Below are 144,179 nucleotides of genomic sequence, written 5' to 3'. Positions count from 1 at the left end.
GCTACCTACCTATAGCAGAGGTCTCCCACGAGAAATCCTGTGGGTGCAACGCTGTATGCTGGGCTACCTACCTATAGCAGAGATCTTCCACGAGAAATCCTGTGGGCGCGACGCTGTATGCTGGGCTACCTACCTATAGCAGAGATCTCCCATGAGAAATTCTGTGGGGGCAACGCTGTATGCCGGGCTACCTTCCTATAGCAGAGGTCTCCCATGAGAAATCCTGTGGGGGCGACGCTGTATGCCGGGCCACCTTCCTATAGCAGAGGTCTCCCATGAGAAATCCTGTGGGGGTGACCCTGCATGCTGGGCTACCTTCCTATAGCAGAGGTCTCCCATGAGAAATCCTGTGGGGCGACGCTGTATGCCGGGCTACCTTCCTATAGCAGAGGTCTCCCATGAGAAATCCTGTGGGGACGACGCTGTATGCCGGGCTACCTTGCTATAGCAGAGGTCTCCCATGAGAAATCCTGTGGGGACGACGCTGTAGGCTGGGCTACCTTCCTATAGCAGAGGTCTCCCATGAGAAATCCTGTGGGGATGACGCTGTATGCCGGGCTACCTTCCTATAGCAGAGGTCTCCAATGAAAAATCCTGTGGGGACGACGCTCTATGCCGTGGTACTTTCCTATAGCAGAGGTCTCCCATGACAAATCCTGTGGGGGCGACGCTGCATGCTGGGCTATCTTCCTCTAGCAGAGGTCTTCAAAGAGAAATCCTGTGGGGATGACACTGTATGCCGGGCTACCTTCCTATAGCAGAGGTCTCCCATGAGAAATCCTGTGGGGGCGACGCTGTATGCCGGGCTACCTTCCTATAGCAGAGGTCTCCCATGAGAAATCCTGTGGGGGTGACGCTGCATGCTGGGCTACCTTCCTATAGCAGAGGTCTCCCATGAGAAATCCTGTGGGGGCGACGCTGTATGCCGGGCTACCTTCCTATAGCAGAGGTTTCCCATGAGAAATCCTGTGGGGGGCGACGCTGTATGCTGGCCTATCTTCCTATAGCAGAGGTTTCCTATGAGAAATCCTGTGGGGGCGACGCTGTATGCCGGGCTACCTTGCTATAGCAGAGGTCTTCACAATGAGAACTCCTGTGGGGACGACGCTGTATGCCGGGCTACCTTCCTATAGCAGAGGTCTCCCATGAGAAATCCTGTTGGGACGATGCTGTATGCCGGGCTACCTTCCTATAGCAGAGGTCTCCCATGAGAAATCCTGTGGGGACGACGCTGTATGCCGGGCTACCTTCCTATAGCAGATGTCTCCCATGAGAAATCCTGTGGGGACGACGCTGTATGCCGGGCTACCTTGCTATAGCAGAGGTCTTCAATGAGAACTCCTGTGGGAACGACGCTGTATGAAGGGCTACCTTCCTATAGCAGAGGTCTCCCATGAGAAATCCTGTTGGGACGACGCTGTATGCCGGGCTACCTTCCTATAGCAGAGGTCTCCCATGAGAAATCCTGTGGGGGTGACCCTGCATGCTGGGCTACCTTCCTATAGCAGAGGTCTCCCATGAGAAATCCTGTGGGGCGACGCTGTATGCCGGGCTACCTTCCTATAGCAGAGGTCTCCCATGAGAAATCCTGTGGGGACGACGCTGTATGCAGGGCTACCTTGCTATAGCAGAGGTCTCCCATGAGAAATCCTGTGGGGACGACGCTGTAGGCTGGGCTACCTTCCTATAGCAGAGGTCTCCCATGAGAAATCCTGTGGGGATGACGCTGTATGCCGGGCTACCTTCCTATAGCAGAGGTCTCCAATGAAAAATCCTGTGGGGACGACGCTGTATGCCGTGGTACTTTCCTATAGCAGAGGTCTCCCATGACAAATCCTGTGGGGGCGACGCTGCATGCTGGGCTATCTTCCTCTAGCAGAGGTCTTCAAAGAGAAATCCTGTGGGGACGACACTGTATGCCGGGCTACCTTCCTATAGCAGAGGTCTCCCATGAGAAATCCTGTGGGGGTGACGCTGCATGCTGGGCTACCTTCCTATAGCAGAGGTCTCCCATGAGAAATCCTGTGGGTGCAACGCTGTATGCTGGGCTATCTTCCTATAGCAGAGGTCTCCCATGAGAAATCCTGTGGGGGCGATGCTGTATGCTGGCCTATCTTCCTATAGCAGAGGTTTCCTATGAGAAATCCTGTGGGGGCGACGCTGTATGCCGGGCTACCTTGCTATAGCAGAGGTCTTCACAATGAGAACTCCTGTGGGGACGACGCTGTATGCCGGGCTACCTTCCTATAGCAGAGGTCTCCCATGAGAAATCCTGTTGGGACGATGCTGTATGCCGGGCTACCTTCCTATAGCAGAGTCTCCCATGAGAAATCCTGTGGGGACGACGCTGTATGCCGGGCTACCTTCCTATAGCAGATGTCTCCCATGAGAAATCCTGTGGGGACGACGCTGTATGCCGGGCTACCTTGCTATAGCAGAGGTCTTCAATGAGAACTCCTGTGGGAACGACGCTGTATGACGGGCTACCTTCCTATAGCAGAGGTCTCCCATGAGAAATCCTGTTGGGACGACGCTGTATGCCGGGCTACCTTCCGATAGCAGAGGTCTCCCATGAGAAATCCTGTGGGGACGATGCTGTATGCCAGGCTACCTTCCTATAGCAGAGGTCTCCCATGAGAAATCCTGTGGGGCGACGCTGTATGCCGTGCTACCTTCCTATAGCAGAGGTCTCCCATGAGAAATCCTGTGGGGATGATGCTGTATGCCGGGCCACCTTCCTATAGCAGAGGTCTCCCACGAGAAATCCTGTGGGTGCAACGCTGTATGCCGGGCTATCTTCCTATAGCAGAGGTCTCCCATGAGAAATCCTGTGGGTGCAACGCTGTATGCTGGGCTATCTTCCTATAGCAGAGGTCTCCCATGAGAAATCCTGTGGGGATGATGCTGTATGCTGGGCTACCTTCCTATAGCAGAGGTCTCCCATGAGAAATCCTGTGGGGGCAACACTGTATGCTGGGCTATCTTCCTATAGCAGAGGTCTCCCATGAGAAATCCTGTGGGGGCGACACTGTATGCCGGGCTACCTTTCTATAACAGAGGTCTCCCATGAGAAATCCTGTGGGGACGATGCTGTATGCCGGGCTACCTTCCTATAGCAGATGTCTCCAATGAGAAATCCTGTGGGGGCGATGCTGTATGCCGGGCTACCTTGCTATAGCAGAGGTTTTCAATGAGAAATCTTGTAGGGACGACGCTGTATGCCGGGTTACCTTCCTATAGCAGAGGTCTCCCATGAGAAATCCTGTGGGGACGATGCTGTATGCCGGGCTACCTTCCTATAGCAGAAGTCTCCCATGAGAAATCCTGTGGGGACGACGCTGTATGCCAGACTACCTTGCTATAGCAGAGGTTTTCAATGAGAAATCTTGTAGGGACGACGCTGTATGCCGGGTTACCTTCCTATAGCAGAGGTCTTCCATGAGAAATCCTGTGGGGACGATGCTGTATGCCGGGCTACCTTCCTATAGCAGAAGTCTCCCATGAGAAATCCTGTGGGACGACGCTGTATGCCAGGCTACCTTCCTATAGCAGAGGTCTCCCATGAGAAATCCTGTGGGGACGATGCTGTATGCCGGGCTACCTTCCTATAGCAGATGTGTCCCATGAGAAATCGTGTGGGGATGACGCTGTATTCCCGGGCTACCTTGCTACAGCATAGGTCTTCAATGAGAAATCCTGTGCGGGCGACGCTGTATGCCGGGCTACCTTCCTATAGCAGAGGTCTCCCATGAGAAATCCTGTGGGTGTAACGCTGTATGCTGGGCTATCTTCCTATAGCAGAGTTCTCCCATGAGAAATCCTGTGGGGGCAACGCTGTATGCTGGGCTATCTTCCTATAGCAGAGGTCTCCCATGAGAAATCCTGTGGGGGCGACGCTGTATGCCGGGCTACCTTCCTATAGCAGAGGTCTCCCATGAGAAATCCTGTGGGGACGATGCTGTATGCCGGCTACCTTCCTATAGCAGAGGTCTCCCATGAGCAATCCTGTGGGGATGACGCTGTATGCCGGGCTACCTTCCTATAGCAGAGGTCTTCAAAGAGAAATCCTGTGGGGACGACACTGTATGCCGGGCTACCTTCCTATAGCAGAGGTCTCCCATGAGAAATCCTGTGGGGACGACGCTGTATGCCGTGGTACTTTCCTATAGCAGAGGTCTCCCATGACAAATCCTGTGGGGGCGACGCTGCATGCTGGGCTATCTTCCTCTAGCAGAGGTCTTCAAAGAGAAATCCTGTGGGGACGACACTGTATGCCGGGCTACCTTCCTATAGCAGAGGTCTCCCATGAGAAATCCTGTGGGGGTGACGCTGCATGCTGGGCTACCTTCCTATAGCAGAGGTCTCCCATGAGAAATCCTGTGGGGGCGACGCTGTATGCCGGGCTACCTTCCTATAGCAGAGGTTTCCCACGAGAAATCTGTGGGTGCAACGCTGTATGCTGGGCTATCTTCCTATAGCAGAGGTCTCCCATGAGAAATCCTGTGGGGGCGACGCTGTATGCTGGCCTATCTTCCTATAGCAGAGGTTTCCTATGAGAAATCCTGTGGGGGTGACGCTGTATGCCGGGCTACCTTGCTATAGCAGAGGTCTTCACAATGAGAACTCCTGTGGGGACGACGCTGTATGCCGGGCTACCTTCCTATAGCAGAGGTCTCCCATGAGAAATCCTGTTGGGACGATGCTGTATGCCGGGCTACCTTCCTATAGCAGAGGTCTCCCATGAGAAATCCTGTGGGGACGACGCTGTATGCCGGGCTACCTTCCTATAGCAGATGTCTCCCATGAGAAATCCTGTGGGGACGACGCTGTATGCCGGGCTACCTTGCTATAGCAGAGGTCTTCAATGAGAACTCCTGTGGGAACGACGCTGTATGACGGGCTACCTTCCTATAGCAGAGGTCTCCCATGAGAAATCCTGTTGGGACGACGCTGTATGCCGGGCTACCTTCCGATAGCAGAGGTCTCCCATGAGAAATCCTGTGGGGACGATGCTGTATGCCAGGCTACCTTCCTATAGCAGAGGTCTCCCATGAGAAATCCTGTGGGGCGACGCTGTATGCCGTGCTACCTTCCTATAGCAGAGGTCTCCCATGAGAAATCCTGTGGGGATGATGCTGTATGCCGGGCCACCTTCCTATAGCAGAGGTCTCCCACGAGAAATCCTGTGGGTGCAACGCTGTATGCCGGGCTATCTTCCTATAGCAGAGGTCTCCCATGAGAAATCCTGTGGGTGCAACGCTGTATGCTGGGCTATCTTCCTATAGCAGAGGTCTCCCATGAGAAATCCTGTGGGGATGATGCTGTATGCCGGGCTACCTTCCTATAGCAGAAGTCTCCCATGAGAAATCCTGTGGGGACGACGCTGTATGCCAGACTACCTTGCTATAGCAGAGGTTTTCAATGAGAAATCTTGTAGGGACGACGCTGTATGCCGGGTTACCTTCCTATAGCAGAGGTCTCCCATGAGAAATCCTGTGGGGACGATGCTGTATGCCGGGCTACCTTCCTATAGCAGAAGTCTCCCATGAGAAATCCTGTGGGGACGACGCTGTATGCCAGACTACCTTGCTATAGCAGAGGTTTTCAATGAGAAATCTTGTAGGGACGACGCTGTATGCCGGGTTACCTTCCTATAGCAGAGGTCTCCCATGAGAAATCCTGTGGGGACGATGCTGTATGCCGGGCTACCAACCTATAGCAGAGATCTCCCATGAGAAATCCTGTGGGACGACGCTGTATGCCAGGCTACCTTCCTATAGCAGAGGTCTCCCATGAGAAATCCTGTGGGGCGACGCTGTATGCCGGGCTACCTACCTATAGCAGAGATCTCCCATGAGAAATCCTGTGGGGGCGACGCTGTATGCCGGGCTACCTTCCTATAACAGAGGTCTCCCATGAGAAATCCTGTGGGGGCGACGCAGTATGCCGGGCTACCTTCCTATAGCAGAGGTCTTCCATGAGAAATTCTGTGGGGACGATGCAGTATGCCGGGCTAAATTCCTATAGCAGAGGTCTCCCATGAGAAATCCTGTGGGGACGATGCTGTATGCCGGGCTACCTTCCTATAGCAGATGTCTCCCATGAGAAATCGTGTGGGGATGACGCTGTATTCCCGGGCTACCTTGCTACAGCATAGGTCTTCAATGAGAAATCCTGTGCGGGCGACGCTAGCAGAGGTCTCCCATGAGAAATCCTGTGGGGGCGACGCTGTATGCCGGGCTACCTTCCTATAGCAGAGGTCTACCATGAGACATCCTGTGGGGGTGATGCTGTATGCCGGGCTACCTTCCTATAGCAGAGGTCTCCCATGAGAAATCCTGTGGGGACGATGCAGTATGCCGGGCTACCTTCCTATAGCAGAGGTCTCCCATGAGAAATCCTGTAGGGACGATGCTGTATGCCGGGCCACCTTCCTATAGCAGAGGTCTCCCATGAGAATTCCTGTGGGTGCAACGCTGTATGCTGGGCTATCTTCCTATAGCAGAGGTCTCCCAAGAGAAATCCTGTGGGGGCGACGCTGTAGGCTGGGCTATCTTCCTATAGCAGAGGTCTCCCATGAGAAATCCTGTGGGGGCGACGCTGTATGCCGGGCTACCTTCCTATAGCAGAGGTCTCCCATGAGAAATACTGTGGGGACGACGCTGTATGACGGGCTACCTTCCTATAGCAGAGGTCTCCCATGAGAAATCCTGTGGGGCGACGCTGTATGCCAGGATACCTACCTATAGCAGAGATCTCCCATGAGAAATTCTGTGGGGGCGACGTTGTATGCCGGGCTACCTTCTATAACAGAAGTCTCCCATGAGAAATCCTGTGGGGGCGACGCTGTATGACGGGCTACCTTCCTATAGCAGAGGTCTTCCATGAGAAATCCTGTGGGGGCGACGCTGTATGACGGGCTACCTTCCTATAGCAGAGATCTCCCATGAGAAATTCTGTGGGGGCGATGTCCCCACAGTATTTCTCATGGGAGACCTCTGCTATAGGAAGGTAGCCCGGCATACAACGTCGCCCCCACAGAATTTCTCATGGGAGATCTCTGCTATAGGTAGGTATCCTGGCATACAGCGTCGCCACACAGGATTTCTCATGGGAGACCTCTGCTATAGGAAGCCGGGCTACCTTCCTATAGCAGATGTCTCCCATGAGAAATCCTGTGGGGGCGACGCTGTATGCCGGGCTACCTTCCTATAGCAGAGGTCTCCCATGAGAAATCCTGTGGGGACGATGCTGTATGCCAGGCTACCTTCCTATGGCAGAGGTCTCCCATGAGAAATCCTGTGGGGGCGACGCTGCATGCCTGAGGAGCGCCAGAAATCTGGTGCATTTAAAAAACAGAGGGATGACCTGGCTGAGGAGAGGGGCACTCTAACTCAGGAGAGGGATGCCTTAGGCCAGGAAGTCAGCCAAATAAAAACAAAGTTAGAGGAAAGAAAGCTGGCCCTTCAGGAGTTTAGTGAAATTAAAACGGATTATGAAAAGCTACGAGAGCACACCATGCGGGTGGAGGATGCTCTGGCAAAGAACACTCAGACCAATAAGGACCAAACTCGGGAGGTGAGTCTCCTGCAGCAAAAATTGGCCTAATATTTCCAATCCAGTCAGGAAGCACAGAGCGACAATGAGGCTCTGTGAAAAGAATGAAAGGCTCCACAAAAAGGTAGCCATGCAAGAACAAATCATTGAGACCAGAAAGGCCTTAATAGAGGAGCAAAAGGGTCAGATTTTGGCATGTCATCAGGGAATGGGGCTGAAAGAGATGAGGTAGGAGGAACAGAGAAACGCCCGAGCATAACCTCAGGACCCCTGTCATCAGGGACTTTAACCCCTTCAGTTCCATGAACTCTGCCACCCGCATGTCCACTGGCTCATATGACCCAAGGGCCACGGGGATGGTAGACTTCAGTAGAATGGGAAATAGGGGACTGACACATCAGCGCCTCCCAGAAATGGATGGGCAGGCATCGCTGTACAGATTCCCAAATGTTAGGGCTAGCCTCTCTGATCAGGAAGACTCCAGTGAGGGGAGAATCAGAGAGTTGGATCCTCAAAATTATTACCTACCAAGGGATCAGTCTGTCAAATTTGGTGGGGAAATCTATGAATTTAGACCCACCAAGAGCATCTTAAAAACCTCTTCCCAGCTAGGGCAGTGCGTGGGGGATAGGGGGTGCTCAGCCAATCCTGGGAGCAAGGGAGAGTCAGAAGACTCTTCTGAGCACCACAGGTCTCAAGAGACTAGGCCCCCACATTCTGCAAGCCATTCCCAAGCTCGCAGAATTAGGGAGAGCCTAGAGGATCAGATAGCCACCTCTTGTAGCAGTGCCTCTGAGTCAGAGGATGTGTGGACAAGGGTGACTAAGACGAAAAAGGCCAACAAAATTAAGAGGGCCCTACTGAAAGATCCCCTGAAACAAATCAAGGCCATTAGGAGCGTCATAACTCCCTATCATAAAAATGCCAAATATTCAGTTTGGGAGCACCTCGAGTTGTTTGAGCAAATGATGGATACTTTCCACCTGAAGGATAGCCAAAGTTGCATTCAATATGTCAAGTGGGCATTTTCCCCTGAATACTCCAGCTTCTTTGCAGGGCTGTATGTACGTATGTATGTATGTGTATAGCGCCGGCAGCCCGCAGGCATTAGAGCTGGAGGATCAGAACCACTCAAGATGGTCCACCTATAGCACGGCCATCTTAAAGCATTTCTCCATACAATGTACAATGTGGGGAAGACCAGGCCCCACAAGAGTTTGTACAAGAGTTAAAGCGTGCCTTTGCGCAGACCGGCTGGAGGGTGCACGCAGACAGTAGGGAGTTCATCAATACCTTCTTTCATGCACTCCCTAAATACATCATGACCCAGCTGGTGAGGGACTTTCATGAGAAGAGATCACTAGACTGGGTCATTGAACAGGCAACTCGCATCTATGAAGTGCAGAAAGTGGTAAAAAATAAAAGTACCAATAAAAATCCCAAACCAACCAACACCCCTGCTGCTGCTAAGTTGGAGGAGGTGAAGGTTACCCCCCTTTTAGATCTGGAGATGGGGGGCCTAAGAATATTCCTGTGCAAAATCCTCCTAACCAAAGACCCAGAAGGCCCTCGGGCCAATCCCAAACAGAGAGTCAGGGAGGCAACCCCACAAATGGGACCCCTAACTCCCCTGACAATATCAGCCCCCGTTACAAGGGCAGCAGACCCATCCTGGGCTATGGGTGGACTCCCCCAGCCCAAGGGGGGTCCAACCAGGCAGCTGCCAACCCAGGAAACTTCCCTCCTAACTTTCCCCAGGAGGGCAGTAACCCCCCAAATTCCGGGTTGAGTTTCTTTCCCCAGTACCCGCCCAACATCAACCCCCAAAACAACCCTTCTTTCTTTCCCCACTTTCCTGAGCCCAGACAGCCTAATCCAGAAGAGGGGAGGCCAAGGGTGTAGGGGTACTAGAACCATCCCAACCAGGGGTATTATGGGAGAAGGGACAGTTACCCTTCCCGTGATCAACCTAGGATGGACCAGAGAGCCCCATACCAGCTAGAGCACGTGTCCCAACTGGAGCGCCAGGTCCAGAACTTGTCTCAGGATCTGCGTCGCATGTTGAAGGCTCAGCAGAACCCTCAGATGAACATGGCGACTCAGAACCTCTCAAATCAAGTGTCTAGTACTCCAGAGCAATGACGGGGAGAGAACCCCGACAAGCCACCGGTTCACAGGGAGGAGGCACAGGGGGAAGGGGGGTGTAAAGCCTTAGAGGAAGCTTCCTTCCCCACTTGTGAAAAGCCCCTGGAAACCCAGGAACTGGAACCAAAATCTCCTGCCCCCGAAAGTCTGCAACCTAAGGACCAGAGGGCGGGTAGGAGAAATAAAGGGCCTAAAAAGGCCCATTTTGTGGAGGAGGTTAGAATCTTCCAATTTGAAGGAGAGGGGTCCTCAGAGATTCTGGGAAATGGATCTTCTCCTTCAGGGATGGGGGAACTCCTCCCAAAGAAAAGTGGGTCCCAAGAGATCCTAATCCAGACTGGTTAGATGTAGGGACCAAATTAAAACCGCCCATCATTGAACCCCAGAATGACCAGCTAGAAAATCAGCTGGCCCAAACCAATTCTGGTGGCTGCCTCCAAAGAAGGGGGGGGGGGAGCAGCCAGAATCAGAACCAGGGGAGTCCAAAATTCCCCTCATATCCAACTGTCCTATTTTTTTTTTGCAGATCCCCAAGCTCCCACACAGGATCATGCCCAAACCTATTCTGGGGACTGCCTCGAAAAAGGGGGGGGTGGCCCAGAACCAGAGAAAGAAGAGTCCCTAGCTCCCCAAGCCATTCTGAGGACTGTCTCCAAAAAGGGGTGGGGGGGCAGTCCCAAATCAGAAAAGTAGGAGCCCGAGACTCCTCGAATCACTGAGTGTGAAATTGCTTGCTCAGATTCCCCAACCACACAACTTCATTCTGGGGACCGCCTCCTAGAAGAGGGGACAACTCAGAAACAGGGGAGCCCAAAACTCCCCAAATAGCGGTGTGTCAAAATTCTGTGCTAGATTCTTCAACTCCAACACCATCTCTTGACCCAACTATCCCGGTGTCAGAGTAAGAAATTAGCAAATTGGCCATCAAGCTGGCCCAGAGCACCCATTACCTTTTGCCCCTTGGAGGAGAAGGAAGGTAGATTCTACGCCTCCATCCAAGTGCAAGGGCAATGTGCAATTCCAGCACTGGTGGACACTGGATCCCAAGCAACTTTGCTGTCAAAGAGGATCTTTGGGCACCTAAATTCGGGACAGGGGGAAAGATACCAAATTCCTCTCACCCCTCTTCCTGGACAGTTCCAGAACTGTGACAGGAAGGAAATTCCTGTTGAAGGGTCTGCAGAGCTGGAAATTAGGATTGGGCAACACGAAATGAAGCACCCGGTCCTAGTTGTGGTTCCAGAAGGAACCCCCTGTCTATTGCAGAATGACATCCTCCGCAGGCTGTCTCTCCTGATAGATTGTGTGAATAAGGTACTCTGGACCCAGACTCAGAGGCCAATTAAATTAAAACAAAGCGTCAACCATGTTAGTCTAATTGACACATGCCACATGGTTGAACAAAAACCGAACTAAATCAGGTTCTACTTTCAAAACAATGACATACCTGACGTCACCGTCATAGCTGTGGGACAACCAACTGGTGATGAGAACTCCTCTCCATTTCTGCAAATCAGCCTCCCTTCCAGTCTCAAGTGGCATTCCACCCTGGAAGGAGATGCATTGAAATTTTATACTAATGTACAATCAGAAAGTCCCAAGTCCATAGTCAAAATTGATATCCAACCAGCACAAAACTTAGCTGGCATTCTGAAAAAGGGTGAACAGCTCTTCCTCCCGATTCAGTTAAATGGCGGGAAGGAGTCTGTCCTTGCCTGAGTTGACTTGAATAGCGAAAAAAGCTTCACCAGCGAAGTATTATTAAAAAAAACTCCCAAAAGACCAGACCCTACCCGCCGTAGAGTCAATGCAGCAATGGGTATGGGGCCTGGAAACGTCCCGGTCTAAACATCCTCTGCTTAACAGTTGCATGATCAACATTTCTAGGGATGACAAAAGCATAGTACATAATTGTTGGGTTGTGCGAGGTGTTCCTTCCGCCTTTTATATGAGCAGTGACCTCCTCAACCAACTCGAGATTAATTTGGACTCTAGTTATTGCCAAGCCTGGTCCCAACTGGAGAGTAAATCTAAGGGTCCTGGCAAACCTAAAGAAAGCCTTCCGGTTAGCACTAGTGCTACGGTAGGAAATGGAATTTCAGAAATGGAGGAGAGGTGACCATCCCAGGTCTCACCTACAGAATCCATCTGTTAAGACTATTAGTAAATATAGGCGGGGAATATTGCCAATTGTTAGGGAATGCAAGTGTCTTTCCCACTGCTAAGATCCCCCGAAGATGTGTGGGCACAGTAGTGGGAACATTTTCATAACCGTGTTATGTTCTGTTTTGTAGGATTGATTGGCACTAAAATCCCAAGAATCACTAAGGAGGACCACTCGGGGACCGGGAGGAAACACCCAAGGAATCCGGAGTATTGTCCCATTCCAACCCGAACCGGCAAGGAGAGCATGTCGCCTCCATCGCTGACGGGAGAAGCAACTGAATTTTTCCACATGGTGCATTGCTCTCCTCTCTGAAAAGTGCACGGAACTACCATAAATCACCAATGCAATTATAGAGCAAATACTTCAACCCAAAAACAGACACAATAATTCACAGCCACGCACACTTTAGAAGATAATCAGCTCTTACAACTAACATGGACATAGATCACAGAAAACAAAGAAGTCAAAGAAAGAATACATCACCGTGGGCGTCACTTAATGAAACTTCATCTCGCCAGAAGCGGCTGAAAGACCCCGATAACAGCCAGGCTGAGAGCACAACGGCCCACAGGAGTGTCAGACCGAAGCGTCCCCCCTCCGACTGAGGTCTTTGTGCTTATCCCGTCTGACCGTTGAGGGTTTCCGCATATATGCCCTCCTCAACAAGGGGTGGCAACTTCTCAAACCTTCTGGCAATGAGCTTGCGCATTGATGGGCGACCGTTGGTTGCCAGCTGGGTCAACCGACAGTAACCTCAAGGAGCAAAGCGCTTCTCTCTCCTAAACGCCCCGGGAAACAATTCCATAACTCATCTCAAAACCTTGGCGCAGGCATAGCAAACCAAAACAAACTTCGCTATCAGGTACCAGCCGGCACCTGCGGATCTTAGCTTTCCCAGCGCCGTGTCCTTGGCTGAGAAGGCCTGCATTCCAAGCCCATCAGCGAATAACGTTGAAAACATGTTTCGCAAAGCAAGTGTAGCTTTCCACTGAGGCATGGATAAATATCCATTATGGCTCTGAGTGCCCCCAGAATGCACTGCACACCAGCGCCATGTTTTAGCTCAGCCATCACAATCCACCCTTGGATATTTACTTTCCATAGCCCAGTGGCAAAGGAGGCGGTCTTTGAAACCGACGAAATATTAGAACCAAGTTGGGAATACATTGAACACAACAAGCTATTATGATAGCTAATATAATACAAATGCAAGCAAAAGCATAACGCAGTGTACCTCCAATATCAAGAACCTATGAAAATAACCAATCCCACCAATTTCCAGTATGATCCTGGGAAACTTGAGAGATGAGATCCCTCAAACCTCTAATATGACTTTCAATGGATCGTGAATGGTCACTCAAATTGAAACAACACATACCTTCAAAGGCATTACACCCTAAATTATGCTTCAGCAATAGATAATCAACAGCAGCTCTGTTCTGCAAAGTAGCTCTTCTAATAACTTCACTATCAAGGAACAACTCTTCTAGAGCTTGAGAAGTATGATTGAGTCCTTAACTACTAAACACGCTAATTTCATCAAAGATTTGTAACCTCCAGCAGCTAAACCCGAAACACCCACTAATGAAAGGGTTAATGCTAAAACCTCAGCTTCTGATATCAAATGTACATGTGAATCACAGTCAGGAGATAATCCCATAGATTCAAAGGTTGACCTTTTACCTCGAGTTATCGCTGAGTGTAAAGGAAACATCATTAGTCATAATCGAGTCAAAGCACATGGACCTCCAGAAATGTTAGCTGGAATATAAATATATGTAATGTTACCACATGAAAAGAGCCATCCTGTTTCAAATGCTACCATCTCTAATTAGAGCTCACACACTTGGCAGCATTACTACAAATCAAAGGTCTTAATCGCACAGTTAACTTTGGTGTGCACATTCCTTTTATCTCAAAATATATTATGCTCCTGCTTGCCCAACCCCAACAATTCATGAATCATTTTCCTGGCTAGTCCACAACTCATTGTCCACAGTCCTTTAGACAAGAAAGGCAAAACATATCAATAAGATCATTACCACCGTCGACTGAATCATTTGAATCTGCAGCATCAAATATTTGACAATATGCCAAGTCCGCACCGTGACAGTTCTGGAAAAGTTATTACTTTGTTGGACACATCTCGCAGGTTGCAGAACAAATGTCCTCACGCTTCACGCACGTTAGTAGCATTGATTGCGGTGCAGGACAAAGTTCAAAGTTGACAAAGCATCTCGCAGTGACTCGCTTTCTCTGAGAATGCGTCTGCTTTACTGATCAGTGTCACCCGGCAAAAATCTCGCAGTGACTCGCTTTCTCTGAGAATGCGTCTGCTTTACTGATCAGTGTCACCCGGCAATTGCACACGTCTACCCCCCAATCATGCCACGCTACTTTCTTGGTTATTTGCCTAGGCAAAATACAAACAGAAAGGTTAAGATTTCATCAAAAGGTACACTATCAGTGTTATCCACATTAGGATGTCATCAAAACTTCAATATCAGCGTTGTCCACCCCTTCCCTTAACCCCACCCTTCTGCATGTTACTGGGGGCTTATTTGCACTCAACCATATGGGGTGTAACTGCCTAATCACAAACTAATTTGTGCAATGCGATCATAGTTGGTCAATGGTACCTCAGACTGATCTGTGATTTTACAAAAGCCATATAATAAGTACCCAGGTCGCACTTCTCAATGGATCAATGCTTTTCTTTGTCACCAAAGCGATCACGAATGCCAGGCGTCAGGCGCCAACTTGCTTCCAGTGTTTCGTGATCTTGATTTAGGTTGCCCTGCTGGCATCACTCCATCTTTCAAAGGTAAAGTCCTTTAATCCAATACCACCTGCAGTTGCACAAGCAGCTTTGTTTATCTTCTCTCCATACAGGCAGTGTCTTTAAAGCCTCTGGTTTTCCACTTGTCATTTTCCCAAAGGGCGTCTGCTGATTTCTTGGGCCACCCTTTTGAGAGCGATAGTCTGAGTCAGTTCCTTTATTTGCTTCAACAAATCATTCATTCTTGCACTAAGCCGTGAGGCTTCTGGATCATGGCTAATGTGCAGTGTTCATGTTATACTCCAAAGCCCCGATCTCCTTGGTTGTCTCTTGCGAAACGGCTACCTTTGTCAGTTACTCCAGCCCTGGCAATGTAGCTTGCATTTTGCCAGCTGTGTATTTTCACTTCTCAAAGCGCCTAGAGGTTTCTTCTCCAGTGCACAGCGCTTTACTTCTTCTCCAGTGCACAGCGCTTTACTTCAGTTCACATCGCATGGAGTACTGGGATGCAGCTTGCACGGCAATATCTCTTGAAATGGGCAGCTGTCTTTTCTTAGCCCATTCACAGATGCACAGTTTCCCCAAATGTTCAGATGCGCGATGCGCCCAGTCTGCCATTTGATACTGGGCAAACTCCTTGCTTCTGATCAGCTCGGTTATTGCATGCCAGTGTCAGAGAGCATGCGTACATCGGCATGTGTACGGTAGATTGCGCTCTTTTTTTTTTCATTCACAGCAAGGAACAAGTTACTTACCTGTAACTGTTGTTCTCCAGCATGGGTCTGGCATGGATTCACATGCTCATGAATATTCCCCGTCGTCAGGCTGGGAATCCTCGGTAAAGAAAAAACCAGTATCAGTTTCGTTTCTGATCTGTCTTTCGTAGTAGTAACCAATCACTGATCTCTGCGTCATACTGACCACAGCCAATGACTGCCCTCTTCCTAAGCCCCGCCTCTGGCAGCCATCTTCAGATTTGGTAGCACGTGAAGTGGCAGTATGACCAAGTGAAGAGCCGCAGAGGGGTAGGCGGGAGGGTTCGCATGTGAATCCATGCCAGACCCATGCTGGAGAACAACAGTTACAGGTAAGTAACTTGTTCCTTCTCCAGCATGGGGTCTGGCATGGATTCACATGCTCATGAATAAAGAATACATAGCAGTACACACATGCACAACCACGAGAGGTGGCAAAGGCTCAACATTAAGCATCACATCAAACTCAACATTAAGCAAATCTTACCTCCTCACCAGGCTCACCTTAGGCGAACAGGTTGCGCAGCACTGCTTGGCCGACCCTGGACTCCTCCCTGGAATCCCGATCGGCGCAGTAGAATTTCGTGAAGGTGTGCGTCGACCTCCACGTAGCAGCCCTGCAGATGTCCAGCAAGGGCACACCAGATAGGAACGCCGTGGTAGCTGCGATCGCTCTGGTGGAATGGGCTCTCGGACGGCCAGGCAGGGGTCGGTTTGCCAACCGATGACAGTACATGATTTAGCCGGAGAGCCATCTGGAAATGGAAGCCTTCGAGAGAGCCTTCCCCTGATTGACAGGTCCAAAGTTCACAAAGAGTTGTGACGTCTTCCAAAAACCCTTCGTGCGGTCCACGTAGAACTTCAGCGCTCTAGCCACATCCAGCGAGTGCAAAGACCTTTCAGCCGGCGACGAAGGCGACGGGAAGAAGACAGGCAACACCAAGGGTTCGTTGAGGTGGAAGTCCGACGGCACCTTGGGCATGAAGGAGGGGTGCGTCCTGAGCACTACCCTCGTGTCGTGAAAAGTCAAGTATGGGGCCTTGCAGGAAAGGGCCTGGATCTCTCCCACCCATCGTGCGGAGGTGATGGCCACAAGAAACGCTGTTTTCCACAACAAGAACTTCAACAGAGCCGAGTGCAGAGGCTCGAACGGAGGTCCCAAGAGCTTGGTCAGCACCACGTTGAGCTCCCACGCCGGGGCCAGGGCCTTCACCGGCGGGAACGATCTGAACAGTCCCTCCATGAACTCTTTCACCAGACGATGGAGGACGCCCTGGCCTTTGCAAGAACCTCTCTGCAGTCGGCCGGTATGTCGTATCCTCCAAACTCTAACGCTGCAGGAACCAGGCCTGCAAGTTCAGCGACTTTGGGTCGTGATGGAGGTTGGCGCCTCCTTCTCTGGAGAGCAGATCCGCGTCCACTGGCAGCTTGATTGACGGGGACGCTGACAAGTCCAGAAGGTCCGGGAACCATATCTGCCTCGGCCACGCAGGTGCGACGAGGATCATCCTGCACCGTGACCTCTTGAGCTGGTTGATGAGCCGGATCAGCAATGGCAATGGAGGGAACGCGTATAGAAACAGGCCCTCCCAGGGGATCGAGAAAGCATCGCCCATGCTCCTCGGCTGGGGAAACCTGCTGGCGAATCTCCGACACTTGGAGTTCGTCGCCGTCGCGAACAGATCGATCTGGGGAGTGCCCCATCGTTGGAAGAGGCGGTCCACTAGATCCGGTCATAGTTCCCACTCGTGGCACGAGCGTAGCTCCCTGCTGAGTGAGTCGGCGATGGTGTTTTTTATCCCTGCCAGATGAAACGGCACCAGAAACATCCTTTGGGCGACGGCCCAATGCCACAGATCCTGCGCCTCCCTGGACAGGGCCGGGGACCTGGTTCCGCCCTGTTTCCTGATGTAGAACATGGTGGTGGTGTTGTCGGTGAAGATCCTCACCACCTTGCCCTTGAGGGACGGAAGGAAGGACCTGAGGGCCCAAAACACTGCACGGAGCTCCAGGACGTTGATATGGAGGGACTTCTCCGTCGGGAGCCAAAGGCCTCTCGCGTGCAGATTTTCGGTGTGCGCTCCCCACCCTTCCAGGGAGGCATCCGTGGTCACTGTCTCCTGGTGGCCGGGGGTCTGGAAGTCCATGCCCGCCGTCAGATGTGCGCGGGTGCCCCAACACCGGATAGCTCATCGGAAACTCTCGTCGAGTGTGATCCTCTCCTCGAAGCTGCCCGTCGTCTGGATCTAGCGCGCGTCCAGGAACTCCTGCAACGGGCGCATCCGGAGCCTGCACAGGGGGATGAGGTAAATGCAAGAAGACATCATTCCGAGGAGAGACTTGATGGACCTCACTCTGGCCGCGTCCGCAACCAGCATCCACTGCACCTTGCCCAGAATGGCCCTCGTCCTTTCCTCCGACGGGGAGGCCAGAAGCGACACTGTGTTGAGCTTCGCTCCCAGAAACAGTGCGTCTTGCGCGGGCACCAGGTGGGACTTGGCGTAGTTTATGGAGAATCCCAGGTCCGTGAGCAGTTGGACGGTCCTTGCCGTGTGCTCCACGGCGAGCTCCCTCGTCTTGGCTCGGATGAGCCAGTCGTCCAGGTAGGGGTAGACGTGGAAACCCTCTCGGCGCAGCTGCGCCGCCACCGGTGCGAGGCACTTGGTGAACACCCTGGGTGCCGACCTTAGTCCGAAGGGAAGGGCTCTGAACTGATAGTGACGCCCTTGGACCACGAACCTGAGAAACTTTCGGTGTCCCTTTAGGATGGGAATATGGAAGTAGGCATCCTCCAAATCCAACGACGACAGGAAATCGCCCTCCTCCAGCTGACCCAGGACGTGTTGGAGGGTGACCATCCGGAACTTCTGTGCCTTGATGAGTTTGTTCAGTCGTCGTAGGTCCAGGATGGGACGCCATCCTCCAGTCTTCTTCTTCACGAGGAAGTATCTTGAGTAAACTCCGGAGCCCCGAAGCCTCTTTGGGACGAGCTCGATGGCACCCTTCCTGAGCATCGCCTTTACCTCCAAGAGAAGTTGAGAGACGTTATGTTCTTTCCTGGCCACAGGGGGGACGCGCGGGCACCTTTTTTGAAACTCGAGCGCGTGACCCTGGGCTAGGGCGTCCAGCACCCAACGGTCGGTGGAGATGGACTCCCACACGCTGACGAAGCTCGCGAGCCGGCCTCCCACCGGGGTGCTTCGGTGGGGGCCCGACCCCACGGCCGGTTCAGTCCTGCTTCGACGAGGCTTTGCCGCCTTGACCTCCTTGGCGACGACGGCGGGGTCCGCCTGACTTGCCTCGTCCCCTGTAAGCTTCCTGCGACAACGAACGTGCCGCTTGACGGTAGGTAGAAAATCCACCGCCGGAACCTCTGGAGGCACCCTGTTTGCCTCCGCCGCTCCGAAAGGGCGGCCGCCGTTGTTGGAGAACCCCAAGAGCCCGGGCCGTCTCCGTGTCTGCTTTGATGGCTTGAAGGGAATCGTCCACTGTTTTCCCAAACAGGTTGTTTCCATCGAACGGCATGTCCAAGACTCTGGTCTGCACGTCTTGACGGAAGTCAGTGTCACACCGCGCGCTTGCTCGCGGGCGCCACTTACCTGTCCTGGGGTCCCGGGTCCACGGCCGCAGCGGTCTCCTCCTTCATGGAGGCTGTACCCGCGGTGGCGTCTTTCCCCACGCCGACCCGCGGTCCGGATAGGCTCCGTGGGCGCCGCCATCTTGCGAGGATCTGCGCATGCGCGGATCGTCAGTATCCGACTTCCCGCGCATGCGCAGTGTCGGAACATGCGTTCCAAGCCTCGCTTTGATGCCGGGCTTTAAAAGAGCACCGCATACACAGGGACAACGCGTCTCAACACGGTTGTTACTGTGTATGCGCTGCTGGAGCCCTGGCGTCTGTGCCTCAGCCTCTCCAGTTCCTTGCTCTGCCTTATCCTGCCTTGTCCAGCCTTTCCTCCTTGTCCTCTCCCTGCTCCTTAGTCCTCCTACCCCTTGCTTCCCAGTTCTACTTGGTCCTTGCCTGCCTCCTGGTTTAGGGTAAGGGGAGGTCCTGTCTGGGTTCCTGGTTTGCTTCCCTTCTGCTAGGATAGTAGGATTCCCCTGTCTGTTCTGTTTGACCTTGCAGACCTTCCTCCTTTACCTGTCTTGTGCCCTGCCGGTACCTGTGCCTTGCTGCCTTCTTGGATGTTCCGGAGTTCAGCTTCCACTATTATCGGTGTCTTCATAAAGCCTTCTTTGCCAGTGGAAACACTGTACCGACATCACGTAAATACGGAGAAGTGCCACCCGTGGCGTTGGGAGTTGGTTCAGTGCCATCCTGTCATATATCGTCAGGAGGGTATTGGGCTAATTTCTCGCGCTACCCATTCATCGGCAATAGATACTCCGACAGACTGGCAACCTCAACTCCACGGTCTCCAGGCAGAAAAGGTAACCAGCGATCTCGTGAAGACTCGTTTAACAGTCAGTAGCCTTGAGCCATCCACGCCGCCTAAGGCACACGCCGTTGCCCAACTGGCGAAATCCAGTGTCAACTATGTCCGTCGCAATCGTAATGGCGTGGCCTCTCCTTCCTGCAAGATCTCTAGGGCCTCTGCCCTCTTGTCGTCCGGTAGGAAGTCCAGCAGGGGGGCCAGTTTGTACCACAGCTCCCTGTCGTAGCGGGCTACGATAGCCAAGACGTTGGCCGCCTTAATCGTCGTCGCTGCAGACGAGATGACCCTGCGTCCCATCGTATCCAATTTCTTTCCCTCGCCGTCCGGCGGGGAAGTCGACGTAGAGGCCACTTTCTTCCTGGCCGCCGTGGAGACGATGGAGTCCGGGGTCGGCTGTGCCCGGAGGCACAAGGGGGCCGCGTCCGGGACCCGGTACTTCTTCTCGTACCAATCCCTTCTAGCCGGCGTCGTGGATGGGTTCTTGAGGAGGGCGAGGCCCTCATCCCAAATATCGTCCAGTAGAGGCACAGAGAGGACCGTCTTCCTCTTGGCCTCGCGCCGTTGATAAAGGAAACCTTCCTTCCTCTTCTCTTCCGGGCAGAGCTGGAAGAGCTCGGATGCCCTGGCGATCATGGAGTGAAACGATCCAATCTCGTCAGGCGGGGAAGCCCGGGTGGGAGGTGACGACGGCAGATCCTCGTCGTAAACCTCGTCGTCCGTACCCGTCTCGGCCGTGTCAGTCCCCGTGTCATCCCCACGAGTCGTGGACGGGGAGGAGGGCTGAACAGGGCGCGATAGCTGAAAAGGAGGTGGGGGATGAATCCTTCTCTTAGGGGGAGGGCTCCCAGAAGGGCCTGGCTCCGGGTCCCCCGTCGGGAGCGGTTCCTCCGCTGGTAACGGCAGTCTCGTCCTTATCTCCGAGCATAAGTACTGTATAGCCAACAAAATGGCCGCCGAGTTGTCTTGCGGCGCTGGTTGAGGGGAGTCCGACGGGCGGTCAGGGGCCCCGTCGGCACCCTCAACGTTATCGTCGCCTCCTACGTCGGGATCCCTCCCGACGGGCTGGTCTTCTTCCACGCCAACGCCGTGGCTTAAGACCTCGATCAGCTCTTCCTCAGAGGTTGAGGCCGAATCCACGACGACCTCCTGCCCCCCCTTTTTCTTCTCCATCGGAGGTTTCACGGGGGTCCTGTCGATGGGCATAAAAGAGGACTCCCTCCGCGGTGGCAGGGAGACTCTGAGCCCCGAGGTCGCCACCACTGGTGTAGCCTCCACAGGCTGAGCCAGGGCCGCTGCGACTGTCTCGATAGAGGCCTTGGCCGGATGGATTAAGGCTTTCACCACCTTAGGTGCGCTCACCGCCTTCTCCTTGGGGGGAGGGACACTGCCTCGCTCTCCCTCCGATGGGGCCTTCGAGCTCGACCGGGGCCTCTCCAGGAGCTTCGCTGGGGGCTCAGCCTTCCTCTTACCCGAACCAGAGCGTTGGCTCGTGGTTGATGGTGCCGGGGAGGATGCGCCCTGCCTGGCGCCCGTAGAGCCCGACCGTTCGGTGCTCCCGGTGCCAGCAGACTCGCGGTGCTTGGCCTTGTGTTGGACCCCCGTCGCCGGGGCGTCCTCAAAGGTCTTAGAAGACCGCTCGGATTTCCTCTTCTTCTTCTCGCCTGACGGGCTCTTCCCTTCCAGCCAGTTGGCGAGACGTTGATGGCGGTCCTTCATGGTCCGCTCCGACATATTGCCGCAAAACGCACAGTCCTTCTCCACGTGCGTCTTGTCCTCATGTACGCAGTAAAGACAAAAGGAGTGTTCGTCCTCCTTAAAGACATTTTGAAGCTGGCATCCAGAGCAGACCCTGAACAGCTTTCCGGGCGTCGAGCTTCCCTTCTCCTGGGCCATGTCCGAGATGGGCCTGAGAAACTTCTGGAGTCCTCCAAAAGCGTGGCTCGATGAAATCTTCACCCTTGAGGGGCGTAGACGAATCCGACACGGGTCCCCGTTGATCGGATGAAGAAACGGTGGAGCTTGAGGCTCTTTTTGACCGAAAAATCGAAGTTTTTGAGAAAAAACGTGAAAAAATAGCACTAACGCTCGAGAGCAATAGCACGAGGATCCCAACACTTGAACGTGCGGTAAAAATCTGAAGATGGCTGCCAGAGGCGGGGCTTAGGTAGAGGGCAGTCATTGGCTGTGGTCAGTATGACGCAGAGATCAGTGATTGATTACTACTACGAAAGACAGATCAGAAACGAAACTGATACTGGTTTTTTCTTTACCGAGGATTCCCAGCCTGACGACGGGGAATATTCATGAGCATGTGAATTCATGCCAGACCCCATGCTGGAGAATTATTGCCTTCAGTTCTGTTTCAGCATTCTGTCTTTGCACCCCCCTCCTCAGTTTTTGCTCACACTGACGGTGTCTCTCACAGGGGATGGAATGCAGGAATGTCATTGTTTATCTTTCGCGCAGCAAGCTTGTCTCTTTGCTCTTAGGCCTATAACTCTTAAACTGGGGCGGCTTCAATGGAAGGCACTCGTTTCAGACAGTTCACCCAGATTAACTGTTTCCTGCACTGCTTCAGCAACTCAGAAAAGCTCCCATATCTGCCAGCTTCTGTAAACACCATTTCACCGAACAGGAGCGCAGCATTTTCCTGCTTTTCTGCCTTCCAACAGTTTTTGTTTTTTGCGCACCTCGCCCAAGACAGTGCAAGTTATCTTCAAGGCACAAGCTCTGCACAGCAAGACTCTTATTTTCAAAAGAGGCACTTTTCCTTGTCATCAGATTCAACTCCATGTAATTTTGCAAAATGTCTTTTAGCCTGTTTAAAACTGATGTCCCATTTAAAGGCATACATTTTTCTTTTTCCTCGTAACCTTGTAGTTTGGCTTCACAAACTCACTCCAATGCACTGTGCGATCTTTCAAAAGAACCCGCAACCCACTAAATCTTTGTGCTGTCTTATCACACACAGATTTTCCATTCTGTTGTACCATTGCCAGAATATAACCACTTATTTCAGTGCATTCAAAACATGTCATGTGTAGTGCAGCTCCCTGCACGTTATCTGCAAAAGCAACCCACACTTTATATTGCTTGTGGGCTGTTAATTTGTCAACAACATTATCACTATACATCACAATCAACTTGTCCTTGTCTCGTATAAAGCATACATCCCTTAATGACAACAGCACTTTTGCTTTTAGCAGCAATTCCATGGTATAGCGTGCGAACAGTCAAAATACTCTAGGGGCAATTTAGAAAATATACATTTTTTTCCTCCCAAACCAGTGCAAATTGATTCTGCAATTTCAAATCAATACACAAAAATCGAAAATTCAAATGCCATTCACTCACTCTTTTTTATCAAGCGAGTCTCTCACCCCTTGCAAACATGGCACAGCTAAAATGCAATGCAGGCAATTTTAGTGTGTTCCTTTAAATGAAATGCACCACCAGCACATGGAATTTAGTTGCCAAAAACAAACCCTTTAGGCTTTTAGGTTACTTTTTCTCCTAAACACGGCTCATTCCCACGTTATCTTCAGGAATGTGAAAACTTCAAACGCATACATTATAAGAAAGGCGCACCTTCGCCTCCTTATATTACAGCCCCACACTCGCTAGCACACTGGGGCTGAGTCACAATGTTTAAACACTAGTGACAATTTGCCTGTCAAATACTTGCAATTTTTTCTTTCTCTGCTCTCATGCCAAAATAGAGCAAGCTTTCACTTTGCAACTTTGTCAGGGGAAACCGCATAAAAAAATTCTTTCCTAATTGAACATAAATCTTTCTTCACCATTCATCGGAGCACTGTGAACATAGACATTTTTCGGCTCTGCTCACTGCTTTTCAGCTCCCTAGTTTCATTACCAAGCAGTAAGTCAGACACGAGTGATTTACTGAAGGGGAAAGATCTCAACCACACATGCTATCGGCCGCGGCAGGCCAACACAAAGGTGCTGTCTATTGGCTGTCTCAGAGCTGCAGTGAGAAGACCAAGGAAAGGCGACAGCCTGCTCTGCATTCTCTCACACAATCATCATGTCACAGCAAGGGAAACGGAAAAAAACAAAACAGCTTAACACAGTTCAACACTCACTGCCCAATGAAAACAACCTTTCGCTCGTTCAAACAGATTTGGAACACTTCATCACAAATAACTCTGCTTACAGCGCCTATCTACGTTCAAACAGATTCTTTAATATTTGGAGCAATTCATCACAAATATCCCATCCTCGTCGCCAAAATATATTGCTCTCCTCTCTGAAAAGTGCACGGAACTACCATAAATCACCAATGTAATTATAGAACAAATACCTCAACCCAAAAACAGACACAATAATTCACAGCCACGCACACTTCAGAAGATAATCAGCTCTTTACGGCTATTTATTCAAAGCTTACAGGTACATAGAAATAACTCATACAACTAACATGGACATAGATCACAGAAAACATAAAGAAGTCAAAGAAAGAATACATCACCATGGGCGTAACTTAATGAAACTTCATCTCGCCAGAAGCGGCTGAAAGACCCCGATAACAGCCAGGCCGAGAGCACTACAGCCCACAGGAGTGTCGGACCGAAGCGTCCCCCCTCCGACTGAGGTATTTGTGCTTATCCCGTCTGACCGTTGAGGGTTTCCGCATATATGCCCTCCTCAACAAGGGGTGGCAACTTCTCGAACCTTCTGGCAATGCGCTTGTGCATTAATAGGCGACCGTTGGTTGCCAGCTGGGTCAACCGACAGTAACCTCAAGGAGCAAAGCGCTTCTCTCTCCTAAACGCCCCGGGAAAAAATTCCATAACTCATCTCAAAACCTTGGCGCAGGCATAGCAAACCAAAACAAACTTCGCTATCAGGTACCATCCGGCACCTGCGGATCTTAGCTTTCCCAGCGCCGTGTCCTTGGCTGAGAAGGCCTGCATTCCAAGCCCATCAGCGAATAACGTCGAAAACATGTTTCGCAAAGCAAGTGTAGCTTTCCACTGAGGCATGGATAAATAGTGCCCCAAGAATGCACTGCACACCAGCGCCATGTATTAGCTCAACCATCAACATGGACAGACAAGAACATCCCACTCGCCCGACTCCCCCTCGACTGGAAGTCAAAACGAAGTCTGTGGGGGGATTTGTGGGATGTAATGACCCACTTTGCTATACTATGCGGCATCACTCTGCTATCTATGGTGCAAGAAACAGTAAAATGGCGGCAAAATCTTTGTGCGCGCCAAAAACCTCCAAAATCGTGTTTTCCAATACACAAAAAGATGACTACACAACCTGCCACCCATGGTGCATGTGCGGTGGAATAGAACACACGCTGCAGAAAATGTGCCAGTGAGCTCCGTGACAAGTAAATAGAGTGCAGAGGGAGAAGCTTCACTTTGCAAGTGAAACTCCAAAATTCGCCTGTAAATTACATTTACTTTGCTGCTGAAACTTCAAAAATGCCAGTACCAAACACTTTCCAACACTCATAATCTTGCATTGCGCTAAAATTCATTTAATCTAATGAAGCACTGTGAATGTACAAAGTCCTGAAATGTAAAGAGCAAAACATTTTCTCAGCAAAACTGGATTGCCTGTGAATGACAGTTGCTGTCAAAAATCTGTGTGCAGCCACACTGAGCCCCTGTCAAATGGGCTCCTAATTAAACTTTAAAGTTATCTAAAAGGTCTGCCAGATTAGCAAATATAAAAGGACTGTTGCTGAAAGGAACACAGATTTCAGTTGTTTTTAATCCTACAGGTTTAAATCTAAAAAAGTAATTCATCTATGTCATTTGATGCAACAAGTTAGTTTTCTGCTGGATTTTAAGTCAAGAAATTAAGAATAAATTAGGCTTGCTGGGCCTGTCAAAAGTTGAAAAACAGGTTTTTCCACCCAAGGGGAGGGCATTCCTCTCAGCAGATACTCACTGACATATGATAATTGTGGGGTAGGACGGACTTTTGTCTGCAGCCAGGGACTGAACAATGGCAGATTCTCCAGGCCAGGAAATGGGCGCGTGAAGAGGTCGTAAACTTGGATTGCAGAAGGAGATCCCAAAGGAGGGGGCTACACCTTGGGCTACAGAGACAGACAAAAGGCGGAACATTTGCTGCTAAGAACATGTAATGAACAATTTTTAGAGACTTATAACTCGCTATTCGAAGTGGTGAAAAATATAACAAGGGCAGATTTGTTAGTTTAATTTTTGGCCCTACATTTCAAAAAGTGGTGGAACTGTGTAGCATATTCGGAACAGGAATGGCAATATATGTGGTTTTATGGGAACTGTATTAATGCTAGAATTGTTACACTTTGCACACACATTCCTATGGCAAACACACATATTTGTGGAAATTTGGGAAAGGTTTGGTTGGAAAATGTATTCATGGCGAAATGGACAAAATGCTGCAAAACGGCAAAACAAGATCTCACAGCTGCAGGATTTTGATGAACAGATACTCCAAAAAATATGTAACCCTTGTATGTGTTTGTCATAGAGGTTACAAATGTATAAATATGTATTTAGGACAAAATTCGATTTTGATACTAGTGGCTAGGGAAGGTTTCTAAGGATTGTAAAAACCAAGCCATAAATATGACATCATCTGTCCTTGATCCAATCACTGGGGTGCAAGGCGGAGATGAGGCTTTGATCCAATCCCGGTCCACAGGGGCGAGTTTAGTTAAGCTGGCCCATACACCCAGTTTGTGATGTCATTTTGACAGGATAAATAGAGACATCTGACAACACATAGGACTCTCTCTTCTGATTCCGGCAAAGCACTCTGATCCAGCATTCAACATCCAGCCTTTAACATCCTTCCAGATCCAGATGCCAAGGACCAGGCCAAGCAGTAGCTGAACTATTTTCAGCTAGGTCTCTATCCTCAATTAATCCTTAAACTAATCCTTACAACCCAGTGGAGTGCTGCGGTGCAGGGAAGCATCCTGAAACTATCTGGCTTGCTACCATAAATGTTTGCCTGATGAACTCGCAATCCTGCTGAATTGAAATATCCAGAAACAAGAAGGGCAGATCCCGTGCAGTTCCGGTGACCGGCCTAGCTGACCCAGTCCCGCACCTGATGTGCTGTCTTTCCCTGTTAGACCCGATCCATTGACCAGAATCTTGACGGGCCTATAATCTTAAATCCCAGTGGATTGTGAGTATTAATGGGAGGTTAGAGAACTATTGTATACCTTGCATTATTTGTTTCACCCTAATCTCTGAACTATCCCTACTTCATAACCAGTAACAGTGTCCAAATCCTTAGTGCTATCTCATTCTGTCTGTTTGCTAAGGCGTCATTTTCATAGTCATTTTTATTTGACTTCTTTCCTCTCCGACCGACCCTCCCAGGTCCAACTTGGGTCATTCTTCTCAGATATCGTTTTCTCTACCTGTGGTGTCCCCCTGGGGTCCAACCTCTCCTTGGCTGTTCAACCAATACCTGGCACTCCTTGCCCACAGCATTGACGCTCTCTGCCCCAACTTACAGTGCTATGCAGATGATACCCAGCTCATTTTCAGGCTACCCTTGGCCTCCTCCTCTCCTTTCCTCATCGCTGACTGTCTGTCTGCTATCCAGGAGTGGTGTGCCGCCAATGACCTCTGCCTTAATGCCAGTAAGACCGAGATTCTACTCATCGGCACACCCTCTCCCTCCTTCCCTGCAGCTCTCTGGCCGGCCTCTCTTGGCCCTCTTCCTGCTCCGACCTCCAAGGCTAAAAACCTTGGGGTCATCTTCGACTCCACACTCTCCTTCTCTCCTCACATCTCTGATGTCTCTAAGAAGTCACACTACCAGCTGCACCTCCTCAGAGGTATTCTTCCTCTCCTCTCCTTCCCCCAGAAGCTCACCGTCTCCAGAGCCCTGGTTCTCTCTAAACTGGACTACTGCAACAGCCTCTATCTAAACCTGCCTGCCTCTACTCTCCGCAACGTATCCAAAACAGGACTGCGAGACTTGTCCTTGGCCTCGAGCTCTGGGATCGTATCTCTCCAGGACTGAAATCTCTGCACTGGCTCCCAGTGGCTGCAAGGATTAAGTTCAAAACCCTCTGCATTATCCACAAGGCCTTCTGGGGCCTAGGGCCGTATTACCTTCAACTCTCTCTTCCTAAATACCTTCCTTCGCTCATCTGCCTCCAACTCCCTCAGGGTCAGCCTCTTCTCCAAGCAACGAGTTGGTGGTCGATCTCTCTCTTTGGCAGGGGCCTCCCTCTGGAACAGCCTTCCTGCCTCCCTGAAACTTGAGGAGAACCATCTCCGTTTCCGGAAACACCTCAAAACCTTCCTCTTTGCTTCTGCTTTCTTTGCCTATCTCCCCTGCTGAAATTCCCGGCCGAATCTGCACTGGTTACCTGGACACCCTTCTGACCTTGGGGCCAGGTCCCACCCTTTGCAATCCTGCCCTGCCTCCCTGGAAACCCCTGCACTTTCGGGACTGTTTTTCTGTATCCCTACAGTCCCCCCCCACCAGCAGTTGTCTGCTCTACTCTGCACTTGCCACCATCAGGCCGCTTTACCATTGTATTTATTCCTCCATCCCATGTTATGCTATGTTATGTTATTTTGCATTTATATATGTACATGTACTGCACTTCCCCCTCTCCCTTACCCCAGGCACTTTTCCCTCTCTCCCTACCCTTGCACTTGCGCGATCTGAATGACACTTGGCCTAGTAGGATCGTTTGTCTGTCTTTCCACTGTTTACCCTCCCCTGCCTCGTCGCGCCTTGAAACACTTGTGTATAGGCACGTTATAAATATCATATCATATCATTTGTGTAGCTCTTATCCATAAATCCCATTTCGAGTGTGTGGACTGGTTCCGTCGGGGAAGGTGCTGGGGATCTGTTACTGAAGTCATGAATCAGTCTCAGAGCTTACTGCGGTCCAACCTGGTTGTCTAGCCTGAATGCTCTAGTCATGAGTAAAAGCATAACCCACATTTTCTGGTTTTAAACTGAAGTTCTGTGTCTTTATTTTCGAAAAACACCTCTCACTAAAACCTCTATAACTCCCTCAGTTTTTAAGATAGAAACTTCAACTCCCACTGGTACCTAACACCCTCAGCTATCCCCACAACCCAAAAACCGCAGTGCTAAACAGTGTGGTTGACCCGTTTTTATCGGTGGGGGCCCGACAACCCCGACGGGTCAGTCTTGCTTGGAGGCGGCCTTGCCGTCTTGGCCTCCTTGGCAACGGCGGCGGGAACCCCCTTGCTTGCCGCAACCTCTGTAGGCCTCCTGGGAAGAGGAGCGGGCCGCCTGGCGGTAAGTGGAGGAACCAGCGCTGGATCCTTTGGAGGCACCCTGTCTGCCTCCGGAGCTCCGAAAGGGCGGCCGGAAGTACCCCCAGGGCCCGGGCCGTCTCCGAGTCAGTCTTGATGGCCTGTAGGGACTCATCCACCGCCTTACCAAAAAGGTTGTTGCCGTCGAACGCCATGTCCAACACCCTGGTCTGGACGTCCTGGCGAAAGTCTGTCGCCTTGAGCCATCCTCGTCGTCGGAGGCAAACTCCGTTGCCCAGTTGGCGAAATCCGGTATCGGCAATGTCCGTTGCCGCCGTTATGGCGTGATCTGACGCCACCTCGCCTTCCTGCAGAATTTCTAGGGCCTCTGCCCTTTTGTCATCAGGCAGGAAGTTTAGCAGGGGAGCTATCGTGAACCAGAGCTCCCTGTCGTAGCGGGCCACGATCGCTAAGGCATTGGCCGCCTTAATCGTCGTCGCCGCCGACGAGATGACTCGTCGTCCCATAGAGTCCAACTTCTTGCCTTCGCTGTCCGGTGGGGAGGTGGAAGTTGAAGCCGCCGCACCCGCTGCCTTCTTCTTAGCCGCAGCCGAGACGACTGAGTCCGGCGTGGGCTGGGCCCTGAGGCACAAGGGGGCGGCATCGGGGACTTGGTACTTCTTCTCGTACCTGTCCCTCTTGGCTGGTGTCGTGGAAGGGTTTTTGAGGACAGCAAGTCCCTCCTCCCAAATGTCGTCGAGTAAAGGCACCGCGAGGACTGTCTTCCTCTTGGCCTCTCGTCTTTGGTACAGAAACCCCTCCTTTTTCTGTTCTTCGGGGCAGAGCTGGAAGAGATCGGATGCCCTGGTTATCATGGCGTGGAAAGAGCCAATTTCGTCGGCTGGTGACGCCCGCAGGGGTGGTTTTGACGGGATGTCTGCTGTGTCATCGCCACAGTCATCGTCCGTCCCTGTCGCTGTGTCCGTCGCCGTATCCTCTCTCGGGTCCGGCGAGGGGGATGAGTGGTCCACCTGTCTCGCAGGCACGAAGGGCAGAGCGGGGTGGACTCTCCTCCTCTTGTTAGGAGGGCTTCCCGACGGGCCCGGTTCTGGATCCTCCGTCGGGGTCCGTGGTAATCTCGTCCTTATCTCGGTGCATAAGGATTGGATTGCCAACAAAAAGGCCGCCGAGCTATCTTGGGGCTCGGGCAATGGCTGCGACTGACGGGGTGGCCGTTCCACCGGGCCCTGTTCATCATCGTCGTCGCTATCTTTGATCACGTCAGCAGGGACCGCCCCCTGGGATCGAACCTTCTCGAACCCCGCCCCCTGGGATCGAACCTTCTCTAACCTCTCGTTGAGGCCTATGGACCTCTCGTTGAGGCCTATGGACCTTTCATTGAGACCCTTCTCGGTTTCCACCAGTTCCTCCTCGGAGGCTGATTCCGAGTCTGTAATGTCCACCGCCCCCCCCCCCTCTTTTTCAGCCAGGGGCTTCACGGGGGTCTTAGCGATGGGCTGGAAAGAGGAATCCCTCCGTGGTGGCAGGGATACTCTGGGCCCGGCGAGCGTTTCCACAGGCGTAGTCTCTGCCGGCTTCGCCAGGGTTGCAGCGACCACTTCGGTAGAGGCCTTTGCCGGGTGGATCAAAGCCCTCACCACCTTAGGTGCGTCCTGGGCCTTCGCCTTGGGGGGAGGGACAGCGCCTCGCTCCCCCTTCGAGATCGACCAGGTACGCTCCAGCGGCCTAACCGGTTTCTCGGACTTCCTCTTCCCCGAACCAGAGCGCTGGCTCGTGGTCGAACGTGCCGGGGAAGTAGCGCCCTGCTTGGCAACCGAAGAGCCCGACCTTTCGGCGATCCCGGTGCCCGTGGACTCTCGGTGCTTGGCCTTCTGTTGGGCCCCAGTCGCCAGGGCGCCCTCACAGGACTTAGAAGCCCGCTCAGACTTCTTCTTCGCCTTCTCACCTGCTGTGCCCTTCTCCAGCCAGGCGGCGAGGCGGGAAATACGATCTTGTTTGGTCCGTTCCGAAAGGTTCTTGCAGAACGCACAGTCTTTCTCCACGTGCGTCTTGTCCTCGTGGAGGCAGTAGAGACATCGCGAATGATCATCCTCCTTGAAAACGTTCTGTAATCCGCATCCAGGGCAGCACCTGAACAGCTTGGATCCTGGCGTCGAGCTTCCCTTATCCTGGGCCATGTCCGTTGAGGTAGGCCGCAGATCTTCCAGAATCTTCCAAGAAGTATAAACTCGACGGAAACTTCACCCTTGAGGGGCGTAGAGAATTCCGAAACGGGTCCCCATTATCAGAAGTAGAAATGGTGGAGCTTGATGCTCGATTAAACCGAAAAAATGACAGTCTCCTGAAAAAACGTGAAAACGCAGTAAAAAAAATCGAGATCTAAACACGAGGACTCCCAACACTTGAGCGTGCAGTAAAAGTCTGAGGATGGCTGCCAGAGGCGGGGCTTAGGGAGAGGGCAGTCATTGGTTGGAGGCAGTATGACCCAGAGATCAGTGATTGGTTACTACTAAGAAAGACAGATCAGAAACGAAACTGATACTGATTTTTTCTTTACTGAGGATTCCCAGCCTAACGACGGGGAATATTCATGAGCATGTGAATCCATGCCAGACCCCATGCTGGAGAACAGAAGTTTTCTTCTCATCTCCATTGTTACTAGGCATCCAGGCTGCAGCTAATTCGAAATAGCTCCAGATAATAAAGTGTGAAGATGATCCAGTTGGTAAACGATACTGTACAAGGACCGAACGCAATCAAGAGCGAAATGAGTGCCATCAGATTGATGACTCTCCAAAAGTCCTGTTAGGCCTGTTGATGCCTATGGAAAGGGGGGTATGCAAAAGAATTAGTCTGTCTTGTTGCCCACACATTCCCCCCCAAACGATGCAGGGAATGGGTCCCGTCACATATCATAGGGGCCCTACATATTCTTAAGACAGGCATAGAAACTGAGGAAGGAATTGAAGCTGAAGACTGGTGCAATACGATGTTCTTGTGTGCACCCTCATGGCTCGGAGCAGTGATGAAGATACTGGTCCCCATTGCAGTACTCCTGTTGGTGATGTTCTATACATGCCAAATGATTCTTCAATGCTGCGTAAAGACCCTCCCGAATAGTGCGATGATGATGCTTTCGATCGGGGCTTGTGGTACACCTCGTGGTACAAAAGCTGGGCATGCTCAAATAGAAGACCCAAAGAAACCTCATATGGTTAGGATCGAGAGACCCATAGACCCCACAGGGATAGTAACTACACCCCCCTTGGACCCACAGAACTAAACGGAACACTGGGTTGACCTTGACCTATCAGGTGATAGGGGGGTGTATCTATCTCACTTGTACCCTAGAACAATATGCTCAAGCAGGTGAAAGCGTGCGTGTTGTGTGCAAAGTATGGGTGCCTAAAGAAGGAATGTGGAGAGCCCAAGAAGTAGCAGAGTTAATGTAGGATTAACTAAAGGGGGGAATGTTGGGATGCATGGTCAGCTCCCCTACCCCAAAGCAATTTAGATTGAGGTAAATATATTAAAAACACAAAGAAGCAGAGATGTGAGATAGCAGAGAGGGGGAGGGATTGCGCAATTGGCGAAGCAGGGGTAGTGTGTGGCGCAGAAATATGCATTATAGGGAAACGTGGCTATAGAGTGTGTATGAATATGTTAATATAATTTGGTACCACACAGAATAACCCACATAAAAAGGTAACCCCCAGTCCCGTGTTTCAGGCCTGTGAAATCAGAATAGAATGTGCCTGGCCAAGATAAGGGCAGGCTGCCTTCCTTGTGAAGGATAATTCCATGTGAGTTTGAGCAGAGGTCTTGAGTGCCCAAACTGCCCCTCTTCGATTTAGGGTGCTAGCGCCCCATTAGACCGATTTCCCATTTGAACGGCCAAAAATCCACCATTAGAATTCCTAAATCACCCTCAACCAGATTGATTATTGTGGACCTAAAGAGATCCAGGTGAAGCTCTAAGGAGGGACAGCTGCCTAGGGGAGAGCCAACAAACCCAATGCCCAGGGTTTTTTACTACGAGGTGCACAGAGTGGTGCCAACAAATCAAGGTCGGTGCCGGCGAGGTATGGCAGGGGCACCTCTGTGTCTGGGCTCAGAAGAAGCATCTCTCATTTCAGAGGGCTAATCAGACCTCAAGAGTATCCACTGAGCTGCCAATTACCATGTGCACATCACGTGAGGTGTCCAGAAAGATAGAAACATTCTTACATGGGCCGCCAGTTATGTCTCTAGGACCCCCAGGCAGCAAGGTCAAAGGGGACTGGCATAGAGCAACGGGAACCAATCTTTTCATTTATCATAGGGTGTGGGTGGTATGTACATAGAGGATGGCCAATGAGGGTGGGGAATGAGCACCATATACTGTTTGCGTCACAGTAACTGTGCCCATTATAAGGTGTTGCTTGCTTTGAACTAAAGAGTGCGCTCTGTGGCAGTCGGGATTGAATGCCCGTTGTGTTTTTTCTTTCTGTAAAAAGAAATAAAACGTTATCCTTGCAAGAGGTGCACCAAGCCTTTTACCCCTAGAGGATTGTTGTTACTTGTCCAATTGTCAGGGGGGCTGCCTTTACAATATCACAAACTGCATCCCCTTTCCAGCAGCCATAGTGTCAGGATTAGGGGTTGGGGCAGAAAGAGACGTGTGGAGCATGGAGAACGCTAGGATTGCACAAGAAGTTAGGACAAACTACATTTACCAGTAGCAGAGGGAAGGTTGGTAGTTCCATGATTCGCACGTTCATCCAGCTGTTTGTAACTAGGGCTGGACTATTTTACACACCGGCCGCCCGTGTTCAGGTGCAGATTATTGGAATGTTCGGCAGGGCGGCCACAGCAGCATTTTCTGAGGTATCTGTGAGGGGCTGAGACGTCGGAGGAACGCTGGTCTGCATGCAGCCTGAGTCACAGCGGTGAACAGGAGGCGCCCAGATTGTTCTTCGCCTCTTATCTTCAGGTCCGGGTAATCCCGTGGGCTCCCAGACATTCAGCTAAGTAGCTGCATGATGTTTATTGTTTGTTTGCATATGTAAACTGTACGTGCAGGCAACGCATGTGGGCACAAATCTTCGGTGAAGGCTTAAGCCTGAAAATTGGGATTGCTCTTCGACGAAGGGGCCTTTTTGGGAACTTGTGCTTACAAAGCATTATGTGTGTTAACGTTATGGGGACGTTATGAATCTGCGGAAAGAAGCAGAATGCTTGTAGGAGCTGGGATGTGTGTGAGAGCATGAACACACAACCCTTATAGGAGAATTGGGTTAAGAGACAACTAGGTTACTTTTATGTTTAACCCATAAATGTTGTTTGACATTTGTTTCGCTTGCCCAATGGGCAATGTGTTTGTTTCTTCTTATAGGGAAAACGCTTGTGCGTGCCATGCTGCTTGTTTCAGTGTCAATATGTGCTTTCCATGTTTCATTATGCTTCATGCTATGCGTTCACTGTCATCGTATGATGGTTGTAGGCCGATGTAAGAGTGTCCAGGTTACGGTTTAGGGTTTAGGAGCCAGACAGGTCAGGTGGTAGGAGCAGGGCAGGATTATTGGTGCATGTGTGTCTTTTTTCTCTATTTCCCCCAAACCTATCCAATCATGTTTACCCTTTACCTCTTTCCGGTTTTCTTCATTTTCTCTTTCCTATCCACAACCTCTCCCTAATCCCTCTTCCCCCATTGGCTGCCACGTGGCTACCTGCTATTCCAGACATCAGGCGCCTTTGCCAACTTCCTTTGGTGGTAGGGTCAAATCTATTTGGATTCTGTGGTTCGGGGGAGAGTTCCTGTTTTGGTTCTTGACACATAAGCAGGCCAGGAACTTGGGAACCTTCCCATTCTTTTACCAGCCCAATTCTTCACCAATATCAGACCACACCTCTACACTATCACAAGGTTACGTTACTTCCACACTGCCATGAGAATCCCCACATAATGACACTGCATCACTACAAGTCAACCAAGTGTATCGACATTGGATATTGACGAATCGGAGGATGTCCTCCCTTCTCCCCTGGGGGGAGGTGGAAGGGGGGTGGTGGGAATACCTTTCCCAGGTGCGCCAGGGCACTGAGTCCACAGTACAATAGTCCCCCTGGGGGTGGAGCACACAGAAAGGATCACATGGGGAAGGGAGCACCTTATGGGACTGGAGACAACCATTCTCAGAGAACGCGGAATACCCCCACTTCAATACACCCAACCCCTTCTCCAATGTCACATCCCCCCCTTTAGATGGCACCAATGTGTTCCATTGTCAAATTAGTCAACCTAATATGACAGGACTAAAACGCCAGAGAATACATGGTATGCTACATATGGCTCTATTTCAAGTACTCGAAAGAAGATGATGACCAGGAGTCTGGGGATCACTCTAGAGAACAAGAGTGAGCGTGGTCAAGGATGCAAGAACTACTCCGTCTGCTGCCAATCGTACCTCTAGACACCCCAGGCCCTGGCACCCTTGGAGAGAGGACCCGCAGCTGCGAAGAGTCAAATGTCTGCAGAGCAGCTGCAGACCCCGCCGGTTACCCGAATGCTACCAGAGCCTCAAGCAGTGACGCAGCTGCTTGGGAAACGCTGGTACCTGCACGGAAGAGACAAACAGGTACGCGGGTTACCCAAGAGGTGCTAGAGGTCAGAGGAAGCAAGATGGTGAAAACAGAAGCTAGAAAAAGAGTGTCTGGGACCCTGAGGAGAGATTGCAAGTCTGGGACCTGCACCCATATGGAAGTCAAAGTGTCTGGGACCCTGAGAATAACCAAGATAGAGAAACAGGAATTGTATGTTTGGCAGGAGAGTGAACCAAGCAGATACGATAATGAATTGCGAGTCTGGGACCCGCACCCATATGAGAAGCCGAGAATAAGAGGGTCTGGGACCCTGACTGTAAAAGGAACAAACAAGGAAGAGTTTTGTATGCTTGACGGAGGAGTAAATCAAGCGGATACAGCGCTACATTGCGAGTCTGGGACCTGCCCCAATATGAGAGACAAAAACCTAAAGTAACTAAGAATAAGAGGGTCTGGGACCCTGTGAGAGAAAGAGAGAGAGTCCATGAGAGGACAGTTCCTTGTCAGGAGAGTAAACCAAGCCGTTCAGAATATTGCGAGTCTGGGGCCTGCACCCACAAGGACTAATTAATGAGAGTTTGGAACCCACTAGGACTAATTAATGAGAGTTTGAGAATAAGTGGGTCAAGAATCCTCAAAAAAGACGAATTGATATATTATATTTTATTTTATTTGTATAACGCTCCTACACAAGTGTTTCAGAGCGTGACGAGGTAAGGGAGGGGAACAAGGGAGAACAAAACAACGATCTTACTAGGCCCAGTGACATTGAGAACGCACAAGTGCAGGTGAGAGGGAAGGGGGAAAGTGCAGGGGAAGGGGAGAGTTGAAGTGCTGAACACGGGATTAAGACAACAGGTAGTGTAGCCGACTGGTTAAAGTGCAAGGTTAAAGCGCAGACAAGGGGTGTCTAATAAGTGCAGGTAAGGGGACTGTAGGGTTGCAGATACAGACGCAAGTGCAGGGTTGCCAGGAGCCAGTGCGGGTGTGCGGCTGGGTTGCCAGGGACCTGGGCACTAAAATGCAAGGGTAACCAGGTACCCGGTGCCGAGGCATACAGGTCAGCAGGACGGAGGAAGAGCGAAGGCAGAAGTAGAGAGGAAGGTCTTGAGGTGCTTCCGGAACCAAAGAGTTCTGCTCAAGTTTCAGAGAGGCCGGGAGGCTGTTCCAGAGGGAGGCCCCAGCCGAGGAAAGAGACCTACCCCCAACTCGTTGCTTGGAGAAGCAAATGACCCTGAGGGAGTTGGAGGTGGAGGAGCGAAGAGCTTGAGTAGGAAGGTATTTAAGGAGTGAGAGTTGAAGGTATTGTCGACCGAGGCCCCAGAAAGCCTTGTGGACAATGCAAAGGGTCTTGAATTTTATCCTTGCAGCCACTGGGAACCAATGAAGAGAATTCAGGGCTGGAAAGATACTATCCCTGGGCTTGGGGCCAAGGACAATTCTCACAGTCCTGTTGTGGATGAGTTGCAGAGGGCGGAGAGTAGAAGCAGGCAGATTTAGAAAGAGGCTGTTGCAGGAGTCCAGCCTAGAGAGAACCAGAGCTCTTGGGGAAAGGAAGAATACCTCTGAGGAGGTGCAGTTGGTAGTTTGACTTCTTCAGCGATGTCAGAGATGTGAGGAGAAAAGGAGTGTGTGGAGTTGAAGATGACCCCGAGGTTCTTAGCCTCACAGGTTGGAGCAAGAAGAGGGCCAAGGGAGGCAGACCAGAGAGTGACAGGAAAGGAGGGTGCAGGTGTGCCTATGAGGAGAATCTCCCGTTTTACTGGCATTAAGGCAGAGATCAATGGCGGCACACCACTCCTGGATAGCAGACAGACAGTCAGAGATGAGAGAAGGAGAGGATGTGGCAGAGGGAAGCTTAAAAAGAGCAGCAATGTGGTGTGCGAGAGGTGCCAGGTATTGGTTGAAGAGCCAGGGAGAGAGGTTTGACTCCTGGGGAACACCACATGTAGAGAGTGAAATAGAGGAATGGAGGACCCAAGTTGGACATGGGAGGGCTGATCAGAGAGGAAAGAGGTCAGCGAGGCCAGGGCCTGATCGGTGATACCCAGGATATCATGGAGACGGTTGAGCAGGATGGCATGGTTGACCGTGTCAAAGGCAGAAGAGAGATCGAGTAGGACGAGGACAGATGGGATGTTAGAGTCAGCAGTTAACATCTCCTTCTCTACTGGAACCATTCCGGGTACACTTAAGCATGCGTTGGCGATTCCCTTGCTGAAAAAGCCCTCTCTGGACCCTGAAGTGATGGCTAAGTACCACCCTATTTCACTTCTTCCCTTCCTAATGAAGGTCTTAGAAGCCCTGGTATCTCACCCCTCATTTCAATCTGGTTTCCGGCCGGGCAGAGGCACTGAACCTGTTCTTAATTCAGTGATGATCTTCTGCGCCTGGTTGACCAGGGCGGTGGCGGAGCAGTCCTGCTATTAGATCTGTCGGCTGCTTTCGACACCGTCAACCACCCTCTCCTTATTTCTCTTCTTATGGAGGCTGATATTTCCGGCCAAGTCCTTGATTGGTTTAGAGCTTTTCTTACAGATCGTTCTCAGTCAGTTTCTCTTCCCCCCTTCTGTTCGATGCCTGCCCCCCTCTGTTGTTGGGTCCCTCAGGGCTCGGCATTGTCCACCATTCTATTCAACATCTACATAAGATATCTCCTGCTCCTCATCCAATCTCATGGGTTTCGTTTTTACTCATACGCTGACGATACCCAGATTCTGGTCCGTTTGGACCTGACAAAATCTGATACAGCTAGTAGGCTAAAAAATGCCTGGAGGAACTTGGAACCTGGATGACTCGGAACTGGCTTAAGCTGGATGGTAGCAAGACTGAGGTCCTGGTTGTAGGGACCTCTACTCCTCAGTTGTACTGGACACCCGACTTCTGGCCGTCATCACTGGGGTCTCTCCCCATACCTGTTTCACCAGTCCGGAACCTGGGAGTTCGTTTTTCTGCTACTCTGACCATGGATGAGCAGGCTGGCGCAGTCTACAAATCTGGCCACTTAAAACTCTGGGTGCTTCGGAAGGTTCTTCCATTTATTCCAGTAGCCTGCCAGGCTCTGGTGGTGGGATCCCTAATTCTCAGTGTACTAGATTACTGTAATTCACTATATTTGGCGCAACCCGGCTACCTTACTAGAGGTCTGCAGCTACTCCAAAATGCCGCTGCGAGATCCATCATTTTCCCACCCTAGCTGAGACAATTACACTGGCTCTCTGTCGCCCAGTGGATCTTGTTTAAATCCTTGTGTATTGTCCATCAGGCCTTCTATGGTGTGGGAGCGGAATATTTGCAAGTTAAGTTCACCCCTTATCTTCCTGCTCGCACTCTACGCTCCCAAACTGCCCAGCGGGTTGCCGTACCTCGCTTTAAACTGTCCCGCAAGGGAGGTCATGCCTTTTCGGTGGCCGCCGCTCAAGTCTGGAATGCTCTACCCCTCTCCATGCGTGATACTACTGATCACCTTGTTTTCCGCCGGAGACTTAAAACTCTGCTTTTCGAACTAATTCCTGGCAGCATATCCCTCCCTCCTCAGCACCAAGATGCCTCCGGTCGAACGAGCACTTACAAAAATGCCTATAATATAAGAGTCGAGGCTGAAGAGCAGGTCTTCATGGATGTTCAGGAGAGCAGTTTATGTGCCCCTGCCAGCTCTGAAGCCAGACTGATGGTCATGGAGACAACCAGCAGAATCGGTTCAAAGATTAAGCTGGGAGATGGCCAGCTTTTCCAGGATTTTGCCCAGGAAAGGAGTGATGGAGATCGGGTGATAGTTAGCCGGGCATTAGGGAGTCGGCTGTGGGTTTCTTGAGAAGAGGGTGCACAAGAAAGTGCTTCAGAGGGGAGGAGAAGGGTCCAGAAGCAAATGAGAGGTTGCAGAAGTCGGCCAGAGCAGGAGCAAGGGTATCAATGTGGTCCTTGACGGTTTCGGACGAACAGGGAAGAACCTGTTTTGACGAGACTTTCATAGATCAGACTTGTCTGGAAATTTCATCATGGGAGAACAGAGGAAAGGAAGAGGGAGGGGGGCAGCTGCAGGAGGACCAGAGGTAGCGGAGAGAGAAGGGGGAAGAGGAGGAGAGGGTGGACAGGATGTCCTGGGTTTTAGAGATGAAATGAGAGCCAAGGGCCGTGCAAAGAGCCTGGCCGGTGACAGGTGAGGTTGAGACTGCAGCAGGGTGGGCCAACTCCTTGCAGATTTTAAAAAGAGTTTGGCCGAGTTATTAGATGCTGCAGAGACGCGGGCTCTCTCTTCTTAGTTCGTACAAGGAGCCGGTATTACCTTTGGAGCAGGCGGCAGGTCAGTTTGTCAGAGGATGTACAAGAGGCCCGCCATTTCCTCTCAGCCATCTTACACTCACGTTTAAGGGTAGCTAGGTCGGAGTCGTACCAAGAGTTGCACTTGGCTTTGGGCTTCAAACAGATCCTCATGATAGGGGCAAGGACATCAAGAGTATCATAGATAGAAGAGTAGAGCATGGAAAGGGCTGTGTCAGGATGTGAGTCAACCAGAGAAGGAGGGGAGAGAAAGTGGCAGTGAAAACCTTAACTGACACACGCTTCATGGGTCGGATGACTGAGAAGGTAGGTGGCAGTGTTGGGGTTGGCTTGGCCTGAGGGGTAGAGAGAGAGAGAGATGGGAGGAAAACTGGGAGTGCTCACTCCAGGAGAGAGGAGTGGTTAGAGGGATGGCGAGGGAGGGGGGAGGGGGGGGGGGGGTTAGAGGAATCCTACGCTTGGCAGGGAAGTGTATATTGGTGTGAACCCAGTCACATTTGCCTAAGAAAGTACAGAGCTGAGGGGCCCAAAAGGAAGGAAAGTAGACCAAGAATGAGTCTACTTCCCTAGCACAACCCTAGCCTTGGACTCTTAATTTGTGGACATTGTTTATTTTATCAGTTTTGATTACCAGAATGACTGGGAACTTTTCTGTTGGATGGAACTACAATAAACACTTTACTTTGGGAAGTGATCATCCTTGCACAGTTGATTTAAGTTATTAGTGTTAGGGACAGAGGTAAGCTTGTGAGACACGACAGTGCAGACTTTTTAGTTTTGGGCATCCTCACAATTTCACTAGTTTTCTTTGAGGTAGGGAAACCCTTCTTAGTTTTAGGGATAGAGAGGCATTTTTCCAACCCTTTCTTGATCAATAAATGTTTCTGGCCAAAAATATGCCCCCATTGTGTCCGAGCCTTACTTCTGCACTCTTACAATATACTCTGCTTCTGTTACAGAGAAATGTACTTGGCCAAAATGAGCAGTACATGGACTACTTTTAATGAGCATGAAGGACAAACTGAACCCCAAACCATATAATACAGCAGCAGCTCCAGTGGGGGCAAGCAGTGAGCTATAGAACTAACAGAAAATTATATAGTCAGTGGCCAATGAGGCCAAATGTTAAACATAACATCAGATGCAACATCGTAGGCAAGCGTGTGACAACAGAATTGCTTTTTTCGTCTGCCCTGACGCCAGTATTGCATGACACATTATTTGCAGAATGTTTCATTAGGAGGCCATTTTCTTTAAATTGGAAGAAAAAGGACAAACATTCAATGTGCCGTCCCCCTCTAACCCTCTTGCCAAAGAGAAGTCAAACACTTATTGTTGTTACCTTTTTATTCATACCCGTATAAAAGGAATGTCAGCCTCTCAATAAAACCTTAATGAGAATGCTGCATCTTTCTCTTAAACTCATAAGACTTAGGGCCTCATTACACGGAAGGCGGTGATCCAGGGTGCTATTAGCACCCTGGACCATGCCGGTAAATTACCGGCACCGCCTTGGCGGAAAGGGGATTTACCGCCCCATTCCAAGGTCGATGGGGCGGTAAATCCCCCTTCCGCCATTGCCCTTCCCCATTCCCATTTCTGCCCCATAGGGCTCTATGGGAATGGGGAAGGCGCTAATTACGGCACCGCAATTTTGCGGTGCCGTAATTAGCTCCGAGGTCCCTTAGCGGGTTGGTTTTTAACACCTGCAAAAAGCAGGCGTTAGAGCACCAACCCGCAAAGGGACCTCGTAGTACGGCGGTAAGGGTTAACGGTCACCGTTGCCATTAACGGTGACCGTTAACCCTTACCGCCGTCCGTGTAATGAGGCCCTTAGTCTCCTGATTATCCTGAACACCAAGAAAGGCATCCAACATTTAGAAAATACATCATTGCCCTAAATCTTCTTCAAAGTAATTGCCGAGCGAGGTCATCTTGGGAGCCTGGCACCAGGACAGTTTTAAGTTCATCCTTGTGTGGAAAAGCAGGCCTCGGGCAACATTTCTGGATGGTGGTAACCTGAAGACCTGGGAGGGGAGTAGAGAAAAACCTTTGCATCAGTTGCAAATGTTCTGCCAGAGTACAGCCACTGTTAGACAAGGCCAGGCCTCCCCTAATCCATCGGTCTTATCTGTGCTGGGATTGTACCTTACTTTGCTCCAGTGGCCATACACCTTGGGAGGTGTGCATGTGTAGTTTCGGACCCCGCTGCCCTATGAATTCAGTCATATGCAGGCCTGTCTTGTGAGCACCAAAGAACAAAATCAGGAAATGCTCAGTACAAAGTTAAATAGGTTCAGTCATATGGAGGCCTATATGTTAAGTATCAAAGGATAACATCAGGAAAGGGGGAGTGCAAACAAAGTAAAATTCTGAAACTTGTAAAACTATGCAGAGAGAAGCTGTCCCACCAGCCTCTACCGAGGATCCTCATTGTTGTGCCAAAACATCCATTTGCAGCAATACAACTAAGGTGGATGTCTTTTCCATCAGTCCCCCAAGCGCACCCTACCTGCTCTAGCTTACCCCACCTCATATGGTGTATTTCTATCCTCCATCTCACCGCTCTTATATGCACTGCATGCCCCCTTTCTTTGCGGTGTAAATCGTTTACAGAGTTGTAGACAGATTGCATAGCCATTCTTTTTAGAGTCTATAAATGTCCATGATTACCAAACAGAAGTCAGAGAGAACTTCTCTCTGGAGCGGGGGTGCTGTCCCTTTCACACAATGGCCCGCTAACCACTGATGTGATAGTTTGCAGAATCCCATCCAGTTCCACAGCGCTGGTATCCCCCAGGTATTAAGCAGATGACAAATATTGGGAAACCAGTCACAGTGTCCCCTACAGTGATTTGTTGGGGGATACAGGATTTCAAAAACACGCACATCACAGGGCCTCCACTTTAGATATCGATGATAACAAACACCTCTGGCTTCTCATCCTCATGGATTTGCATTGCTGAGTAGGTAATCGCCTTCACCTCTGTGCCCTAAAAGACAGAACAGGTAGAGTTACCTCAGTGCTCCAGAACACTACAATAACAATGATGCTGACATGGAATAATATCAGCAAAACAGGATGCACATGGTGTGAGCTTCCAAATATGTTAGACATATTGTTTACATAAAGAGAAGTGCTAAGTTTTATAGGAAACCTGTACCACCCATGGACAGTAATAAATTAAGCTATTCATGTTAGTCAGATGTGGCAACACAAGCAACACTGTACAATAAACGACATGAACTTACAACTCCCGCAAACAGTGACGGGACCCCTCTGGGCACTACTATTCATCTCTGCTACCCAGAGTCTTTCAAAACAAACATTGAATTAAGACCTTCTGTCAATACTATAGATTATCGCTGAAATGTGTTGCTCTACATGGAAAAATGTTACTTACCAGTAATAGTATTTCAGCTGATTTCTTTCATTTTACACACAATCTATTGTCTGCAAGCTAGTGATTGATCCAGAGGAATAGTATTTGTTTATTAAACTGCAATTTAGACATTGACTGGGTGATGGGGCAGCAATAGGAACCATGCATGATATGTACATGTTGCCCACAAAGTTCCTTCAAGTCGACACCCTTCTCAGACTAGGTTTGTCCATCTGTTTATATAAATGCTTGTGCAATGACTATGTTCCATTTTTCTATAACAAACAGTTTCACTACTACAAAACATGGCATACTTCTTCACTATCACATCCTTAACATAGCTAGGTTTATCTAGTCCCCCGTTTAAATTTAGGCTAAGAGCAGCATTAGCAAAACATCAAGGAAAAAATTCAAACACTGTTTGACAGGCGCTCCAAAAAAAAGTATTTATTTGATTTTTGTTGTTTAAGAATAACTGTTCTCTTCACAGAATCAAAAGAATAATTCTCACATGTTTAGCCCTCAACAAGTGTTTCCCCACTTTGTATTTAGTGGTTCTTCAGGAGGTAAGTTGCATATATTGCTATTGTGAACAAGAAATGAAAAAAGAAAAAAAAAGGTACAATTTTAAGGAAAAAAATAATGATACGTTTTGTGGCACATAAAACATCATTGTGGCGTATTGGTTAGTATTTTAGACAAACATTTCGCCTTGAAGTAACAAAATTAAAACCAGGATTGAATAATATTCTCAGTCTCATCTCATTTATAAACATTTTTCTATTTATAAACATTTTTTCAAAAATGAGGACCCAAAGTAGTGCAAAAGAATATTTCTTACTAATCAATGTTTGCTTGTAGCTCATGGTGGAAAGATAGTTGAATCCCTGTGCATTTAAATGGATTTTTGATCTTTCATTAGCGCTCGTCACTGGAGTTTTCCCCTTTGAGACTGCATCTTGACATTGAGACGGCTCATCCATTCCTTACTCCTTCAGGTCAGTGGCATCACTGAGGTAATTGTGGTGTATCAAGCTCCCAAATTGAGGGCAGAGTTGTATCTCCATGGCATGGGAGGGTGTAGGCGAAGTGTGAGAAACGGATGGTGTCTCCCTGGCTAAACCCCAGGGGATCTGTCATCCAGGTGGCCAGGACACAGCCATTGCTATTTGATCCAGTTCCTGGGGGTGGACAAGTGAGGGAGGATAACCTGGATGGGGGGCAGGGGGTCCTCGGGGTGTGGGAGACGGATGGGTGAGACACGGTATCCCCCTTCTTTCAACACCTTTTTCCCATCCTACCATGTAGGACATTCAAAACCACTGCCCCCCACAACCACTATTCTGACACAAACACTTTTGCACGACACACAAGAGAACGGACTAACACCAGAGCCGTTTACCTGACATGTCCCAATACAAGGGTCAGGTAAAGTCAGGTAATTGATTAGAATCACACACCCCCCGACGGCCCTTTCCCTTTCCATCAGGGATCAAAAGTGGAGCAACAGAGCACAGTACGAGCAAGGCAGACCGCACAACGAGACAGCTATCCAGACCGGGCAGTTCAAGAGGAGGAGAAAAGTGCTGAATAATGAGAGGCTGTCAGGGAGAGACACAACCTTGCCCTTTTTGACACAGACAAGTGAAATCTCCATAGAGGGAATCGTAAAACCGAGGACAATAGCCCAAGTATGCTGCAACACAGTCAACGGTACACAGAGTGTGTCGACGCTGATAAGCGGGAGCGAGGGAAACTCCTGCTACCATGGAAGCCGACCTTGACTCCAGCTACGAAGAAAGCCAAGCAGTTCATCACAGCCGGTGAGTCGAGGGGAGAGCCAATAAGAACCGGGCTGTGATGAATGAAAGTGGCAAGATGAACCAAGTTCAAACAACTGTAAAAGTGTTAAGGGGAGACCATGTGCAGAGGGAACCGGCACCTCGTGGGTGCTAATTCGAGGGACCCTAGTCAATCCCCGTCTGAGTGAAACTACAGATACCAGAAGGCCGTAGGAGAGCCGCCAAGTTAGGTCAAAGAGGTCAAGCAAAATCCTGTGCAGTCAAAAGCCTTTGACATAAGAGCTAATAAGAAAGCAAGGGAAGTGAATCCCACCACATGGGAAAGTAAGGGAAGTGAATCCTGCTAACAATTGAAAGTAAATGTGAAGTTGGCAAGAGTGAATGCGTAAGAGGGATTCTGACAGGAAAAGGGCAAAGTCTAAAGTCCCAAGAAACAGTGTGTTGACAAACGTGCAGCCGGCCGAGGGATATGCATTGGAACTGTTTAAAAAAGACATTAAGATTTGTGAATGGAAGCAAATAGGGTCTGTGCCTGGAAGAGGGGGACTCAGGGGTGAAGCCATCACCCCAGAAGTAAGCCATAGTGAACCCGGTGGAGGGAGGCTGAAAGCAACGAGGGGTCTGCGCCCATAAGTGGGAGACCTAGGTGTGAAGCCATCACTCGAAAAATACATAGAACCAAACTTTGTGTTTGTTATTAGTTTTTGTAAACCTATCAGGCCCTCGGAATCATGAGACAGAGCCAACAAAGGCCCAGATACTGAAAGAATGTTCTAGGGATTTACGCCCAGAAGAGGGGGATGCCGGGGTGAAAGTCATCACCCAAAACCTACTGACAAGAAATACTTGATTTGTGGAAAACAATTGGTGAAGGGTCAGCGCCCGGAAGAGAGGGACCCAGGGGTGAATCCATCAACCAAAGAATACCGTAAAAGGAACTTTTTTGTTTGTTTGTTATTTTACTGACCTTTCGAAGGCAAGAGACTTTGGTGAAGGTAAAGGAGAAGTGGATATCGAGGCTCCTGATAAGCTGAAACAGAACTGTCGTCTCATGCCGAGAGAGCCCACGACTGTGCGGTCTTCCAGGATTCCACCTTACCCTGTGCTTAAAACATGGGGGAGACCCAAGCTACCGCATCCTGACATATTAGTTATGAACACTTCTTTCTTTTCTTGAAAACCATCCTGCCACACCCTTTTGTATTAGCTGTAAGGTTTGGCAATAGGTTTCTTATTATAGACCCTTTTTCGTTGGCACAGCGCCACAAGGACTGCCTTATTTTTCATTTGATGGTTGACGCTTGCTCCCATCTTAGATTTAAGTTTAAATTAGCTGTTTTTTCAGCCTGCATACAGTTAATAAACACCCTTGAACTGTGATCACTTGTGTCTGTCTTTACTGTTGCCACCATGAGTTCCTTACACTAAGTGACAGGCTAAGTAACATATGGTAGCATTTTCACAGGAAAGGTGTGAAAGAAGGAGAACATTTTTTGTGGCCAGGGGTGTCACAGCAAGGACCCCAGACTAGACGTTTTAATTCCTAAACTCCAGAGGCTTCCCCTCCTCTGCATCAGAAAGGCAGAGCCCCACACATAGAACTATGGTCATAATTGCGCCACATTTGTATGGCTTATTGAATCAACAGAAATGTCCTTCAAGAGGAAAGGACCTTCTGTAGTAGTCAGGGCACAGTCCCTGGTGGTGCTTGGACACTGCTAGTCTGTGAGTCAAGACTGATGGAAACTGTAGAGAAGTTGCATGGAAGGGTGTGGTTTCAATGACAGGGTCACTAGTCGTCAATCGGACGGGTTTGGCAAACTCCCTGTAATGAAAGTAGTAATTTTGTGTGTAAAAGGCAAAATGTCTACCGACATGCCCATCTATTATTATTTTTTTTAAATATGTTTATTGGCATTTTTTTATGCAAATGTAACATTGTACATTGTCACTAAATTAACTAGGGAATCCCACCCTAATCACTAGCCAGTGATATCTCTACCTTCTAGTGGGAAGTGAGTAGACTAATTATTAGAAGAGGTAGATAGACCCTATCAGCAGTTAGGCCACAAAATGATCTCAAGTGTAAATTCACAATTTTATTAAGATACAATTGATAAAAAACACATAAATGTAGAAAAATACAATACATACATAAAAAGACTTGTATTAGTCTCTGTGACAATAAACCCTTTTTGAAGGCTAATTATACTATAGATTCACTTAATGTAGAGAACATCTTCCACGTAATGATATTCTACTATTCAATATGAATTTTGTGCTTATCTGGGAAAGTCTGCAATTGCTAAACTCTCAAACTCGATATGTTTCAGTCCTCAACAGTTATTAGGTGACTTTCTTCAAGAGTGATGTCACGTTGGTTAAAATTCTCATTAAAAAGATTACATAGGCAGACGCACATAGAGCGCTCTCCGCCCGGGCCGCCACTGAATTGACAATAAAGCAGCTCAGAACCGTGGAAAAACCACAAAAACCTACCCGATACGTGCACGGCAGCACTCGGCACCGGGAACCAACCTCGCATCAGAGGGAATTGCCAGACGCGACACACGGAGGCAGAGCGGAGCGGCCGCCCCTCCCCCTCCGGAGCAGTTCCCGCGGAAGAGGGGCACCACCGAGGAGACACAGGCGGCCGCAGCACCACCCAGTCCATGGCGTAGTGCCCGGACAGAGCACACGAGGGTGAGAGAGGGGGCCCACATCCTCGGGGCCCATTCGCCCCCCCACCCCCAAGGAGGAAACGAGCAGTAGCGAGGGCGCAACCCGGCAAACACCGAGCGGACCGCCCTGAAGAAGGAAAGGCCCGGCGCCGGAACACCACGAAACTCGACTTCGGCTGCCCGGAGGCGCACAAGGTGAGCGCCCCCCCCCCCCAACGCTAATAGACTCGGGGGGCAAGTTTGCCTAACATCATATAACCCGAACTCCAGAGCGGAGGGGAGAGGGGGAGGGCCGGAGGGGGGAAAAAGGACAAACTAGCCTCGGCTACAGACGAAGCCCTATCCGCCACACGCAGGAAGCCCCTCAACCACACCGACAACCCCACGCAGCAGGGGGTAAGCCAGGGAGGAAGACAAGCAGGACTCACCCCCCGGGCCCTCCCAAAAGCACACCGTCAGTCCCCATACCCGCGGGAGAAGAGGATTCCCCAAGGAAGGCATGTCGAAAACAAAGGGGAGGGGGGAGTACTGCACTCCCAAATTCGCAGTCCTCCAAACAAGATGCGAACCTAGTCCAAATGTGGTCGGCAGAATCCCAGATCCATACCAGGGGGAGACCCCGGGAAGACTCCCCGGAGGACCGCAACCACCCCAACGCAACCCCATCGCTCCCATCAAGGGACGGCATGCACTCGTGGTTCACGGAGCTACAGGAGAGGTTCATGACCACGGTCCAGGACCAGTTCAACTCAATGAGAAATGAAATGAAACAGGTGGTCCAAGAAGTGAAGAGAGACATTGCCCAACTGGAAGAGAGAACAGACACGGTGGAGAAAATCATCCAAAACCTAGAAGAGGAGACAACCCAAAACAGTGAGACCCAGGAACACTTAGCACGCCTAACCCACAACCTAGAGATCCAATGCGAGGACTTAGAAAACCGTTCACGCAGATCTAACATCCGGATCAAGAACATCACGGAGGCAGTACTCGACAAGGACCTTAAGAACGCAGTCCAGGAAGTCTTCAGAGACATTCTGGAGGCACAGGATACGGAAACCATAGGGATAGACAGAATCCACAGAGTGGGCCCAAGAAGGACAGGGGCGCACGGAGAAAGACCTAGAGATGTCCTAGCAGCCCTTTCATCATACCCACAAAAAGAACTTATTCTAAGGAAGGCGCGACAAATGGACCACATCAGGATGAACAGGACGGACATCCAACTGTACCAAGATCTGGCCTCGATCACACTACAAAAAAGGAGAGATATGGCACCGCTAATCAAGGTTCTGGTTTCAAAGGAAATAAGATACAAATGGACGTTCCCATTCGGCCTACTGTTCACCTGGGAAGGCAAACAACGAAGAGTGACAACATGCGATGAAGGCCTGCAAATTATGGACATGCAAACAGAGGAACCGGCGGAAGCGCACGACAGAACTAGAGGCGGTCTCCAAAAAAGGCCGAGAGGATGGGAAGAGATACGGAAAAAGAAGAAATAAAATGGGTAATCATACAGCCCAACATCAGCCCACGGAAAACACAAATTGGCGGCCCGGAAAGGGCCCCCTTGGAATAGAAACTCAGGAAGGCCTCAGGCCATGCAGGGTTTAGGACCCCCCGCGAACCAGTTACCGAGCACTTCGAGGGCCGGGAGCGATAGGCGCAACGCCCAAGCAACCATAGGTACCCGGGCCCTCCTCGGGAAGTTATATGTTCAAAAGTTGGAAGTTGGGGGGACTGAGAGGGAGGGGAGGAGGGAAAGATACCGGAAGATGCAAAGTTCTCACTCCATAAGGAAATGGGAATCTCCCATTCTGAGAGCACGAAATGGGGAAACTTAGAATCCTAACATACGAGGCCTGAACTCCCCGATAAAGAGAAAGAAAGTGGAGTCCCTGCTGAGGAGAGAAAAGGCGAACGTCCTCCTGCTTCAAGAAACACACATCAAAGCACAAGACAAGCAGAGAATACGCCTCAGGGGATATCGGATATGGGCACAATCGAATGCCACGGACAAAAAAGCAGGAGTCCTCATAGCAATCAAAGAAGGAGCAAGGGTCACTCTAACGGACAGGCACACGGATAAAGAAGGGAGACTCGCAATGGTCAATGTCTACCTGGACGGGTCCCATCTAACTCTGGCCACAATCTATGCACCAAACACGGGACAAGACGGATTCATTCGAGAGGCTCTGGAGAAGCTAGAGGGCTTCGCAAAGGGAGAGGTGATCTTGGGAGGCGACCTAAATCTCGCATGGCAGCCACAAATAGACAGGAGCCCTGCGGGCCCCTCTATACAGGGTGCTCCCTCCAAACGACTCAAACAAAAAATGGAACAACTCGCACTCTGCGACGCTTGGAGACAGCAAAAGGGCCAGCAGAGAGGATACACATACTTCTCACACGTTTACAACACGATGTCAAGAATAGACTATTTTTGGGTGTCGGTGGGCCTTATGGGGAAAATCCAAGATATAGAAACGGGGTCAATATCCCTGTCTGACCACGCCCCACTCTGGCTTGAGATTACAACCACAGAAAAAGGAGGAGGACTGTGGCGCTGGAGGCTCCCACAGGATATCCTCCATGACCCAGTAATGGGAGAATCGATGAGGGACAAGATAACGGAATACCTTACACAAAACGACACAGGAGAGGTCCCACTAAGCACGGTCTGGGAGGCATTCAAAGCAGTGACCAGAGGTAACTTTATAGCCATGAAAGCCTCTAAAGAAAACCAAAGACACCGCTGGGGAAAAAGAACTCGAAAAGAAAATAACGGACATACAGGAAGAAATTATATCCCACCCAACTAGAGCCTTAAAAAAGGCCCTAAAACACACACAGGGGCAATTGGAAATGCTTCGCACAAAAGGAGCCGAAAGATCCCTCCAATTTCTAAAACAACGGCTATATATAAAAGCCAATAAGGCGGATAGACTCTTAGCAAGACAGCTCCGAGAAAAACAAAAGTCAACAAACATAATGAGTATGCAGGACAAGCAGGGAAAACTACACACACAAACCTTAAACATAGGGAGAATCTTCCAGGACTTTTACCAAAATCTCTACACCACAGAACACCCGAACGAAACAGACCAAGACGCTTATCTGCAAACCCTCCCTTTAAAAAGAATCCCTGAGGAAGACAGAATAGCACTAGAGAACCCGATCTCGGAGGAGGAAGTCAAAAAGGCAATTGCGGCGCTCCCGACAGAGAAGGCTACTGGCCCAGACGGCTTTACCGCCCCCTTCTATAAAAAATACGCAGATATACTTATCCCCGTCCTCACAAGACTTCTAAACACCTTTAAAGAACAGGGCAATGTGACCCAATCAATGAATGAAGCGAAGGTCCTGGTGTTCCATAAAAAAGGGAAAGACCCATCCCTCCCCAGTTCATACCGTCCCATAGCACTGATTAATATTGATGCAAAAATATACACTAAAATCCTGGCGAACAGACTAACACCACTTCTCCCGTCTCTAATAAACCCAGACCAATCAGGATTTATCCCAGGGAGACTCACGCATGACAACCTGAGAAGAATTATACACCTGGTCGAGAAGACCAAGATCACCCAAACACAAGCAGCCCTGCTCTCATTAGATGCCGAAAAGGCTTTCGATCGAGTGGAGTGGTCAATACTATTTTTAAAACATTAAAACATATGGGCTTTGGAGACCAGTACATAAAAATGGTAAAAGCCAACTACACCTCCCCGTCAATCAGGATAGCCATTAACGGGGCGATCACGGACAAAATAGAAATAACACGTGGCACCAAACAAGGATGCCCCCTGTCCCCTCTCCTATATGCCATTTTCCTGGAACCACTTCTAACGAGAATAAGGGAGACGGAAGCCATAACGGGAATAGAAATGGGAGGCTCCCAACACAAAGTAATAGCATACGCAGATGACATGCTACTAGCCCTTACGAACCCGGGAACAGCACTTCCCCAAGCCATTAGAGAGCTGGAAACCTTCGGGGCGGTATCGGGCCTCAAAATTAACAAGAACAAATCAGAGCTCTTACTTTTAGCCGGAGGGAGGCCGGAAATGGAAAGAATAGCGATCTCGCAAAACCTGAAAATAGCCGATAAAGGAATAAAATATCTAGGGATCACCTTAACATGCAAGATAGCAACATTATACAACGAGAACTACCCCCCCCCTACTGATACGGGTAAAGAGAGACCTGGACCGTTGGAACCCCCTAATGGTCTCATGGTGGGGTAGAATTCAAGCAGTAAAAATGGTCATCCTCCCCAGAATGCTATACCACTTTCAAGCTCTCCCAATCAAGATCCCTAAATCGTTCTTTAGAGCACTGAACAAAGCTATCTCGTCCTATATATGGAACAAAACACCCCCGAGGATTGCCAGAGCGACCCTTTCTGCCCCAATAAAGGAGGGGGGAATGGCCCTACCACATTTTCGCAAATACTACACGGCTGCGCAACTGTGGGTCCTGAGAGAATGGTTGGGGGACAATCAACAAACAATATGGGTGTCTCAGGACAGAGCGGTAGCCAGAACCCCATTGGAGGAAACCCTATGGAAAGCAAAACAACACAGGCACCCAAACCTCCGCATAAGCGAAATCATGAAAACCACCCTTGAGGCCTGGGATGAGCAGACACGGAAGGGCATCATGACAACAGTGGAGGGGCCGTTCACACCCATCTGTCGAAACCCGCAGTTCCCACCGGGAATGGAACAGGGAGCCTTCGAGAAATGGGAGGCAGCAGGTTACACAAAGATAGGCAAAATGTTCCAAGACGGAGAAATAAGGACCTTCAAAGAATGTAGAGACATTTTAAAACTAACGGAAGCAGACAAATACAAATATGGACAGCTAAGGCACTGGCTCACAACCTCAGACATAAAAACAGCAGCTACAAGGGATCTCAAGCCATTCGAGAAGTTTCTAATCACCAACTCAGGAACTAGGAAATTAGTCTCCTCGCTCTACACATTTATCAACTCCACAGGGGAGGAACTCAAATGGGCATATATGGTCAAGTGGACGAAAACATTGGGAGAGGAAATCCACAAACGCCAGTGGGAAGACCTATGGAACACCATACCGAAAATGACCCGATCAGTCCAAAAAAGAGAAATGTAGTTAACAATAGTAACCCAATGGCACTACACTCCGGAAAGACTGCACGCCATGTACCCACAAACATCGAACACGTGCTGGAGAGGCTGCCTGGAGGTGGGCACTTGGAAACACATCTGGTGGGACTGCCGGGAAATCAAAGCCTTCTGGTCGGAACTAAAGGTGGAAATTAGGAAAATATTTCCAGAGGCTGAATTCCTGAGCGAAAAAGCTTGGCTATGTGGTATCAAAGATCAGGCAGCGAAGAAATTCAGGAAATCACAATGGAGGGGTTTCATGGGCCTACTAATACCCGCATGGGCGACAATTGCCCAAAACTGGAAGAAACAAGAGCCCCCACATATGTTCACATGGCTCCAGAAAGTATGGACACAATTGACCATGGAAAAGCTAACACACACATTACAAGGAACGAAAGAGACCTTTGCAAAGGAATGGGGAGAGATACTCGAATACCTGCAATCAGATTACATGGAGCAATGGTGCCCCCATAATATAAGAATTTCGGACATATTGAGAACATAGACTTACACAGAAACGAAGAACTAACGAGAACCTTCCGGGGTGGGAGGGGGATGGGAGTTAGGGGAAGTTGGGGAACAGTCAGGGGTTTACATTGTTGTAACTGAAAATATTAAATAAATCTTTAAAAAAAAAAAAAAAAAGATTACATAGATCTTCGCAATTGAAGTCGTTATCTTGTTAATGTTGGCGTAGCTGCTGATAGAAGAAAAATAAAAAATCAGGATGAAGTACTTAATACTAGAATTCCTATACCATCATGATTTAGGTAAGCTCAGAAAAGGTAAAAAAAAATACCTTTTCCAGCCCGTGGGTCGAGTCCTTCTAAAAATGCCAAAACGTCCTCAATAAATCAGGAAATGGCCCATATTCACATGAATTTCTCATCAGACCTGTCGGAAAATATATAAATTATATTCTAGGACTCAATGCTATGGCTCACACAAACGACAAGGACAGTTTAGTAGCTTGCCCCTCACTTTCATTACCTTAAATGTTGACTTGCTATCGGAGGTAACTCGCATAGTCTCCTCAGATTACAATCTCCGCTGTAGATATAATCGACGGTGTAAAAAATTCCTGTTAAAAAAAGCAACAAAAAGTAAAGTTGCTTTAGAACCCCATGTCATGATTGGCAATCGGCTATTCCCCAATGGAACTACGTACTTAGAATTGTAGCCCTACGATTATCTCCATTTACCGCACAAAGGAGCTTCAAATTAAATACAAGCCATGGGTAGAAAAACCAACATTCTTCATCACCCGCATGATTGCTGGTGTGTGTGGAACTCGCTAGCCCGCCGCACAGCAGATGGAATTAACTATAGCTTTGGCGAAAAAGATAACACTCTCTCTCTCTAATTCTCACGTGACCCAAACTCAAACTGCCGTCATCATACTATACTGTTAGCACTCAAATTGCTCACCTGTTAGTCTCTTACTGTGTCGAACTCGAGGATTCTTATGATCTTAATCCTGCCCAGTAGTTCAAAAAGTGGGCATTAACTCAATCGTTATCCACTGCGCTAGTGAAAGCCGGAATTAAATCAACACTCAGCATCTAAACGCGGCTGCTTAGTCCTCTTACTATTTCTACCTCAAATCTAGTGTCCATTATGAGACACTATAAAGGGACTCGGTTGGCCGCCATTTATTTCTCTCTCCGTTTATCCAACAAATAGGTCAAGTTCTGCTAAGACGACCATAAAATGGACTGCTATTTTATGATCCATTATGTGGAAATAAACTTTTATTCCAAATCTTCAACAGAATAAACATAATCTTCACAGACAGCTAAATCAATATTGTACAGTTTTAAGGTTTCGTTATTAGACCCACATTAGTACTTGTGTCATAGACAGTAAAAAAGGACTATTGCTCTCCAATCAGCATAGTCCCCAGTTCGCAAGAGAATTTGGACCAGGACTCTTCGAGAGAACAAAACTGTAGATTCTCGTGGTCACTTGGCATCAACCCATTTATGATAAGTTTACCTTGTTTGACTATGTATCCCCAGATGTCTATCAAATCTAAATGGGGTGTCTTATCCCAAGGCATATTTGCCAAAAACACGGTGGCCAAGAAATTATCAACCCATCATATCTTATATCACTCTGTGTGAGAAAAATGAGTTTTTGTTCCTGTGCAAACAGAATTCTGTTTTTGACATTATGATTCGTACCTTGCACAGTCATCAAAATTGTCCACTTAAAATCTTCACTTCCATGGTTGTTATCTACAAAGTGTTTACCAGTGGGGCCAATAGGGTTTAATTTTTTATACAGCTTTTATGCTCAATAATTCTTGTTTTGATCTTCCTATTCGTCTTTCCTATGTATATTAAGAAACATGGACAGGTAATCATATAGACACAATATTCAGAATTACAATTTGAAAAATGCCCCCGCTTCCACAATCTGTTAGTGCCAATATTGATCTCCTTTGACTTAGAGGTCATTTGACAAATTACACAATGTCCGCAGGGATGATTACCGATTATTGGTTCCAAAACCCATGATTCAGTAATGCCAGTTGTCTTGGCTGGTTTAACTTTTAATCTACTTTGGCAGACAATTACCTATGGTGGTAGATTTTTTATAGGCAAAAAGGGGTAGAGGTATTTTATTATCGGATTTTCCCAAAAAGTTCCATTGCTTTTGAATGATATTATGAATCGTTAGACTTAAATTTGTAAAGGTGTTAACACATACAAGTCTCTCTTCTGCTGGCTTCTTTACCCTTTCTTCCAACAGTGCATCCCGATTATTATTGCACGCCCTTTTGGCTGCTCTCTTAATTAGTTTTTTGGGATAACATCTAGCTCTCAATTTCTTACTGAGTTTGATAGCTTCTTCCTCATAAGCACTAGTATAACTACTACTGCGTTTAAGTCTCAGGAATTGTCCGTATGGTAAATTATCTCTGAGGTGCTTAATATGATGGCTCTGATAAAGCAGTAGTGAATTTTTGCCAGTAGGCTTATGGAATGGTTTTACCAACAAATGCCCTGTAGAATGAAAAATTGTCAAATCTAGAAAAATCAATGCTTTCTTTCTTAATGGTCATCGTAAATTGTAAATGTTGGTTACACTGATTTAACCAAATCAAAAAAGTGTCAGCTTGTGCCTTTGTTACCTTCCAAATTAAGACGATATTGTCTATATATCGAGCCCATGAAAGTAGATGTTCTTTAAAAGGGTGGTCGGTATACATGAATTTCTTTTCCAAAAATTCGACATACAGGTTTGCAATACTGGTGGCCATAGTGGCCCTTATCGCAGTCCCTTCTTTCTGCCGGTTAGAAACCACCATTACACTCAATGTAATTTCTAGTGAGGGCAACCTCAATGCACCAGAGAATAAATGATGTAGGAACCGGATCAAGCCCTTGCAGCGGCGACTGAGAAAGCATGGCCACCCTTACGGGCCAGCTTGAAACGAGGCACCGCCACCCGCTGGGTGGTTAGAGAGCGAAAAGTGTGAGTGGGTTGGTAGGGAGTGAACTTTATTTGCAGATATTCTGCTCCTAGTCCATAGAAGGTCCGGTGTACTATACACATGGACTTGAACAGAATCCGCTGGACGACAGGGAGCCAGTGCAGTTGTCTCAACAAGGGTGTCATATGGGCTCCAAAAAGCAGACGGATGATAGAACGGACAGCAGCATTCTGGAGTAGCTGTAGACGCCGAATAAGGTAGCTGGGTTGGGCTAGATATAATGAGTTACAGTAGTCCAGGACGCTGAGGACCAGGGCACCCACACCAATTTAGTCTATTTAGAATCACTATGCCTCCTCCTTTATCTGCTTTTTTTATTGTGTTTCTCTCATTGTTGGCAAGTGAATTCAAAGCCTCTTTATCCATTTTGCTTAAGTTATTAAATAGAGGTGTATTAAGTTGTTCTAGTTTTTCAACTTCTGCCAGCAGTTTTTTCTCGACAATCACAGATTCTGGAGAAAAGGCATACGAGGGCGGACAAAAAGTAGAGGGTGTTTTAAGCCCTGTATGGTTGACCATATATGGCGAGTTTCCCATATCTGTTTTGTCTGCGAATAATTCTTTTAACCAAATCTTCTGCATGAATTTATAAAAGTCTGTGCGAAAGAGAAAAGGGTCATGTCTCTTGGATAACACAAATCCAAGGCCTTTATTCAAGACTTGTTGTTCCGGCTCTGTTGGTTCATAATCTGAAAGGTTAACTAAAAGCGACTCCAACTTCTCTATAACAGTCGGTCTCCGTTCCAGTTGCCCCTGTTGGGCAACTGGATATAAAAAAGGTCTTTGTGCAGGGTTTTGGTTACCTCTTCCTCTTTGGTTATTAGGCCTGCCTCTTCCTTGGGTTGTATTACCTCTATTCTCTATTCCACTCGTGTTGCTTGCATCACTACTGTTACTACTAGAGCTATATGACGTTGTCCGAAAACAAACTTATACGTTTGGATTATGTGGACCATTCTCTTGTAAAGTTGGATTTTTGTATCCCTCCTGAGTATATGGATATGATTTTTCATGATTATACCGCGCCAGAACCTTTTTTAGGCGCTGTACTCGTTCCATTAAGTTGGTCTGTTTACTCTCATTTCGTGTTCAATTTCATCTAATCTCTTTAACGGCATCCAGAGATATATTTTTTAATATCTTCTTCTAGTTTTTTAAGATCTATTTCAATCTTTTCACTTGTTTCTCTGGCCGTATCAATTATCAAAATCAGCCAATCGCGTCCATAGCGATTGGCTATATAACTCCACTGGAGTTTAGGTCTCGGGGCGATGGGCGAAATAATTTCTCCACCCAGGGGTTAACTGCCCGTGTGAGAGATGGGGATAGCAAAGAAGGGGCAAGGCGCTTCTTTATAGAATTCAGTAAAGGGATAGCTTGGCTAGTTGGAGTCTTCTCCTTGAGGATAACCTCCATGAAGTCTGAAGCGGCTTCATGCATAGCAATTTTAAAATGGTCAGCTGCTCTTTTTAAAATGGAATTGAACAACATCTGGTCGTCCACAGGTGACGACTCTCTTTGTCGAGTGGTAGCAGGGGGATCCAGACAGATGGCGTCTGGGTCGACAGTATGCGTCGGTGTTAGCCAAGGACCCTGTTCCTCCGCGTGTTCGCAGTCTGGGTCCTGATCAGCTGGGTCCTGATCAAAAGGGTTATCCTCTTCATAAGACTCCTCCTGGTTTGAATCATCTGGGACCTGCAAGATGTCTTCTTGGTGTCCCTGTGCAGAGGTGTGGAGTCTCTGCAATTTAGTAGGTGATGGGGCATGAGTCGACTTCCCTAGGTCTCTTGGGCACAATATACCGGTCTGAAAAGTCAATGAACTGGGACATTTTGTACATGTAATGCTCAAACCTTTCTCTAGTCCATAGAGAAGAAGCTGAATGGCAAGGAGGAAGAAAGGGTTCCTCAAAAGTGTGATACTTTCCTAATAAGGCCTTAGAGAGGGGCTGGGGCGCTTCAGAATAGTCCTCTTGATGAGAGGGGGTGCCCTTGTACTCCTTGGCTGCCAAAACGATCTCCGAAAGGCTTTCGCGAACTTTCGGCGGCTGTATAGAGTTTCGACGTGCCTGAAGGCACAGTCGCAGTCAGCGACTCTCCTGGGTTCTTCAGCGCTCGTGCGCCCTTGGATGGCGGGTTGGCAACAGAGGATTTGTATGAGGGAACGCCTGTTCCAGAAGGATTTTCAGTCGCATGGCGCAAATGCAGCTGCATGGAGGAGGTCGGAGCGCAAGGAGGGCCGAGGCCACATGGTCGTTAGTCGTCCAGCAGTTGAATAGTCACCGAACAGATGTAGATGTTGTCGGCGGCAGGAAACCCTCGAAGCAGTCGTCGAAGGGACTAGACGACCATAGGCCGTGGAAATAAACTTTAATAATATAAACTCTTATGAGCTCTGCATAAGCGACCAACTAGGTTGGCGGAAAAAAATCTGTGGGACCTCGACACGTGAGAGATTTTGGGTAATCTACACATCACGTTAGTGATCGTGTTTCAGTCACGCCTATGTCGACGTCCCTTTCGATCTTTGAAAGAAAGATGCGATACTCCACGATTTGCACTAGATTTCGGACTATATGCACAGCGTGTGATTCTAAGCAGATTCACAAGCATCAGAAATAATGTTTCTATTTCAGACTTTAACAAACACTGGTCTCTCTGGTCGCTTGCCAACTCACCGGCTTTGTGCGTCTTTTCTTGGGTTTTCCAATTTCTAATTCACGAGTCAAGGTTAGTACCACAGGCTTGGCCTCGCCTTCTCAACTCTGCCGTTCACCCGGGAGGGTTGCTGGCGTCCTTGAAACACAATGCAGTCTCGACTTGTGGGATCTGGCCATCTCCATGTGTCTTTCGCGGCCTGTCGGAGGCAATGACCTCCAGTAGGGAGCTCTAGTTGTTTTCTACCCGCAGCTCTCCTCCTTTGGTCTGTCCCTCTGCTCCAGTAGGTTTGCCTTTGTCCCGGAGGTTCTGCTCGTACTCGTGTTCCGCCTTGCTCAGAGTGTGTCTTTAGGTGTTGCCTTTTATCTGTGTGAGGAGAGCTAATTGGTATTAGGTGTATGCACTTGTATGAGAGTTAGTTTTGCTTGTTTGTTTAATCATTTGTTATGCGCATCAAACCCATAGGTAAGAGGGCGCAGCAGTAAGAAAATGTAAAGCTTACATAGTTACAGAAATACACCAGGTACAGTACATAATTGCAAATAAGGAACAAGTTACTTACCTGTAACTGTTGTTCTCCAGCATGGGTCTGGCATGGATTCACATGCTCATGAATATTCCCCATCGTCAGGCTGGGAATCCTCGGTAAAGAAAAAATCAGTATCAGTTTCGTTTCTAATCTGTCTTTCGTAGTAGTAACCAATCACTGATCTCTGCGTCATACTGACCACAGCCAATGACTGCCCTCTACCTAAGCCCCGTCTCTGGCAGCCATCTTCAGATTTGGTAGCACGTGAAGTGGCCGTATGACCAAGTGAAGAGCCGCAGAGGGGTAGGCGGGAGGGTTCGCATGTGAATCCATGCCAGACCCATGCTGGAGAACAACAGTTACAGGTAAGTAACTTGTTCCTTCTCCAGCATGGGGTCTGGCATGGATTCACATGCTCATGAATAAAGAATACATAGCGGTACACACATGCTCAACCATGGGAGGTGGCAAAGGCTCAACATTAAGCATTACATCAAACTCAACATTAAGCAATTCTTACCTCCTCACCAGGCTCACCTTAGGCGAACAGATTGCGCAGCATTGCTTGGCCGACCCTGGACTCCTCCCTGGAATCCCGATCGACGCAGTAGAATTTTGTGAAGGTGTGTGTCGACCTCCACGTAGCAGCCCTGTAGATGTCCAGCAAGGGCACACCAGATAGGAACGCCGTGGTAGCTGCGATCGCTCTGGTGGAATGGGCTCTCGGACGGCCAGGCAGCGGTCGTTTTGCCAACCGATGACAGTACATGATACAGCCGGAGAGCCATCTGGAAATGGAGGCCTTTGAGAGAGCCTTCCCCTGATTGACAGGTCCAAAGTTCACAAAAAGTTGTGACATCTTCCGAAAACACTTTGTGCGGTCCACGTAAAACTTCAGCGCTCTAGCCACATCCAGCGAGTGCAAAGTCCTTTCAGCCGGCGACGAAGGCGACGGGAAGAAAACAGGCAACACCAAGGGTTCGTTGAGGTGGAAGTCCGACGGTACCTTGGGCATGAAGGAGGGGTGCGTCCTGAGCACTACCCTCGTGTCGTGAAAAGTCAAGTACGGGGGCTTGCATGAAAGGGCCTGGATCTCTCTCACTCTTCGTGCGGAGGTGATGGCCACAAGAAATGCTGTTTTCCACGACAAGAACTTCAACGGAGCCGAGTGCAGAGGCTCAAACGGAGGTCCAATGAGCTTGGTCAGCACCACGTTCAGCTCCTACGCCGGGGCCGGAGCCTTCACAGGCGGGAACGATCTGAACAGTCCCTTCATGAATTCTTTCACCAGACGATGAGACCACAAAGACGTCCGCCCCGTGGTTCTGGTGTATCGGGAGATCGCAGCAAGATGAATCTTGATGGACGCGTGCGCCAGTCCAGCCTTGGCCAGCGTCAGAAGGTACGGCAGTACCTGGGGAGCCGTAATCCGTAGAGGGTTAATCTTCTGTGCGTGGCACCAGACAGAGAACCTCTTCCATTTGTGTCCATAGCATTTAAGAGTTGAGGACGCCCTGGCCTTTGCAAGAACCTCTCTGCAGTCGGCCGGTATGTCGTAGCCTCCAAACTCTAGCGCTGCAGGAGCCAGGCCTGCAAGTTCAGCGACTTCGGGTCGTGATGGAGGATGGCGCCTCCTTCCCTGGAGAGAAGATCCGCGTCCAATGGCAGCTTGATTGACGGGGACGCTGACAAGTCCAGAAGGTCCGGGAACCATATCTGCCTCGGCCACGCAGGTGCGACGAGGATCATCCTGCACCGTGACCTCTTGAGCTGGTTGATGAGCTGGATCAGCAATGGCAATGGAGGGAACGCGTATAGAAACAGGCCCTCCCAGGGGAACGAGAAAGCATCGCCCATGCTCCTCGGCTGGGGAAACCTGCTGGCGAACCTCCAGCACTTGGAGTTCGTCACCGTCGGGAACAGATCAATCTGGGGTGTGCCCCACCGTTGGAAGAGGCGGTCCACTAGATCCTGTCGTAGTTCCCACTCATGGCACAAGCGCAGCTCTCTGCTGAGCGAGTCGGCGATGGTGTTTTTTATCCCTGCCAGATGAAACGGCACCAGAAACATCCCTTGGGCGACAGCCCAATGCCACAGATCCTGCGCCTCCTTGGACAGGGCTGGGGACCTGGTTCCGCCCTGCTTCCTGATGTAGAACATGGTGGTGGTGTTGTCAGTGAAGATCCTCACCACCTTGCCCTTGAGGGACGGAAGAAAGGACCTGAGGGCCCAAAACACTGCACGGAGCTCCAGGACGTTGATATGGAGGGACTTCTCCGTCGGAAGCCAAAGGCCTCTCGCGTGCAGATTTTCGGTGTGCGCTCCCCACCCTTCCAGGGAGGCATCCGTGGTCACTGTCTCCTGGTGGCCGGGGGTCTGGAAATCCATGCCCGCCGTCAGATGCGCGCGGGTGCCCCACCACCGGATCGCTCGTCGGAAACTCTCGTCGAGTGTGATCCTCTCCTCGAAGCTGCCCGTCGTCTGGATCCAGCGCGCGTCCAGGAACTCCTGCAATGGGCGCATCCGGAGCCTGCACAGGCGGATGAGATAAATGCAAGAAGACATCATTCCGAGGAGGGACTTGATGGACCTCACCCTGGCCGCGTCCGCAACCAGCATCCGCTGCACCTTGCCCAAGATGGCCCTCGTCCTTTCCTCCTACGGAGAGGCCAGAAGCAACACTGTCGAGCTTCGCTCCCAGAAACAGTGCGTCTTGCGCGGGCACCAGGTGGGACTTGGCATAGTTTATGGAGAATCCCAGGTCTGTGAGTAGTTGGACGGTCCTTGCCGTGTGCTCCACGGCGAGCTCCTTCGTCTTTGCTCGGATGAGCCAGTCGTCCAGGTAGGGGTAGACGTGGATCCCCTCTCGGCGCAGCTGCGCCGCCACCGGTGCGAGGCACTTGGTGAACACCCTGGGTGCCGACCTCAATCCGAAGGGAAGGGCTCTGAACTGGTAGTGAGGCCCTTGGACCACGAACCTGAGAAACTTTCGGTGTCCCTTTAGGATGGGAATATGGAAGTAGGCATCCTCCAAATCCAACGATGACAGGAAATCGCCCTCCTCCAATTGACCCAGGACGTGTTGGAGGGTGACCATCCGGAACTTCTGTGCCTTGATGAATTTGTTCAGTCGTCGTAGGTCCAGGATGGGACGCCATCCTCCCGTCTTCTTCTTCACGAGGAAGTATCTTGAGTAAACTCCGGAGCCCCGAAGCCTCTTTGGGACAAGCTCGATGGCGCCCTTCTTGAGCATCGCCTTTACCTCCAAGAGAAGTTGAGGGATGTGATGTTCTTTCCTGGCCACAGGGGGGACGCGCGGGCACCTCTTTAGAAACTCGAGCGCGTGACCCTGAGCTAGGGCGTCCAGCACCCAACGGTCAGTGGAGATGGACTCCCACACGCTGACGAAGCTCACCAGCCGGCCTCCCACCGGGGTGCTTCGGTGGGGGCCCGACCCCACGGCCGGTTCAGTCCTGCTTCGACGAGGCTTTGCCGCCTTGTCCTCCTTGGCGACGACGGCGGGTCCGCCTGACTTGCCTCGTCCCCTGTAAGCTTCCTGTGACGACGAACGGGCCGCTTGACGGTAGGTGGAAAATCCGCCGCTGGAACCTCTGGAGGCACCCTGTTTGCCTCCGCCGCTCCGAAAGGGCGGCCGCCGTTGCTGGAGAACCCCAAGAGCCCGGGCCGTCTCCGTGTCCGCCTTGATGGCTTGAAAGGAATCGTCCACTGTTTTCCCAAACAGGTTGTTTCCGTCGAACAGCATGTCCAAGACTCTGGTCTGCACGTCCAGACGGAAGTCAGTAGCCTTGAGCCATCCACGCCGCCTAAGGCACACGCCGTTGCCCAACTGGCGAAATCCAGTGTCAGCGAGGTCCGTCGCAATCGTAATGGCGTGGTCCGACGCCACCTCTCCTTCCTGCAAGATCTCTAGGCTTCCGCCCTCTTGTCGTCTGGTAGGAAGTCCAGCAGGGGGGCCAGTTTGTACCACAACTCCCTGTCGTAGCGGGCTACGATAGCCAAGGCGTTGGCCGCCTTAATCGTCATCGCTGCCGACGAGATGACTCTGCGTCCCATCGTGTCTCATTTCTTACCCTCGCCATCCGGCGGGGAGGTAGACGTAGAGGCCGCGCCCCCCCCGCTTTCTTCCTGGCCGCCGCGGAGACGACCGAGTTCGGGGTCGGCTGTGCCCGAAGGCACAAGGGGGCCGCGTCCGGGACCCGGTACTTCTTCTCGTACCGATCTTTTCTAGCCGGCGTCGTGGATGGGTTCTTGAGGAGGGCGAGGCCCTCATCCCAAATATCGTCCATTAGAGGTACAGCGAGGACCGTCTTCCTCTTGGCCTCGCGCCGTCTTCTCTTCCGGGCAGAGCTGGAAAAGCTCGGATGCCCTGGCGATCATGGAGTGAAACGATCCAATCTCGTCGGGCGGGGAAGCCCGGGTGGGAGGTGACGACGGGAGATCCTCGTCGTCTGTACCCGTCGCGGCCGTGTCAGTCCCCGTATCATCCCCACGTGTCGTGGACAGGGAGGAGGGCTGAACAGGGCGCGATGGCTGAAAAGGAGCTGGAGGATGAATCCTTCTTCTCTTAGGGGGAGGGCTCCCAGAAGGGCCTGGCTCCGGGTCCCCCGTCGGGAGCGGTTACTCCGTTGGTGGTAACGGCAGTCTCGTCCTTATCTCCAAGCATAAGGACTGTATAGCCAACAAAATGGCCGCCGAGTTGTCTTGCGGCACTGGTTGAGGGGAGTCCGACGGGCGGTCAGGAGCCCCGTCGGCACCCTCGACGTTCTCGTCGTCTCCTACGTCGGGGTCTCTCCCGACGGGCTGGTCTTCTTCCACGCCAACGCCGTGGCTTAAGACTTCGATCAGCTCTTCCTCAGAGGTTGAGGCCGAATCCACGACGACCTCCTGCCCCCCCTTTTTCTTCTCAGTCGGAGGTTTCACGGGGGTCCTGTCGATGGGCATAAAGAGGACTCCCTCCGCGGTGGCAGGCAGGCAGCTTCGAGCTCGACCGGGGTCTCTCCAGGAGCTTCGCCGGGTGCTCGGCCTTCCTCTTACCCGAACAAGAGCGTTGGCTCGTGGTTCATGGCGCCGGGGAGGATGCGCCCTGCCTGGCGCCCATAGAGCCCGACCGTTCGGCGCTCCCGGTGCCAGCGGACTCGCGGTGCTTGGCCTTCTGTTGGACCCCAGTCGCCGGGGTGCCCTCAAAGGTCTTAGAAGACCGCTCGGACTTCTTCTTCTTCTCGCCTGACGGGCTCTTCCCTTCCAGCCAGTTGGCGAGACGTTGATGGCGGTCCTTCATGGTCCGCTCCGACATATTGCCGCAAAACGCACAGTCCTTCTCCACGTGCGTCTTGTCCTCATGTAGGCAGTAAAGACAAAGGGAGTGTTCGTCCTCCTTAAAGACATTCTGAAGCTGGCATCCAGGGCAGACCCTGAACAGCTTTCCGGGCGTCGAGCTTCCCTTCTCCTGGGCCATGTCCGAGATGGGCCTGAGAAACTTCTGGAGTCCTCCAAAAGCGTGGCTCGATGAAATCTTCACCCTTGAGGGGCGTAGACGAATCAGACACGGATCCCCGTTGATCGGATGAAGAAACGGTGGAGCTTGAGGCTCTTTTGACCGAAAAAGAGAAATTGTTTGAGAAAAAACGTGAAAAATAGCACTAACGCTCGAGAGCAATACCACGAGGATCCCAAGACTTGAACGTGCGGTAAAAATCTGAAGATGGCTGCCAGAGGCGGGGCTTAGGTAGAGGGCAGTCATTGGCTGTGGTCAGTATGATACAGAGATCAGTGATTGGTTACTACTACGAAAGACAGATCAGAACCGAAACGGATACTGATTTTTTCTTTACCGAGGATTCCCAGCCTGACGACGGGGAATATTCATGAGCATGTGAATCCATGCCAGACCCCATGCTGGAGAAACACCAGGTAGAGCAATACGACAGATACAGAAATTACATAAATATAGAGTATGCAGAATGTGCAAATATATACAGAAGTAGGCTGGCCTTTACAGTTGCAGGAGTAAGTCATGAGCAATGTGCATGCATATGCAATGCATAATCATGTCCTCTGTATATCACTAGTGTTCTCAGGTATGCCAAAGTATCGGGTAAGGAAGGTCGAGGCTAAGGGTCGGTAGCGATGTGCTTTATGACATTTCCTCTGAACTGTGCGTAAGGTTGGTCAGCTCTCAGGTCTGGGGGCAGAGAATTCCACCATTTAGCAACCTTTACAGGGAAGCTGTTGCCACCCATAGTGACACGCTTGTATTTTGGTAATATCAGACAATTAGCATTACCAATTCTGAAGTTTATCTGTCAGGTAGGTAGGGGCACGTTATGGAGAGCTTTATGAGTCAATGAAAGTGTCTTCAACTGTATTTTATTGGCCGTGGATAACCATTTGTGAGCGCGTCTAATAGGAGCAATGTGGGTTCTTTTGTTTATGCCTAGAGCTGCTCTGAAGGCATTATTTTGTAAGGTTTGGAGCTTATGGATGGTCGTTTTATTAGCACCACTGTAAAGAGCATTACAGTAGTCGATTCTGGAGAGTATTAAGGCTCTAGCTAGGATCAAGCGGCTGTCGTCAGAGAGGAATGGCTTGCCAGCTCTGAGTAGTTTGGACGTGTAAGCCGTGGAGGACTTCAAAGATTTAATCTGTTTATCAAATGATAGTGTGGAGTCCAAGTAGAAGCTAAGGGTTTTTACCTCCTTGGAGATTTCAATGGAATTCCCATCAATATTAAATGAGGAGAATTCCTGGCCTAATTTTTACTCTCAGTCACCCTCTTCCTCGGCCCAGTGTTTGTGTAAAAAAAGGGGGGGGGGTGGAGTTGGGATCTCGGAGTATCCTAAAAAATAGGATGGTGTAGATGAATAAAAGGGGGGGAATACCGTGTCTCACCATTAGCTACCTCACCCCCACTCCCTGAAGACCCCTCACCATGTGATCCTCCCACACTGATCCAACCTCAGGAACTGGATCCAAAGGCGATGGCTATGTCCTGGCCCCCTGGATGATTAGTCCCCGAGGACTAGCGGCGGAAGACACCCTTTGGTTTCTCACAGTGGTCAAAACGAAAAAGAGAGAATAAAAGATGAGCCAAAGGTTACACTGGGCTGAGGAAAAGAAGGGAAGGAGTGTTGGGGAAAAAGGCCAGTCAGAGGAAAAGGGAGGGGGGAGGGGTGAAGAAGGAAATAAGAGGATATCTTTTTTGGATGGACTGAGGTGAAAAACGTGGAACAAAGTGGAAGTTGATCCAAAATCATATGGCAGCAAAACAGGAAGCGACTGTAGAGGGGAGAGAGTCAGGGAAACAAGTGGAAGTTGATCAAAGATCATATGGTGGCAAAACAGGAAGAGACTGTAGAGGGGAGAGAGTCAGGGAAAGAGTGAAAGAAAAAGATCATTTGTGAATCATTGCGTAAAAGTGACAAAAGAGGTTAAAGATGTCAATTAAAGGAGAGAGTGGGAGAGTGTAGGGAGAGAAAAGTAAAGGGCGAAGAACAGAACCCTGAGGAATTCCAAATGGCCTACAAAGGGAGAGAAGGAAAGAGGGACAAGCAAAGTACCCCTTAGGTAAGATAATTAGGTTAGGTATGCAGGAAGAGCGGGAAAGCAGTTTGAGGGCAGTAGAGCTAGAACTGCTAAATATGGAGGTGAAAGACTTCTAAGTCCAACTTGGCAAACCCCAAGTTCCTTATTTCTTGCTTGTCTTCACCTCAGGCCTTTGTGATAACTTAGCCTCCCCAGAAAACCAGTGTAAGCCAACTCGAACTAACCGGAGACCAAGAGGACAGCCTCTGCATCCAAATTCAACACGAGGAGGAGCAGTGAAGACAGTCTCAATCTATGTTTTGCTTTTCAAAGGTACGCATTTCCTTTGGAGTAAGACATAGACAACAGACTCACTTTTCTTAAAATCAAGAGTTTGTTTCTTATTTGTCAGGATGGAGCAAGGCCTAACTTGTCCTATGCTAAGGTGGCATTTCCCTACCTAAAGAAACTAAGGATGGTCTGTATCCTTGAGTTCAAATTAAACGTCTGTCTGTGACCAAAACCTATGCTTGCCCTCACATGTAGGGATGTCAACAACCAAAGAAAGTGTTCAAAAACAAGTTCTGAGCCTTTTCCAGCTCCTTGGCTTGTATTACACACAAAGGATCTCAAGGCCCCCCCCCCCCCCCAAGTGTATCACAGTTTCAACAAGGGTCTTGAGGTTCCCTTCCCCAAGTTCAACACCTTCGGCGTCCAAATAATCATTAGTTTGCTTGGCTTTCAGTAGGTTTTCCAAACCAACTTTGCACTCCAAGTAGGGTTACTCGATCTAGGCGCAGTCGTCAGACCACACAGTCAACCTACTACAGGACACAAAACTGAAAACCGATGGCACTTTGTTACAGTCATTTGTTCTCACTGTATTTCCTTGCAGACATAGGCTCCCTCTTTGAACCTGCATTGATTGTCCCCTTGCAGCTCTTACCCACTTTGGCAGTTTTCTTGACTCTGCCACCACATGACTTTGTGGGATGCTCTCCTTATTCCCACCTTGCTTTCACACTTCACAATAGTGAATATCCCTGACTTTTCAGTTGCTTTCAAAAGCCCCAACGACTGGCTTTCCTTAGATTTTTCTTTCATATTGTCCACAGATTTCTTGGACTAGTTTTCAGTATTCTTAAAATTGCATTTCACTTTCATTTTATTCGTACAGTGCTTTCATGTGTTTCACATACCTTTTCTTTAGTTTCGTATTAAAAAAATGCAGGCAACATTTGGCAGCTTGTCCAGGTTTTATAAAACTCTCCTTGGGTCTCCTAACCCAATTAACATTAGCTTTTGCCTTATCTGCACCTCCGTATGCCCCAACCCAAGGCCATGGAGTGCCTCGGCATGATTTTCCCTCACCGCTCTCCTGTAGTTCCTCCGGGTGCCTTCGGCTCTCTCCTCTGTGTTTGTTTGCTCCCTTTTGCCGCTTAGGGATCCTCTGTGAGCCAAGCTCGCTTCATCTGAACCTTCTTGCTGCGTGCTGTGGCTTTCTGCAGTCTTCAGTGTCCCCAAGCTCCAGCAGGGGACAAGCAGCAGTGGATTCGGCAGGACTTCTGACCCTCTCATGTCCCGATGAGACTGCAACGCCTCTGTGCTTGATTTGCAGCGCTCAGCGTCTTTATTACCGAGTGAGCTCCTTTCTCCACACGGGACGCTGTCTCCTGCAAGCTGAATTCTCTATTCCAGCTGGACTCCCTTTCCTTCTGACTTCTTTCTGCCCTCATACACCTGTAGCCTGTCAACTGGTTGCAGGTGTAGGTCCTTTACCCAACCCAAATTAGTGGGACTTGCCTGACTTGTATAGTGGTGTTTGACAGTCCTCTTACTCGTCTCAGTACCAGAGTGGTGAAATGACAGGTTAGTGTGTACTGCTCCTAGTCGCCTCTTCCTCGGCCTAGTACTATAGTGGTGCGTTTAAGTCGAAGTGTATATTGTTCCTCGTTGCTTTTTCTTTGTTCCAGTCTCACAACTATATGAAGGTGGAGCCATATGGGTATGTGCAAGAGGGGCAGACTGAAAATGGCCTACAAAAGGTAATGTGAGGACAGTGTGCACTAAGACTTTTCCCAGTATTAACAAAAGAAGGGGAATGTAAGTCTAACCTGTGTTTTGGAGGAGGTGTTCCCCCGATTGATTTCTTTCCTGTCCCTTTTCCCTGATAATATTTCCAAGGGACAACTTTAAGGGCAGGTGTAGATGGGGGTTTGCCAATGTCCTACAAAGACTTCTGGGACGGAAGATTAATTGGAAAAAGGCCATGGGAAATACTGTGTCTCGTCTGAAGACACCCTCTCCCCAAGGACCCTCTTCCCAGGTGATTCACGCTCGTATCTCCACCTCCAGGGTCAGGATCCAAAAGCGATGCCTTTCCCTGGTCACCCGAGAAGAGGATCTGAAGGGAGTAGATGGGAGGAAGGCTCCAGGTTCTTCACACCTGCCACCTATCAGTCTGTTAGCATTGCAGCGCTTCATTCCTCACAGCATCTGGCAGTGCTGTTCGGGCATTGTGATGTAACAGAAGGCTGACCCATCAGTCAATGACAGCTGAATGGGCAAATGGGTGCTGACAGATGACATCCGAGCAGGACGCAAATCTCTCAGAGGGAGTTGGTGACCGGAACCTTGAGGATTTGTAAATCCATGGGAAGCAGAACAAATAAATGTCCCGGGTCTGGGGGTGGAGGTGAGAAGATTCACTTTCTAGAACACTGGGATCTCTTCCTCCTACCTGTGAGAGGGGCCTCAAAAACATACAAATGCAGACTTTCTTTCTGTATTTGCATGGCTTACTGGTGACAAAATAGCACTTCTAGAGAGGCAGGACTCCAGACAAGATTTTGAAGTGAAAATGATATGTAAGGGAGCACAAAATGTTTACCTATAAAACAGAAGTGTTATTGTTATAAATATTTGTTTGCACCTAGCTATTCATACACATTGAACTAGAAACACGTACCTCCTTGGATCAGGCAGTAACAATAGTAGTTTCTTCCTGCACACTACTGGTCCAAACAGAGCCATGGACCTGTGTGTGTAAAAGCAGCGGGTCAAGCTTCTACATGTCGGTTTCTTATTTTTAGTTGGGAGTATTTTTAGTCTCCGTTTTCCTTTTTTGGGAGCATTTGCCCATTTTTAGGGAGTAAAAGTGGTCAATACACCCCTTATCTGTAGGGCTGACCACAGGGTTAGATTAGGTAGATCCCTGGTAAACCTTGGCCTTGGACATCGGTGGTCAGTGGGACGACTGACTGTGTTTGGACAAACTGAGGACTTTCAGGTTGCCTTTTGGGGTGGTTGCTTGGTATTTGGTGAATATACAATAATGAAATAAGTTCAAGCTGGGTTACTGCTGTGCTGTTGGAGCGGTCTTGAAGGTCTGCAATTGGGCTATCATACGTGCCCCACGGATGCGCTCGAGTGCCCCCAGAGGTGCTCTTGAGTGCCCCCACAGGTGCTCTTGAGTGCCCTAGTGATTGCTATGGAAACAGATAGCGATGCTGGAGGAGCGGCAAACCGGGGCTCCAGTCATGTAAGTGGCCTTCTCATAGTTGTTCCATAGCGTTTCAATGGAATTTCCACAAAGGGCTAGAGATTTTATGGGAGGCAGTGCCCAGATTATAACAAGCTCATCCACACAAAGCCCGGACAGGTGCTCTTGCCAGATTCATTTTGGGTTCCTGTGTGCCTTTTGTGAACCTGGGCTGTTGTGGCGGTTTGCAATTGCAGGGTTTTTTCTGAATCAAGTCTGGAATCTAGAGTTTTGCGCAAGACTATCAAGGTAGGATCTAATAACATACCACCTATTCCATGCTATATAACCCACACATGTCCCTGTCCTCCATAATGCAAAGGGTAGGGCCATGCTACATAAACCACACATCTCACCGTCCTCCAATATGCATGGGATAGGGCCATGCTACATAACCTCCACCACTACCCGTCCTCCTAAACAAGCAGTATAGTGCCATGTTATATAACCCACACATGTCGCTTTCCTCCTAAATGCACGGGGTAGGGCCATGGTACATAAGCCCCACCTCCCTGTCCTCCTAAATGCATGGGTTAAGGCCATGCTACATAAGCCCCACATCTCCCCATCCTCCTAAGCAGCGTAGGGCCATGCTACATAACCCACACAATGACACTCAACTGATTGTGAAGATGATCACGACCCAGGAACCAAACAGCCTCAACAACTGTCTCACAGACATCTACAACTGGATGACAACAAACTACTTCAAATTGAACCCGGCCAAAAAGGAAATAATGACCTCACCCACAGAAAACAATGCAACCAACCCACAACTGGACTGACCAACTGACCTGGGAACTCCAGCAATGAGAAGCCTCCATTGGCTACCAGTGAAAAAACGCATCAAATGCAAAGCACTCTGCATTGCCCATTAATCCCTACAAAGACATGGAGCCGAATTCCACCAGGGCAAGATCTGCCGCTAACAGCCAAGAAGGGACCTAAGATCAAACGACAACCTACAAATAGAGACAAAACAATACCAAAAGAGGAAATTCAGAGGAACAGCATTCTCACGCCCAATTGCCAACTTATGGAAAACCATGCCCAAAGAATCAGAACCACAGAAGACCACATCACCTTCAGGAAACTACCAAAAACCTGGTTATTCAGCAGACTAAGACAAGTGCTAATGGACAACGAAAGCCCCAAAAACATTAAATAAAGAAAGAACATTTGCAGACCAAAAGAAACACAAGAAGGACCATGGTCATAGATAACAGCGGCGAAACAAAGGAGGACCAGAATACCCCAACGCCCACCTTCGCCGCCTCCAGTCATTCCCACAACTAGAGAGATCTGCGAAGAGTAGCCCACCCAATCAACAGACAGACCCAGGGAAAGACACCCCATGGACAATTCATGCACTCCTGAAAGCCCAGACAAGTAAAGCATTAAAATCGAAGCATCTCCCTAATAATTGCTCACCCACATACCTACGGTGGTCTGGTAGATCACCACATCCTCAAACGTATTATAACAGCTGTGCACCAACTCAGCAGCCAACAGCATAACAAGCCAAACCCCAACTGCCCGACTAATCCCTGCCCCAAACACGCTGGGAAGTCAGCCTCCACACTTGGAGAGGATGTGGGGCTGCCCGATGGACCACAACCAAGAAAGTGGAAGGGGACCATCGAGTGGCAACCAAAGACTCACTTCAGAGGCACTGTCAAACTAACTGATGTACTAGCCAACTCCCCCCTTCCTGCTCCTCCAACATAACCTACGCCAATATACACAACTAGGGACTAGCCATACTACATATAGACGCACCGAGAACTAATCTAATCCTCGCACTTAATCAACTCACTGAGACTCTGGCAGTAACTTTAGAGGAACATACCCTTTCACATAGTCCATACATACTGACACTACACAAATGCACACCAACACAATCCAATAAAACACCTAATAGTCATCCGCGACTCTGTACCCCCCCCCATGGATCCAAATAACAAGTGCGCAAGACTACAACCCCACTTTAACCTCATTTGACCCACACACCAACACAAACACTAGCATAAATCCGAGGCCCTGAGTTCTACCCATACGATTACAACAAGCAGGGTCTCTCGAATCAAACCAAATCCCACAAGCAAGACAATGCACAAAGACGCCAGATCCTCCTGGCTCTGAAATCTTATCCTCACTAACATACCCCACCCTCTTCTCTTGTAGAGTCACGTGAGCACCTGGAGACTGTCCCCTGGTGAAAGCGGTGTACTGTTTAAATCAACATAACATAACATCTCCCCGTCCTCCAAAATGCACAGAGTAGGACCATGCTACATAACCCACACAGGTACATGCCCTTCCATCACATTTTTTCCATCAAGGGTTTGTTCCATCAAATCTTTTTCATTGAAAGAGGTTTCATCGAATTGCCATACATAAAGTGCAAGGAACAAGTTACTTACCTGTAACTGTTGTTCTCCAGCATGGGTCTGGCATGGATTCACATGCTCATTCCCCGTCGTCAGGCCGGGAATCCTCGGTATAGAAACAATCAGTATCAGTTTCGTTTCTGATCTGTCTTTCTCAGTAGTAACCAATCACTGGTCTCTGGGTCATACTGCCCCCAGCCAATGACTGTCCTCTCCCTAAGCCCTGCCCCCGGCAGCCATCCTCAGATTTGGTAGCAAGTGAAGTGGCAGTATGACCAAGTGAAGAGCCGCAGAGGGGTAGGCGGGAGGGTTCGCATGTGAATCCATGCCAAACCCATGCTGGAGAACAACAGTTACAGGTAAGTAACTTGTTCCTTCTCCAGCATGGGGTCTGGCATGGATTCACATGCTCATGACTATAAGAATACATAGCAGTATACACATGCACAACCACAGGAGGTGGCAAAAGGCTCAATATCAAGCAATACAACAACTCAACATTAAGCAACTATTACCTCCTCATCAGGCTCACCTTACCTTAGGCGAACAGGTTGCGCAGCACTGCCTGGCCGACTCTGGACTCCTCCCTGGAATCCCGGTCGATGCAGTAGAATCTCGTGAAGGTGTGGGTCGACCTCCACGTAGCAGCCCTGCAGATGTTGAGCAGGGGCACACCAGACAGGAACGCCGTAGTAGCAGCGATCGCTCTGGTCGAATGGGCTCTCGGACGGCCTGGCAACGGTCGGTTTGCCAACCGGTGACAGTGCATGATGCAGCCGGAGAGCCATCTGGAAATGGAAGTCTTCGAGAGAGCCTTCCCTTGATTCACAGGTCCAAAGTTCACAAACAGCTGTGATGTCTTCCGAAAACTCTTTGTGCGGTTCACGTAGAACTTCAGTGCTCTAGCTACAGCCAGCGAGTGCAGAGTCCTCTCAGCCGGCGACGAAGGCGACGGGAAGAAAACTGGCAACACCAAGGGCTTGTTGAGGTGGAAGTCCGACGGCACCTTGGGCATGAAGGAGGGCTGCGTCCTTAGCACCAGCCTTGTGTCGTGAAAAGTCAAGTATGGAGGCTTGCAAGATAGGGCCTGGATCTCTCCCACTCGTCGTGCAGAGGTGATGGCCACGAGGAATGCTGTCTTCCACGACAGAAACTTCAATGGCACTGAATGCATAGGCTCGAATGGGGCCCCCATGAGCCTAGTCAGCACCACGTTGAGCTCCCACGCCGGGGCAGGGGCCTTCACCGGCGGGAATGATCGGAACAGTCCTTTCATAAATTCCTTCACCAGTCGATGAGACCACAAGGACACCCGTCCTGTAGTTCTGGTGTAACGTGAGACGGCAGCCAGATATACCTTGATGGAAGCGTGAGACAGGCCAGCCTTGGTCAAGGACAATAGGTACGGCAATACTTGAGGGGCCGTAATCCGCAGAGGGTTAATCTTCTGTGCATGGCACCAGACAGAGAACCTCTTCCATTTGTGTCCGTAGCACTTGAGAGTTGAGGATGCCCTGGCCTTCGCAAGAACCTCTCTGCAGTCGGCCGGGATGTCGTATCCTCCAACCTCTAGTGCTGCAGGAGCCAGGCCTGCAAGTTCATCGACTCCGGTTCGTGATGAAGAATGGCGCCTCCTTCTCTGGAGAGAAGATCTGCGTCTGTCGGCAGCTTGACTGGTGTGGACGCTGACAAGTCCAGAAGGTCCGGGAACCAGATCTGCCTCAGCCACGCCGGTGCGACGAGGATCATCCTGCACCGGGACCTCTTGAGCTGGTTGACGAGCCGGAGTAGCAACGGGAACGGCGGGAACGCATAAAGGAACAGGCCGTCCCAAGGGAACGAGAAAGCATCGCCCATGCTCCTCGGTTGGGGAAACCTGCTGGCGAACCTCCGGCACTTGGAGTTCGCCGCCGTCGCAAAGAGATCGATCTGGGTTTCGCCCCATCGTCGGAAGAGTCGGTCCACTTGATCCTGGCGCAGTTCCCACTCGTGGCGCGAGCGCAGCTCTCTGCTGAGTGAGTCGGTGATGGTGTTTTTTATCCCTGCCAGATGAAAGGGTACCAGAAACATCCCTTGGGCGACGGCCCAATGCCACAGATCCTGGGCTTCCTTGGATAGGGCAGGGGATCTAGTTCCGCCCTGCTTCCGAATGTAAAACATTGTGGTGGTGTAGTCGGTGAAGATCCTCACCACCTTGCCCTTGAGGGACGGAAGAAGGACCTGAGGGCCCAGAACACTGCACGGAGCTCCAAGATGTTGATATGGAGAGTCGTCTCCTCCGGGAGCCAAAGGCCTCTCGCGTGGAGACCCCCGGTGTGCGCTCCCCAACCTTCCAGGGAGGCATCCGTCGTCACCTGGTGGGCCGGGGCTAGGAAACCTGTTCCAGCCGTCAGATGAGAGCGGACACCCCACTATCGTATCGTCTGACGGAACGCTTCGTCGAGCGGGATCCTGTCCTCGAAGCTGCCCGTCGTCTGGACCCAGTGGGCGTCGAGGAATTCTTGCAAGGGCCGCATCCGAAGTCTGCAGTGGCGCACCAGATAAATGCAGGAGGACATCATTCCGAGGAGGAACTTGATAGACCTCACTCTGGCCACGTCCGTGGCCAGCAGACGTTGCACCTTTCCCAGGATGGTCCTTATCCTTTCCTCCGACGGTGAGGCCCGCCGCGCCACTGTGTCGAGCTGTGCTCCCAGAAACAGGGCGACTTGCGACGGGACCAGGTGGGATTCTGAAAAGTTTATGGAGAACCCCAGGTCCGTGAGCAGCTGGACGGTCTTCGCAGTGTGTTCCACGGCGAGCTCCCTTGTCCTTGCCCGTATGAGCCAGTCGTCCAGGTAGGGGTAGACGTGGATCCCCTGCAGGCGCAGCCGCGCCGCCACCGGTGCTAGGCACTTGGTGTACATCCTGGGCGCCGATTTTAATCTGAACAGGAGGGCCTTGAACTGGTAGTGCCGCCCTTTGACCACGAACCTGAGGAACTTTCGGTGTCTCTTTAGAATAGGGATGTGGAAGTATGCATCCTCCAAGTCCAACAACGACAGGAAATCGCTCTCCTCCAGCTGTCCCAGCACGTGCTGGAGGGGGACCATCCGGAACTTCTGTGCCTTGATGTATTTGTTCAGTCGTCGCAGGTCCAGGATGGGACGCCATCCTCCTGTCTTCTTCTTTACGAGGAAGTATCTTGAGTAAACTCCGGAGCCCCGAAGCCTCTTTGGAACGAGCTCGATGGCACCTTTCCTGAGCATCGCCCTTACTTCCAACGGGCAGTTGAGGGACGTGATTTTCCTTCCTGGCCACGGGAGGAATGCGGGGGCACCTCTTGTGGAACTCGGGCCAGGGAATCCAGCACCCAACGGTCGGTGGAAATGGACTCCCACACGCCGACGAACTTCGTCAGCCGGCCTCCCACCGGGGTGCTTAGGCGGGGGCCCGACCCGACGGTCGGTTCAATCTTGCTTGGAGGCCGCTTTGCCTCCTTGACCACCTTGGTGACGACTGCGGGATCCACCTGACTTGCCGCGTCCCCTGTAGGCCTCCTGCGACGAAGATCTTGCCGCTTGACGGTACGTAGAGGAGCTGTTGCCGGCTCCCTTGGAGGCACCCGGTCTGCCTCCGGAGCTCCGAAAGGACAGCCGTCGCTGTTGGAGCACACCCAGTGCATGGGCCGTCTCTGTGTCCGTCTTGATCGCCTGAAGGGACTCATCAACCGCCTTGCCAAAAAGGTTGTTCCCATCGAAGGGCATGTCCAAAACCTTGGTCTGTACGTCCTGGCGGAAATCCGTCGCCTTGAGCCATCCTCATCGTCTCAGGCAAACGCTGTTGCCCAACTGACAGAAACCGGTGTCTGCGATGTCCGTAGCCACCATAATGGCGTGGTCCGAGGCAATCTCACCTTCCTGTAAGATTTCTAGGGCCTCAGTCCTCTTGGCGTCCAGAAGGAAGTCCAACAGAGGGGCGATCTTGAACCATAACTCCCTGTTGTAGCGGGCTACGATGGCTAGGGCGTTGGCCGCCTTGATGGTCGTCGCTGCAGATGAAATGACCCATCGTCCCATCGCATCCAGCTTCCTACCCTCGCCGTCCGGCGGGGAGGTTGAAGTCGAGGCCGATGCCCCCTCCCCCCGCTTTCTTCTTGGCCGCCGCCGAAACTACCGAATCCGGGGCAGGTTGCCCCCTAAGGCACAAGGGGGCAGCGTCGGGGACTCGGTACTTCTTCTCGTACCGGTCCCTCTTCATAGGAGCCGTGGCAGGGTTCTTGAGGAGGGCGAGCCCCTCATCCCAGATGTCATCAAGAAGCGGTACGGCGAGGACCGTCTTCCTTTTAGCCTCACGCCATAGGTAAAGGAACCCTTTCTTCTTCTTTTCTTCGGGGCAGAGCTGGAAGAGCTCGGATGCCCTGGAAATCATAGCATGGAAGGATCCAATCTCGTCGGGCGGGGACGCCCGGGCAGGGGGCGACGGGGGACACGTCCCGTCGTCGCCTCCGTCGTCATCCGTACCCGTCGTAGTCGTGTCCATGCCTGTATCATCCCTGTGGGTAGTGGACCGGGGGAAGGCAGAGAAGGCCGCAGAGGCGGGAGAGGAGGCCTAGGATGCGTCCTCCTCCTCTTAAGTGGTGGGCTCTCCGAAGGTCCTGGCTCCGGCTCCCCCGTCGGGTCTGGCTCAGGTACCTCCGTCGGGGGAAGGGGCAACCTAGTCCTTATCTCCGAGCATAAGGACTGGATGGCTGACAAAATGGCCACCGAGGTGTCCTGCGGCGCCGGAAATGACGGGAGCGAGGGCTCTGGAGGAGCCTCGTCCGCATCACTGTCGCCCTCGTCGGGATCCCTCCCGATGGGCTGGCCCTCCTCCACGACTTGGATGAGCTCCTCTTCAGAGGTCGTGTCCGTATCCACGACGGCCACCAACCCCTCCCCCACCCTTTCCAACGAGGACTTCGTGGGGGTCTTCTCAATGGGCCTGAAAGACGACTCCCTCCGCGGTGGCAGGGAGACTCTGGTATCTGAGGGCGCCTCCACTGGTGTAGCCTCCAGAGGCTGAGCCAGGGCCACGGCGACATCCTCAATTGAGGTCTTAGCAGGGTGAATTAGGGCCAACGTCACCTTCTGTACGCCTGGGGCCTTCACCTTGGGGGGAATGTCCGAGGCTCGCTCCCCCTCTGCCGGAATCTTCGAGATCGACCGGGGCCTCTCCAGAAGCTTCGCCGGGTTCTCGGACTTCCTCTTACTCGCGCCAGAGCGTTGGCTCGTGGTCGATGGCGCCGGGGAGGATGCGCCTTGCCTGGCAGCCAAGGAGCCCGACCGTTCGGCGCTCCCGATGCCCGCGGACTCGCGGTGCTTAGCCTTTTGTTGGGCCCCCGTCGCCAGAGCACCCTCACAGGACTTAGAAGACCGCTCTGACTTCTTTTTCTTCTTCTCGCCTGGCGGGCTCTTACCTTCCAACCAGTTGGCGAGACGGAGTTAGCGATCCTTCATGGTCCGCTCCGACATGTTCCCACAAAACGCGCAGTCCTTTTCTTTGTGCGTCTTGTCCTCATGGAGACAGTAGAGGCATAACGAATGCTCGTCCTCCTTGAAAACGTTCTGAAGCTGGCATCCAGGGCAGGTCCTGAACAGCTTCCAGGGCGTCGAGCTCCCTTTCTCCTGGGCCATGTCCGGGGTAGGCCTCGGAACTTCTGGAATCCTCCAAAAGCGTAACTCGACGAAATCTTCACCCTTGAGGGGCGTAGAAACTCCGAAACGGATCCCTGTTGATCGGAAGTAGAAAAAGGTGGAGCTTGAGGCTCTATTTAACTGAAAAAATTAGAAAATCTCCTGAAAAAAGCGCGAAAACGCAGCAAAAGCTCGAGAGCTACAGCACGAGGACTCCCAACACTTGAACGTGCGGTAAAAATCTGAGGATGGCTGCCGGGGGCGGGGCTTAGGGAGAGGGCAGTCATTGGCTGGGGGCAGTATGACCCAGAGACCAGTGATTGGTTACTACTGAGAAAGACAGATCAGAAACAAAACTGATACTGATTTTTTCTATACCGAGGATTCCCGGCCTGACGACGGGGAATGAGCTTGTGAATCCATCCCAGACCCCATGCTGGAGAAAGTGTTTATGCATCTAAACCATTTAATAGAATAGGGTTATGTTATATAAACACTTTGCATTTTTTGCATAAAAAGTCGCTGAAACATGCATAACGTTGTAGGGAGCTGTCCAGGGCTGAAATCTATTAAATACAGCCACAATGTATTTCAGCCCTGGACAGCTCCCTCCAACTTGTGTACTGTCAGCGAGTGAAGACACTTTTATATTACTTTTTAATGGGGAGTCCCCCCTCGGGCCCTAATAAAATAAAGGTCCCCAGTCCTGAAATTGCTCACTGACACTACAAAAGTCAGAGAGAGCTGTCCAGTGCTGAAATCTATTCAATACAGTCACAATGTATTTCAGCACTGGACAGCTCCCTCTAAGTTGTGTAGTGTTCATTTTTTTTATTGGGGGTGCGCCTCCTTACCCCCGAACTCCTTCCAAACCCCCATTTTCAAAATTGAACCCTTTCCTCGACCCATTGAATTTCCAATCCCAACATCCACACATCTATTTTTAAGGTATGCTTGTGTTGGAAATTCAATGAAAAAAATGCAATGAATATGCTTTTCGATGGAAAAGCATTTCGATGAATACTTTTTTCGATGAAAAGACTCCATACCAACCCACACATTTTTCAGCACTCCTAAATACGTGTGGTAGGGGTTTGCTACTTACCCCACACGTCTCCCTGTCCTCCTAAATGCCTGGGGTAGGGCTATGATACATAAACCCCACATCTCCATGTCCTCCTGAATGCACAGGGTAGGCTCATGCTACATAACCCACGAATTTCCCAGCACTCCTAAATGCACAGGGTAGGAGTATGCATAACCTACACATGTTCCTGTCTACCTAAATGAACAGGGTAGGGCAATGTCACATATCCCATACATCTCCCCGTCCTCCTAAATGCACAGGGTGGGGCAATGCTACATAAACCCCCCACATCTCCACATCCTAAATGCACGGGGAAGGGCATGCATAAGCTACACAGGTGCCTGTCTGCCTAAATGCACGGGGTAGGGCAATGCTACATAACCCACACATCTCCCTGTCCCCCTAAATGCACGGGGTAGGGCCATGCTACATAACCCACGCATCTCCCTATCCTCCTAAATGCACAGGGTGGGGCAATGCTACATAACCCCCCACATCTCCCCGTCCTCCTAAATGCATGGGGTGGGGGTATGTAGGGCCTCTTTATGTTTTATATGTACTCCGTTTTTTTACATTTGTTACATCTATTAAATAAAGCTGAACTTTTAACACTCCGATATGTTGACGGAGGTATTATTTGGAAACAGGGAGGTGGCGTCCTACCACATATATTTTGTAGCTTTACATGTACATTTTCTGTAAAGATTCAACCGTTTGGCATGCTTAGTATATGCAGAGCTGTATTCTTTAGCTAACGCTCATATAGGAAGGGTGAGCAAAACACTTGTAAAGTACACTTTAGCTTTTTATTTAGCTGGTGCTTAGAGATGCAGACTCGGTTCCGCATTATGTTTACGTGCCTCTGCATCGGGGATTCTTTTTTTGTTTTTTTGCAAGGATAAAAAAACCATTTCTGCATTTCACTTGTATTCAAATTATGTAGAAAAAAGAGAACATAACTATAATCAACAGAAACATAGGTAAACATTCACATAATAATATGTACACACACGTGCAAAGCAGTTACAGGGGCTGTGTAAACATTTGTGGTTTGCCTCAATTTCAATGCCACCTCCCTGTTTCCATTGCTATCAGCTCATAAGTCCTCCCACATTTTTTAGAAGTCCCTCCCATTACCTGGAGGTATTATTTGGGCCAATCATTTATGGGAACAAAAGGGATTCACGCTGGGCCAGCTGTGGTGCAGCCTCAGTAAAGTGGAGGCATGCCATTGGTCGTTCTTAATCTATGTATGTCCACTTATGTTTTGTTCCCGGTGACCATTCCGCTTACTCCCCTCCACAACCTGGTCAGAATGTCCCTCAAACTCACCCCATTCTAAGAAGCTCACCGCTTCCCGTCATATCTGGTTTGTATGTTTTTTTTTGTGATCAAAAGAGCATTGTTCCTCCTGTATATAAATAACAGCAAAAAGTACCCGTTACCCGACCGGGTTCTGTGGACAGACAGGACAACACTCATCAATTGTTGAAAATCAATGATCCTGTAGGTCGCTGTTGCGATTCGCTTGTCGCTTGATGTGCTTTGCACCGTGAAGTAAACTGCACTGAGAATGGGCGTGTGTGGCTGGCTGACATTCCGTGGAGCAGACATTGGGGGAGGCGAGAGTTGGTGTGCTGCTGCATACTATGGCCTACTGTGGTCTCTCCCCACCTGTTGCCCCACCCTAGCGTGTTGCTGTTCGTTGCGGTGCATTGTGGTGCTAAAGTCCCAGAAACTGTGCCTTCTAGTAGGATTGAGGACCGGTCCTTTTATGACCACATTGATGTTTCACTGATTTCAGGCAACCGTCTCATGTGTGAAGCTACTGAAATCCAGGGAAAGGAGTTGGGTGTCCACATGCCATGTAGCCAGTAATGTACAGAAGGTCCTAATAGGTGACTATGCAGTATGTGGTGCAGATTGATGAAACAGTGTGGAATTGTATGAGGAACAACACTTCGCAACCCACAAACAAATGTGGACTTGTGCTAAATTCCGGGGCAAAGGGTGGAGTGTCCAAATGTCATGTAGCCAGTAATGTCCAGAGGGCCCCAACAGGTAACTATGCAAAATCTGGTTCAGATTGGTGAAAAGGTGTGGAATTGTATGAGAAACCACGCTTCACCACAAATCCTGCCACACACAAACACATTTGACTCTTACATATATAGAAGATGGATAGGTTACGTTAAAAGCACGTATAAAGCGCAACGTAAAGTATCTTGGTAATATATAATTCATATATAAATTACATTATATGAATTCTTGGGACGATTATGCCACCTGGCAACAGACTGTGGAAGAAAGTCATGAACACATTAAGTGTTAAGAGCTGGAGGACCTTTTTAAAGTCATGTTTAAAGTGCTGGTAGCACCACACCGCTTATATGTTATTCAAACAGGGGTTGCACATGGTTCCCAATCCGTCGACGCCTGCAGAAACAGCCAGGCATGCCTGGGTTATATGGCTATCTCAATTAAAATGATGACAATCGCTTGGTGATTGAGAAGGCAGAGCAAGCTTCTCTCTGCAGAAAGGAGGACAAAGGCACTTTAGCATGCAGGACAGCCTGCCATGCCATCCTTCTGGTGCTCTCGAGGAAGCTTCTGAAAGAAGCATAAGATAGGAGTAGCAGCTGAGCTGCACGTTTGAACAGGTTTGCAACGGTCTGAGATTTTGTAAATGTACAGCTCTCAGAAGCACAAACAGGAGGTGTGCAAATAGAAGTTCACTTAATACCTGAACGGGGATGGAAACGCAAAAAGACAAATCATATCCGTGCCATTTCACACATGCACAACAAGCGAGTGAAAGCTCACAGACCTGGGGGTGTTTTTCCAGATTAAACTCTTCTCCCCACCTACAGGAGGAAGAAAGAAGACAAAGATTTGGTAATCCCGGCTAGAACCACCTTGAAGTTCACAAACATCTACCCAGACTGGTTTGTGTCATGACAAAGATCATTGTTTTTGTATCTTGTACAAACTAACAACCACATAATACTCTGCCACTTGCCAATTCTTCCTCCACACGTCAGATCTTTACTCCAAGTCCCTGCCATAGCTGGCATAATACACTACCACCTCTCAGCACACGTCAGATCTTTATTCCAAGTCCCTGCCTTAAATGACTTAATACACTACCACCTCTGAGCACACGTCAGATCTTTACTCCAAGTCCATGCCCTAGCTGACGTAATACACTGCCATATGCCACCTCTCAGCACAAGTCAGATCTTTACTCCAAGTCCCTACCATAACTGACATAATACACTACCACCGCTCAGCTCGCGTCAGATCTTTACTCCAAGTCCCTGCCCTAGCTGACATAATACACTGCCATGTGCCACCTCTCTGCGCACGTCAGATCTTTACTCCAAGTCCCTGCCATAGCTGGCGTAATACACTACCACCTCTCAGCACACGTCAGATCTTTACTCCATGTTCCTGCCATAGCTGACGTAATACACTACCACCGCTCAGCACATGTCAGATCTTTACTCCAAGTCCCTGCCATAGCTGGCGTAATACACTACCACCTCTCAGCACACGTCAGATCTTTACTCCAAGTCCCTGCCATAGCTGACGTAATACACTACCACCGCTCAGCACATGTCAGATCTTTACTCCAAGTCCCTGCCATAGCTGGCGTAATACACTACCACCGCTCAGCTCGCGTCAGATCTTTACTCCAAGTCCCTGCCCTAGCTGACATAATACACTGCCATGTGCCACCTCTCTGCGCACGTCAGATCTTTACTCCAAGTCCCTGCCATAGCTGGCGTAATACACTACCACCTCTCAGCACACGTCAGATCTTTACTCCATGTTCCTGCCATAGCTGACGTAATACACTACCACCGCTCAGCACATGTCAGATCTTTACTCCAAGTCCCTGCCATAGCTGGCGTAATACACTACCACCTCTCAGCACACGTCAGATCTTTACTCCAAGTCCCTGCCATAGCTGGCGTAATACACTACCACCTCTCAGCACACGTCAGATCTTTACTCAAAGTCCCTGCCCTAGCTGACGTAATACACTACCACCTCTCAGCAGACGTCAGATCTTTACTCCAAGTCCCTGCCATAGCTGACGTAATACACCACCGCTCAGCACATGTCAGATCTTTACGCCAAGTCCCTGCCATAGCTGACGTAATACACTACCCGCTCTCAGCACATGTCAGATCTTTACTCCAAGTCCCTGCCCTAGCTGACGTAATACACCACCGCTCAGCACATGTCAGATCTTTACTCCAAGTCCCTGCCTTGAATGACGCAATACACTACCACCTCTCAGCACATGTCAGATCTTTACTCCAAGTCCCTGCCATAGCTGACGTAATACACTACCCCCTCTCAGCACACGACAGATCTTTACTCCAAGTCCCTGCCATAGCTGACGTAATACACGGCCGCTTGCCACCTCTCTGCGCACGTCAGATCTTTACTCCAAGACCCTGCACTGCCATAGCTAATGTTCTCTCTTCCTACTCACTCACCCAATGGATCGGATCTTGAAAGCCATTCGGTCGATCTGCAGCACTTTCACCTCCTGTACAAAAAGGATACATTAATCGTCAGTACAAGGATTCACCTACACATTTGAATTCTCAAGGTGGCTCAGACTAGTTGACAAAGAACACCCACAAAAACAACACTGCCTAAAGTATCAGGGAATCAGAGGATCGCACAATCTACTCCAACAGCAGAGGCAGTAGTGGGGTTCACACATCTATGACTAATGATGGTGGCTGCTGGGCTATGCTTACGGACCCACACATGGATTTAGTGATTACCAGGGAGTCCAGAGTATGGATGTCCATTTTTCACACGGAATGCGCAGGAACCAGGCCTAAAAGAACACAAATAATGGAGAGCCCAGCAGGGGGTCCCACTGGGGAGGAGAGGATTGGCAGTGCGAGTACTATCCTGAGCGCGCTCTTACCCTGGGAACGAAGAACTTATCCGCGCTGAACTGATAGAGCCACTCATCCAGGAAGTTGTAGAGCAGAGAGATCATGTCATGCCCTGGGGAACACAGAAGAGAGAGATAAAAGCATTACATCTTTGAAACAGTTCAAGAGTGAGCGCAGGAAAGCCTGGAGGAGGAACCAACACCAACCTTCTGACTCGACGTCCACAGTGTCGATGGGCTCCACAGTGTCAATGTCAGTAATGTAACCGAACATGCCCATGGCACACTGCTCAAAAGCCTCTTCCATGGTGTCTCCCCAAGCATGTATCCTGCAGAGAACAAAAGGAGACCCTTCAAAGACAGTTTAGTGATATAGTGAGCTGGGGTGCAGTGTGGACTGGAAGACAGGTGGGGGGGGGGATGTGAGCGGCATGCAAGCTAAATAGGTTCAACATGACATGTCTTGCTTTCAAGACACAGCCAAAATAAAACAAAGACCGACAGGTCCCAACTAAGACCATTTGCTGGATAAGACTGGAGAAATGGGGTTACACTTGGCAAGACACATTTATTGGATAAGACTGGAGCAATGGGCTAACACTTGCCAAGACACATTTATTGGATAAGACTGGAGCAATGGGCTAACACTTGCCAAGACACATTTATTGGCTAAGACTGGAGAAATGGGCTAACACTCGCCAAGACACATTTGCTGGATAGGACTGGAGAAATGGGCTAACACGTGCCAAGACACATTTGCTGGATACGACTGGAGCAATGGGCAAACACTCGCCAAGACACATTTGCTGGATACGACTGGAGCAATGGGCTAACACTTGTCAAGACACATTTGCTGGATAAGACTGGAGAAATGGGCTAACACTCGCCAAGACACATTTGCTGGGTAAGACTGGAGAAATGGGCTAACACATGCCAAGACACATTTGCTGGATAAGACTGGAGCAATGGGCTAACACTCGCCAAGACACATTTGCTGGATACGACTGGAGCAATGGGCTAACACTTGTCAAGACACATTTGCTGGATAAGACTGGAGCAATGGGCTAACACGTGCCAAGACACATTTGCTGGATACGACTGGAGCAATGGGCTAACACTTGCCAAGACACATTTGAAAAACGTTGCACTTTTCAATCTCAGAAGAGAAAATGCCATGCTTTTGGGTGCATGCATATCCTCCCGCTTGGTCTGAAATACACTACACCCTACTAGTGGAAGGTAAAAGAGGTCAACTATACCAACCATTCTAATTCCCCCAAACAGGGGCCTTCACAAAGCACACATTACCTTCCAAAGCATTAACACCCTTATACACACAGCTTCTAACCAGGCCTTGCAGAGCAGACAGCAGCACAGGGCCAACCAGAGACACAACAATCTCAACCTAGAGGTACCAAAAACATCGGCCAAGGACTTGGAAGACATTCCAACTATGCAGAAGTACACACCACAAAAGAACTATTCTCTTTTAATAATACCCCATATGCCTATTTGCCTATAACCCCTATGCCTGAATAACTACTTCCTAAAGAAACACTCTACCTGCACAAAAGACAGCAAAGCCACACCTGCACCCACTCTGTCACAATTACGACTCCATGAGAGCTGAAAATTCTCTGACTACCTAATTTAACCATCGACCCAATACAATGCCATCTACTTAATAATGACACGTATTCACTTATGCAATCAATACGATACAATAGTTGCCCCTCTCCACCTTTCAGTAATATTTGCTGCATATTGTGCATTCCTGCTTTCCAGAAACGAACGGTGCACTCAATGGAGTAACAGATAAGAGAGAAGGCCCATCAGGGACCACCCAGGTTTAGGCGGTGTCGTGCATTCAACTCACCATGAATAGCGAGTGATTCTAATTGTGCAAACGTGCAAAGGAACTCAAGGAGAGCTTCTGTATAAGGGTTAGTTCCTTCGTGCAATGTCCTATAGCGCATGAAGGCCACCCTTGTTCCTTCCCTGCTTGTTACCAATGCTCTTATCTGTACCATGTTTGGTCTACAGAAATCAGACTCGCCTTGTTCTTTTTTGGTCTACAGAAATTCCCTCCCGATTTTCCATCCTCTGACCTTCTTTGTCCCCAAAGCTAGCACATCTACAGGAAACATAGCTGTCTCTAAGCAACAGGGTTCAATCTTGAAGACAACGCATGCATCAAATACTCACTGCACATCCGCCGTGTGATCCAGATCTGTAAGGAGAACAACAACACGAAACATTAAAAGCACAGCCGCACGTTGCACTATAGCTCTTTAAAAGACTCTGATGTGGGCATGTGATCCGGGACAGGGCAAAGGAAACTGGGGTGGGAGCCCTCTAGCCGCAAGGCCTGGGTGGTCACTTCCATGTACCACGTCTCATTCCCTGAAGACTGCAGAGCCTATCCTTATTCCTTTGTGCACCCACTCCCCCTCACTACGCTTTCTCTCAAATCCTTCCTCACGCACCTGGCTTACCCTTCCAATCGTGCTTTCAGCAGGCATGGGTGCAGGGAAGGATTCCCAAACCGAAGTGCAACATTTGGGAGGGGAGACGGCATCACAATATGACGGATTCAAGTGGGGGACCAGAATCCTTCCCTGCACCCATGCCTGTTGAAAGCACAATTGAATTTATTTATGCTTTATAAATACATTAATAAATAAAATCATGCTTTCAACTGGCATGGGTGCAGGGAAGGATTCTGGGCCTCCACTTGAAACAAGGAAAGAGGACGATTTTCAGAAGCTCTCAAGTCTCAATCGAAAGACTTTAAAAAAACTCCTATTGGGGTAAAACAGCACAGGGGAAACCCCAAACAGACACGTTACCAAGAACACTCCAATTACAAACTAATTTGAAATCTAAACATGGGCCAAGCTTTCTAAATGAATGCAAATATGTAATCATTAGGCATGTTTATATCTAATCAAAGAATCTGAATTGAATTTTCTGTTATAAATCCCTCCTGATGAGCCAATAGATTTGGTGAAACACGTTTAGAGGGCACTACTATTTAAGAACAATTTTTGGAGGATCATTTTTGGAATAAAAAAGCCTTATGATACAACAAACATGATTTTTGGAACATCATTTAACCTATAGTTAGCGTTAACTTCAGGTGCGCTAGACGGTGACTTGAAAATTCTGTTCTTCATAAATTGTGACACACTCGGCAGTCTGAGTGTTACTAGTCACCACCAAACAGCACCCAAATTACCTTTACCAAAATAAAAACACTGTCAACCAAAGACCAATTCGCTATCAATTGTATTTGAGACTGCAAATATATAAACAATGGGCCCCCACTTGAGCCAGTCATATTGTGATAGCCGTCTCCCCTCCCAAATGTTGCACTTGAGTTTCTGGGCAAGACTTGTACCCATCTCCAGCAGGTTCATCTCTTCTGTTCTCTCTGGATGCCTCCCGGGTCACACGTCCACCCCCAGGAGTCTATCCCCCACAGACACCCTTCTGGATAAAGTGGTCAAAGAAGGATGGTGTAGTCGGGCAGTGTCATTGCCCAGCCTTTCTTAGGATTTAAAGGCAACAAGGAACAAATAGTCAATGGGTCCCTGCATCACACTTTGGGCCATTGAGATTGATTGGCTTTTATTTACACCAGATTACACTGCGGGATCAGCTACACGCGGCCAGGCCTTTACAGGCAACACCATAAGTGGGTTTCACCTTCACATGACTTTAACGCCCTTATTTATAAAATGGGGAAAATTCAACTACAAGTCCCTGAATGAAAATGAAAAGCCAGGACTGGCTCAAGAAGGCATTACACACGAGAGCATAGGTTTTTCCTGAAACATGATAGATTTGGACTCGAACAAAGCTATTGTGCTTATCGGCGGTTAGAGCGGTGTACAATCGCTCTTAGAAGCATGCATGTTCCATATCCAGTTGCACACATTCAAGGCAACACAGATATTCCCATTCATTGGGTTCTGCTATTTAGCTTCTTATCGGCTAGATTCTGTTTTGCAGGTCCATTTCTCTCTCCCTTCTACTCTTGAATCTCACCTCCAGGTTTGGCCTCCTTCTCATGCCCTCAGATCTTCCCTTTTTGCTCATCCATTCCTAGCCGCTCCACCTTTCCATCTCCTCATCCCTCTGCAACGGACACACTCTCACTGATACCAATAACATGTCTCAACCCACCTCTCATCTCTGTAACCTAGTCCATCTCTCAGATCTCCTAGGTGTCTCAACTCCCCATAGGTCCGCCTCCCTCCAACTCACTCTTCGGCACCCTCACTCAAGTTTCCAGAGCTAGCTACCACATCTCACGCCATCAATCACTTCAAATTCTCAACCATTCCATCGATCCCATTTTTTCACCGTTTCCATTTTTACCCCAGGAACTCAACATAGAAAACAGCATCATGCTGCCTCCCCCCCTTCACCCTGTTATCACCAAAGCCCCAATTCCAGAGTTATGTTAGTTCCTCCTGTGTCCTACTCTAGCCGGCCCGAATCACCAAGCAACCTAACACAAGCAAGTAGAAGAAGGATGAACAACACAAACAACAAACAGACGACCAACGCAATAACCCCCTACATCACCAAAGCAAAAGGAACTTCCGATCAACAACCACAACTCCCGGAAGACGAACCTGATGAAAACACAAAAAACCCAAGACAAAACCTAGAAGAACTCTTCGAAGACGCTGACACCCCGAATCCCACAGTCCAACAAGTGACCGACCAGGAAGGAAACCTCAACACCGAGCAGAAGACGACCTCGACAAAGCCCTAACCAAACAGCACCTCCAAACTTCACTGCAAGCTAATAAACGCAAGATCCATGTCAAAACACTCAACAGAGATCTTTGACCTACTCGGCGACAACGGCATTGACATCTTGTTCATCACAGAAACATGGCTGGACGACAACTACAAAATCACACTCCAAAGCTGCCTTCCGACCCACTTCAAATGCATACAAATAAACAGAAAAAACAAAAAAGGAGGAGGCATCGCTATAGCATTCAAAGAACACCTGAAAATAAAAACTGACGAACCACTCAAAATCCTCAACTGTGAAACCATGGTAATACACATAACAGCGAGACCAAAAACCAACCTCACATTCATCCTGGTATACAGACTGCCGACATATGATGCAACATTCATCGATAACTTCATAGAAGCCATCACCAACTTAGCCATCAACCACGAACACCTAATCATCCTGGGGGACTTCAACATCTGTTTTGAAGACAGCCACGCCAACTCCCAAAACTCACTAATTGAACAACTCAACACCCTGAAACTACGACAACTAGTCAAAGGAGCAACGCACTCAGCAGGACACACCCTGGACGCAATTTTCGCCAAAGAAAAACTCATCACCACCGCACCTTCATTACAAATACTGTGCAGCGACCACCTCATCATCCCATTCGTGATCACTCTGCCTACCCAAGCCTACATCCAACATCCGAAACTCACAACCACGACCAAAAGAAACTGGAAACACGTCAAAGAAAGCAACCTATTCGAACAACTGGAATTAACGAAACCCTCAACTACAAAACTGGAGCTAGCTGACCTAGACGGGAAAGCAGCAATACTGCACAAATGGATCGCAGATAGAATAGACAAGATTGCCCCAGAAAAAACGTTCACCCCATCGAAAAAAAGAGCAATGGCAAAATGTTTCACCCCACTATTAAACGCCATGAAAAAGGAAAACAAAAGGATGGAATTGGAATGGAGGAAAGAATACAACCCAGGGACAAAAACACTGTACCAGAAACAAATCCGCGCATACAAGAAGGAAATTGTAAAGGCAAAGATGAGACATTATGATGGCAGAATCAACAATGCCACCAACACACAAAAAGAAATGTTTAGCATCATTGAAGAAATGAGAAACCCACCTGGCTGCGATAACACCCCAACCCCATCAGAAAAACTAAGCAACGATCTGGCGGACCACTTCAGAAAAAAACATCCGACAAACCATACAAAAGCGACCACCCAACCACAACATACAACCCAACGACCCCAACACGGAACCACAGCACAAACTGCAAAGCTTTCCTGAAATATCAGCAGAGGCATTCGCAATGCTGGTAAAACGAAGCAAGAAAGCGGGATCACCCATGGACCCCTGCCCCCCAGATATCTACAAATCAATCCTCATGCAAGGATCGCCAGCAGAACACTACAGAAACCTTCTAAATCTATCACTATCAACAGGGACAGTACCGAAGATCTTCAAATCAGCATACATCATGCCACTCTTGAAAAACAAGTGGTGAAGTAGATGACCTTTCCAACTGCAGGCCGATCTCTAACATCCCCTACCCAGCAAAACTTCTAGAAACCTACGTATATAAACTAACCCAAGAACACATAGAAAAACACCACCTGCTGGACCAAGCTCAAATCGGTTTCAGACCAGCGAGAGGAACGGAAACAGCACTACTATCCATCTGGGACGACCTCAAAACTAACACAGACTCAAACACTACCTCAGCCCTTATTCTGCTCGACCTCTCGGCAGCCTTTGACACAGTTAGCCACGACACCCTGACCAAAAGACTAGAAGACATAGGCATAACAGACAGCACTACGCTGGACCAAATCATTCCTAGCAGACGGAACAGAAACAGTATGGATCAAACCTTTCAAATCCACTCCACTAGTTAACGACTGTGGAGTGCCACAAGGATCCTCACGATCTCCACTATATTTCAACATCTATCAGACTCCGGTCATCAGAATCTTCAAAAAATACAACATTACATGTTACAACTACACAGACGACACTCAGATCATCTACAAAATCAAGGACACTGATGCCGACCATTCAACCCCAATCGACTGTCTAAAAGAAGTCTTCAACTGTAACTGTAGTAGGTGCCAACAAAACAGTAATCAATAAATTGCAAGTTTTACAAAATAACGCACTCCGTGCCGCCCTCAATATTCCTAGAAGGGAACACATCTCCGCCACCAGAACTGCCTGCAAATGGTTGTCCATCCAACAGAAAATTGACTTGAAAACCATATGCCTTACTTACAAAGCCCTCAATCATCTTGCCCCACCCTACCTCTCGAACAAATTTACACTAAGACAGAACACTAGAACCACCAGATCGTCCAACTCATTACAACTAACAGTTCCCAAATACTCCCTCAAAAGAGCTGGAGGATCCAGCTTCCCAACTTTGGCATCACAACTCTGGAATTCCATCCCACTGGATATTAAATCTACACCTACTTTCCAACCCTTCAGAACCAAGGTCATTTCCTGGTTAACCAACAAATAACTGTCCTACCACATATGTATGCACTCCGAATGTCCAATTTTATGTATATTGTTTGAATACTATTATCTATGCCCTATCAACACTGTACTATTGTCTTTTACCTGTAACCTGATGTTCAAAGCGCATATATACCCCTGGGTCAAGAGCGCTATATAAATAAATAAACAAACAAACAAACAAACTGGATGGATGCCAACAACCTGAAAATCAACCCGGGAAAGACAGAAATCATGATCATATCCAAAGACCAAGAGAACAAAACCACCATCCCATGGCCTACGGAAATGGGAAACACACCAACATCATCGAAGGTAGTCAAAAATCTGGGAGTCCTAATGCACAACAGCATAACCCTGGAACCAGAAATAAATGCAACAGTGAAGTAATGCTTTTTTCTCCTCCACACGTCAAGAAGAATTCTACCTTTTTCCTCCTTCACACACAAACACTCACTATCGTCGCCCTAATCATGTCAAAAATCGACCATGCAAACAGCCTCTACCTCGGAATACCAGAATACCTCTTGAAGAAACTGCAACAGACCCAAAACGCAGCAGCAAGACTACTCCTCAAACTATCCAGAAGAGAATACATCACTCCAACGCTAAAAACACTACACTGGCTCCCAGTAAAACATTGCATCACCTTCAAAACAATGTGCATAACGCACAGGGCAATCAGCAGACAAGGAGCAGAATTCCTACAAAAGAAAATAACAGTCTACAAACCAACGAGACCCCTCCGATCAAGCAACGAAATCCGCCTGGAACTCAAACCATACCTTAAGAAAAAACTTGGAGGCACCTCCTTCTACCACTTAGCCGCAAAAACCTGGAACAACATCCCAAATGAAATAAGAAACACTGAAGATCACCTAAAATTCAGGAAATCACTAAAAACCTGGCTCTTCAACACCACAGACTAAATCTTGAAACCAAAACCGGAAAAAGGATGACTAAGCCGGAAAGGACACGGACATCCCCGACCTGAGAGGGCAGCTCCCACAGCACCTGGACGGGGACACCGGATGGACTGGACTGAGTCAACTATCCCAGACAAACCCACCAACACTTTTGCCCGCCCCTTAGTTACCGCCAGGTACCACAGTAGTGTGGAACTGTCGAGATATTGGCAATCACCACACTACTCGACATTTGCAGATGCACTGGCCACAGGAGTATGAAGGGAGGATAAGGGGAGCTATGAGAGAGCATGTTAGTGGTGGGGGCCAGAGGAGTAAGGTACCTTGTATGCCAGTCAGACCCAGGTCAGGACAGAGCATTGCCTTGCACGATGGAAAGCCGCATCAGGGGAGACTACGTAAGCCGAGTGCCTCAATTCAGGATAGAGACGCAAACTTACCAACCCTACTAACAATTTCCCTTTCTGCATACACCTCTCAAACGCCAAACAAAACACAACCAAAACCTACAGCACAACAAACCGCACAAACTTCACTACATTGCAACAACAAAACAAAAAACAGTCTTGCACAACAGTACACGACGACTACCGGCCGCAAACACCCCAGGCCCAGCCAACAGACTCACAGGGCTGAGGGTGCCAACAGCACATCACTGCTCTCTTGCACCTTTCCTGCTTCCTCCCACTAACTCAACCTCCCCTCCTCTTTCAGAGCCGCCAGAGCGCCAGGGGACCACTCCGGTGGGATAGTACGCGGTACAAAAAAATGTCCTTTAACATTAACAACCTTCATCTAGGCTTGTAGGCTATATGTTATGATATGAAAGGTTACTTATAATGTGTTTAATACCCAGAGGATTCTATGCGCGGACCCGGGGAATCGAACCTGTGGTGCTCTGTGTCGTTTTGCTTCCAAGGCGAGCACGTTGCCCCCGAGCTATCCTCCTGAGATATTGAGGTTTCTCATGACCCTTTGGGTTTACCCTGCTGACACCTTTTAAAACAAGGACAGAACTGCAGTACAGAAGTGTATGCAGGAAGACTCAACCTTCAGACATCCACTAAAAAACCCAGATAAGGCAACGTACATGCAACGGGTTGTCCAAAGAGCACACACACCTTGCATTACTCAGCTGGGAAACCACGCACAGTAGCCGACCATCACTTGACGGTGTCCAAGAGTCATTCAGATAACGCTGTGAACAAGCGGTTTGTAGACCCAGTTCTGAATACTTGCTCCAAGAGCCTGCCCTGGAGAGCATTTTATTTGTTCCATTAGATAAGGGTTGCACTAGTGTAGCTTTGTGAACTTTTTTCATTTATAGAATAGTGTAGCTGGGAGGCTGAGGGCCGATTAAGATTAGGGGTTGGATTTTGTCGTGGCCCTCTTTTTGGTAAACTTACTGTTGTAGAATCAGGCGTCTCTGATAGAATCATAATGGGGTAAAATTGCAATTCCTTGGGGAGAGAGGCATTGGATGTGCTGGACACTTTCTAAAGCCAACTTTGCGCTGCCGCAACTTCTTCATCGTTTACTTGAGAGAAATCCTCATTCGTAGTTTTTCCTGTAGGTCCTATTGGCGTGTATCCAACCCCCATTTGGAAAACACGTGTAATAAAGATCCATCGGGTTGAAACAAAACCATCTGTGTTTTGCACATCATTGTCCGTCCTACCACAATTCATGCTTTAGTTTCGTAGCAACAAGCATGGGTGATAATCAATGGAGCATCCCAGATGCTCTCACAATGGTGGCCTCTTGTTTTGAGTTCCCCCACTCAAGTGCGACCATCCTTCAGAGATTGAGGTTGACTGGAAGAGGAATCAGTGCCACTGCTTGAATCAGGTCATCAGCGAAGAGCTGCTGACCCCAAAAGCGAAATGCCCTATGTCCAGTGCTCCCACAGTGATGCACCAAGTGATGTGTCTTTAAGCAACTTGGGTGACATAGAATCTGGAATTTAGGATTTACTCAGCAGTAAATGCACCTTCCAGGCCCATAAAAAGTGGCAATGTGCAGCCTCTCATGGCAGAGTCGGGTGCAGAGTGATTGCTGAAAGAGATCACACATTATCACACTGACAGATGCTCCTGTCTGAATGAGGCTCGGTAGTCCCTTTCTTTGTACTGGGACACAGCAGCGAGGTGGGCTCCACCCGTCTTGGCCCACTGGATCATTATATCCAGTGGAGGCCACTTTCATGAGGCCACTCTTTACTTTGCAGCCAATGTTTTTTGATTAGTGCCAGGTTGCGATGGTGGCTCTTGGGAATGACAAACCCGCAACAAGGTTTTATTTTTTAAAATTTTAATCATCTTTTTTTTCATTTTTTATTAAGTTTATTAAAGTTTACATAAAACCAAATTGAACATCAAGTTTGTCAACGTCATAACCGTAGAATTCATCACAAACATTCCCCACAAATGCTACCACCCCAATCTCAACAGAAAGTAATAATAACAATCTACACCTACATCACTAGTCATCCAAAAATGTACCCCATATTTGATCAAACCATTTAATTTTTTGTTTCTGCGAAGAACAACCTTCTCAATTCTGGAAACCTGCCTTAAGTCCTCCATCCACTCTGAAAAGGTTGGTCTCTCATCACATTTCCATTTCCTCAAAACAATTTTCATCGCCGAGTTTGCAGCCCTGAAAAACCAGCACTTCAGTGGATAAGTAGGTTCTTCCACCTTCTCATCCTCACCCAAGATGACCGTATTGTAGTCAAAATCTTCTTGCAATAACAGAACCTCATTAATCTTCTCAGTGACTTCTCTCCAAAATGTCCTCAGCTCATACCAATCCCTGATCATGTGCTCAAAAGAGCCAACTGCACGTTTACACCTCCAACAAGCCTGTGTAGCAATCATTCCTCTCGCATGAAGTCTTTGGGGAGTCCAAAGCACCCTATTCAGAATTTTGATTTGTCTGCTTTGCTCTCCCAGATTAAAGGAAGTCAGGGTCACATTTTTATAAATATGTCTCCATCTGTTCTCAGACATATCTGAGCCAAGTATCTCAGACCACTTAGATAACAATCTTTCTGCCGGTGTATGCTGTTGGGCCAGGTTTTTATACACCCTAGACGCCATACCACCTCCTGCCTTATATTCAGACAACCAAATCTGCTACAGGTTGCTCAATCGCTTTTGCAAGACAATAGCAGCTCAAAAAGGCAGGAGATGCACTTGTCTTTATAGACTTCGGAGCCCCACTTACTGCAATTCATCAATTGGACCAGTTCATGAGATGGACCCAACTCCCAGATCCTTTGGAGATTCATGCCTGCCGAGAAGAGACCCTGGACGATTTGGCTCCTCAGCTCAAACACATTCATAAATGCTTCTACATGTGAAAGCCAGGTGTCCTAATGTAGTGCAGTATCACCTCGTCGGGCCTGCTGCAGGTGACACCTCCCATAGCTCGCATTGACTAAAGTATCATACAAATTGGAGCGGTGACATGAAGATGTTGTGGCAGCCGTGCCTGCATGGCTTAGTAGGGTCCATTTATCTGCCCCATCATCTTCCCTAGTGGCCATATACTACATTTCAAGTCTCTCTACCTACAGAGCGGACCGTGGGCCTTGGCTCGAGGGGGCTCGTAAGACATCCAACTTTACATTGGAGAAAGGTGCGACACAGGTTTTATGAGGACGGGGTTATACCTCCCCTGCACCCTAACATTAAACACTGTATAATAAACTAGCCGTGAATTCTCTCTCCAGTTTAGGGGTGCTTGGTGACAGTCCACATTACAGGTTTTATGAGGCCTATCATGTAGTGGAGGAATTAGTCTGAACATCCCGCGTGACGGGGCCTGCGTACAGGCCCCGCCAGGAGAGGAAGGGAGCCCACCAACAACCCACGGTGCCCGCGTAAGTGTGGGCAGGCCCTTCAGCTCCCCACCTTACCTGGGGTGTTGACCGCCTCAACGAGGATGAAGCTGCAGCAGGAGTGGAGCCAGAAAGGAGAAAGCGATGCTGTAGAAGGCGGCGAACACAGTGTCGGTAGTGCTTGCCATGGGATGCGGCAAGCACAACCACACCCGACGACGCCAGGGGTCAGCTGAAGCCAACGCATACTGGGGAAACCACCCCACTAGGGATCCTCGCTGGTAAAAAGAGGTCCACTAGCCCACCCAGGGGCGTTTTAATAAAGAAAGGCCCCAATAGAGGTGCATGGCAATCCCACTAAACCACCAGGAAGTTGGGAAATATTAAATAAGAAAGCCCACAAAAACGCCTGGTACAGCAGTTCCCTATGGGCCCTTATGCGTCCCATGTAACAGTGCAGTCAAACTGCATGAAGAAGGGGGCTGGGTTTACAAGCCCATATGAAGCCTCCAAGCCTCCCCAAGGCCTTCCCCTGTCACACCCCTGTAAGCCAGGTAAGTGGATTGGACAGGTAACCAATCCTGGGAGGGGGTGAGGTATTTCAGTAGGTGTGCGATAATGGTTGAGAGTGGGTTAGTTGGGTGATGCGGACAGGAGGTGATGAAAGACGTCCGAGAGACCAGAGGAGGCGAGTGTGACAGGAGTGTGGATGTTATTGGAGAAAATGGGTCTGTGGAGTGCTTGTGTGTGAGTGGAGAGTGTAAGGAGTAGAGGTAGAGTAAGAGCAGTGGAGTGGTAGTGGCAAAGTTACTTTGGAAGTGGAGATAGTGGGAGTAACGAGTGTGGGAGTAGCAAGTGAGGGAATGGTCTTAAGTATTGATAGTAGGCATGAAGGATACCTTTCGAGGCAAAATATGCAGTAGCGGGGTAGTTGGTAGTGGAGGGCGGCAGTGAGTGTTAATAACAGAATTGGAATCGCAGTAGAGGAAGAGTAGTAGGACCGCTAGGGAGAAGGAGAATAGAAGTCATGCTAGGAATAGAGAGGGATTATAACAGAAGAACGCCAACAGGGAAGGATGTAGATTGGGAGAAAGGAGGAAGGGAACAACGGAGGTAACAACAGTAAGAAGTGAAGGAGAGGAGAAGGAAGAGCAGAAGTCCAATCAATGGGTGCAGATGGAGAGGCAGAGTGAGAGACCGGAGGGACAGCAGTATGGCAGGAGGAGAATATCTTCAAGCCAGTGTAGTAAAGGGACAGGTAAGAAAGTGTGTAAGAGACCAGAGTGACAACACTACCTCCCTATAATGCTAAGCGGGCTAGGTCAGCGAAAGACTAGAAGGTCCTAAGGAGTCAGGTAGCCATCGAATTAGGGGAACCACTGATGGTGATCACCAACGTCCCTGATGAGCACAGTGGGTTAGGGAGGTGGGGGAAGTTGTGCCAGAGAGGGACAACCCTAGCGCCAATTCCTATTAAGACCCCAAAGTACTGCAAGACCAGAGACCATCCATGCAAACTGAGTTGGCATGGTTATTTGTGGCGGGCGGCTCCATCACACCCATTCATTACTCACTGTACCCACTAATTGTGAAGACCAGCATCAGGAGAATCACTGGGATCAGGTAAAAGGCAGCCACACAGGCATCCTCCGATGAGATGGGCTGCTGGCCTTTAGCGACTAGGAAAACTGGTGAAATGATGTGAAGCTGCAAATGCACATACCAGGGAGGGAGGCTGCTGATTTACAAAACAAAGAAATGTGGCAACAGTAGCCACAAAATAGGTACTGCATCATCAAAATATGGCAAGTTTCCATCCATAAAATGAGGGCACAAGCACAGCAAACTGGAATCCACTGAGGGGTAAACAGTAACATCAGCAGTATCTGTGATGCCAAGAACTCGGCAATGGGGCAACTCATGCAAGTTGCCGTTTTTATTATGTGGAGTATTAGTGTAGCGGGCACATCAGGGATTGTGTAACTACCAGCGCCCCAAGAGCCACTTGGAGATGGTGCCTACTACTACATGGACTGACCGGAGCATACATGGGTCAGCCTGGTTTATTTCCTATAGGACGATGATGCAATCCACATTATCACGCTATGGGTGCAACAAAACATTGGGAGCTTTAGTACATTTTACAGGTTGAAGAAAAGAAAAGAATTGAGTGTCAATACTAAAATTTGGGGTGAAAAATGTAATATTGTAAGCTACTAGCCAGGTATAAAAGTCACTCGCCACCTGTATTGTGCAGGTGAACAGAGCACACCATTTCTTACTTGCCAAGAGTTCATTCTTACTAGCCAATGACTAGTGGCGATGGTGGATTGTGTTGGAGGCCTTGAAGATTCATTAACGTGAATGGGGTGAGAGGAATTCGACCATCCACACGGGGAGAGTGCACTCGCCTGGGATTTTGATAATTGAAAATGAATGATCGGAGATCAACCTCCGAGGACTGTGTGAGGCTATTTCGCACAAAGTCCATCTATTTCCTGCACAAAACGCATAGTCACATGTACTCTAGTAAGACACAGCCTACAGGCACAGGCTAGTACTTAAAACCGGTACTAGAGCCATTCTCTTAGGGGATTTTAACATGGGATTTAACGACACAAAAGACAAACAAGGAAATACCTTTGCAAAGTCTCTCCTCGAACTAGGCTTCATTCAAAAAGTAGATTCCCCAACTCATATCAAAGGACGCATACTTGACTGGATAGTGGATCACAACTCTGGCGTTGACATCAGCTCCAACACTCCTCGCCCTTGGACCGACCATCACCTCCTCCACTTCCACATACCTTCCAAAGTAGAAACTCAACAAATGCCCCCCATGCCAGCCGCTATGGCCAGGTCTAGAAAATTGCTCACTAAGGACAGAATTCTCCCCCTCCTCGAAGCATCAGCTCTAGCACTCCCACTCCCTAACAACCCGATTGAACTAATCGAGCTCTATAACACAACTCTTAGAGAATCTGTAGACATCATTGCCCCATTAGAAAAGAAAAGAGCTAAAAGTATCAAACACACCAACTCCTGGTATAATCAAGACCTTCTTAATCTGAAAGTCATTAAAAAGCAAGCCCTGAAAAAAATGGCAATCTAGCCCATCTGGCCCCACACGCGATGCCTACCTTACAATAGCCATACAATACAAAATATCCATTGCCACTGCCAAAGCTGCCGCCTATAATATCCGAATTGACAATGCAAAATCCCATCTACAAGGAGCTGAGCATCCCTCCCTCATCAACACAGCAAACTGTAAAAGATGAGAAATGGTGCAACAACATCCAACATGCACTGCTTAACAAAAGTGACCTATTGCAAGAAAAAAATCAAAGCTAACTTCAACAACATCCCATGGCTACGCCCCCAATAGTTAACAACCCAAAACCAGTCTTACCTACCCATCAAGACTTGAAACAACCAACACCTTTTACTTTCAGGAAAGTAACCATACCTGAGGTCCTTCTAATCACGAAACGCATAAAACCATCGCTATGCAAAGGTGACATCTGCCCAGCAAGCGTAATCAAAGACTGTGCAGCAACACTAGCCCCCTTCATCACAGACTTTATTAATGCTTCCTTCACCTCTGGCATTGTACCCACCTCCCTTAAGGAAGCCTGGGCCCGGCCTCTTCTGAAAAAGCCTACACTAGACCCAGACTCCCCAAATAACTATAGGCTGATCACCACGGTGCCTTTCCTGCTGAAGATCCTGGACAAGGCTGCATACCTACAGATCCAGTCTTACCTGGAAATGCATAACATCCTGGGAAAAAGACAATCTGGCTTTCGCCCCCGGCACGGCAAAGAGTCAGCTCTGCTAGACCTACAAAATCAGCTTCTAGAAAACATGGACAAAGGCAAGGCTGCAATTCTCCTACTCCTCGACCTCTCTGCAGCATTTCACCTAGTCGACCACGAGATCCTAACAAGACACCTCATACACTCTGCTCACTTCTCCCAAGAAGCTCCCATCTGGATAACATCCTTTCTGGAGGGCCGGGCCAGGAGGGTTTTCTCCGACCAGGCTTCAGCCAACCAATCTCCCATTGGCTGTGGAGTGCCACAAGGCTCGTGCACCTCTACAACTTCTTCACTCTACCTCTATTCAAGGACTTAGAACAATTCGGCATAACCTTCCCCAATTATGCCGATGACACACAAATTCTTCGCCCACTATCCGGTGACTAGAAGGAAGACCTCAAAACCCTACAGCATATCTACGCTATCATCCAGGCCAGGATGGCAGCTAACGGCCTTTGTCTCAATGGGGACAAAACTGAAATCCTACTTGTAGGACCCAAGGAGATATTAAAAAAACTAGACACCAAATACTGCAACTTCCAAATTGAAAGTACTATAATCCCTGCTTCAACCGCGGTGAAAACATTAGGAGTCTTCCTGGACTCAACCCTCTCCATGGACAGACAAGTCAGCTATATCACGTCCTCAGCAGCATTCACAACCAAAATCATTAATGCCATCAAACCTCACCTCTCATCCAAAAAACGCCTCAATATTGCAAGAGCCACCATAGGCGCAAAATTAGATTACTGTAATGTCCTCCTTCTAGGTACCTCATCCAAAAACATTAGTAGACTACAAATAACCCAAAACAACGCTCTCAGAGCCGCTCTCAGCATCCCTAAGAGAGAGCATATTTCTCAGGCCAGACAAGACGCCCATTGGCTCCCCATCAAAGAGTGCATTCTTTTCAAGGCTCTCACAATCACTCACAAATGCCTATCACAATCTGCACCACCATATCTCTCCGAACGAATCCACCAAGCACCTACCATCAGACCCAAACGTGACTTATGCTCACACCAACTCAAAATCCCCGCCTTTAACAGAATCAAAGCAGGAGGCTCAAGTTTTGAAGTGCTAGCAACAAAATCTTGGAACGCTCTTCCGCTCAGACTTAGGAAAGAAACCTCTCTCATGGACTTCAGAAAGGCCTTGAAAACCATGCTCTTTAAGTAGACCATACTCTCTCCGCTGTTATGCCTGTAACCTCACTACTTTACTGTATAACATGTATGCTAACCACCAAGTACTTAACACGTAAATTGCATGTATGTAACAGATATACGTTATGCTTAACCTAATACCAAGATTTGCTCCCATGTAACCAGCACCTAAGTAAATATTCTTGTAACAGCGCCACATTGCCCGAGGGCCGTTGTGCGCTTTATAAATGGAAATAAATAAATTAAATAAATAGGTGCCGCCTTGCCCTGTCATATTCAGCTGGAATGTGACAGCCCCGGGTACATCAAAGCATCTCAAGGAGGGGGAAGGCACAGCCTTTCTAGGTCTCACCGGATATTACCTGTCGTTCATCAGAGAGTATGGGACCATTGGCATGCCCCTGAATGATGTAACGTCCAAAATGATGCCAAAGAAGGTAACTTGGACCCCCGCCTGCCAAACCTCCTTTCAGGATTTAAAGGATGGGTTGGGCAGGGCCCCAGTTCTGAAAGTGCCAGATTATGGTCAGGGATTCATTATCCAGACAGCGCTTGTGATTTTGGGATTGGAGCAGTGTTAGCGCAGTTGAACTCTGAAGGGGTAGAGCAACATGTCGCCTATATTAGCAGGCGGTTGACAAACAGGGAAAGGAACTATGCTGTCATAGAAGAGGTGTATGCGGTCGTGTGGGCTATAAAGAAGCCGAAATCCTACATCTTTGAGCCTCACTTTATAATCCAGACGGACCACAGGCTTCTGCAATGGATAATGGTCATGCAAGGGGAGAACCCTAAGCTTTTACGGTGGGCCATAACCCTACAGGGATTAGATATGGACATCCAGCACAATCCAGGCTCCCAGCATGGAAATGCAGATGGCCTCAGCCGGTATTTTCTCCGTGATGACGAACCAGACCCTCAGTAGGGTGGTGGTTCACATGTTGAGGCTGAGGGGCATCCATACGGGGAGAGTGCGCTCACCTGGGCTTTTTGATAAAAAAAAAATGAATGATGGAAGACCAACCTCTGAGGACTGTGTGAGGCCATTCTGTACACAGTCCATCTGCTTGCTGCATAAAACGCATAGTCACATGTAAAGAAGGGTAAGGCAATAAGATCAGGCAAAGCAGAAACAGCTAAACACAGAACACCAGTTAAGAGAGTGACACACCACCCATGGGCTCACATAACTAGAAATACCAATAAACAGATATGTATCTAGGGGAGCAACCCCCATATCACGAGGCACAATAGGAGAGCCAGAAGCGTTGGCCTTCCGAGGCAAGGGAGACATATGGATATGTGGGGACCTGAACACATGCTCTGCCAGGAAAACAGACTTGATCCAAACAGAAGGAGGCGATTCACATATTGAGAAGATAGCACATATACCCCAAGCCTCATCTATGCAAACATGATGTCTACTTATCTTAACTGCCTATACAACAAGTCACACTCTGGGACAATTCACACTTTATGGTCTGCTGGTAGCAATGTAAAGAAAAACATCACAAAGCATACACAATCAGACAACAGGGCCCCCTATCTGACCACAACCAAACAGTTTCAGACCTACATAGAAAATATCCAGGCATACTGGTCACCAACCCACCACAAACACTCCACAACCTACTCATGAGATACAAATAGAACCTACAAAATTTCATGCAAGTGTCCCAGCTGTGTGCCCTCTGCCACTTGTGGTGGTCTCAAAACATGTGGCTTTGTAAGAAAAAAGGGGTGGATCACGGGCAGGAGATGCAGATTAGAAACCTGGGGTATTGATGGGTGCAGCCAGTGCCCCAGATAAGAGTTTTAAGTTGGGGGTAAAACGATTTTTACTGAGTAAAGTAAGTTCTACTCTCAATGGCATGCTGGTTCCTAGTGTGAGAAACCTGAGGGTATTCTCCCAAACACCTCGAGAATCCCTTATTCAGGTGGCCCGAGAAGGGCTGGCAGCGAGGCAGGATCACCTGGATGGGGGAACCCGGGATCATGCTCGGGGAAATGCCCCAGGTGTGGCACGGCATTACACAAGGGAGGCGAATGAAGTCCTTGAGGCCTTTATTGGCTACTCCAAATTGAACCCTCGTCCCCACAGTCATTCTCCCTTATCAAAGTGCAACAACCCCAACTGGTTTGTGAAACCAAGTAGGAACCTGAACAACGTTCCCGTAGAGAACTACATCTCCCAGAGTCCCTACCGGTTACCTACCCGAATACCCACAATCCCGCCTACTCATTTCATAAACCCTACAAAACCCACCCTTCCGGGTTCACCACAATCCCTAGGACAAGGGATATAATTGTGTATGTTTCTTTTTCCCCATCCTGCCCAGCAGGATAGTTTGAAACTATAACCCCGCCTTTTCCGAAACAAACACTTTCCTACACCGAAACAGACAATGGACTAACACCAGAGCCATTTACCTGACATGTCCCAACACACGGGTCAGGCAGAGTCAGGAAATTGACAATAACCACATATCCGTGACGGCCCTTTACCTTCCCCGGCAGGATGAAAGGCAGCCCTTTTCAACTCCGACAGGGGCGCCGAACGGGACTGGCAGATCTGATGTTAAATGGTTTCACGTGTCTCCTCTGTATCCGTGCCGTCACGAAGGTGCGCATTCGTTTTAAGAATGGCAGGCTCTCCGTCCTGCAACAGTATGCAGGGGTGCGTAGAGTTCAAGGATCCAGTTACTTCACTGATCCTGTCGAGTCTCAGACAACGTTGATTCAATGGGTAAATCTTTACCATCTATATGGTTCGCCAAAAGAGTTCAAATTGCCCAAGTTTCACTTTGTTGTCTTTCCCTTGTAGGTTTCCCTTTGATGTGAAAGTTCGTAGAATGCAGAGTTGTTTTTCCAAGAAAAGGTAAGTTCACACCAGCGTTCTGTGATAAGTCTTTTTATGTGCTATTGCTCTTCTGTGCGACTGACCTGCTGCTCTTGTATTGCAGGTGCTGTACCTCGGACCGCGGGATCGCTAGTAGGAGCGGCCTTCAGGTGAGTATGACAGTGAGTTAACTGTTCAAAGTGGCTTTTCCCCAATATGCACTAACCTGATGTTTCTTCTTGCATCCGACAGGTGTGGCGACTCTGGAGCAGCGGACGAAAGATGGGAGCGGTCGAGAGATGGAGGCTCGTTGGTTCGTCGAAAGAGCAGCTCTCAGGTAGGTATGAACGATGCGCTGGGTAGCGATGTGGAATCCTAGACCAGTGCGGGTAATCCTGATGTCTTTTCCTTCCTTTGCAAGTTGCTCGAGACGTAACTGGACTGGCGTTGTAGCAGACTGGCCTGAAGGTAACAGACACGGTGAACGTTACGCTGCAGGAGTGCAGAATAACGCGAAGCGTGTTCTGTACTAAAGGCGTGGTTTATATAGCCTTCAGAAAGTAGTCCCCAGGTAAAGTAGTCCCAGCAACCACACCCAAGCAAATAGTTCCCTAGGCAAGTAGTCCCTTCAGCCTGCCTCAGATTGGTCCACACATGCTTCCCTTAGTTTGAAACTTGCCATGTTGGTGATGGCAGCATGAGCCTGGCGCCAACGGCGCCAGGACCAAGTTCAGGAGGCCCCTGGGAGAGTCTTTGGGGCCTTAAAGGCCCTCATGGAAGTCGAAGTCCTAGGCAGGTTGGTCTGCACCTGATTTGTGGGGGTATGGACCATGACACATAAGACCGGGAGTTACAGCTGGTGGAGGTACAGATGTCAACGGTGCACAGGGGCCTCCCGCATGGATAAAACAGGCGGGGGGGCATGCTGGCTACAGTGGTACCTTCCTTGACTCCAAAAGCAAGACCAGCCAAAGGACATCGGCGAGTTGGAGGAAACTGACAGCAAACCAAACTTTATTGAGCCCAAGGTTGCAAGTAGCAACTTTAGATGAGCTTGAGAACAAAAGAACTTGCGTGTGTTTGAACTTTTGGTAAAGCCCAGAGAAGGGCCAGCTGCTGAGTGGTCAGGTGCCACAGGAGTGCTCATTCGAAGCACTCTCGCTGGCTCCTTTTGTGCTGAAAGTGCAAGTACCAGAAGGCCCTAGGAAAGGACGGCAGAATATGTCAGAGTGGTCCTACAAGGGTCACATCAAAACCCTTATACAATCGACAGTCTCAGACGCATTGCCAAAAGAAAGCTAGAGGAAGGGAACCTCCATTTTCAGAGAAGATGGTGTATATTGCAGAATAAGGCAAATGTGAATCCGACAGAGGGATGCCGAAAGAAAGCTAGGAAAAAGATACCCACACTTTCTGATGATCTGAAGCAAATCATGAACTGTATTAGAAACTCACAAAGCCAGACCAAATAGCCCTTAAAAAGCTACAGATGTCAGGTTCCACTCCCGTTCCAGTACAGCAGGGGGAAAGTAGTCCCCATCAAGTAAATCAACGTCTGTCCCATAGCGCTTTAAGCATAAGTGTTTTGTTGCTGTTAATCAAGATCCACGGAAAAAAACGTGCCTCATTGCTAAGGACTCAGCCAGGTGCCTGGAAGTTGGCATGGCAACGCTGGCGTCCTGTATACCGTCGTTTGTCCCGCCTTTCACGTAGAGTAACATGCTACCCTGTCACGTGATTAATCATTCTTAAGCACCTCCCATTGTCCTTGCCAGTGCTTCTGAAAGTGTATTGTGGTATTATTGTATTTTTTGGAACCTGTTTCTTAAATCTCCTGACCCTTGTTGCCTGTCCCAATTCCCCCCCCCTTTCTACCCTTCCTTCGCCCGTCCTTCATTTCATTGCTTGCTACGTCATTCGACCCGGATTACTTTGAACTTTCTTGGATCACGTTTGGTGCACCACCGTCAGCTTCCTTGATGACCACGGACTTCTGGATATTCTCTGCCTGCCGTTATTGCAACACGTCGCCCACTACGTTTTGTCCCAGATTGTTTGGATTTCCTTCTTGAACTGCACTCTTGGATTCGGCACTTTGAAAACTTTGTTTGTTCAAATAGTACGCAGACTAGTGACTGTTAAGTGTGTACTGGGATTCGGAGGCGTCCGCTTGCCGTCACGTAAGGGATGAATTGCTTTCTTCGTTCTTTTGGAATTCTATGAGCCACGTTCTACTGCAACCTTCTGAATTTTTCCGTATCGTTGGACAGGAGTCCAATATGGTAAGACAATTAACCTTGTGTGCTTAAATATCTTAGTCCTTATCGTTGCTCTTGCTTACAAACTCCGGTTTTCTTATTACAGAGAAGACATGGGTCCCTGCACAGGTGACCTTTTAATAGCACTATTCTAGAAATTACAGGTCAGTGGGCAATCCTGTTCATACTGCCTTGTTGTGTACTACATGGTTTGCTTGGTAATGATAACCCGTTTTGTTTTCAGTCTCTGGTGCTTCATCCTGCAAATCTAGCATCTGGGCCTGCAACACCTGAGTCTCCCGTGTCTACTGCCTCCCGTCTTTTCACTAATAGACCATTCTGGTTGTTCGTATCAACAATAAGACAGGTACATTGGTAGGAAGATTTCACCGTCTACACTACGGGTCAACTTGCTCCATTTAATACTAGTGTGCATCTGACAACAGACGGGAGTATGTTACACAAATAAGACGAAGAGAGCAAGACCAGTTACAAAAGCTGAAATACTGAAAATTCAGCCACGTAGACCCCATATTAGGTGCGATGCTAAAGAAGAGCGCAGCAAAACCATATGAGGTCATAATTATCCCTAACCTTGTCCTATTTTCCAAGGTTCTGACCACTGCTGCTGCTGCTCCAATTATGCCCAATTCAAACATACACTATTTAGTGGACATATCCCACAGGAGAGACAGATGGCATAATCCCCCCCATTCTTTAAAAGCAGTAATCACTGTCATTAAATAACTATCAAGCTATCTGTGTGGGGAGCACAACGGGAAAAGAACCGAAAGAACCGAACCGAAAGAACACACGCATTCCGTCTAGAGAAAGATATTTTACAAAAGGAGCAGATAGGGGGGTCTCTGTAAACACAGAACAGAAAACACACATACACACAACCCTTCCAAAAAGTACTTAACGCAGTCTGGTCCTCCAGTCTATCATTGAACAGCCTTGAAACTGCATTTGGGAAAAAATAGGAATTAGGTCAAAGGCTCTTTTACACACCCTCTCCTCACTTCACCAATACACTATCAACCCAACGTATACTTCGTCTTAGTCCAATAAGTACAGTCTAACACAATATATTCACCCTCCCCAATACAATCCTTACTCTTAACAACGCTTAAATACATCATGGCTATCTCAAAGACTATTGCCCTCGGAATCAAGGAACTTCAAGTGGATAACAATGCCACCCTGCCACCATCAGAGCTGAAACCTCCATCTCTGTCTTCTGCAATAATCTCAAGACCACCTTCCTTAACCAACAATGCTACCACGTCCTGTCTTCCTAACATGTATATTGTAATATAAACACAAATGTAATATAATTATAAAGTAATCTTTATATATATATATATATATATATATATATATATATAGTAACACAAATGTAATCCCACTGTACTCTACTGCTCCCTATGTAACAAATGTCAACTTCATATTTTTCTGTAACTAAACATTGTCTTGTAAACAAGTGCCACGATGCTCACGGGCTGTTGTGCGCTATATAATTATGAATAAAACAAACAAACAATCCATGGACTCCAATCACGGAAATGTATCACACGCACCCACCACCTGCAACGTATGAATCCTCATTAAATAAACAACTTGTTCAAAAGTACCAACTACCCAACGTTGACACCCATTCTCACAGGATGTTAGGATTCACTCACCCGGGGCGCTGCTCCTCCCAGGGCACGACAACCCAGATGAACCCGCTGATACATGGGACAACGGTCCAGGTCAGGTATTCCACTGCGGATCCACCAGTCTTCCACAGTCCAAGTGACATGAAGCCGGTCCGCAGCACTATATTAATGATGTTAATGTTAAAGGTATTTTAATCATGCACCGTCATACCAGAGTGGCCCGAGGCGCTCTGGTGGAACTGAAAAGGAGGCTGAGAAGACGGGAGGGCCCAGGGGGTTAGTAGGGTGTTGGGGGAATAGGAAAGTGAGAGATGTGATGTCCTGTTGGCGGCTTCAGTTGTTTTTGCACCGTTCGCTGAGCTTAGGTGCAGTTTCCGGATCGGTGCAACTTCCCACGTGTTGTTGTGCCGTGCTATGTGTTGATAGCCTGTTGCAGTGTGATGTAGTGCGTGCAGATTGCTGTGCAGAGATGTGGTTGTGTGAGTTTCTGTATGGGAGGTGGATGCGGAAGGTTGGGATTTGAGAGTTGGATTAGCAGGTTTTCCTTACCTCTTTGCCTTTACGTTTCTGTGCTCAGCATCTATGAATGTCCTTTGTGTTTGGTATTGTAGTATGTCTGCCTAGTTGGCAGACATGTTCAGGAGTGGCAGTTTTCCTCTGTGTTACTCTAGTGGTATGTCTACCTGGCTGATGCGGGCGATTTCCCTGCCCTGGGGTGGCGATGTCTAGGTTCAGGGTTTCTGGTCACTTCCTGCCCATCCTTTGGGGGGTTCTTACCTACCCGAACTTCCTCTGTAGGCTAGCTGTATCTGGACATGGGTTGTTGGGGTGTCCTCCCGCAACCCTCCGGTTAGGGGAGATTAAGTCAGGGTCATGGGCTAATCCTTAGGATTCTTGTTTCCCGTTAGGTGCATATTTCCTAGTCATTTCTTTCTGGTTCTTGGGCAAAGAGCCAGGTTTTGAGTAGTTTCCTGAATTCCAAATGATTCCTTGTGTTGCATATGTTTTTTGGTAGTTCATTCCTTGTCATTTCTGCTAGATGAGAGAATGATGATCTTCGAAATTGTCTTTTATTGTATTGTTTTGGTTCTAAGCAAATGCCATTGCTTGATACGAGTGGTCTCATCGGATGGTATATGGTTATTTTATCCTTTAGGAACTCTGTTCCCTGGCCGTGGATGGTTATGTGTGGAATGCACATTGTTTTGACCGCTATTTAATTGGTAGCCAGGGTACCAATTTCAGCGCTGGGGTAATGGGTTCTCTTCGTGGTAGTTTGAGCAGGAGTCTGGCCGCAGCGTTTTGGATGTGCTGAAGATTCTTTAATAGTTGTTCTGGCAAACCTAGGTATAGGCTGTTGGCGTAGTCTCCTCTGGACATGATGAGTGCAATGATGTTGTTTTGTGGGTGAAAGATAGGAATGGTAGGATCCTTTTTTTACCGCGTTTAGGAGGAAGAAACATTTCTTGATTATGGTGTTTAATTGTGTTCGAGTGTTAGTTCGTTGTCCATCAAGAGTCCCAGGTCTTGCGGCTACATGTTAAACTTCTAGGCTACCACACAGCATTTGGGAACCATATTTTCTGTCACTGCAATCTTTTGGTTCAGAGCTTCATGGGCTAGCTCAAGGATTTACTGATCTAGTGACATGGGTAGTACAATTTTGCAGCCCTTCATGTGATCGTCAGCGGCAGTTAATTCATCGTGTACTGGAGTTAGACTGTTCATATCCTCCTGTACAGCTCTATCTTTGTCCCTTGCTGTCTCTTTTGCATGTCTCCTTGTGCACATCATATGCATCTGTCAATAATGCTGAAAGATGGATCTTGTTCAGATTCCTTTTGAAGGGTGGCCCAGGCAATCAGGAAGAATTTTGTCTAATGAGTAACATAATTAATGCATGTGTCTGCACTCAAGTGTTCTAACTTTCTGATTCCCGTGGGGGTGACAGGATAAGCAATTCACCAGATTCTCTCTTACCCAGCCAGCAAAGAATCGTGAACATAATCTTATAGACGCAAACCCCATCTCACGATCCTATGATAAGACTATCAGGACCTTCCAAAATGGCCAAGTAGGAACATCGATCCCCAACCAAGATGGCTGCCAAACCTTTTCCCAGCAAGAAGTCGGATCAGTGTCTTGCAAACTTCAACATCTGCGAATGCCTGCAGACTTCCTAGCTAGGTATTTCAATTTGTGTAATTGCAGAGTGCTGCTTGCTCTTTTCATGCTCTGATTTCATGTCAAGGACTTCCTTTTGTTGGTCTCTGAGGGATTTGATGGTTCATGTGAGGACTCGATTTAAAAAGAAAAAAAAAAGAAAAAGGGTACTTACTTGGGGTTAGGGAAACCTCTACCTTATCATACTGAACCCTATGATCACAACTGTATCCTTCTCTCATCCTTGCAGCTCCCAGTCCGGTTATCAAGTCCCCCGCCAGAGGTTCATTAGGTTACATGTGATTTTAACTAATTAAATTACAGAGACTGCTGTAATAACGATTTTTTTTTATTTTATTTAGGGGGCTCCCCCCAAACCCCTGTTTCCCTATGATTTTAAACACACCCCAACATCAGCCCCACCTGTTATAACCCCCTATCCCACCCCAATATATTTTAAACAAAAAAACAAACAGAAAACCAATATTTTTTCGTTATAACATTTTCGTTATTACAGCATTCTCTAATTTAATTAGTTAAAATCACTGTATACCATCCATTACTATGCCACCTCTGCTTTGGGGGATGGTGGTGTGCTCAGCACTACAGAGTGTATTGGTCACTTTTACTCCCTAAAAATGGCCAAATACTCCCAAAAAATTAAAATAGGGACTAAAAATACTCCCAACCAAATATAGGAAAAAGACATGTAGAATTTTGCGCCATTGCTTTCCACCTCACAGCTCCATGGATCTGTTTGGACCAGTAGTGCACGCAGTACCACAGGAATAAACCACTATTTTAACTGCCTGATTGGAAGAAGTATACATGCATCTTCCAAATGTTATCTTTTTAATGTACATGAATAACTAGGTGCAAATAAATAAATATTACAAAAACTTTGCCATTTTTCAGTTAAAACGTATTTTTACTCGCTTATAAAATACTCTCATTGGAAATTTTACTCCCAAAAAAGTGAAATAGTCCCACTTCCACATTTTATCTGGAGCACTGGGTGTGCCGATAACATTTTCCCTGGTCTCGTCCTCAAAGGGGAGTATGGGAGTTTGTTGTCATTGTTTACTTGGCTCCCAGAGAACACTTGCTGTCCAAGACCGTCAGACCTTAAGGTTAAGTCAAAAGCTGACACAGGGTAAGCAGAAAACTCCACATCTTTTTTTAAAGTTACTCGATTTGAAGAGCCCCATATTTTTATTTGCAATGGCATGTACAATAAGGCGATGTTACGAGATGATTGACTGATATGAAACGTCTGTAACCTTGCCGGGACACTTTGTATTTCTGTTATATGTCATTTCTATTAACCTCAGATTACCCATTCCCTTACTGTTTGACAGTAGTTAGTCTACCGCATCTTGATGCCACACCGTGTCAATACAATCGCTTGGTGATATGTGCCATTATGCTACTTTTATGATGCCTTACATTTGGGCCAGCCAGCATTCATTTTTAGCTTTCCTAGCCTGACTGATATCCTCAATGGGCATATTCTTGCTAGACTGCAGTTCCCCCAGCTGTATATCCTCTCTCACCCCCTGTATTAAAGGAATGGTTTGCCCAAAAAATTGTATTGCCCAAAAAGATGGGCAATAATAAAACAAATATACTTGCACTTTTTTTGTTAAGTTCCTATATACAATTTTGAGCAATTCATGCTCAAAAATTGGAAAAGCAAGCACATGGGCGCATCCATTTTATGAAATGGAGGCCCGTCTGTGCTGGCTTTTGCGGCACTAATGAAGGAAAAGCCAGCCAGCTGTAGTAAACAAAAGCTACCACTGGGTGGCTTTTCCTTCATTGGTGCCGGGACTCGGAGGACGCGGACCGGAGACTACAGGCAGAGAAGCTGCAGCTGAATCTCAGTAAGTGCTATTTATTTTTTAAATAAAACAAGCACTAGCTGCGTTTTTTTGTCTAAGTTTTCCGGGCTGGAGGAGCCCGGAAAACTTAGAAATAAAAATGCAGCTTTAAAAACGTATTTATGTTTGCGGTGCTAGAAATCCATACCGTTAAACCCACTGCTACCAAATTTTGCATGGATTCCTCATTTGTCTGGGGAAAGATTGTAGTCTATGCTTGGATGTAGAAATGTCACTCCGTAGATGCACTTATTTACTGATGCTCACCCCGATCCACTATAGTAGGTACTAGAAGAAGGCAAAATTTGGAAAAGTGTCTGAACCCCGATCCACTACAGTAGGTACTAGAAGAAGGCAAAATTTGGAAAAAGGTGTCTGAAGGAAAATGTTCAATGTGTTGGTTATTCCTTTGAAATGTATTACTACTGAACACAGTTTGAATGTGTTTATTAAAGCCTTTTTAAAGGGAATGAAAAAATAAATTAAAGCACATTCAATCTTTCTTGGACATTTTCTCAAATGTGCTGAAACCATCGAGTGACTGAAACATGCCACACAAAAAACAAACATAACTTGGAAAATCTCCATCTGATGCAAAGTGAAAAATCAATATCAAGAGCTTCTGAAACACAACAACAAACAGCAACACGACTTGTCGACCAGAGGACAAGAGCAACTTTCTCCAGAGCAAATGAGATGCCAGAGCAAACTAAAGCAAGACTTGCTGACATGAGGACAGGAGCAACATCCTCCAGGGTGAATGAGACACCACTCGATCAGGACACAGGCAACACAGAGTATCCGAGCTAGTTAGAGAGAATCCCAGGAGGAAGCAGGAGATTTGAACTCTGTTGGAGAAACTGAGACACTGGGAGTGGGATGCTTGCCTGTCGGCAGAGGCACCCCTAACCAGTCTGCCGTGGTCTAAAGAAGGAGACAAGCAGACTCCTGGGCAACCAGCCGAGCGAGAAGGCTGGAGCATGTGGTCAAGCCAAGACATGCATCCCAGCAGCAGGAAATCGCGGCAGAGCTGCTGCAGTCCTTGGAGCGAGCAGAAGCTAACCGCGAAGCCAGGAAGCACCCGCAGACAACCGAAGCTCACCGGTAAAAGCCTTCTGTAGAGGTCGGGTAAGCCCGGACGGTTGGCGGAGAACCGGAAAAAGGAAGAGTCATGAAAGAAGGGTCTGGGACCTGCAGCGATTTACGTGCCTCCAAGGAGATCTTCATAGTCACAGTACCTGGCAGGCTAGTCTACTAGGTGGACATAATTGGAAGGGAAGAGTGGGAGTCTGGGACCCACACCCACAAATCTAATTAAGGAATCCAACGAGATCGTCAGGCACAGTACCTGACAGACTAATATACCAGATGAACAGACAAGAAGCTAGTGAGAGTCTGGGACCCACAGCCACAACAGAAGTTACGGCCATGACAAAATAACCATATCCTGAAAGGTAGTAGCTAAGGTGAAGCATCTATGAATAATGGCATATATAAAGAAGCACAATACCTCTTCTTGCCCAGCCCTTCTACAGTACCCTGAGAGGTAGTTGAAAGCCAAGAGAACAGACATTCTCTTGGCAATGAGTGGGGAATCCAGTTTACCTATACACATACAGTGACACTTGCATTGACTTCCTAGATTTGACAATTTCCATGACAGATAATGGGTTTGAGACCAAAACATTTCAGAAGAGTACATTAGTCAATGCTGTGCTACATGCGGAGAGTGGTCATAAATAAAAAGTGATCTCTAACATTCCAAAAGGCAAATTCAAGTCAGAAAGCCAATTGACTAAGAAGAGACAAGTGTGAATAAATGTGAATAAATTTGGTTTTGCTGCAAAGCAAGCCTGTGTGAACCTATGTGTTGGAGTCTACGTTATGTAATTGTGTTGTATTATTTCCAGACGGGGCGAATCCAAAAGCCTGCGGCATTGTAATTCAATTGTTTGCAGATTTTACATTTGTGGGCATGGCCAAGGTCCCTCTACCGCAGAGAGGCGGTAATCTGGAGTTGAGACTAAGGCAATTGGAAGCTAGTTTGATTTGTCAATATAGGAAAGTTTCTTCTGGACTCAGCACAGACCACAAATTGTCGGTATTCCTATGAAGTCCCCTCATTATGAATATTTGTATAGACTGTTTCCTAGTAAAATTCTACATCGCCAAAGATGGCCTCAAATTTGTGGCACATGATTTTGTGAATATTACAGTATTATTAGGATATAACTTCCTGATCCACAATAGGTGGTTTAAATGCCTAATTACCTACAAGTTGATGTCTAATTAGCTACAAGTTGACTTTTGTTTAATATGCAGTATCAAGTAATTATCCATAGACCATACAAGGGTGTCAACTGTTTGTATTGAGAATTTCCCTTTGGTAACCAGTTAGCGCACTTACAAAGTACTATCACAATACTTGTTTTTACTATGTAACATGTGTACGTTTGGAACCAATGCCAGTGTCTCTGCAACTTAACTAGTCTATATTCAACACCTAACTGATAACTAACATAACTGTTTCCAATAATTCGGTGCAGGTGGCAGTGGCTCAAGTCAGAAAGCCAATTGACTAAGAAGAGACAAGTGTGAATAAATGTTCAATAAATGAATAAATGAATAAATGAGCCTGGTTGGCTCTGGTCACAACAGTGTATCACACGCATTGCAATAAGTGCATAACATAGGTAGGCTTCTCATAAACATAAAAATACGTAATGAGAGTGACGACCCGTATCATACATGTAAATTAGTTGTAAGTATTCCTTTTATTATTAAAAGGTTCTGGCGAATATTGATTGGTATTAAAATAGGTGCTGTTAGGTACAGACATTTGAATGCATGGATGGCGGTTGTATAATTTCACGTTAGGAATACAGTTCTACCCAGACGTGGGTGAACATGGATTTAATACTAAATAAGTGGTGTTATCAATACATACTGTAACGCATAGAAGGCGTTTATATAATTTTGCATTAACAGTACATTTTTATCCAAGTACTAAGGAGTATGACTGGATATGATAAGAAACTAGTACACAACCAAGATGGCGGAGACCGAAGCACTAGTCTCATTCCGTCTATTAACAGGCTAGGATCCGCAATGTTGATATATGCGGGTTAGCAGTAGCGGTTTCGGCTCCCTGACAACGCGTATACAAGCCGAAGGACCAGACAGGCAAGCCTCTTCTCATACAGTCCCTAGATAGCCTGCATGGTTGTAATGTAATTATACAGCAGCAGTGCACTGCATCTTTCTTATTATATGTGTTTCGTTTCTTCTCCCACTTTATATTCTTCCGTACACAAGGCTTGTCAATCACACATGATTGATTACAAATCGGATGCTACGTTCATTCATACGGTTTAACCAATGCCAGACGACAGATTCTAACTTTGCAGCAATCGCGAAGCTACAGAGGTAACCCTTTTGCTTAAGAACCATGTGTATAGCTAAGTGACTGAGTATATTGGATCTATCAGATAAATACACGTTTTTACTTTACTTATTTTCAGTAACAAAGCTTTTAAGCATTTTCAGAAGTGCAATTGCCTCCTGGTAGGTGTCAGTCTCTGGAAACAGCATGCAGGGTTGGCTTGATTGGTAAAACCAATTGACATTAACTGTTGCAGTAATTCTGACTCCAGTACTGTCAATAAGATTATTCTTATAATTATTTTTATAGAGATATATCCAAACCCAGAAGAGCACGTAAGGTACATTGGTTATTAGATGATGTTTTGCCACCCTTGATGTGATACATTGGCACTTAACCACCACCTTGCTGTACATCCAACAGACATTAACTATTGTTTCTTTGGTCTTCAATTTTCCCACGTGTTTTCTCTCTATGTGTTGGTTTGTCTTATGTGATTGCATTCATTTCAAATTCCTTGATGAATCACATAATGGGGTCCATATACATGTTTCCAAAAGATATGACAATAGATTGGTGTATAACGTTCCCTTTGTTTTGTACTTTAGTATACAATAAAAGGACAAACCAATGTATCAATTAATTTGTTAACTGATATACATGTGTTGTTTACAACTCAGCCTCAGAAGAAGAGCATTGGCTCGAAACACGGGTCAGGCTGACTTTCAACTTAATAAACTGCATGCATTGATGCATGTAACAATTTGAGATTGGCGCAGTGCGAATGTATTTGTTTTTACTATGTCCTTATATTGTGTAGTAGTAGGCAATATACCGACGCTATACATTCACCTCCGGCCATTTCTTTATTATTTATGTGGAATCTGCTTGGGTCTCTAGTCTTTGTTGCCACAAACTTGTCCTTTATCAAAATAACCCTATCACGTGAGCTACCAATTCTCAGGAATCATCTGTGGAGAATGGCAAATATAGAGAAGCACAATACCTCGTCTTACCTAAACTATCTTTAGTGTATTGTGAAGTAATTGAAAGCCAAGAGAAGGAAGACTTTCTCTTGGCACTTGAAGATGGGTTCCATGTAATAATGTCCCCTCAAAAAGAACGCCATGCAAAAAGAAAGCTGTAAAATGGCAGGGGTTTGCAGTGACATTATAAGATGGAACATGCGGGGGACACCTCTGCAACTCCCAAACCCTTTTTATTTCAAGGGGAGCGGGGGACACCCCTGCAATCCCGCTCCCCCGTCCCTTATATATTATGGTCACCTATACAATGTCACCACAACCTTTTCCCTGCGACATTATGTACAGAGACCATATATATAGGGATATTATTACCCGATACCCGAAGATGCTTGAGCCAGAATAGAAGAGATTCATTTTCTCTATTGCAAGGGCTCGAATTGGAACTTGGTTTTCTTTAAGAACTTCGTATCATTTCAAAACTTTGGTTTGCACACTTCGGAACTTTCTTTGGTTACACCATTTGGATCCTTAATTCAACTCTTGAAAAAGAACTATACACTGGGGAAGGGAGTTATTCCCTCAGGCAACGGTTCCCTTACTCACAGGAACTGTGAATCACTGTCTAGGAGAAGGGAGCCATTCTCATGGACCAACAACAGTAGGGCCAGCTTTAGTTAAAGTGTAATGAACGGAAATAGGTTTTGGACACAGAACGGTGGATGACTTACTTTTGACAGGCATCCTGACAGAATTCTTAGTTTTAGTTGAGGCAGGGAAAAGCCTCTTAGTATTAGGGAAAGTTAGGTTTGTCCATTTTGTTTTTATGAATAAACGTTTATGCCAACCAATATGCCCTTCTGGGTCAGTCTCCTCCTTCTGATCGCTTACTACACAAATAAATAAATAAATATGATTGAAAAGGGGTCTGAAAACATTTTGGCCAGCTTTCTCCCACAGGTTCTAATATATAAGGCAATCATAATCTTAAAGCAAAGCGATCTCTGGAGGCTAACTTCAGTGTTTGGTTATGCAGTAATCTGTAGATGTACATACTGGATTGAACTATTGATCACTTCTTTGCATAAACATCTAGTTTGCTTTGTGTATTCATTATGTAAGAGGATAAAGTAAGAGACCAAGCAGTGTGGGTGTTATAGCAGGCAGAGAACTGGGAAAGCTAGGTGGAATACCATAGTTTGTGGCCATCTCCCTTTCAGGGTAGCTGAAGCAAAAGGGTGATGATAGAATGTTGTCAAGAAGGGGGCCGGGGCAACTATATTAATACTCAAAAGGGGCCCCAGCATCAAGAAGTTTGAATACCACAGAACTAGATGCACACTGATAAACATTATAGAGATCACTCAAGCCATCAACTGTTTAACATTTTTTAAAAAGTGAAAGCACTGGGTATGGCGACTTCCCTATTGAATTTTATAAATCATTCCTCCTACTAACGGCTCCAAACCTCATACAACTAGATCACCAATTTTTTTTCCAGCAAAAAAACATCTGGGTTATTCAGTAAGGTAAAGAAAATGTAATACCAAAAGACTTGACTCTTAATAAAAACTATGGACGCATCAGTTTAACAAATGTTGATTGCAAAATACACGCAGAAAAATACTACCATCTAGACTAGAAAAAGACAAATGTACCCCTTTTAATTAAACTGAACCAATCAGGCTGTGTTAAAGCAGAATTTGTATTGGCCAATACCAGCTACCACTCCAACTCTGGCCATAAACCCTTTGCATTGACTACCCTTTAAATTGTCTGGAGGTACACGGCAAGGTTGTCTCTTATCACAAATTGTATTCATTTTTGTATTCATTTTAGCTCTCAAACCTTTACTAGAATACATGAAAGGAGACCAAACTATTACCGGGGTCAGATGCAGGGTGACAGAATTCAAACTTTCAGTTGCAGCCTATGCCAACAATATTATCTCCTTAATTTTGGACCCTACAGATTCAGTTGGGGAAATTACGTCCGGGCTAAACGCATTTTTGTTGATTTTTAAGGTACAAACTCAAACATAAAACTGAAATCCCCCCTTACGCCCACCTATAACAAATCTGACATTCCGGTCTATAGCTTATGCTGGAAGCAATCTTCGATGAAATATCTAGGAATACAATTGCACTGCGCCCTTGAAATCACAGCAAGAGCATCAAAACTTCCAGAATTAAAAAAGGTAACTGAGAAATTGGTCACCACTGCGATTGTCATGGTGGGCACACCTAGACATGATTAAAATGCTGGTGACCCTATTAACAATTTACCTGTAGGCAATGTTCCCTTACCTTTACCTGATCAATTCTATAAGAAACTAAACTAAGTGTTAACTAAATTCCTGTTGGACAATAAGCCAGCCAGAATTTCCCTGAAGAAACTACAGGGACCAAAATCGGGGGGGTGGAGCTAGATTCCCAAACTTCAAGCCCTATCACAAGGCGTTTAGGTTAAAGCAGATATCCCAATGGTTTACTGTAGCAAATAAGTATGAAGCCCCTCCATGCATACCGTAACCCTGTTTAATAGGATATGGCTCCTCACTAGATAATGTTAAAAAGGCACAACAATGGATGAAGTACGTAAACCACAATGAGTCTCCTTATATCTACCCTATTTCTAAATCTCCCCAGGATTATATTCCATGAAGTTCTCTGAACATCCCACAATAATAGATAGATCAAAAATTCAACAACCAAATGACCACTCCTATAATGCCCTCAAACCCACGAGATCAAATCTCCCAACTAAAAGAAACACACACATACAAAGTTAGTGGCTTAACCTACAGGTTACAGTGGGAAGAACGTTCTCCCTTTTTTTCTCATCTCTCTCCCTTTCCCCACCTGTGATTACTTCTACCTTAAAAGCGGCAACTCCATGTAGTCTTTAGGCAGTCCGAATCGCAAATAAGACAGCTTGTACATATGGAATGAGACCGCGATTCTTGACATATGTCTAGAGCCTTTATTCAGCTATAAGAACGTACTCTAGTTTTTCTTGGGACAGTTCTATGTTAATACCTTGCAACCACATCTATAGTGTACTATGCTCTGGATTATTCGTTACCTTGACCGAACCATGTTTTGCTAACCAGTTGGTATGACAGCTGAAATTGTACTTGTTGGTTGGCATCTCCTCCTCTAAAGCCAATCAAAGATTAACTTTTCAAAAAAAGTTAAACAAAAGCAAAAACCAGCACATGGGTCAGGCATCACCCAGTAGGCAGGAGCTACTGCTGGGAAACCAGGAGCAAGTACCCAGCGCACAGCGGATATAACTTCCACATTAGATGTACACCAACTTTTTGCCAATTATGTATTATCCATTCTCTTTCAATGTCTACTAGAGATGTCCTAATTTTTTTCATTAACATTTTCAAATACTCATCGTCACATATGCATGCTTGTAAGGCACAAGTTGGCCTAAAGAGCCAAAACTAGGTCGCTGTTGGGTTCAAGTGAGCAAGGCTTTCCTGTGGTAGAAGCAAGAGCTAAATAACTCGGAGCAGTTTTGAACCCTACAAAAGTAATTATTTTTCCAAAAAAGCCAGAAACAGTGGACTACATCATTTTGAATTCAATATGCAAACTCTAGAACATATTCCATTTATCTACCCAAGAATCACCTTGAGTGACACAGGAAATGCCTTATAAGCCACTAAAAGCAAAACCTGAGAAAGGACTAAAGACACATTAGGCCCTACAATCTAAAATGCTCAGACTGAACCCATCTAGAAGACTCTAGATAACGTTATTGTATTCCATAAGTAAGTCAAATATGGAAGCTAAGTGTGGGGACCAACTCTCTACTAAGAGTTCTCTGTCAAGAGTGACGAGACTCCACAGAAAACATGCACCTAAAACACTGTAAAGCGAATAAGGAAGCAGACATCAAATAAAACAAAATGGACACAAAATCCTATAACATTACTCTAAAACATTACTCTAAAGAACACAATAGGTTTCAGTAGAAGTTCACCAGCACTGTAAAAGTGGCTGTAATTTCGTTACTGACACTTTTTGGTGGAAACATAATTACAGGGATCAAAATTAAGATTTGAGAAGTAGGAGTTCAAAGCAGTTCCTTGGTATCGTAAGGATGTATAAGTAAGGCTCAGACACAATGGTGGCATGCTTTTGGGTATAAACTTTTATTAATAAAAAAAAGGGTTGGGAAAATGCCTCTTTATCCCTAAAGCTAAGAGGGGGTTTCTCTGCCTCAAAGGAAACTGGCGAAATTGTCAGGAAGTCCAAAACTAAAAGGTCTGTCAACATTGTGTCCCAAAACCGACTTCTAGCCCTAACATTAATAATCTAACGCAACTGGGCATCTCTCCTCAAAGTAAAAAGTGTTCTTGGTGTTTTCAACCAACAGAAAAGTTCCCAGTCTCTCTGGTAACAAAAAGTGATGCACAACAATGTTCCAAAATGCAAGGTTCAAATGCTATGATTGTGCTCCTTTCCCGTACACTTCTCCTTTTCTTATGTCAATTCTTTGAGGGCTTCTGAGACACTTTATCCCTTTCCAGTAAAGTGTCACTTGGCAAATCACAAGGGATTTTGTCTCGGCTTCACGCTTCGTTATCCTACCAACTATGCACAGTTTGCCATCAAGTGTAGGGTTCCTTCTGTATTAGCCGCGCCAATGCACTCACAGTTTTGTTGCTTGTAGAGGTGTCAGTTACTCACAGATGTTGGTTGCAGCAATATTTGTAACGTGAGACAATAGAAAGGGAGTGCCACAAGGTATTTAGAGGCCGGGCAAAGCCAGAACTCTGTGTACACAGTGGGCAGCGCCGTTAGGAAACCCTCACAGGGAACAAAAACTGAATCCGGTTGAAGTGGTTGCAGCATTGAAGAATGGTGATTTCCAAATTGCTGGTCCGGAAAGTGATCTTAAAAGGACAATAGAGAGCGTCCTTTCTAATGGATCCAAGGAGGTAAGAAGGCTGAAGGTGGATAAAATGTAGGTACATAGACTTGGTGGTAGGAATCCAATGAAGGTATGCAGTATGCAGCAAAGAGTAAAAGAAGGTAAGTAGACTTGAAAGCAGGGAAAGAGTCGAGATAGTAGAAGCGGAAGTTAGCTAGAAGAGCCAAGATGAGGAACGTCTGAGAATAGGTAAAAAACGACAGAGCGGAGCAGGTTAAGTAAAAGAAAAACGAAAGGCAAAGCAAGCGCGAGAAAGTAAGTATGAATGAAACTGCTGTGCAACACGGAGAAAGAGCTACCTTGCAACCTTGTCTGGCATCAGGAGAAGAGACAAGAACCGAGCAAGAATAGAACAGAAAAAGTGTAGGGCAAGATAAGAGTGGAGCAGAAAAGTAGTGTTAAGAGCAGAGCAGGTGATTAGATGAGGTAAGGGAGCGAAAGCTGGCAAAAGGGAACAGACTGAATGTTGAGGATTGGGAAACGAACAGTAAAAGGAAAACTGCAGAAGGCAGTCACGGAGAGAAGTGCAAAGAGGAACAGGAAATTCTTTTAAGTTTGAGCAAGTCAGCAATACACAAAGGAGTGTAATAGCGACACAGCGCACTCACCTAATCTCTGGCATAAGAAGAATGTAGCCGGAAGGTGCTAGAGCACCATTTTGGAAAAGAACTAAACTGATGCCGCTTACCAATGTGGATGTCATTAAAGAGGCGCCATCTTGGAGTGCGTATGGAATGCTCAATGTGGTATTTCCTCAATTTGTGCCACAAGGATCGGGATGTTGTTTTCCTAACATTCGGTTAATTCCAAGATTCTTATCTGTTATATTCTCAACCTCTAATGTGGGAGCGAGTCCCAGGCAAGGCAATGCCTTACATGGCTTGGTCCACTCTCCTGCCAAGCCAGTGTTCCTTTGCAGACTGTCTCTCTTTCTATGACAGGGTCCCATTCCCTTTTAATCTTCATCAGTTCAAACTTTGGTTTCTCACATGGGTGCAGGACCCAGACTCGCAATGTTGCATTGTACCTGCTTGGTTTACACTCCTGTGAAGTATACAACCCCCCCTTATTTGCCTTGCTTTCAATCAGGGTCCTAGACCTTATTCGGGTGTGGGTCCCAGACTCGCACTGTTGTGGTGTATCTGCTTGGTTCACTCTCCTGCCAAGTATAAAACTCTTTCTCATTGATCTTAGGGACCCTGACCCTCTTTTTCTGGATTATGTGGGCATCCTGTGGCTTCCCCGGGACCTACAGCACCTCACGTACCCCTTTCTTTCCTTCTCGCAGGTATCAGCGGTTCCCAGGCAGCTGCATCCCTTTTTTAAGGCTCTGGTATCGTTCAGGCATCCGGTGTTTGCAGTGGCTCTGAAGTCTTCTGACGCTTCCAAATTGCATGCTCTCTCTGGCGTGCGCGCATGCTTTGCCGGGATCTGCGGCGCTCAGAGGATTCACTCAGTTGCAACCCGGGTAGTCCTCTTGTGCAGGCCCACCTTCAGATTCGCTCTTTCCTCCAGTTCCTGCTACCCGTGTTGACTCACACAACTCCTGCTGTTGTTCCTCAGAGGACGGATCTCTCCTTTCCGTGTCCCAGCTGAGCCACTTTCAAACTGCCGCGTGGGCTTGTTTTGTGCCAATCACTGGTGTTGAGAAGCTAAACCGCTCTCTATGCTTCTTCAGCGGGATCCTTGGACGTACGGGCATCTTCTTCACAATACCAGTTTTAAGAGCAAATGCATGATACTTTGTAGTTTCTGACTTTTTAGTCTTGTTATGCAGGTTATGTTGTCCGACTCCCTTTCTTTCTACAGCACGGTTATTTATTACATATTCTTAATTCACATAACCATGTTATTTTTGAATTTTGGTTATTTATTTATTGAAACCAGCCCGGATTTGAGAAAGGCAAGAGTACTACCGAAACACGTCATCTAAGGGCAACTTTCTCATTTATTCACAGGAGTGTTTGCACGAATTAAAGCCAATTTTTGATTTACACGTACTTCCTTGCGGCGCAGGTTTAAAAGGAGGGTCAAACAATTAAATCTGACTTGGAACCAGAGCACACTGGCTTTATCTAGAGAGGGGGAAGGAGAATGTAGGGTTGGAAAAGGGGTTGAGTGTACTGAAGCAGGGTCCTCCGACGTTTTCTGATGATGGTTGTCCCCAATCCCATAGAGGGATTCCTTCCCCCATGTGATCCTCCCTCTGTGCACCACCCACAGGGGGCCTATTGTGCAGTAGATGTACCGCCTTGGCCCAATGGGAAAAGGTCTCCCCCTAGGTGTGGAGGGACGACATCCTCAGATTCGTCAGAATATCCAGCACTAACCAGGAGCTATGTAGTGTCGGAAAATCCACATAAGATACAAACATATATCTTTGTCCATTATTTATAACTCCTTAGGCTTTAAACATTGTATAGTGCCCAAATATATATTTATAGATGGTCTCAAACACAGAGTTAAATTCGCATTGGTGTGTTTGTTCGCCATCTGTTTGCCTGGGGAGCCAAAAGTAGCTCCTTGTAGCTGTTAGTGTCAAGCTAGCGAGGCTCCTCTAGGAAACAAGCAGGAGCTAAATAGCTCCCAGCTACCCTCAATTCGGAACCCTGAATTACCACCATTTTTACCACACAGCTGAAATCCTCCACGTTAGCTCCAAATATCAGTGAAACTCCTGCTTGTGGCAATACTGCAAATATCCCTATGGAGGCCTCAAACTCGCAGCCAGACCTATATGATCCACTGGCATACACAGAACAAAATGACAAGCTATAGACCAATGAAGAGAGGAGACAACCTTTGCGGAATATTTGCTAACAGTTAAAAACATCACACAGAGACAAATAATGCCCAGATAAAGTGTGAGTGCACACAAAGTGGCGATTAAAACTGGCACAGAGAAATAATGACTAGACACAGGGTGTGATATCACAGATGGGATGGTAGCTAGCGGACAGAGAGAAATAATGACAGGTTGAGCCATCACAGACTGAGGATTGAAACCAGCACATACAACCAAATAATGAATAGATACAGGGTGAGCGACCACAGACTGGGGGTTGAAACCGGTGAAGACAATTAATGAGCCCATGGGAAGCGAGTGAAACTGGCACAGCGGGCAAACAATGCCCAATGGAAGCCTGGATCTGTAACCAATGCAACTTGAAACACTTAACATCTTTCTCCTTCATTGCATCATATAAGAAGAGGCAATAAGGTGCTACTTTGGAGAACTGGTGAAGATCGGAAACTTTCCAAAACTAAAAGATGAACAGGAAATGCAAATTCTCCTTGGTAAAAATTGTAAGACGGTAGAAAGAGGAGAATACCCAGCAGCATATTACAAGAAAGGGCATCCAAATACCCTAAATAAACCATTAAGAATCAAACACTGCGACCTGAAACACCTGCAGACAGTACAACCAAACCGTACACATCTGCATGCAAGTAATATTTCACCAAATCCTCTTCCTACAGCCTCTCGACTGAGCAGGCAGACGTTTTTGGGGCACAATCATGGCTGCCTTAAGACCTGTTATCAAACCGAAGATACTCAAGAAAAGAAGCAAGAAGTTCATTCATCACCAGTCTGATCGTTATGTTAGGATTAAGTGAAATTGGCGTAAACCAAGGGGTATGATAACAGCGTTCGCAGGAGGTTTAAGGGACAGATTCTGATGACCAACATTGGTTACGGTAGCGATAAAGGGACCAAGCACATGCTACCATCGAGATTCCGCAGGTTTCAGGTACACAACGTGAAGGAACTGCAAGTGCTCATGATGAGTAACAAGTCTTTTTGTGCTGAGATTGCCCACAATGTTTCATCGAAAAACAACAAGACCATCGTAGAGAGGGCTGCTCAGCTCGCCATCAAACTCACAAATCCAAACGCCAGATTGTGCAGCGAGGAGAACGAGTAGACTGTCCCCTTTTCGGTGCAGCCGTTTGTCAGATAAAAAACGGTAAACTCCCAAAAATAAATAAATAAATATTTCACCAAATCTGCAATATCAATGTTTCATATGAGCTTTGACAAGATTACTCATTTTATCCAGTCAAGAAAGTACAATCAAACTAGACAATTTACGTCTGTATATGAATAATATGTCACCAAATAGCAATTCGACTTAAGCTATAACCTAACCGTGTGATTTTAGAAATAAGGAATGCATTGCATCCGATGTCGTTTTTGCAACTAATGTGATGCTGAAGCAAGTCTATAAACATGTTATTATGTACCGGGACTGACCAAAATAAGAAACGTGTTTCAATGATCTAATGGTCAGAGGAATCTTTACAGGAAGTGTAAAGGGTGTGGCTTAACCCATTTAGCGAGTTTAAAGTTGCCCATGTAATTGCAATTGTAACATTTTTAAGACTTATTAACTTGATCGATTTACACTCTTGAATGTTGTTATAATAAGTGAATGTTGACTGATGAATTTATGGATTGTTTTCTTCCATTTAGGAAAATCTTATGTTGTATCTGAGCCAGTGATGACATTGAGCAGGAACCAGGCTGACTCAGGTAAGTACCAACAGAAAGATGCTTTATTTTGCTTAGTTATTTTGCTTAGTTATTCGACCACCAGGGGGCGCAGAAGCTCGGCTGCCTGTGCCGGCGCCTCCTCTAATCATGCTGAATCTTTCTAAAAATAAAACAATTCCAACAGCAATTCTGCTACTTACATTTATCCGTTCCTGCTACCCTACTCCTGGGGTCCCTCCGGCTGCGACCTCGGGCCAAGAATCGGACCCTCTTTCAACCGCTACTAGATCTGCATCTGGGGAGGCCTCCTCCTGCTCCGCCATCTGCCTGGCTCTTGCGGTGATCCTTCCCGCTCTACGATCGACCGGGACAGCACTGTGTTCTGTCTACCTCCGGGTGTCGCCCGGCGCCTGCAGCAGTCCTGGTGCCTTGTTGCGGTATCAACCATCCTGAGTCTCGGCTGGATCGCGGCTGCCTGTGATCACTCCTTGTCATCTCCGGGCCATCTCCATTCCGGATCTTGGGGTCCCGGCGAGGTTGTGGCTGTCCGCCACCATCTTGATTCCCCCGGTCTCCAGCAGCCCTCCTCATTCGAGTGTGGACTCTGCTGCTTGCACCCACCGGCGTCTGCCTGACTCCTCCGGCGCTCCGTGGACCTGTGGCGAGTTCTTCCTGATGCCCGAACTCTACCCTGGTGCCTGCCTTGTCGCAGGTTCACGTCTGCTTGAGGGTCCACCATCTTGGCTTCGGCCGACATCAGCGGACATCTGCCCAGCTCCTCCGATCAGCAGTGAGCTCTCCCCAACGCCTGAACTCTATCCTGGTGCCTGCCTTACCGCAGAGTTGCATCCACTCGGGGAGCCACCATCTCGACTCCGCCCCACTGCCAGCGGTCCCCACTCACTCTGGTGCGAGTTCAGCCACATATCTGTCTCCGAGCACCTGAGTCCAGCCTTGGTGCCTTGCTTGCGGTCCTAATCCGTTGGAGACGAGCGTGGCTGCTCTGGGTCTCTGCGGGGTGGATTGCCTGGACTGCCTCCGCTCTATCCCTGGTCCATCCTCTCTCCACACTGGCTCTCTGGGTTCTGGCATGGGCACGGCTGCTCGGGGTGCATCATTGCAGCCCTTGACCCACTGCCACTGGACCACCCCGCCTAAGTTTGATCGTGACAGCGCGGGACCGCCTTCACCAACCCGGACCCCCTGGGCGGACCGCTCAGAATCCCAGCCCAGCCCTACTGCCTGAAGTCCTGCCAGTGTGACTGCTCAAGACCCCAGCCTCAGCCCCTGTCCACCGCCTCCAACCCTCCCCGCGTTAGACCGGGCCTCCCACAGAACACTGCGGATTATCCTCTGGCACTCTACCGCCTCTGCTGCCTGAAGTCCTGCCAGTGTACCTGCTCAAGATCCCAGCTGCAGCCCCTGTCCAGAGCCTGCAACCCTCCCCGCTCTAGCACCTGACCTTCCACAGAACATTGCGGATTCAGCCCACTACCTGCGGTCCACCCGCGGAACATTGCAGACTCAGCCTACACTTCTTGATTGTCCTTGTTCCTCACCTGGTGACCACACCCCACTCCTAGACCCACTACCGGCGGCCCTCCCCACTCAATTGTGAATGTAATCACGTTAGATCCCTGCTCTGCACCATTTACTTTACTGTCTGAATTCCTCCACTGGCACCTTCCTGCCGCATCCGATACCACCTGCAACCTCCCCCAGAATACATGAGATTCACTGCATTAACGTGACCACATGGGCTGCTTAAGATCTCCCACCATTACTTACCTCCTCACTACCCCTATCCATCCTCCTACTGCTACCTCCTACTACTACCTCCCTCCTCACGTGTGGGTACAACAGGTTTGCAGTCCTGTCTCATCCACCTCATCAACTGGTGTACTACTGGTGCCTCCATTCCGCTCCTGCCTCCGCCTCCTATGATCCTCCCCTCTTAGAAGGGAGAGCAACTGTCCAAGATTGCCGTACCTGCCCATTCTCCTAATTGCCCCCGTCCTTCCTTTGGAGCCTCTACACGGCTCCCGATACCTCTGCCCAGTCCTCCGTTTACTGTCCTGTCTTGATACTACCACATTGGTCTCTGTCCTCACCATCACAAGATTCTATAGCTACGGCCCCTCCTGACTCGTCCTATTTCTGAGCCCCCTGTTATGAATCCTCCAAATCTCCTTTTCGCCACCCTTTCTCCCCCCTTTCAACACTCCTACCTTCTCCTCTCCCTCCTTCTCTCCTTTTCCCTCCTAATTCCCTGCCCTCTCCCCTATGCCCCCGCTACTCCTCCTGCCGCACTCCTACCCTCTCTTTCACCGCCCTAATCTTCTTTACCCCCCTACCGCCCACCACTCCAGTCACATTAACATGGCACTCTGGAACGCCAGATCCATCTGCAACAAAACCGCAGCAGTTCTTGACCTATTCTTTCACCTCAACCTCCACTTTATGCGTAACTGAAACCTGGATCCCCCCCATAACACTTCTGTCCCAGCTTACTTAACCACCTCCTCCTTTTCTCATACCCCTCGCTCTACTGGCTGTGGCGGAGGTGTTGGCCTCCTCTACCACCCCAAGTTCATCTCCTCCCCCTCCTCTCAATCTCTCCCTTCTTTCCCTTCCTTTGAATTCCTTCACAAATCTTTCTCCTTCCCCACCCTATCTCTCTCCTGATTATCTATCAACCCCCTGGCCCTCTTTCTTCCTTCTACGAAGACCTGGATCACCTCCTCTCGCTCATCTCTCCCTCCCCCTCTCCTCCGTCAGTGCTTGGCAATTTTAATCTGCATCTCCCTTCTCCCCCCTCTTCTCTATCCTTGATTCCTACCTCCTTTCCCCTCTACCCTCCTCTCCTACACACTCCTCTGGCTCCACCCTTGACCTCATCTTCAACTATTCCTACCCTCTTCCCCCGTCTCTACCCTTCCTGTCTATCTCTCTGATCATGCATTACTCTCTTTTTCCCTTTCTCCTCTCCCTTTCTCCTCCTCTCCTAACCACACCCCTACAATATACTCACAGCGTGACTTCCGGAACTTTGACCCCTCCGTCTTTACTGACACTTGCTCTTCTCTTCTCCCATCTCTCCATGACTTCTCCTCATTATCGGCGAATTATGCTTTCCTCCCTTTCCTCTGCCATTTCATCCTCCCTTGATCAACTCTATCCCCTTTCTCTCTTCCGCCCAACCCGGAAACCCTCTCAACATTGGCTCACTCCTCAACTCCTCTCTATGAGGCGCCTTCTCAGACGTCTTGAGAGACTATGGCTCAAAGCTCCCTCGCTTTCTAACCAAACCTCTTACTTCTCTTACCACGCTATCTACGACTCTTGTCTGACCTCAGTTAAATCCTCTTACTATTCTAACCTACTCCAATGTCGAGCGACTCACCCTCGCTGTATCTTCCAAACTCTCTCTCGACTCCTCTCTCCCCTACTCCTGATCCCTCCTCCAATTCTTCACTCTCTCCTTCTGACTTTGCTAACTTCTTCTCCTCTAAGATTGTTACCCTTCGGCAAAAAATACACACACACCCTCAGATTTCCCTTCTCCTCCCCCCTCCCTCTTCCTGCATGTCCATCTTCTCTCCCATCTCCCCTTCTGAAGTCTCCACCCTCCTATCCAAAGCCCACCCCACGTCTGCCCCAACTGACCATCTCCCTTCCGATCCCTAAGCACTAAGATTTACCCTCATCTTGTCCCCTACCTCACCTCCTTCTTCAACATCTGTCTTTCCTCAGCTACCTTTCCATCTGCCTTTAAACATGCCACGATCATCCCTATTCTAAAGAAACCTTCTGCGGATCCACTTCTCACCTCGAATTTCAGACCCATCTCTCTTCTCCCATTCCTCTACAAGCTTCTCGAACGCCTTGCCTACTCTCAACTCTCATCCTTTGTCACTAATTCCTCTCTCTTACCACCCTTCCAATCAGGCTTCCGTCCTAAACACTCCACTGAAACTGCTCTCACCTCTATTCTTAACTCCCTTCTTACTGCTCGCCATGCCAAACAATCCTCTATCCTTATTCTCCTTGATCTCTCTGCAGCCTTTGACACTGTCGATCACCCCCTCCTCCTTCATACTCTCTCCTCCTTTGGCTTCAAAGGCTCCGTTCTCAACTGGTTATCCTCTTACCTATCTTCCCGCTCCTTTACTGTCTCCTGGGGTGGCAGGTCCTCTCCTAACTATCCTCTTGAATATGGCGTACCCCAAGGCTCGGTACTCGGCCCTTTCCTCTTCTCTCTTTACACCTCCCTCATTGCTCCTGTTATCTCCTCGTTTGGCATCTCCCACCACTTCTATGCCGACGACAATCAACTCTTCCTCTCTTTCTCCTCCTTCTCAACTGACCTCCACCTACAACTCTCTTCCTGCCTTACTGCCATTAAGAACTGGATGTCTTCCCGCTTTCTCTCTCTCAACACCGACAAGACAGAAGTCGTATTCTTTGCCTCTAACTCTTCCCCCTCCCTCTCCTCCCCATTTCATTCACTTTCCGCCCTCCAACCTCCCTATCTCTCTTCAAGCTCGTAATTTAGGCGTTCTCTTTGACTCCTCTCTCTCCTTCTCCCAACACATCGCCCTCACTTCTCGCACCTGTTACTTCCACCTCTTCAACATTCCCAAAATCCATCCCTCTCTCACTTTCCAAGCTACCAAACTCTTAATCTCCTGCCTCATCTTCTCCCGCCTCGTCTACTGCTCTTCCTTACTCTTTGGACTTCCTGCTTCTCACTTTGCCCCTCTTAAATCCATCTACCACTCTGCTGTTCGCACCCTCTGTCTCCTTACCTCCCGTGACTCCATCTCTACCTCTCTCTCCTACCTTGGCTGGCTTCCTTTTCACTCCCAACTTAAATTTCAATTTCTCTGCCTTGTCTTCAAATCTCTCCATGGTCTTGCCCCCCCCTTATCTCTCCTCCCTTCTCTCCTTCTACTCCTCTTCCCGTTCCCTTCGGTCCGCTGACCATTTCCTTCTCACTGCACCCCCACCCCCTTGTGCCTCCTCCCGTTTTCGCTCCTTCCAACTCCTAGCACCTCTACACTGGAACTTCCTTCCTCTTGCTATCCGTTCTTCCCCCACCTTCACTTCATTCCGCACTTCCCTTAAATCTCTCCTTCTCCATTCTCCTCCTCCATTCTCCTCCTTGAAACCCCTTCCCCTTCTGCTCCACCCTCCTCACTCTTTTCCCTGACTTTCTCCCCTCCCCTCTCCTGCCTCCCCTCTTCCACCCTCCCCTTTCCTCCTCCTACCCTTCTCCTCCACTCCCCCCTATCCTGTCCCATCTCCCTTTCCTCCCTATCCCCTTCAGTTAATTGCTCTTCTCACTGTTTTGTTGTTTGATTGATTCATATTGTAATTGCTTCAACCGTTATATCGTTTATGTATTATGCTGTTCCATGTACAGCGCTTTGGCGTAAGGCGCTTTATAAATCAATAAATACAAATACAAGTTACATAGCCATAGTTCATAGGAAGGTAGGAGAGAAGGTAACAAGCATCTGTCCTGGTTCCCTGCCGTACTCCAACTCCCAACCACCACTCCCAGGAATCCCCAAGCCTCCCACACTCCAAGCTCCACTACACCATTCTATGAGGCCCTGCATTCACTTAGACAGTCAGACTAAACATACAAGGATACAACACTTTACTTGTATCTTATTACTTTAATTGGTTTAGGTTAGAATGAACTAATTCACAATAAAATAACAAAAATAATAATAATAATGTCAAGAAATGTGCAATTTAAATGTTTCATCTCAGCTTTGGTAACACTCATTCTGTCCACTCATGACAATAAGGCATTCTTGCATTGCCCTACAGGAGAGGTTGGGTTGAATATTGCACCACTCTGAGCTGCCCGTGAAACTCCACTTCATGTGTGCACCCCAGAGTAGAGCAACATTCAGCCCAAGCCCTCCATAGACAGGTGTTATGATTGGCAGGTTTTACATTTATAGTGGCGAATCAGTTTATAGTCACCACATAATGGTTTATAAATTATGAAAAGTAAATACAGTTTTCCATTGTATAGGAGTCAAGTTTTACAATGAACTCATATGGTTCCATGTAGAATGTTTATCCCTGTATGTTAATTCTCAGAGTGTGTGTTGACAGTTGGAGTCTGCTACTTATAGCAGTGCGTGCTATTGCGTACGTCCTCACTAATAAAGGCATTTTATAGACTTAATCGTGTTGGAAATCACTTTACAATGGCGACGATGATTCTTCTATAGCGTGGCCCTGCCTCTGCCTTTCTGCCAGCCTCTCCCTGTGATTGCTGCTCAGCTGACCTGCTTCTTGGGAACGGATGCGACAGCGGGCGAGGAAAAAAAAAGAAAGTCAGGTCATGAGGTGTGTCCGGGAGGGTTGGAGGGCCGTGAGCACCAAAGCGCTCTCATATCATAGTATCAGAGGGCCCCGGAGCAGCGGAGGCATCTGCTTGAGCATCGGCTGCTTTCCGTGAGTCTGAACTTTGATTAGGCTCGCGCACCATGGGGCGTGGTCTCACAGCCCCTCCGAACCGTGCGCGTGCTAAGGGGCGTGGTTGCTTGCACGCATCGGACTGCCGAAGCTCCCTCCTCTTATCCAGAGGCTTTGTGACATTCGTTGACCGGCAACGTATTCCCTGCATATTTGGCGTTCGTGCTTCACGCCGGGTATTGTGATGTCAGTTTCCCCTACAAAGGAAGCTCGAAGGGAATGCCTGCAACAATACTGATGAACTAACCTGCTTTCACCGTGCACAATAAGCAAAGGAGCCTACAGGGACATGTCTACAAAGTATTGCCAAAAACATTATCACAGCTCTTGCAAATTGAAGGAAGTGCATCAATTGAGTTTTGCTGAACTCAACTGAGTCAAGAAGAGTGTGCACAGAACAGTGTCTTGTGACTGACGTTGTTGGTGCTCACTGTCTGAATGTTCACTACGCTCTTTGCACATATAGACACCTTGCGCTGATTCAAGCATGGCAGCGACTATACCCCCACCTATATGTTTTTTGAACGAGCCCGGCTGTCCACCCATCAGATGGGACAGGTGGAAGGACATTTTTGAAAATTATCTGGTAGCCATGGGAGGGGACAGGTTTAGCTCAGCAAGGAAGAAGGCATAGTTACTTTATAATTTAGGAGTGGAAGGACGCAGCATATTTGATGGTTTGGCGAGAAGCCAAGGAGCAGAAGCTGATGAGTATGCCATAGCCCTGAAGCAACTGGAGGAACATTTTGAGCCGAAAAAGTATGTGACCTTCAAACGACACAAATTTTTTCAGCGCACACAAGAATCATCCGAGTCAGTTGAATCATATATAGCCTCATTAAGAACATTGAGCCACACGTGCGACTTTGAACCACTAACTGACTCGTTAATAAGAGATCAACTCGTGAGGTGCACGAATAATGTGAGAATTCAGGAAAAACTTCTGGCCAAAGAAATGAAGCTGGAAGCAGCAATAGAATTAGCCAGAAGCATAGAGCCGACGTCTCAATATGTCAAGGAACTGAAGATTGATAAACCGAGTTCTCATGCTGTATGTGCAGTTGAACAAAGGAGAAAACCTAATTTCAACATGAATAGAAGAGGGACGTGGAATACAAAGTGCACCAGGTGTGGCAGTCCCAGCATGGACCGAATTACGCCACGTGCCCAGCCAAGTTTGCAGAGTGCTTTAAGGGCAAGGGGCATTTTGCCAATGTTTGCAAGAGCTCATCTATCAATCTGGTGGAGCCCAGGAATAACAATGAAGAAAACGTCCGGGTGAGCTACAATATACAAAAAGTGACAACCACACAAGATACCACTCCCAGACATGTGTTTGAAATATCAGCCATTTTTTGGGAGACAAAAGGGCCAGTGGATGAGTTTGAAATTGATGGGTGCAAGATCATGATGAAGGTCGACAGATGTTCACTGTGGACCATCATCTCCAGAGATACTTTAATAAAGACCTTACGAAAGGATGAAGATGTGCTCAGTCCAACTGACATTCAGCCATGTGGTTATGGCGAATCTTCAATAGAGATTCTAGGACAATTTTCTGCATGAGTAAAATACAAGGAGAGGAAATGTATGGCAAACATTTTAGTAGCAAAGAGAGGTGCTTCGCTGCTAGGATGGGAGGAGCAAAGAAAGCTGGGAGTAGAGTACAAGCGAGTGCGCTTGAACCAGTTACCATTGCCGAAATTGAGGATGTGTGGTCCAGGGAGTTCCCAGAGGTGTTCACAGAAAACTTGGGAAAGCTCAAACATTTTGAACATCATATAAAACTTAAGAAAGATGCTCAACCTATAGTTCATAAAGACATGTACCGTTGAACATGAAAGGACAACTACGTGATGAACTGAACGTTCTCATGAACAAAGGTGTAATTGAACCGGTTACGGCCACAGAATGGTTGTCACCGGTGGTGCTAGTTGCCAAAAGCAATGGAAAATTGGTTGTGTGTAGATTTACATAGTTTGAACCAGAATATATTAGTGGAGAGGCATCCCTTACCCAATATATCAGAAACTCTCTCCACACTAGGTGAACACAAGTTGTTTTCGGTTATTGATCTTAGGGCAGCATAGCACCAGGTTCCCCTGTCTGAACAGTCTCAACATCTGACTGCCTTTATTACACCTGAGGGCACATTCAAATATAATCGGATGCCATTTGGACTGGCGTCGGCTGCATCTGTATTTCAGAAAGTGATGGAGGAAGTCTTGAGGGGTTTAGACAAAGTAACAGTGTTTCAGGACGACATTTTGGTGTTTGCAGAAGATGAGTGTGAGCATGACAAAGTGTTGAGAGCTGTGTTAAACAGACTTGAGAAGCAGGTTTGACGGTTCAGAGGAACAAGTGTAAGATAGCCATCAAGGAAGTAGAATATCTGGGCCACAAGATATCCAAAGATGGTATTGCTCCCAAGGGATCGCTCATTGAGAGCATTAGTAATGCTCTCCAGCCCCAAGACAATTACGTTCTTTCATGGGTCTGGCGGAGTATTACCACAAATTTGGGAGTGGATTTGCAACAATATCGTCTCCTTTGAGGGATCTACTCAAGAAAGGGGTGAAATATGAGTGGTCTGAAGAATGTCAGGAGGCTTTTATACAAATTAAAAAGGGAATTATCCAAGCACCATCCTTGGGGGGATTTGTTTCAGGCAGAAAAACCTTGTTATCAGTTGATTCAAGTACTCTAGGTTTGGGTGCTGCTTTCGCCCAATATGATTCCGGAAAGGTTGAGCACATTATAGTATTTGCGTCAAGACCACTGAGAGGGGCGGATAGGAATTATTCTGTCATAGAAAGGGAGGCTCTGGCGGTGTCATGGGCCATTTCCCAATTAATTTTTTTCTATGGGGTCAAGTTTTCCTTGTGAGGACAGACCATAAGCCTTTAGTTCAGCTGATGGGCAGTGTTGAGTGGGCCAAGGGATCTCCAAGAATATCAAGGTGGATGGTGGAGTTGCTGGGATACAACTTCAAGGTCTGTTATATTCCTGGAAAAGAAAATGTTGTGGCAGACTGTCTAACTAGGCTGCCTGTAGGAAGCAGTGATGTATGCGGAAATACTGAGGATCAGAAGTTCAGTATTTCAGAGATTGAGTATAATGCCATTGAAAAAAGTGAATGAGTAAGTGCAGAAGAAGAAGATTCTGTTTTGAGGCAAGTCAAAAGGTGGACAAGAGAAGGGTGGCCTCACAAGAATGAGATTGAGGGAGAGTATGAAAGATACTATGGAGTGAAAGATGAGTTGAATTTGTCAGAGGATGGACATAAACTCAGGAAGGGAAGCAGGGTAGTACCTCCCAGTGGCGTCAGATCTCATTTGATGAATGTAGCACACCAGGGGCATTTAGGCATGGGCGGTACAAAAAGATACTTGCGACAATCATTCTGGTGGCCTGGGATAGATAGTGATGCTGAGAGAAGTATTAGGAATTGTATAAGAGTGTGAAAAGAGTGATAAGAACAAGACAGTCAGGGAAGTATCAATAGTTCCAGTTACTGTACCCAGTGAACCTTGGCAGAAAGTAGCTGTTGACTTAATTGGACCCATACAGAATCTTGGTGATGATTATAGATACATAGTAGTTTTAGTGGACTACCATTCTAAATGGAGTGGAAGGCACTTTGTGAAGCTACTACCACAGAAATGGTATCATTCTTCGAAGAGGTGTTTCATAGGGAGGGTTTTCCTGCAGAGGTGGTCACCGATAATGGTGTACAGTTCTGTTCAGATAGGATGTTAGCTTTCTTGAAAAAATTCTGTATCAAACATTTCAGAACGGCTTTGTATCACCCCAGGACCAATGGCCTAGTAGAGAGGGCCAACAGGTTTGTGAAAAGTGGGATACAACTAGCGATGGCTTTGAGCTTGAAATGGTCGAACGTTCTAAGAGAAATGGTATGGAACTATTGTACTACACCACACTCAGTTACAAAAATCTCACCATTTATGTCATTGAAAAGAAGGCAACCAGGCACAAAACTTTGTCCGGGTTGGCTGGATATGGCAAACAGTGCCAATATTGATCGTGAGAAGATTATGACACTCATTAGAGAAGCATAGGATGAGTATAAAGGAAGTTTGATGAAGACAAAAGAACCAAAGTAACAAATTGGGAAAGGGGTCATTTGGTTCTTATCAGAAATCCCAAATTAAGTCCGAAATGTGTAGAGAACACATTTATTGGACCTAAAAAAAATTGCTGCAGTAAAGAGGGAATATGGTGATTCTGGAGGGAGGAGAATGTTGGTCTATGTGTATATTGGTCAAGTGTCCATCTAGTATTGTAGAGAATGACCACTTGGAGTACAACAATGAAGCAAATGACAATTGTACAAACAACAGTGTTAAGGAAAGTGAACATATTATAAAGGAAAAAACTGTTGATGACTCTCAGGCCAATCCTGGTACAAAAATGAGATTAGAGAGACCAAAGAACAAACCAAACTGGCTCAAAGACTTTTATGTAGAATAAACTAGTTCTTATCGTAAGGGAGGAGATGTGTTATGATTGGCAGGTGTGGTGTTGTTACCATAGCATCGAAGAGAGGAACAGTCCTCTCTCTCTGTTATTAGTTGTTGAGTGGGCTGTGCCCCACGTGACAGGAAGGGGAGGGGTTACCGCGCGGAGCGGCAGTTAGGGTTCAGGTAAAATAAAGTTAAGACGTGTTGCACCCCAGCTCCCGTGTCAGCCTCTTCCTTGAGAGAGAGAACGAACGTGAGTGTGAGGAGGTCCACTGATAGGACATTACATCTGGCGACGAAGGCAGACACGCGCCCGCTGTGCCCACCACCTCAGGTCACAGCGCTCTAACGCCCGTGAGTCTTCCGCCCCTCCGAAGCCCCAAGGATAGCGGGTCGGAGCGGGAGGGCTCCCCGCCACCGGAAGAGGCCCCGAAGCGCTCACTCCACGGGTGGAGCAGTAGCAGCAGCTCCCCGTGTAAGAAGAGGCGCCGAAGCGCTCACTCCACGGGTGGAGCAGGAGCAGTAGCTCCCCGTGAAACAACCCTCTGGGCGGGAGAAAGAGAAGACCTCTTTTCCTGCCAACGGCATCAACGCCGACAGGCGTGAACCCCAACGCTGCGGGTGGAGCAGTGACTCCCCGCATCACACCACCGGGCGGTCAAGGAGCACTGGCCTCCCGCCAACGGCAACGCCTGGAGCAAAGAACTCCAGCAGAACTCCGGGCGGCTGAGGAGCACTGGCCTCCCGCCGACGGCAACGGCGACAAAGACACATTGTGCCCACTCAGCGCCTGCATGAAAAGGGCAAGCACCCGAACCCCTACGCAAGCGCCGAGTCAAGAGACACACCTGGAAGGCCTCAGACCCCCACGCAGCCATCCACACCCGGTTTGGCACAGGGAGAGCGGACTCCCCAACGCAGCGCCCCTTAGTGGCGGTCTGACGCCACCGCACTCGCGAACTATAAGCAAGCCCAGGTCAAGCTCATGAGTGGATCAGGAGAGGAGTCGCCCACTGCCACAGCGACTCCAGCCCGAAGGGTGTCACTCACAGACCCAGTGACACCAGCACAAGAGGGATCCTCCGCCCCAGCCTCTCCACACAGAAAAATGACGGACAGCCTTCTGGCCCAATTACCAGCAAACTTTGACCTCACAGAGACAAGCACACTAGGGTCAAGGTGGAGAAGATGGTTGAGAGACTTTGAAGTATGCCTGAAGGCAGCTGGACCACTGGAGGATGAACAAAAACTAAACCTTCTAAATCATGCGGTAGGTTCCAATGTGCGAGATATCCTTGAGGAAATGCCAGAAGACAACATAGATACTTACATCAAGCTAAAGACATCGCTCACAGAATACTTCACACCTCAGACAAACGTAGACTACGAACGGCACGTATTCCACACTACCAAGCAAAACAAAGGAGAATCCATAGACGCGTTCATCATGAGGCTAAGATCAAAAATGAAGCACTGTGACTTCAACAATTACTCGAACGAGGAGGCCCTCAGATCGCAAATCATAGTGGGGTGCGAAAGCGGGGACTTCAGGAGGCGACTACTACAACAGCCGAGAAGTCTAGAAGAAATCCTGCGCCTAGTGAGATCCGACGCTGCCCTTGCAGCGCAAGTGGAAGGCCTGGACGACATAAAGATCACACACGGCAAGCAAGAACGCATCAACAAGCTGGAGGGTACGACAAGAACCAACCAAGATCCTTTCTGCTACAGGTGTGGCCATGAATACCCACACGAAGGAACGTGTCCGGACATGGGACAGACATGCTCCGCATGTGGTGGCGACAACCACTACAAGTCTGTATGCCTGATATTTCGCAGTAAAATGAAGGGAGCCAGCAGAAGTGGGAAGCTCTCGATGGAATCAGAACAGAACCAACCCTCCCACCACAACTGGGCAGCACACCACTTCCAGGAACAAGGACGGCGCCGCCCCCACGATGAGCAACCGGAAAGAAGACAAGAGAGGAGAGAATGGAGGGAGAGCAAAACCACCCAGCCAAAAGCAAGAAGGCTACCCAGAAGATATGTGAGGTGTCTCATAGAACAATCACAGTCAGAGAGCGTGTCAAGCGCATCCTCAGAAGAGAGATCCCGCAGACCGGAAATACAACAAGAAGCACCGCGGAAAAAGGGATATCTATACGCCCTCGGAAACAACATGGCCAAAGAACACAGCCCAATGCTAAGAATACGAATAAACCAAACAGCTGCAGAATTCCTGATAGATACTGGAGCAACTGTGAACGTAATAAGTGAAGAAGTATACCGAAGCATACCGAACGCTCCTCGCCTACAGCCAGCTCGAGCCCTCATCTATCCCTATGGCTCAAAAACACCCCTAGCCTGCAAAGGGTTTTTCAACGCATCATGCCAATAAAAGGAACATAAGAAAAGCATCCCCATGCACGTGCTAGAAGCCGCCACCGAGAGCGGATGCATCTTGAGCTATCGGTCAGCCATAGAGATCGGACTCATTCACGCATTGTACCGTCTCATGGTGCACAAGTACCTAGATCCAACGGCGAGCATCGATCAAATATTCCCGGCACTGTTCAAAGACCTAGGAAAACTGAAGGGAAAACAGATTGAACTTCACATCGACCCCCACATCACTCCAGTAGCCCAGCACTACAGGGGCATCCCTATCAACATTCAACAGCAAGTTGAAAACGAGCTAACTAAGCTACTAGAAGACGACATTGAGCCCGCGGAAGGCCCCACACCATGGGTCTCTCCTATAGTACCAGTACCCAAAAGAGAATCTCCGGACATTAGGATATGTGTAGACATGAGAAGACCAAATGAAGCCATCAAAAGAGAACATCAGGCCTCCCGGATAACGGACATGGTGCATCTCTTAAATGGAGCGACAACATTCTCGAAGTTAGACCTAAACAAAGGCTATCATCAGCTGGAGCTCAGCAAGAACTCGCGATACATAACAACGTTTGCCACCCATCTAGGTTTGTTCCGCTACAAGCGACTTAGTTTTGGAGTATCCTCAGCGGCCGAAATTTTTCAAGCAGAAATCCACAATGTCATCAAGCATGTGCCCAACTGCTTGAACTACAGCGATGACATTCTGGTGTTCGGCCAGACTCAGGAACAACACGATGACACTCTGATGAGAGTCTGCATGGCTTTAGAGGAAGCCCAACTAACACTCAACAAAGAAAAGTGTGAATTCCGCAAGAAAACGCTCAGATTCTTCGGACACATATTTTCAGAGAAGGGCATGACACCGGACCCCAAAAAGGTCAGTGTGCTCCGAGAAGCTGAACCACCCGCTACAACATCAGACCTCAGATCATTCCTGGGACTCGCAAGCTACTGCACGAGGTACATACGTGATTTCGCGTCCATCAGTGAACCCCTGAGAGCTCTAACCAAACCAAACACCGAATTTGTGTGGTCAACCAAATGCCAAGAAGCATTCCAGATCATCAAGGACCGCATCTCAGATACCCGAAACCTGGCGTACTTTGACCCCAAGAAGACAACAGAATTCGTTGTAGACGCCAGTCCCGTTACGATAGGCGTCATTCTCACGCAACTAGACGACAAAGAGGGAGGTGAGAAACACATAGTATCGTACGCCAGTCGAAGCCTATCAAAAACCGAACAAGCCTATTCTCAAGCAGAAAAGGAAGGACTGGGGGTTGTCTGGGCCTGCGAACATTTTCACCTCTTCCTATATGGGAAACCTTTTATAGTTGTGACGGATTACCAGGCACTCACTTTCATCTACGGCAACCCACAAGCCAAAATGCCACCAAGGATAGCCAGATGGGCACTCAGGCTGCAGGACTATCGATTCACCATCATACACCGGCCAGGGAAGGAACAAAATCCCGCGGATTTCCTCTCCCGGCACCCCAAGGAAAAGAGTGGACCCGAACAATCCATTGCTGATCAATACATCAGATATGTTATTCACAGCAGCACACCACAAGGACTTGACATGGAACAGATAACGAGAGAGTCCAACGCAGATCAAGGAATACAGACCATCTTGAGGTGCCTAGAAACAGGACAGTGGAAACATGCAAAACAGATCCGTGAAACAATGAACGAGGATATCAAACAAGACATCACGTGCCTTTTGGCCGTAAAGGAAGAACTTGCGAAATCAGAGGAAGGACTACTACTAAAAGGGACAAAATGAGTAATACCATGAAGCCTACGCCAGAAGGTGCTAGAGCTAGCTCATGAAGGACACCGGGGAATTGTATCCACCAAAAGGATGCTGAGGCAAAAGCTATGGTTTCCCCAACTAGACACCTCTGTGGAAGAATTATTACAAAACTGTCCCACCTGTGCCATCGTAAAGCCACACACAGTCCCGGAACCACTAAGAATGACCGCACTACCGGAAGGAACATGGGAAGAGATAGCCGTCGACCATTTTGGGCCCATGGAAGGGGGTGAATACATTCTGGTAGCGGTAGACGAATACTCGAGATATCCAGACCTACAGATCATCCCATCCACCGCTGCACATCACACCATCCCGGCACTGGATCGGATGTTCGCAATCTATGGCATACCGAAGGTTGTAAAGTCCGACAACGGACCACCCTTCACGGGACAAGACTTTCAAAGTTTTGCAGAATACATGGGTTTCCGTCATCGTAAAGTAACACCTTTGTGGCCTCAAGCAAATGGCACTGTGGAAAGATTCATGAGTAACATCAAGCGCACAACTCAGATCGCACGCCTTACAGGTGAACCTGTTGAAAAAATGCTACCAACTTATGCGAGACTACAGGAACACCCCACACAGCACCACGGGAAGTCACCATCAGAGGTAATGTTCGGACGAGTGATCAGAACGCGACTACCGCACGCACCCGACCATGAAGAACAGTACGAGGAGGACGCGGAGATGAGAACAAGAGACTCCCTCATGAAGGAACACATGAAGGAAGCGGCCGACCGCAAGCGCAGAGCCAGAGAGAACGATCTGGCACCAGGGGACATGGTTGTGGTCCGGCAACAGCAACAGCGCAACTCCGTTCAATGAGGAGCCACTCATCATCACTAGGAAGAAAGGATCGCTCATCACGGCTGAGGGAGACCACCGGTCCATAACGCAAAACTCTTCACACTTTAGAAGGATGCCTGGTTTTCAGCATTCAAGGAACTCAAGTATGTGTGACACTTTCTCCCACTGGGACGCCCCTTATGAGGGAGACAGGGAAGACTCTGGAGATGACGTGACACCAGAAGAATGGGTGGCACCCTCTGCAAGTGTGGACCACCGACCACAGAGAACCAGAAGAAAGCCTACTCGTCTCATCGAAGAAATGGGTTGAGAACGCAACTGACTGTTTAGTGACGGTAGGGTGTGGTGTCGTCACCATAGCATCGAAGAGAGGAACAGTCCTCTCTCTCTCTGTTATTAGTTGTTGAGTGGGCTGCGCCCCATGTGACAGGAAGGGGAGGGGTTACCGCGCGGAGCGGCAGTTAGGGTTGAGGTAAAATAAAGTTAAGACGTGTTGCACCCCAGCTCCCGTGTCAACCTCTTCCTTGAGAGAACGAACGTGAGTGTGAGGAGGTCCACTGATAGGACATTACAGCAGGTTTTACATTTATAGTGGCGAATCAGTTTATAGTCACCACATAATGGTTTCTAAGTTATGAAAAATAAATACACTGTTTTCCATTTTATAGGAGTCAAGTTTTACAATGAGCTCATATGGTTCCATGTATAATGTTATCCTTGTATGTTAATTCTATTGTGTTGGAGTCTGCTACTTGTAGCAGTGCCTGCTGTCGTGTACGTCCTCACTAATAAGGACACGTTATAGACTTAATCGTGTTGGAAATCACTTTACAACAGGACACTCGCCCCAGGGCAGCAGGGAACACTACTCCGAGGCGAGCCTGGCCTCAGTTCCAGAACATTCTCCAGCAGAACACGAGTGGGCGGGGCCAGCTGGCTGCCACGCCCGCGCCGCGATGACACGAATGGCTCCAACGCTCATCCCTCCAACGATGACGCGCACGCGCATACCTCCAACCATCACGCCCCGCCTCCATGACGCGCACGCGGATCCATCCAACCATCACGTCCCGCCTCCATGACGCGCACGCCTCGCCCGCTGATCCCTCCAACCATCACGCTCCGCCTCCATGACGCGCACGCGGATCCCTCCAACCATCACGCCCCGCCTCCATGACGCGCACGCCTCGCCCGCTGATCCCTCCAACCATCACGCCCCGCCTCCATGACGCACACGCCTCGCGCGATGATCCACCCACCGAGAGGGCCAGCCTCTGCTCTCCCCTCCGCCCCTCAGCCGGACACTCACACTCGTGCTTCTTGGTGACGGGCGGGTACTTGGCTTTCACAGCCTTCTGATCCTCGCTCTGGTCGTAGTATCTCTCGTCCATGGTGGCGATCGTTCTTTCCCCTCCCTGGACTAGCTCCGTCCCTGCCTCACTTCCGCCTTCCGGTGATGTAGCCCGCGCAGGTGTGCTGTGAAGGAAGCTGTGACGTAGCCCAAGGGCGCGCGAGGAACCCGCCCAAGAGTAGCCCAACCCGCCCCACTTTCGCCCAGAGCACGTGCGCACTCAAACCACGTTACACATGAAGGTTCGACGCTGGCAGGCCCCCCCCAGCGTTCTCCTTATATATATATATATATATATACATGCATACATATAGGAAGGGGCCGGGTTTAGGAATAATGACGTCA

The 144,179-nt window shown here is 48.3% G+C and overlaps 1 protein-coding gene and 1 pseudogene across 4 annotated transcripts; one reads left to right on the top strand and one right to left on the bottom strand.

Annotated features, from left to right (window-relative positions):
• Positions 1–24,202: 24,202 nt before the first annotated feature.
• Positions 24,203–143,956, bottom strand: ZBTB8OS (zinc finger and BTB domain containing 8 opposite strand). 4 transcript variants are annotated; one of them, XR_011279564.1, is made up of 9 exons: positions 143,793–143,956; positions 87,007–87,031; positions 85,009–85,130; positions 84,832–84,914; positions 84,386–84,438; positions 82,705–82,741; positions 53,969–54,059; positions 53,778–53,872; positions 40,939–42,952 (listed from the first exon to the last, which is right to left on the bottom strand). XR_011279564.1 is itself a non-coding variant. In XM_069622464.1 (8 exons), the coding sequence occupies exons 1-7, from the start codon at positions 143,872–143,874 to the stop codon at positions 54,012–54,014; spliced, it is 450 nt and encodes a 149-aa protein (XP_069478565.1). In that variant the 5' UTR covers positions 143,875–143,956; the 3' UTR covers positions 40,939–42,952; positions 53,969–54,011. The 4 variants fall into 4 exon arrangements, 3 of the variants coding, with proteins under 3 accessions (XP_069478563.1, XP_069478565.1, XP_069478564.1); XM_069622464.1 differs by lacking the exon at positions 53,778–53,872; XM_069622463.1 differs by lacking the exons at positions 53,778–53,872; positions 53,969–54,059.
• LOC138503028 (large ribosomal subunit protein eL32 pseudogene) lies at positions 124,873–125,936 on the top strand (annotated as a pseudogene).
• Positions 143,957–144,179: the final 223 nt, after the last annotated feature.

Source organism: Ambystoma mexicanum, chromosome 11, assembly GCF_040938575.1.
Source record: "Ambystoma mexicanum isolate Mex_15411 chromosome 11, UKY_AmexF1_1, whole genome shotgun sequence".
Lineage (NCBI taxonomy): Eukaryota > Metazoa > Chordata > Amphibia > Caudata > Ambystomatidae > Ambystoma > Ambystoma mexicanum.
Note: the sequence above shows the minus strand (reverse complement) of the source record. Positions and strands in the feature narration are given on the sequence as shown.

Bases quoted from the DNA above. Each gene is read 5' to 3' on its own strand.
- ZBTB8OS (XM_069622462.1), bottom strand. From the start codon at position 31,273: ATGGCCCAGGATAAGGGAAGCTCGACGCCAGGATCCAAGCTGTTCAGG.